Below are 144,179 nucleotides of genomic sequence, written 5' to 3'. Positions count from 1 at the left end.
GCCTCAGGCACATACACACTCTAAAATATGCCAGATATTGGTGTCTCACTCCTGTAATCCTAGCCAGCCTGGTGAAGGGAAAGTCCATGAAAACCTTAGTTCCACTTAACCAGCAGAAATCGGGAAATGGCACTGTGGCTCAAAGTGGTAGAGTGCTAACCTTGAGCAAAAGACCCCAGGGACAGTTCCCAGGCCTTGAGTTCAAGCTCCACGACTGACAAAAAATATCTAAGAGAAATTTTATGACTTCCAGTTTTGTTTTGTTTAATTTTTATCAGTACTGAGATTTTAACTCAGGACCTTGTTATGTAAGTGCTTTACTTGAACCGCACCACAAGGACTTTTTTGCTTGAATTTAGAGATAGAGTCTTGCAAACATTTTACCCAGGCTTACCTTAAACTATAATGTTTTTCTGTCTCCCCAACAGCTGGAATTTGAAACCTGAGCTTGCATGCATCACTCATTATTTCTTGAAGGAATTTTTCAGACTAATATCAAAAATAACTATTGATTCAGCAAATATAGCAAAAGAAACTTATAGTAAATTGCAAAGAAACTACTGTATTAGACACAAGAACAAACATACATGTAATAAAAAATTCACATGGAATACAACTACCAATTGAAAGACTATTAGGTCTGATTAAAAATCGCCTTTGAGAGAGGGCCTATTGTTTTATTTGTTTATTTGTTTTTGTTGGTCCTGGGGCTTGAACTCGGCTTGAACTATGTCCCTAGGCTGTTCAGCTCAAGGCCAGTGCTCAACCACTAGTGCTACAGTGCCACTTCCTGTTTTCTGGTGGTTTATTGGAGATAAGATTCTCAGGGACTTTCCTGCCCTGGCTGGCTTTGAACCACGATCCTCAGATCTCACCCTCCTGAGTAGCTAGGATTACAGTCATAAGCCACCAGAGCCTGGCACGAGAGGGTCTATTGTTGAGACAGATATTCTGGGGCCTTAAAATAAGGAATACTTATAGTATTAGAATACCTGCCTACCAAAGCTGGTGGAAGAGAGCCATTATATTCATCAAGGATAGAAAGAGATTCATTGCCTGAGGCAAAGCTGGAGACAGAGCACCTCACTGGCTTACTCTTTGGCCTCCAGAGTTTGCCTTCTGGCTTTGTTTGTTGTTTGTTAGGTAAGTCTGTGCAAGGAGCTTCTCCATCATGTGTTACCACAGCTTTCTCCTCTGTGAAGGGAATGAAATGATGGACAAGGCCAGAGCTCCCCTATGACCCAGAAATCCCACTTATGGGCATTTACCGGAATGATCACAAACAAGACCATACCAAAGCTACCAGCACAACTATGTCTATTGCAGCATTATTTACCATAGCTAAGAAATGGAACCAACCCAGATGCCCCTCAGTAGATGAATGGATCAAGAAAATGTGATATATATACACAATGGAATTCTATGCCTCCATCAGAAAGAATGACATTGCCCCATTTGTTAGGAAATGGAAAGACTTGGAAAAAATTATATTAAGTGAAGCAAGCCAGGTCCAAAGAAACATAGGTCTCATAGTTTCCCTTATTTGTAATAACTAGTATATTTCTGAGACAAGCAGAAACAGTCAGATAAGTTCAGGTTAGGCAAAATGAACCCCAAGATAAGTACTCAAATGCTATTGTTTCTATCATATTTATAAGATGATTTTTTTCTGTTGCTTTGTATTTCTCTCCCCCCTGTTTTCATTGTATATGATGTTGGTATAATTTGGGGAGAGGAAGGGAAAACGCAAATTGTTTAAATAAGGATACAGGTGGACCCATTGCAACAATGAGAATTTCAAGATGTTATGTCGAAAAATGAACGTTACTAATTTGGCAGAAAGGAGGGGTGAGGGGGACGGGGTTAGAGTTGGGAGGGCAGGGATGGTAAAGGGAAACTAAGCAGGAGGCAACAATGCTTGATAAGAAATGTACTCATTACCTTGCTCATGTAATTGTAACCCCTCTGTATGGTATTTTCACAATAAAAAAAAACTTATCAAAAAAATGAATGGAGACTAGCAGGAGTCTCTCATTTCCTGCATACAGATCATGAAATGTTTTCCTTTCTTTTGCCTATTTTAACCTTGTTATACTAAAATGAAGTCTTGCAATAATGCAAAAATAAAAAATAATTAAGAGCAGCAGGCTGGGCAACTAATTTCCTCAATTCCCCCTCTGTCAGTGTGCCATTTGCTCCCCACAGCATTCTGATGCAGAAGGATCAACCAAGGCTAGCACAGACAGAAATAGTGGTGGGTGGAGCAAGTGGGAAACTGCTTAGCCCATAAGCTGTTAAGTTTTCATTTGTGTGTGTATGTGTGTTTTGTAGAGTTGATATACAGAAGGCTTATAGTTACAAAAATCAGGTAACGGAGTAATGAGTACAATTCTTTTTGAACCAAGTTTTCCTTTACAATCAAAACTGGCTTCCAGGGCTGGGCACCAGTGAGTGGCTCATGCCTATAATCCAAGGGACCAAGATCTGAGAAATGTAGTTTAAAGCAACCTGGGAAAGAAAAGTTCAAACAACTGCATCTCCAATTAGCTAGCAAAATGCTGGACTGCAGACATTACTCAAGTAGTAGAATGTCAGGAGTGAGAATGCCAAGTAAGAGTTTGAGGCCCTAAATTCAAACCCCAGTACTAACTCTGCCCTCCAGCCCTGCCAAGATGACCGTAAACAAAGAAAGCTTGCTTCTGTAGTTAAAAAAAAATAAAGCAGGCAACCAACCCTTTTACAAAAGGATCTGGGGGTGTCAAGCAGAAAAGGTCAGATAATGTGATGTCAGGAAAATGAACCCTTAGATATGTATTTTAATGTTTTTTTTCTTTCATGCATGTGTTTCTAATGCATCTATAAGATTATCTCTTTGTTGCTTTGTATGTCCCTCCCCCACAGTATAACCCCTGCTTTCACTATATTTGATGTCAGTATAACTTGTGGAGGAGATGGGGAAAAACCAGTTGTTTAAGGATACAGGTGGACCTGTTGCAACAATGAGAAGTACAAGTTGTCATGTCCAAAATGAGCTTTACAACGTCGGTGCGGGGGGGGGGGGGAAGTGGGGAAGGAGAAGAATGGGGATGGGGGGGGAGGGGGGAGGCTGGGAAGTGATGTGAAGGGTAAACAAAGGAGGACGCTGCAGTGCTTGGTAAGAAATGTACGCAAAAGGATCTGGGAGTTTGCCTTGATCAGAGAGTCAGGGGATCAGGACTGGGATCTGGTGGATATTTATCTAGTGAACCACCCCTCCAGTCCAGTGGTGATAAATAGCACTTCAAACCAGTTGCTACCCTGCCCTTCCTGGTGAAATGATTTTATCTGGAAGGTTATAGATGAACTTCTGAGCAATGACTTTGTCTCAAGTATATATATATATATATATATATATATATATATATATATATATATATATATATATATATATATATATAAGCCCATGGGCAGAAACAATGTAAAAAAGGCAAATATAAGTTATTCCAAATACCAATAATTCCACAATAAATGACTTAAATGATCATAAAATTGGTAAATTTTTGAATAAGAATCCCCCCCCAAATAATGGTAACAATGATTAAGGAAATGAAAGGAGATATGCATAAAAGCACATGAATGACTTTAAAGAAAACAACAATATATTGTTAAATGGATTTAAAGAGAATTCAAATAAACAACTGAGTCAAATAAAGAAATACAATGCAGTGTATGAGAAGGAATGAAATAAATATATAAAAATTGCTGAAAGTAAAATTGAAATCCTAGAACCTTAAAGATCAATAACCCATGTAAAATGCAATTGAAAACCTTGTCATTAGGATAGAAGAAATGAAAATAGAGTATAAGGGACTGAAGAAAGAGTAATTGAATCAATCAGAAAAAAAATCTAATGTTGAATTAAAACCCATTTATACAACTACTCTAAAATGATTTAAAATATTACAGTTAAAAATGAAAATTGAAAAAAGTATACTAAGAAATGCAAATGGCACCTGAACTTGTCTGAACTGAACCTATGAATCAGGAGGAGAGATGCAAGTTAGAGGGCTAGTAAACATATTACCTCCATCCTATGAAAGGTCCATCCAGCTACAGGAAACTTTTGGAACACTAAAGTGACAAGAAAAGAAACTATATACATGTACAATAGTTAAAACTGTAAATATATGATAAAAATTATTAAAAGCTTTAAGAGAGAAGCAATAATTTACATTAAAAGGAAAGCCCATTAGAATAACAGCAGAAGTAGTCAGATATTGATGGCCCATATCTATAATCCTAGCTACTCAGGAGCATGAGATCTGAGGATCTCAGTTTGAAGCAAACCCAGCCAAGAAAGTCTGTGAGACTCTTATCCCCAATAAACTATTCAGAATAGGCCAGAAGTGAAGCTAGGGCTCAAGTGTTAGAGTGCTAGCCTAGAACACAAAAAGGTTCAGGGGCAGTCCTTAGAGCCCTAAGTTCAAGCCTGAGGACTGACTAAAAAAAAAGAACAACAATAGGACTTTCACCAGGAATGATACATTCCAAAACTTGAAAAAAATAACTGTTAAATTAATATTTCCAGCATAATTTTTTCATGGTTTTTGTTCTTCTTTATTAATTATGGAAGTTTTTTTTTCTTTTTCAATTATGAAAGTTATTAGTTCTTTATTAGAAGACTAGCTGGTAAATAGTTTATCCACTTCTTTAGGTTGATGTTCAGAAGCTCTTAAATTTGATACGAACTAATTTATCAATGCTTGCTCATATTTTCTGAATAACTGGAATTGTATTATAAAAGGCGTTACTTATACTTGTATCTTCAAGAGTTTTCCTTTACTTTCCTTTAGAAGTTTCAAAACTTCCATTCTGAATTAATTTTTGCATAGAATAAGAGGTAAGCTGTGTGTTTTCATTTTTCTATATGTAGTTATCCAGCTTTCTCAGCACCATTGGTTAAAGACATTGTCTTTTCTTTCAAGTATGTTTTTGGTGCCTTTGTCAAAAATCAAATGACTGTACCTGCATAGGCTTATCCACCCCTCTTCCCCACCCCATCACCCACTGGTCTTCATGAATTTTGTGTCAGTAGTACATACTAATTTTATTACTATTGACATGTAATATAATTTGAAGTCAGGCATTGTGATACTTCCAGTATTGGTCTTCTTGCTTGGAATTGCTTTGGGTACATAGGATCACTTGTTTCCATTTGAATTTTACCATTTTTTCTACTTTTTGTGAAGAACAACAGTGAGATTTTGATTGGGATTTCATTGAATCTGTACATTGCTTTTGGTATATTCATTTTCACAATAGTAATTCATAACGAAATAGGTCTTCACCCGTTTGTTGGGTTTATTCTTATGCATTCAATTTTTAAGGTTATTGTGAATGGGATTGTTTTAGAAAAGGACATTTTGAAGTAAGATAATGAGTTTTGAACATTGTCCATCATCATTGCAGAGGGGTCAGGGCTCAGGAATTAAGTGTTAAGAAATTGGAATAATCACAATTAAAGTTGCTAATTGCATAGAAAAAAGTATATGTAAGATTTGGAGGGCTCAGAATAAAACAATTCATGGGGGACTGCATGCAATTCCATCATAGATTTATGGTATAACTTTTATTCACATTACCGGCTGTCCGATCTTAAGGATTTTTTTTATCTCCATGTTGAACTCTTAAACATCAACTTAACAGGAATATCATTGAATGTAGTCTTTATCTAAAGTTCAAGTTATTCTCTGAAATTATTGAGATATTTTTCTCACTTTGGAGTAGTAACGTGATATGAAAACTAGATGACTTTTTAAAGATTCTTTAGGGTATTACATGCTTTGAGAACTTGTTCATTTCTTTCAAGGTGGAATGTTATTATGGTGAAGCTTTATCGGTCCACAGAATATGAGGAAAAGCCAAATCTCTTTAGAGTGTCTCAGATGTTAGAAGTCATTAGAGGAGCATGTAAGATCATTGGACAGAAAGAAAACTCAAAACCACAGTCATGAAAAACTTCTGAAGTGCAAGCAGTTTTCTACCCAACATTTCCAAGAAGGAAAGGAAGGTTAAGAATTTTGAGAAAAAGAATGTGGAAATATCTGTGTATTTTTTCCTTGGCAACAGTCATCATTTCCTTTCTTCTCCCTTGCTTCCATGTTAGTCATTTGGCTAAAACATCTTTGCTATTTCTTTGTCACTGTGACCCTTCAAGGTAACATGGAAAGATGCATGAGCATCAGTCCCCAAGACCTGAGGATATGACTAAGTTCTTCCACTTATTTGACAGTGTTTCAATTATTTACTGCCGAAAAACAAGTCACCTTATGAAATTGCCATTTTGGCAGTTTTTATTTCCAACACAGTGAATAGACAATTTTTAAAGGTATTTTTCATCAGCCAATTATTTCTGATATCAAAGGATTTCAGATAAAGGTGTCATTACATAGTGCTCTATACTACTATCAAGAAAACCTAATTCCTACCAGTCACTGAGGCACTTGCCTGTCATCCCAGCTATTAGGGAAGAAGACATTAGTGCATAGAAGAGTTCCAGGTGGGAATCAGGCAAAAAGTTAGTGAGACCCTTATCTCAACAACAGGCTGAGCATAATGGCGTAAGTCTGTGATCCCAATTACTGCAATGCCAAGGTACTAGGCTCATGGAGGAAGTTCAAAGTTCTAGGCAGGCCCAAACAAAACAAAATCAGAAGACCTATTAATGCCTACCAGAAAAAATAAAGCCAAAAGTGCTGAGAATGGCAGAATGCCTGCCAAGTATGAAATTCTGTGTTCCAATCCCACTACTGTCAGAACAAAAACAATGAGCCTACTTCCTAGGACTTCTTATGTAGTGTCTAACCTCAACTGTTTCCTAATTAGAAATCTGAGAATAAACTAATGGAAAAAAATTTAAGAATTCTTATATTATTTTAAAGCAGGGGAAAATAAAATTTAGGTGAATATGTATCTCTTGAAGTGCATCAATATATCACAATTAAGCTCACAGAGTTCAAGACATCTTATCGAAGAAAAAAAGCATAGCTTTTCTGGGGCTATTCAAACTTTATCATATTTTTCTTCCCCCAAAGGCAGTTCTGGCTAAGCAAATTCATTGCCTTAGGGGGGAAAATGTACTATAACATTGTCCTTATCTGGAGAACGCTTTCTAGAATAGTAAGTAGGTATGGACACTGTTTAGAAACACTGTTTATCATGTTTACAAAACTATAAAGTGGATAGCTATCAAAATAAAACAACGTCCTGACTATTTAGAGAGACTACTTGACAATAGGAGACCTTAATAAGAGGAGTGAAAAGCAAAAGGATTTGTTTCAACAGGATTCTTCAGTTTATTAGGATTCTTAACCTCCCCAAAACTAATTTCATCCCAATGTTCTAACCTGTAAATTCATTCAGAATAAAGAAAATGAAAACCTGTATTGTCAAAATAGATGCATGCTCAACATAATCAATAAAAAAGTGTCAACAATGTGAAAGTCGAATATTGGGGTATTGGGGGATGAAGTGGCACATTACTGCAATGAGATGTGCTGCATTATTACTACAGTACTGGTTATTCAAAGCAGGAAAGTAATTGGGCAAAATACTTATTGGCTCTGGAGGATCTAAAATGATATGCATTTCGGGGCTGGGAAGGTGGCTCAGTGGTAGAGTGCTTGCTTGCATGTATGCATGAGGCACTAGGTTTGATTCCTCAGCATCTCATAAGCAGAAAAACCCAGAAGTGTTGTGGCTCAAATGGTAGAGTGCTAGCCTTGAGCTGAAGAGCTGAGGGACAGCACCCAGACCCAGAGTTCAGGCTCCACAACTAACAACAACAAGAAAAAAAATATGTAGGTCAATTCTATGTTTCAGTATTTTATTATTAACATTACTGTACAATCACATTACAAAACCACAACTACATTTACACGTCATGTTTAAAATGTTTTCTCAAAAAGTTAACCTGTCCTGTTTTTTTGACTTTCTGTCTTTTCATAAAATTGCAGTTAATGCCATTATATTTTCCTTCTCTCATTTGATATATATTATCTTTTTTAAAAATTTTAATTTTATTTTCAAGATCATGTACAAGGGGTTACACTTACAGAAGTAAGGTTGAGTACATTTATTGTCAAACCTGTCACCCCTCCCTCATTTTTCTCCCACTTTCCCTCCCCTTCAATCCCCCCGACAAGTAGTACGGTTAATTTGCAAAATTTTATCTTGTGTGTATTGCTGTTGCATTGGTTTGCCTGTTGTTCTGTGTCTCAACATTTTGTTGTTCCTCTTTCCTTCCCTTATTCAGATAAACATTTATACAATACCAAGAGTAACAAAATCAAATACAGTGACAACAGGGAATAAACCATAGGAAAAAAACAAAAGAAAAAAGAAATCACATGGTATATGAAAAAAACAACAAAGGAAAACCTCTTGTTTCCATGTCTTAGAGTTTATTTCACTTAGAATCATCTTATATGGTCATGCGTACATAGCTATTGAGCTATTCTACTCATTTGCTAGGACTATCCTAGACATATACTAATTATTATAAATGAGGGAAACCATGGTACCTATGTGTCTTTGTGCTTGGTTTACTTCACTTAGTATGATGTTTCCAGGTCTTTCCATTTCCTTACGAATGAGGTGGTGCCATTCTTTCTGATGGAAGCTTAAAATTCCATTGAGTGTATATATACCACATTTTCTTGATCCATTCATCTAATGAGGGGAATTGGGGTTGGTTCCATTTCTTAGCTATGGTGAATAATGCTTCAATAAGCATAGTTGGCCTGGTAGCTTTAGTATGGCCTTGTTTGTGAGCATTTGGGTAAATGCCCAAAAGTGGGATTGCTGGGTCATAGGGGAGCTCTATGTGGAGTCTTTGAGGAACATTCCTACTACTTTCCAAAGTGGTTGAACAATTTACGTTCCCACCAACAGTGCAGTAGGGTTTCCTTTTGGCCACATCCCCTCCAGCATCTGTTGTTATTAGATTTCTTGATTCTAGTCATTCTAACTGGGGGGAAGTGGAATCTCAATGTTGTTTTGACTTGCGTTTCTTTTATGACTAGAGAAATTGATCATTTCTTCATGTGTCTATTGGTTTTTCTTATTTCCTCTTCAAAGAAGTCTCTCTTTAAGTCTTTTGCCCTCTTATTAACCCAGTGGTTCTTTGAGGATTTGTTCTTGGGGAATTTAATTTGTTGAGTTCTAAGTATATATTAGATATGAGACCCTTGTCTGTTGCATGACTAGTGAAGATCGTCTCTCAATCCGTGGGCTTTCTATTGTTCTTGCTAGCTATGTGCTTTACCATGCAGAAGCTCTGCAGTTTCATGCAATCCCATTTGTCCAACCTTTCTATGATTTGTTGTGTTTCTGCGTCTTTATTAAGAAAATTTCAACCTGTGCCAAGGAGCCCTGGAGTTTCTCCTATTCTTTCCTGTAATTTTTTCAGGGTTTCTGCTTTTACCTTGTGGCCTTTGATCCATTTGGAGTTGGCTCTGGGGCAGGGTGATATATAAGGATCTAACGTTAATTGTCTACAGGTTTAATTTTGCCAGCACACTTTGTTAAAGGGGCTGTCTTTCTTCCACTTTATTTTCTTTGGCTCCTTTATTGAAGAGTAGGTGGCCATTCCTGGGTCTTCACAGTTCTATACTATTGTTCCTCAGGCCTGTTTTTGTGTCAGTACCAAGCTGTTTTGATTACTATAGCTTTGTAATAGATTTTGACGTTTGGCATTGATATTCCTCTAGCACTGTTGTTTCTACTAAGGATTGTTTTTGCTCTTCTTGGTCTTTTATTATTCCATGTTAATTTTTGGATTGCTTCCTCTATTTCATTAAAGAATGATGTTGGGATATTGATAGGTGTTTCATTGAGTTTGTAGATGCCTTTAGAAATATTGCCATTTTTCCCGATGTTAATTCTTCCAATATAGGGAATGGGAGGTTTTTCTACTTCCTTAGTTCTGCTTTAATTTCCTTTTTCAGGTTTTTAAAGTTTTCATCGTAGAGGTCTTTCATTTTTTTAGTTAAGTAATTCCTAGGTATTTTGTGGAGCTATTACAAAAGGAGTTGCTTTCCCAATTTCAGCCTTGCTCTTCTCATTATTGGCATACAGAAAAGCCGTTGATTTTTGTAGGTTAATTTTATACCCTGCTACTTCGCCAAAGGTTTGGATCAGCTCAAGTAACTTGGGAGTAGAGTCTGTGGATCGTGTCATCTGCAAAGAGGGAGAGTTTTACTTCATCTTTCTCTATTTGGATCTCCCTGATGTTTGTCTTAGGAATTCCCGCACTATATTGAAGAGTGTAGAGAGTGTATGGACATCCTTGTCTCATTTCTGATTTTAGGTGAAATGGCTTTGGCTTCTCCTCATTAAGTATAATAATAGCTGTAGGTTTGTTTTACACAGCCTTTATTATATTGAGGAGTGTTCCTATGGATTTCTAGTTTCTCCAGAGCTTTAATCATAAAAGGGTGTTGGATTTTGTCAAATGCTTTTTCTGCATCTATTGAGATGATCATGTGTTTCTTGTCTTTGCCTCTATTGATGTGATGAATTATATTAATTGATTGCATATATTAAACCATCTTTGCATCCCTGGAATGAATCCTGTTTGATCATAGTGTATAATTTTTATGATGAGTTGTTCAGGTTGATTGGCTAGAATTTCATTCAGAAGTTTTGTATTGATGTTTATCAAAGAAATGGGTGTGTAGTTCTCTTTCTTTGATGAGTCCCTGTATTGTTTTGGGATGAGGATTATGCTGGCTTTGTAGAATGAGTTTGGTAGAGAAATTTCACCTTCAATTTCATTGAAGAGTTTGAGGAATATTGGTGTAAGTTCTGCTTTGAAGACCTTATAGAATTCAGCTATGAATCCATCTGATCCTTGGCTTTTCTTGGATGGGAGGTCTCTTATTGCCATTTCTATTTCATTACTTGACATTGGTGTATTTAGTTAGTTTAAATCTTCTTGGTTTAGTTTGGGCATATCAATATATGGTAGAAATTCTTCCATTTCTTCCAGATTCTCAAATGTATTAGTATAAATGTTTGAGAAGTATTCCCTTATAAAGGTCTGAATCAAGGTTTTATCTGTTGTGATGTTTCCATTCACATCTCTGAATTAGTTATTTTGATATATTCTCATTTTTAGTAAGATTTGCTAAGGGTCTGACAGTTTTGTTAATTTTTGAAGAGCCAACTCTTTTGTTGATTCTTTCTATATTTTTATGGACTCTAATTCATTTAATTCTCATTTAATTATTTTTTTTTCATTTACTGGATTGGGGGGTGGCTTGTTGCTTGTTTTCAAGGAGCTTAAGGTGCACCATTAAATTGTTGGTTTGAGATTTCTCCAATTTGTTGATGTAGGCATTCAGAGCTATAAATTTTCCTCTGAGCAATATCTTTGCTGTGTCCCAGAGGAGTTGGTGTTTGGTGTGTTCATTTTTGTTAAAAACCATAAACATTTGCATTTCCATTCTGATTTCTTCAATGACCTACTGGTGAGTCAATAATGTGTTATTCAGTTTCCATGAGTTACAGGATTTTCTATATTGGCTTTTGGTATTGAGCTCTAATTTTACTCTAGGTGGTCTGAGAGAATATAGGGAATGATTTCAATAATTCTGACTTTGCCCAGATTTGCTTTGTGAAAGTTTGGCATAAAATCTATCAAGCAAATAGTCCCTATTAGCAGGCTGTAGTGGCAAACCTAATGTCAAATAAAATAGACTTCAAATTAAAAATTAGTGTAAAGGGGCAAAGAAGGTTATTACATACTAATAAAGGCACCTTTCCTACAGGAGGATCTTACCATACTAAATATCTATCTACATCAAATGTCGGAGCACCCAACTTCATCAAACAATACTTACAGTAAAAGCACACATATATCCAAACACATTGATCATTGATGACTTTAACACACCACTGTTGCCGCTGTATAGATCTGTTGAGCGCCCACAGTAAAGCTCAAAGGTCATCTTGACCCCTGTGCTCACTTGAGGGCACATACAAGAAACTGGCTTACTAGAATAACACCAGGTGCCCGGGATTGCTTTTTATGTTTGCAGAGTTTGTTTTACTTTCTACCAGTTGAACTTGTCTTGTTTTTATTGCACTCTGTTTTTATTGAAATTTTCCTTGTTTCTTGGATTATTGTAACCTTATGTTACCTCTTGACTTCTAATAGTATATATTAGGGAAAGTTAAAAATAAACGGTGCTGCGGTCTTGAGCTGCAGACCTTCAGGCCCCATCATCCTTCTTCTTGTGTATTTTTTTCCTCATCCTCACCCCCTAATTCAGGATTCCCTTTCGTTGCTGGCAGGCTACGGCATAGATCAACACAGCAAAAACTCAACAGAGAAACCTCAGAACTAAACAACTGAATAAACCAAACTAGACTTAACTGACATCTACAGAATATTCCAACCAGCAACACCAGAATATATGTTCTTCTCAGCAGCACATGGATTCTTCTCCAAATAGATCACATATATATATATATATATATATATATATATATATATATATATATATATATGTATAAACTCATGTGTCATTTTTTATCCAGTAACAGAACTTGAACTCTGGGCCTGGACACTGTCCCTGAGCTCTTCAGTTCAAGGCTAGTGCTCTACCAATTGAGCCACAGCACTACTTCCAGTTTTCTGGTGGTTTATTGGAGATAAGAGTCTCATGGACTTTCCTGCCTGGGCTGACTTTAAACTGCAATCCTCAGATCTCAGCCTTCTGCGTGGCTAGAATTTTAGGCATGGGCCACTGGTGCCCAGCTCATGTCTCACTTTTTCATAACAAAATTGTTAAGCATATTGTAGAAATATTTATTATTTAGTGATATACATTATAAATATTTCCTTACTTGCCACTATTGTTAATATTGTTTCATATATTTAAATACTGTTGAAGACCTCAGTATGAATATGATGTAATTTATTTAAACATTTTCTAACAGCTTCCGTTTTTTCACTCCGCAAAGAATTAGTTACCATCATTGTACACATATCTTTGCTTTCTTTAGTGCATATTTCTGCAAATGTTACTTAAACAATATTCTTTTTTGTGCAAGTACTGAGGTTGTAACACAGGGTCTCACACTCTTGTTTAATTTTTACTGCTCAAGGCTGATATTCTACCATTTGAGCCATATCTCCAAATCTGGCTTTTTGCCAGTTAATGAGAAAAAAGTGTCTCATGGATTTATATGCTTGGGCTGGCTTTAAACTGTGATTCTAACATCTCAGCCTCCCAAGCAACTAAGATTACAAGCATAAGCCACCAGGGACTGGCTCTAAAATAGAATATTAATGAAATGCTCCTAATATTTCTCCATTATATAACCCCAAGAAATGTAGTATAGTATTTCCCTAACCAACAAAAGCATCATATTTAGTCTTTTGAATTTTTGCCAATAAATGCTCTTGCTTTGCTTTAATTTTCATTTTTCCAATTACCATTAAGCATATCATGCTCATTGGCCACTTATAATTCTTTTATAAATTGTTCATTTGTGTCTTCTATTGGCACTATCATTTCAATGAAGAAAAACAAAAAGTGAAAAACTCTTGAAATTAATATTATTTACATTAAAAACTATAGAATACATCTATGTTAAGTAATGGGCTTTGAGATGATTTTTTCTGCAAGTTTTAAATATTTATGAGGCTACTTTAAAGGATTATTTTATTTTATGATAGAGACACAAGCTCCCTTCTGCTGTTGGTTCAGTTTCTTCTGTTCTCTGACAAGCCTCTTGGGGGACTGATTACTAAAAAAAAAGCCATAGAAAGCTGGAATGGTTTATTTATTGTGATAAGGATACAAGGCTTTTCTAAGCCTGAAAGAGCACTTATAAAGAATAGTTATGAACCTTCTGCTACTGTACAGCCCAGGTTTGGCATGTTATCCCTACAAAATATGGCATCCGTATGCTTTGCCTATCCATGGTTTCAGTTGGTGAAATTGAACAAGTAAATCACATAAGAATCTGCTGGAAGAGTCAAAGTCAATTTTAAAAAGGCAATGTTTTATGGTAGAAATGATTCACAATGTCATAGAATAGTCCCCTGTGCCCTGTGTAAACTTTAAAACATCTCTGAAAACTGTAGCTGTTTTGTGCTTCTGAATAAATTCTGATATTGGAGACAATTGAGTCCATGCTGGAATATTCAGGACATTGACTTTTGTTGGTCTTTTCATTGTTGACCTGCTCAAACGTGAGGCCTGAAGGAAGTTCTGAGCATCTCTGAGGTATATGGCATAGATTGGAAGGGGAGAGGACTGAAGCTTAGTTACCAGGCTGTGAAAATAATCTGGACGTTAGGTGAAAATCAAACTTAAAAGTGGAATAAAGTGAGAAATATCCAAGATTGAAGGATTCTGGAGCTAGACTTTTGGAGTTAGATAAATTTGAGTTCTGATCTTGGTTTCTTTCCAGTTGTGAGAATTTGATCAAGTAATATCTATTTTACAGTCTCATTTTTCTTCAACTTAAAATCAGGATAATTATTCACTTGGTCTGTGAGATATTTGAAGGAGTTAAGTGGGATAAAATAAAACAATTATGCAGCACGTGGTATATACTGCTCAACAAATATGTGCTTTTACTTTGGAAAGTTTGATAAACCTAGATTAGTCGCCTGAAATTTATAAAGTTTAACAGGGAGCAGTCATGGAGTGGGGTTTGAGTATTTTACCACAGAGGACCATAGAGTTCATTCAGAAGGAAGTCTTGTACTTATCCTTTGCTCCATGCTTATTCCTTGCTCCCTCCTCTTTCTGAATTCTTAAGAGCTTCAGAACCAGGAATGGCTGACCTAGAAGCCTCAGAACCAGGAATGGCTGACCTGAGGATGATACTCTCATATATTTAGTTTATACCCACTTAATAGTCTAATGTTAATATTTGCTTCAGATCTTACAGTGAGGATAAAGTGGTCTTGAGGTAGGGGCAAGGAGACAGTCAGAAAAGTTCCAACTGTAGATGGTGTGAGAGAAACAAGAAAGGAAGGAAGGAAGGGAGACGAAGGGAAGGAAAGGAGATCAAGAAGGGACAGAAGGTGGGAGGATGTGTGATCACTTCTGACAATGAAGAAAGAAGATCAAAGATGCAGTCATTTTCTAGCCAGAAACAGAGCAATAGGGAATAGCATTCGTATAATAGGAGTCTTAGTCAACACACACAGCTACCATACTATAATTTTCAGCACTTTCTCTCCTCATTTAATGAGGCATATTTTTCCTTGGAAAGATTTCCATCAGTTCCTTTCATCACTTATTTATAATGTGTTTACATAAAATGGTTCCTGTTGCATTTGAGACAGTTATTAGCGGCAGCCAATGACTTTTACTAATTGAATCTAACAAAATATTTCAAAAAGAACATGCATATTTTTTATCACAAACTAAGTTTGCAGAAAAGTTTTCTGAGAACAGGGTTTCTCCAAATGATTCAGATTTCTGATATAGCAAGTTATGTGATATGTCTATTGATAAAAATAACCCTGAGGAGATGACATTGCAGAATATCTTACCTCACTGCAACTGAACTTAACTAGTTTATTTCCATTTTATAAATAACACCTCAAATTAAATTTCTTTCTGATTGACAGTTCTGTATAAATCTATAGGTACAGTATGGTATTTTGATTCATAAATATATTGTGTCATGATCAACTTAGGGGTAATTAGCACATCCATGATTATACATTTTTTCATTTCTATTTTGAGCACATTCAAGATCCTCACTTCTACTTTCTATTTTCTAACTATATCTTCTAACACTGACTGTGAACCTTGTATCTGGGATTATTATGAATCCTGAGTCTCAGAGTAACCTGCCTACAGCTTCTAGAAGACACAGGTGGCAATATCTCTGAATGTCGATTTTATTCAACCTTTATGGGTGAAAACATTTGATATTAAATAAAGGTAGATAATCTGGTGATGCATGCTCATCAGTGTGGAGCAGAAACAATGTCATCACAAAGCAGATTCTGGAGTCTTACCATTTTGATACTCCATCTGTCAACTTTATTAGAATATCCAGGGGCTTCCAGTGGCTCTACTAAGATACCTGTGTCTTAAGAGGGATCAACTCAAGTCTAGGTTAGTCGCCTCTGTTGTTCCCTTTCACAAGTTGACCCAGGCTTCATGCGTTCTACCCAAAGAATGGAGACAACACAAACATGACCATATAGCTTGAATATTAAAGAATCTGGCCATTTAAAAAATCTACAATTTGCCCAGGCTTAGTACATGTGCCTAGTGTGGATACTCTGAGCCATATGTGTCTGCTGCTTGGCATTCTATAGATTTCCTTCACTTTCTAGAAGATCTTCTTTCTTCTGCATTGAGAAGGAATATGCTACTCTCTTCTGTGCTGACTCTACAGGGAATTCCATGTTTTTTCCTGTGATCAGGGACATTTCCCTTATATAAAATAGGCCTGTGATCATGGGAATGCAGTGTGGAAATGAGATCTTCCTGGGGAAAGATAAAGGTTTGTTTCCTTCCACAACTAAAGTTAATGTACAAGCAACACACATAGTATGTATTACAAATTTACGTATAAATATAAATACAGATACATTTTACAAATAGGTACAATTTTTGGCTTTCAACTCAATTGTATCTGTTCTGTATCCTTTTTTTTGAGTCTTTCAAGAAGAGTTCTACTCTGTCCCTACTCAATCCCAAGGAACTAATGTTTTCTCCAAATGCCAAACAAAGAATAAAAGAAATATAATTATTCTATTAGCACAATTGGTCTGAACACTGTCACCACTTGTTTTGGGATACTAATCTCAGAAGGGTTCCTATAGGGCCAGTGTCATTTTTCCACAGTTTCATTCTTGTTGGTTCAATGGACTTCTTCATGTCCACTAAGGCTATTGCTACTTTAGTTTATGCTTCTAAGATCAACCATTGCTTCCTCAAACATGGCTTTATGCCTCACAGCTGAATCTGAATAAATAGGCAAGCCTTAGTAAAACATAACACTGCAAACAATTTTTCACACAAATGGCAAGGCCTAATCTGCCTTCACGTTAGAATGTTTCTTGCTGCTTCTGTCCAGTAGTTACCATGAAAACTTAAAAAGGATTACTCTAGACATGTGTGACCAAAGAGACAAGGGGGAGCCCTGGGACAGACCTCAGTTAGCACCCTAGCTTTTTTCTTCCTCTGTTTTTAATTGGTAAGAGTATATGTTACATGAGGCAGTTTTAGTTTACAAATCAAGGAGTACATTCCAAAGGTAGATAACAGGACATCAGAATGTAGTAGAAATTGGGCACACAAAAGACAAGACATTAATCCGGTTTTTGGACAAGATCACTGTAATGTTAAGCTCTCAGAATCCCATGTCTTTCCTCAAATGCTGGCTAGAGCAAGCACAAGCCAGCAGTTTTCCACTGCACTGAGGCTTTCTCCACATACCATGTCCAACCAGACTTTCTGCACCCAGCCATAGTTCCCATTAAGCTCTAGTGTCCCAATGGTTTCCCAACTAGAAAACCTTTTTTGGGAATACTCACACCTAAGAAGTAGTTTTTAAAACATATTTTTGAGTATCAAAAACAGAAAGGGCTCATAGATTCTCTTTGGGAAAGCTTTAATTCCTTTTCAAACTGGCTTGCTCTGCCAACAGTGATTTGAATATCAATTATAGTGACAGGGAAATTTTATTATATAACCATGACAATGATTCTCAGGAGAAATGTCTTATTTTCCATTAGTTGTGCCTGTCTAAGTATAGGTTTGAATGTTGAGCAACAATGGTCCCTAAGTCAAAAAGAAAACAAAGTTTTATTTTATTCAATACCTGTTCTGGCAATAAACAGATAAGCCAAACAAAATTTTTAGCTGTATTGGTGTTACATGTCTGTAATCTCAGCTGATCAAGAGGCTGAGGCAAGAGGATCTGAGTTCCAGGTTTATTGTTCTCAAAAGTAATAAAAACAAAAAGGCAAGTGATACAGTACTTCATTAGCATGCACAAAATGCGGAATGCAATCCTTAGTAAAATCCTCAATAAAAGCAGCAAGAACAAAAATAACAAGAGAACCAGCTCTGCACCTAATCTACCATCGTTAAAATATTCCGGTGCTAGATGGTAAAGATGTACTTTATCAGGAAAAGGCATTCCACATTTAAACTGAATTCTTCAATCTATTTTATTCTTGGTTACCTGTCTACATGAGGATAACATATAATGAAAATTCACTATTTTCAATACAAATAGCCATGGCTTGTAGTTTTAGGCAAGCAGTTATGTGTCCAGCCTCTATTCATCGCGTTCAGGTTAGAAGGAAGTACCATAGGTCTGCAAGTGTAAAGATATTTCTACATTTTGGGTATTCGATCTCAAGAAATATTTTTACCTCGGTGTTTTGAATTTTTGTGCAAATAAAGACATCTTTACACTTTGTCAGTGTGTCCTTTACTCCTGTGTAAGTATACTACCAACAGATATTACAGGAAATCAAATTGAAGTAATTTCAACAGATTAGAATTCGGTATGTTCATTATAAAGGAAGATACTTGAAAGAGGTGAGTGAGGTGAAGAAGAAAAAGGTAGATGAGTGAAGAGGGGAGAATATAGTCAAGAATTCAATGCATATTCTACAAAATTAAGTGAAAGAAGAGTTGGGTTGGGAGGGAGGGATGAAAATGCTGAAGGGGTGACACCGATTAGCATACTTTGCATTGAAAAATTACTCTGTTAAATATAACTCTTTTGTATGACTACTTAAAGACAATAAAAATAACGAGCCAATCTGTGAAACATGAATATAAAAGTTTATCTTATCACTTGCTGGATTACATATGGTTTTAGCGTTTTCTTTGTCATATCATCAATGACACTATTAAAACTATTAAAACTAAAAGTATACTAAAAATAAATCAGTATAGACACATGCTCAGTTTTCTCAAAATATATAATGAAGCATTATTGTTATGATACTGCATAACTATCAATAATTTAAAAAGTACCTATGCTGAATGATTAAAAACTAAAATTTTACTAGGAAAGTTTTACTTTGAGTATGAGAATGAAAATACAAAATGGCAAGGAGAGCAGATTTGGAAAAGCATGGCTTGCCCCCTATAGCAAGTCTTCATCTCTAGAATCCATTTGGGATCTGACAAACATGAGTGGTTTGTGGATCAAATCCAACTTATTGGCATTATTTTCTGTAAGGGAACAGTTATTTACCAAGCCTTTAATTCATAGCACTTTGTGTAGAGTGTTGCAAATATCTTGAAATGGTCATGGCATAATTCACAGATACCAATAAATTTTAAAAAATGAAAACATTCTAAAAATTGTGAAATTAAAAATAGATTTTCTACATTTCTTGAAAATGAGACTTAGTTGCAATCATGTAGTATGTAAGTCCCATCAGGACCATACATGATGCCAGGAGATGCTAACCACATGAGTTCTGAGTAACTAATGGTCCCTATAGTTACATACACTCTGGACTTACATATATCATCTAGCTTACACCATTCCCTTTTGTTTCCTAGGCAACCAAATTGAGTTCTATATAACATAAATCACAAATCACTATTGCTTCCTATTTATCTATGGAAATCATCAGCATATATACATTGGGTTAATTCAGAAGAGTAAAAGGGCCTTTACCAATGGGAGTCAGCTAGTGATTCCCAACAAGAATGCGTCAGGTTTGATCAAATAGGAAACTGGGAAGACATTTAGTAACTATTCTAACCAAGAAGATTCAAAGATGAGTCCACAAAATGAGCAGAAAAGAGGTACAAAGTCTATTTAACAAAAGGCAGTTGAATGACCCCAATTGTCTAGCAGCAGAGATTATTCAGACACAGAAATCTAGCTAAATCTGGCCCAAATCACTCCAGAATATTTGTCTATACAGACAAGGAACTAGTGACAGGAATGGTTTGCCTTGACAGCTCCACTCTTTAAAAAGTTGGGATTTAGTTGCTGGTATTTCTGTGTGGTTGCTGCTGCCATCATAGCTGGGCATCTTCTATTGCTCACTGCTCATATAATGTATGAACAACCACTGCTGTCAGAACTAGATATTAACACCACAGGTGGGGTAACGAGTTGCTGCCACCCCTCTTACTGTGAACCTTCTGGTCAGAGGACAAATGCATAAGGCCTTTTGCCTCTGTGCCTGAGGAAACTCCCATGGCCAGATAGGAGTCACTACCCTCCTTGGAGGAATTACTACCCTGTGACCTGTTTGAACTGCTAGTGCCTCCATTTTTGTAACCTCCAGAGACAGTGAGCTTCTGTCTCTAGCATAGTATTTACTTGCGATCAAAATCACTAATTATGACCAAAGTAGCTACAGGGAGATTACATTGATTTTAGTGTCTACAAAGGAGTGAAACCAACAAAATGGTACCTCAAAACAAATGTTTTATGAGGCAACTCTTATTAAGCAAATTCATAAAATTGATCAAAGACCACCAAATATACAAATCTCAAAGTGAAATGCAAGAAATATGAAAAATAAGGTAGTACAACATCTCCCCCAAATCATTACTCTCTAGCAACAGATTGCAAAGACATTGAAGCATTTTAATATCTTAAATGAATGACTATAATAAGCTGCCTGGAAAGTTGGGCACTGGTGGCTCACACCTGTAATCCTACTCAGGAAGATGAGATCTGAGGATTGCAGTTCAAGGCCAGCTTAAGTAGAAAAGCCTATAGGATTCTTTCTCCAGTTAACCACCAAAAAGCAAGAAGTGGATCTTGTGGCTCAAATGGTAGAGTGTAGCCATGAGTGAGAAACTAAGGGAATGTACCCAGGCTCTGAGTTCAAGCCCTAGTCTCAGCACAAAAAAAATGAACAAATAAAAAAATTTCATAGGATAGAAGAGAATACTGCTTAAATGAAGTTAGAAAGGCAATGAATGAGTCAAAGACACAGGAATTTTGAAAACAAATCCAATGCAAATCTTGGAAATGTAAAGATCAATAAGTCAAATAGAAATCTCAGTTGAAAATTTACAAACAGACTAGATCAAGTAGAAGTAAAACAAAAAATTTTAAACTTGGAAAATAGGCCTTTTGAAATATTATATTCAGACTCCCAGCTCCTCCCTCCCAAAAAGGAAGACAAACAGAACATTCAAGAATTTTGGGACACCATTAAGTGCACAATAAAACATCATGTCTTTGCTGAACAAAATGGAGTTTGACTAGATGCTATAAAACAAAAGAAATGTTGGAAATCATACAAACACAATGAGGCAGAACAACAGCTTAGAATAACAATGGGTCACTAAGGGAGCCATAGGAAAATTAAGAAATTCCCTAAAACAAACATAGCAAGACACCATACCCAAACTTATAAAATGAAGCAAGAACAGTAATGACAGAAATCTCTACACAAAGAGCAACTATATAAAAAACACTAAAAATGATTTCAAATAAACTAACAATTTCAAACAAATAACCATCAAGGATTTAGAAATCAAGAACAAAAAAGTATTTTTAAGTATATATTTTTTAGTGTAAAGATACTGAACAGAGGGGTTACAGTTACATGAGTAAGGTAATGAGTACATTTCTTAGACAGCATTGTTACCTTCTCTTTTGTATTTCCCCTACCATCCCTTCCATCCCCACATCCCCGACTACTCCCAACCCCCATGAAGTTGTAAAGTTCATATTCAGTATAGTGTTCTGTATGTCATTGTTACAATGGGTCAAGCTATATCCTTATTTCAGCATTTTGTTATTTCTCTTCCCCTCCCCAAATTAGAAAAATGTATAAACAAGATGCAGGGCACTGGAAACAAATACAGTAACAACAGGGGTTATACCATGGGGGGAAGAACATATAAAAGAAACAAAAAAATCACATAGGACATTATAAATACATTTAAAACAATAGCAAGAAGGATGAAAATCTCTTGTGTCTTGGTGGTTCATTTCACTTGGCATCATCTTATATGGTCATACACACATAGCTTTTGATCTTTTCTTCTTGTCCTAGACGTATACGAGTTATTTCAAATAAGGGAAACCATGGAACCAACAATGCAATAGGGTTTCCTTTTGGCCTCATCCACTCCAGTATCTGTTATTATTAGATTTCTTGATTCTAGCCATTCTAACTGGGGTGAGGTAGAATCTTAACTTTGTTTTGATTTGCATTTCATAAAAAGATATTTTTTAAAAACACTCAAATAACAAGTAATGAAATTAAACCAGTAAATTACAATTTTCCCAACGAAGTGAAACTCAGGATCAAGTGGCTTGCTGTTGAAATTTTACTATTTTAAAGTCTAATGTTAACTTTTTCTCAAACTATGCCATATAACAAAAAGGGGAAGCACATACTCATTCTGAGTCTAGCACTCCTCTGCAGAGAACCACACAGAAATAAAACAAAAACATCTTGAATTCAACACATCACAAAGATCATACACTATGACCAAGTTTCATCCTAGGTATGCAAGGATAGTTCAAACTATCAATGAATATATATGTCATATAAACAAAATGAAGGGGAAAGATCATAAGAGCACCATAAAAGATATAGAAAAAAACACTTAATACAATTCAACATCTTTATGGAAAAAGCCCTGAAAAAGCATTATATTTCCTGTTATGTCTGATAAACACTACCAACATCATACTGAATACAGAACAATTTAAAGTGTTGTCTCTAATATCCAGGTACATGACAGGAATATCCACCATTAAAAAGTATTAGAAAGTTTAGAAAAATGAGGTAAGTGAGAATTAAAACATGAATAAAGAAAGAAGAAATAAAATTACCCTTGTTACAAATACAGATCTGTACATAAAAATCTAAATATGCCACCAATAAGTTCTTGGAAGAGATAAATTAACCAAAGCAGTGGAATGTAAAACTAAAATTGATTTCATTCATATTAGTTACAGAAATCTACTTTAACCAAGTAACTGAAAGACCTGTAGAATGAAAGTTCTGAAACAGTGATAAGAGCAATTGAAGAAGCCAATTAAAGATACAAAGGTCTCTCACATTTATGAATTAGAAGAATTAGTTTTATGGAAATGTCCATACCACACAAAATGATTTGTAGCTTTATGCAATCCCCATCAAAATATCAATGATATTCTTCACAGAACTAGCAAAACAATCCTAAAATTCAAATGGAAGAAAGACCCCAAACATCCCAAACAATCTGGATCAAAAAGAAAGAGGGATTATAATTCATGATTTCAAGAGATACTACAGAGCCACAGGAAACAATATGGCATAGTACTGGAATAAGAACAGACACACAGCCATTAGAAATCCCAGAAATAAACCCACACATCTAGCCAACTGATTACTGATGATGGGACCCAAAATATACATTGAAAAATAAGACAACTTCTTCAACAAATTGCAGTGGGAAACTGGAATATAAACATGTAGAAGACTGAAATTTAACTACTCTCTCACCAATCACACAACTCAATTCAAAACAGACAAAAACCCAAATGTAATACCTAAAACACTGAAACTGCTAGAAAAAAACATAAGGAAAACACTGGTAGACATTGGAAGTTATTTTTTGGTTAGGACTCCAGGAGTGTAGGAAACAAAAGTAAGAACTGATAAATGAGATTCCACTTAACTGAAAAGCTTTTGCACAACAAAGCAAACAACCAGGCAAAGAGACAACCTACTGAATGGAAAGAAATACTTGTCTGCTATTGATCTGACAAGTGAGTTAGTATTAGAATATATAAATAATTCAGCAAAATTAACAAAAATCCAGTAATCCAACCAAAAAAGGTCAAGTAGGGTGAATAAGAATTTCTCAAAAGAAATACAAATGTTCAATAAATACTTTAAAAATAGTATCAGAACACAGCAAATCAAAACCACGAAGATACCAACTCATTCCAATTACACAAGGCATTATCAAAGAAATAAAAATAAATGCTAATGAAGTCATGGAAGGAAATAAAGTATTTTAAATTAGTAAATCTACTCTAGAAAACAGTATGGAAGTACCTCAAAAATGAATTTTACTTTCTGTGGATATGTACTCATACGTGGAATTGCTAATCATATGGTAGTTTTTAAATGAATCTTTCCAATCCAGAGTAATCACCATTCTTTACCTACTCATTAAATAAATAAAAGTGTATTCAGATGCTATTGTATTTAAACCCAGGCTTATCTTGGAATTGTGGGGCTAAATCCTCTGCCACATAAGCAATAAAGCAACATAACAAGGCTACTTGGGCAAGCTGAGAAGACTTTCCTCCCTGAATGGGGCACAGTACAAACTAAGGCATAGCTTTTCCCTCTGGCATGGATTTTACAGCACATTTTCTAAAGACTCAGAAAAGCCAACAAATGAATGAATAGTGAATTCTTCCCTTGCCACTCTAGTGGATTCATAAATGGTATTGTAGGATATTGCCTGACTGAATAGAATGAAGACCCTAAGAAAGAACAAGTCCTAAAGCTAACATTACTGAGAAAATGAGTCAATGTCTATCAAAATTGTTTATTCAAGCATGATAAAAGAAAAAATAATAATGGCAACTATTGTCATTGTCTCTCAACATAGACTACGCAGTAGGTACCCATTAAGACTGCCATCCTTACTCAACAGCAATGGCTCCAGAATACCAACTTCAATTGCAGTTTTCTGGATTGGTAGAGATTTGTGCTGAAGCTGCACTTCCCTAACAATAGCATTTTTTCTTATTTTTGTTCAAAATCATTATCTAAACTTTTCAAATGAGGCAAAAAGCAGGGCAGCCTATTTTTCACTGTCTTGGGAGAAGATCATTTAACTAATTTGCCCAAGGAAATTTAGGAGCATGTACTTTGTGCACAGTTAGTAATGATATGTGTTATATGTTACTTGGAGTTTTTTTGTAAGAATGCAAATAATTTTTGTCCAGTTGAAAATATAGCACCAAAAGTTACATGAATATATTGCCTTATTGAATGTTAATTAGCAAATTACTAGCAAAATATTAGCAAATTAGCAAATAATTAGCAACTTAATTTCATCATCCTTTGACTAAGTTCATTTAGAGAAAATTTGAAAGTAAAGATTTTATACAACTTGGAAATCAGCTTCCTAGATGTTAGAGTTGTGTGTGGGGTGAAATCCTAACTATTCAGGAGGCTGAGATTTGATTATTATACTTCAAACCAGCTTAGACAGGAAAGTCCACGAGACTCTTATCTCCACTTAGCTACCAAAAGTAGTGCTAGAAATAGAGATGTGGCTCGAATGGTAGAGCCTTAAGTGAAAAAGGTAAGGGACAGTGTCAAGCCCAAGGTCAAACCCCAGAACTGGTGTTTGAACAGTTATATTCTTAACTTATTGCAGATATGCAATAATTGCTGCTGCTGTTTGTAGCTCTATAGCACTTGCTTCATCCAATCATGCCAAATACTCCCAAAGCTACCCTTGATTTCCCCCAATCCTAGGGCCAGCAGCTGTTGCTGCTGAATGCATATTAATACCAACTAACCAAACCAACAACATTTTTCTTTTCCTCATACATTCCCATGCCTTAACAGGCCCACTAGGGCCTCTTCTAACACAAGGAAACTAGAAATAGGCTGACAAGAGAGTGGAGAAATAATTTGTGGACTTCTTGCTAATTGTGATATTAAGCCGACCATGAAAATGAAGCACTGGAACTGAAATCCCAAAGGTAATTAACTGGAACAAAAAAAGGAAGGTAAGAGGGAAATCCCTGTTTAATTTATAAATTTTATACAATTATAAGTTCTAATTTGGAGGAAATACAATCAAATAAAATTATGTAGCTTACCCAAGATGGCAAAGCTGTGATATAGCAGTACTAGGATTTAAAGACCAACCTCAACTTAAAGATTGGGTTAACATATTTGTTAGGTTGTTTATCAATGATATAATTTTATAAAACCTATTCTAAAAGGTAGACAACAGAAAGCTTGGGTGCTGGTGGCTCATGCCTGTAATACTGCCTACCCTGGAGTCTGAGATCTGAGGAGCATGGTTTGAAGCCAGTCCAGGTAGGAAAGTCTATGAGACATTTATCTCCAAATAACTCCAAAAATCTAGATGTGGAGCTGTCACTCAAGTGGTTGAGCACTAGTCTTGAGCATAATCACACAGACAGCATCCAGGTTATGAGTTCAAGCCCTAAGACTGACACACACATACATACATAAAGGTAAGAAATGGAAGAGGAACAGGATCTGGCAGTGCAATTACAGTATTAAGACTAAACTGAGAAGATTGGTTCCACCAGTGTCTGGAATTCAAAGCAAGCAGATAAAAACATATATGGAGCTGGGTACCAGTAGCTCACACCTGTAATCCTAGCTACTGAGGAGGCTAAGATCTGAGGATCATGGTTCAAAGCTAGCCCGGGCAGAAAAATCCATGAGACTTTTATCTCCAATAAACCACTACAGAACTGGAAGTGGCTCTGTGGCTCAAGTGGTAGAGTGCTCTTCTTGAGCTGAAGAGTTGAGGGACAGCACCCAAGCCCAGAGTTCAAGCCCCACGACCGACCAAAAAACAAACAAACAAACATATATGGATTCTGAAATATCTTCATCCACCAATCTGAAATTCTAAACTTTGGAGTGAAAGAAGTGAAGGGACAGATTAGACAGAGACTTTGGCAGAGGAAACAAACTAGGAATGCTTTAGGTGCCATCAGAACATAAAGTTGCAAAGTTTAGTTAAAAGATTTAGGTAACAAATGAAAGTCTGTGTGGGTATCAGAGGATATTCCATGGTAATTGAATCTCAGGTTTTTTTCTTTCTTCTGGACATCATTTTGCAGCAATTGAGGACTGCATAAATTCAGATGAATGTTTGCCTTCCCTGAAGAACTGGAACTAAAGATTGTAGCATTTTATTTTCTTGGCTTTTCATAACGATGAAATGAAAACATAGGCTTATATTAATAAAAGGAATGCCATATTTAGGTTCAATATGGAATAGGAGAAAAAAAACCGTAATGACCGCTTTACCAAAGATGAATCAAGAGATGAGGGCCATGGTTCAAGTGTTAGAGTATCTTCCTAGCAAGTAGAAAGCCCTTGAGTACAAACCCCAAAACCAACAATAATAAAGAAAAATAAAAAAAGAAAGCAAAAACAAACCTTTCCTTCAAATTGCTTACAGTCCAGAATCAAGTCAAGTATGTATAGGCATATAATATGAAGCAGAATAAACAGATTTGGGGAGAAGAGAAAATAATGTTCCAAGTTCTCACTGAGCAAAGAGGGGCTTATGGGAAAAGTTCCTCTGTGGTAATAATAAAAAAGGATAATCACGCTGTTTATATGCAACTTGAATCCACTTAAAATGTTGTAACATTTCTAGTTTTTCAAATAAGTTTGAATGTAGATAAGATTGAATGTAGAAAAATCTCTTCTGGCAACTACGATTATGCTTTTAAAATTTGTTCAACACCTCCTGCATGCATGTGTATTTGCACACACACACACACACACATTTTATATTCAGTTTGAGGTGTCTGGATATATTAAACAACGTCTTACCATCCTAAATCAATGTAATTCTGGCAGGCAGATGGTGATGACAGAAAATGTTAACAGGAAGCATATAGTTTGGGAGCAAAGTGCATTGGGCCTTGTGCCATTGTTCAGGCCTGAACACTCAAGTTCTTGTGCATTCTTTGATGGAAAGCAACAGAAGATCTGATTTAATCTAAACTTATCCAAATAAACTGAAAAGCACACGAAGACAACTTTTGCAGACATAGTTGAACCAGAAACACTAACACTCACATCAGTAATATTTCTCTATCTGTCTTTACTTTTTTCCAGTTGTGTTCAGCTTTCAAGAATGAGTCATTGCAGACTGAAGTGAGCAACTTGCTAAACACTATCCTTCCCAGTAGAAAAATGGCTATTTCCTCAGCTTCAAGCAAAGGATCAAAAGCCAAATGTCTTTGGCATGCTTGCAGTCATGCACCATGAGAAATCACCTGTTCGAAGAGATTTGCAGCTTTGATTGGCCAGGACCATCTCATTTTCCCATCCCTGGAGCAAAGAATTCAAGGGACATGCTCGAGGTTGTTTTCCAAAAGGAAGGTGATTATAGGCAGGAAGACCTAACAGTTAAGCCCTCTGAGGAAATTATGCATGTGAAGCATGTGAATATTAAACGATTTTGAAATTCCTTCCAGGGAGCTTGAGCGGATAAGTAGGAGTGAGAGAGATGGGGGAGAATCAAGATGCATTGTACTCAAACTGACATGTTGAATTGAAACACTTTTGTACAACTATTTAAGAAAGAAAGTTCTTGAAAGGCTGGTAGTAGGGGGGAGGAGAAAGAGGTAGAGAATGAAAAGAGGAAGGAGGAAAGAATACAGTCATGAAATTCAATCCATATTCTACAAAACTAAGAAAATTGAAGGGAGGAGTAGGTTTGAAGATGAGAAGAATTATAAAAGGGATGACATTGGTCTAGATGCACTGTATTCATAAACTCATTTCTTTTTTTTTTATTTTGTTCCCAGAAATTTTATGTTTTTAAAAAAACTTTCTGCATACATTTAGATAAAAGTTTGAATTATTAAAAAGACAAAATTAGGCCAGGCAACACTAACTATACTAACTATACATCTGTAATACTATGTAAGAATCTGAAGTCTCAGGATTGTGGTTCAAAGCCATCCCAGGCAGTCTTTAAGACTCTTTTATAAACTGATTTCTTGAGTGGTAACTCCTTGGTACAACTACTTAAAGTTTAGAAAAAAACTAAAAGAAGAAAAAGTTATTTGCATGAACAATGAGGCTCTATTTAGAAAAGTATTATTATAGTTTGGAGAATGGATGATTCAATAGGTAATGAGCTTTCCATAAGAAAACGCTGCTCTGGCCATGTTTAGAAGAATCTAAAGACGCCTCTATTGCAAGATAATGATGCTTATTCCTTAAGTGGCTCATTTCCCAACAGGAAGGTCATTCAATATTAATGTTCTCACTAGTACATGACCCACTGTCCTTAAAAATATAATTTTATTTTCAGGAGGCTTCAATGCTTGATAAGAAATGTACTCATTATCTTGCTCATGTAATTATAACCCCTCTGTTCAGTATTTTCATAATAAAAAACATAACTATCTTTTCTTTAAAATGGTCAGTGTTCTCTCTACCTGGCCACAAGCAGTAGCTTACCTTCCCAGAATTTGGCCTCTTTCTAGCTCATTTTCCTACAGGTCATTCTCACTGCTCCTCCCCCTTCTCTGTTATGATTTTATTTTTCTCAGGTAGCATTGCTAATGCAGCATGTACTTCCATTTGTCAACTGCCTTTTTTGGCCGATTTTGTGTCTGGGAGAGTGGGTAGGTACTGGGCTTTGGGCAACAGCTTCTTACCATATTCTGTTCAAGGCTGGCGCTCTAGCACTTAACCCACAACTCCACTTCTGTTTTTTTTCTGTTGGTTAATTTTGGAGATAAGTCTCATGAACTTTCCTGCCTGGGCTGGCTTCAAACTGTGGTTTTTCACATTTCAGCCGCATGAGTAGCTAGGATTACAGCTTTGGGCTACCACTGCCTGGCTTTATTTGGCTGATGTTTGAGTTCATCTCAATGCCATGTTGTTTTTAGTGGTACAAGGCTTTCTCCTTTCTTAATATTGGTTCTTCAACTGGCAGCAGCTGTTATAGGGTTCTAATAATCATAGGTCTGCTGAAACATTTCAGATACAAGACTAAAAACAGAAATGAAGGTAAATTGTGAGCTTATCCGCTGCCTTACCCTCTCCTCATCCCCACCCCCACTGCTGTATCATCTTGTTCTGATTATGGTTCATTAAGTTTTGGCATATTTTCACTACCCATAGTTTAGAAGATATAAAATATGATCCTTTACATAAATTAATCATAGGGGACTAACTATTCTAAGCTTACATATATTTCATTATTTGTCCTGATTTTATTTCCAGATACCCATTATGAGGACATAGTATTAAATGAAGTAATCCTTAAGATTCCTCTCAATATTTTGAATACTGAAATTCGTATGAAACTATGCTTGTGGATTCACATTAATATCTGCCTTCATTTTATTCCTCAGTGAGTAAGTGGCCTCTTCTGACTTCCAAAGTTTTATTGATTCTTCAAAAATACAACTCAGAACATTAGCTGGCATGTCATGAATAATCAGACATTAATTTGTCAAAAAAGATACATTTTGTCTTATGAGCCAGTGTCTTTAGATTTTGCTCATCTCTCATGAGGCATTGTAAAATATCCTATTTTGTAGGATTCTTCCTTCACGTAATTTATAAGTGGTTAACAGATGTCATCCATTATTTGTATTTTGACTTCATTTCTAATTTCCTGATGTAAACAGAACACATAGCTACTAATATTATTCAGCATATATATGACAGGACTGAGCTGAGCATTTATCATCGAAATATAAAAGGGTTTGTTGAGTGATAAACTACATATAATTTAAATTACAAAGTAGATACAGGTACAGGATATAATTTTGATTCAAATGATAAATTCTTTAAGGATGACTTGACTGATATTATCATGGCACCCAAAATAATAGAATCAACAGTGAATGAATAAAAATAAATGAATGTTTGTGTTATACTTTACACTAGGCTAAATTTATAGGATTAAATTTTGTCCCATAGAAATATATACTGGGGTGATAATTCCTGGGATTCTGAAATGAGGTCATATTGAATTTTGAAGGAAGAGGGGAATCTATCCACAGATAGAATACTACAAACACTGGATGCAAATATCTGTATGCCAAAAGTTCCCTAAGGGATGGATAGCAACAACCAAAAAGAAAAACAAAGACTACTACTCACAAGACTTTAGAAGTAACATGGCCCTTGACAGTATTTTGATTTCAGCCTAGTCTTTTGTACTATGAGAGAACACAATTCTGTTATTTAAGCCAGTAATAGAGACTGTGTAATTAGACCCTGCTCTATTCCAGCCAGTGTCTCCAAAATTGGGGCACTCATTTGTAATATGGATTATGCTTTGTCTTCAGTCATTATATTTAGAACTTTCATTTGAGAATTTGCTTTACTATAAAGTGAATGAATGGAAAATTTGCTCTAACAAGTTTGACATCTATAAAGGATTATTTACAATAGTTTTTCCCTAGGCAAGTTATCTTTGTTTTCTGCCAAACCTTTTACCTTTTTTTTCCTTTCTGTGCTGGTCCTATGGTCTGAACTCATGGCCTGTGTTTTACTCTAAGCTTTTGTGCTCACAGCTAGTGCTCTAACTCTTGAGCCACAGCTCTACTTCTGACTCTTTTTTGGTTGGTTAAGTAGAAATAAGGGTCTCATGGACTTTCGTGCCCACACTGTCTTTGACCCACAAACCTCAGATTGCAGACTTCTGAATAACTAGGATTATAGGAGTGACACCTGCACCTGGCTCAAATTATCCTTTTATCTAATCCATTTAGCTACATAGTCTACTTAGTTAAAAAAACTTGACCTGTAACACAATTCTCAAAAGTTTCTATTTTCAAGTACCTGCTCTTTCTAAAATTCTACTTTTTCATATATACCTATCTTGTTAGTCTATCACTTTCATAACATATATAGTTACCACACTTGCCTACAGAGTACACTTATGCTAATGTATATGGCTATCATAAATATTAAGTACATAGAAAATTGAAGACCTAGTTTGGCACTGGTAGCTCCCTGCCTGTAATCCTAGCTACTCAGGAGGCTGAGATCTTAGGAGCAAGGTTCAAATCCAGCCCGAGCAGGAAAGTCTCTGATACTCTTTATCACCAATTAATAATTAGAAAACCAAAAGTGGTTTTGCGGCCCAAAGTACTAGAGCACTAGCCTTGAACTCTTTAAAAAGATCTCAGGCATAGCAGCTACTTCCTGAGTTCAAGCCCCACAAGTGAAAAAAAATTGAAGACCAGAAAGAGAAAGAGAGAGAGAGAGAGAGAGAGAGAGAGAGAGAGAGAGAGAGAGAGAGAGAGAGAGAGAGAGAGAGAGAGAAACTACATACATAGATTTTGTGAGGCAGCATGAGATACATTTATGTTGTCAACAACATTGAGTCATAAATGATGAAGTTGCCTTAGTAAGCAAACGCTAAGATACAGGATATTAATAATTCTTCTGTCTTCATTGAGAAACAACTTTTTCCCTGTGTTTCATATATTGTATTATCAGCTATTTCAAACTTCCCAACTCAATGTTTTGAACAGGAACTCATATTTTTACATCAGAAAATTCTCCACTCCATTTCCTGTTTGCCATAGCACTTCTAAATTATTGTACAAATATAAAATTTACTCCATGGGTTCATCATAGGACAATTTATAGTAGGTTCCATCTGGGTATCCAATTAAAATTCAAGGACATTTCAAATAAACCAAGATTTGTCATGAATTATGCGTTGTTTTCATTTTTTATAATCTCCTTACTTTCTTTGAAATATGTGCTCTAAATCTTGCCTGGGTTCTTCTGGTTTTTGATATAACATGTTTATTTGAACCATTTCTTGCATTCCAGTTTTCTTTCAGGGAGTAAACAAAGTGTGATGATGTGCCAAAATTAGAATGAAGTCTTTTAAAATCTCAGAATATCTTTAGTTGTTCAAAGTTGTTTTGCTGTTTTTCTTCATATTTGTAGGTACTAGTATTATGTAATGACATTTTTTAAATTTAATTTAATTTTATTTGTGAACATACTGTACAGAGGGGTTACAATTACATGGGCAGGATAATGCGTACATTTCTTACCAAGCATTGCACCCTCCTCCTTTGGTTTACCCTTCACATCCCTTCCCAGCCTCCCCCCTGTAATGACATTTTTGTTACTTTATAAAGTCCTGGGTCTGCTCAAATGCATTTATTTTCATTTTATGAGGCTCCTTTACTTAGCAAAACAACCCTCCTAATGCCAATATCCACACAAAACCAAGTAAAGCACTCCATGGAAAATGTAGCAAATTATTGCATTTTAATCCCAATAAACATCAAATTAGAGTAAGACTTTATTTTTCATGTCATTTTGGAAGCATCTATTTACCTGTGTCTGAAACCATTAAGTAGAACATTTGTACAAGATATCTAAATATAAAGAGGACAAGAAGAAGTCAGATAAAATACATTTTATAGCTTGATTAATATATGAAAGTTGTTTTCTCATTAAAAAAGAACATTAACTTAATACTTTCTCTAATGGCACCATTCAAAGAGACACTTACAATATTTGGACAAGTGAGTTACTGGAAGAAATGTGTCTTTCTGGGAATCTGTTCAAACAGTATCTTCAATATAATGTGTATTATGTTTGATCTATACTGACTATGAAAAACTACTGATTCATGTGTTTTTTTGAAATCATATCAATAGATCAAAGGAATTAGAGACATTTTGATTAAACCATTATTCTATCCAGAAGAGATAGCATCCCTGATTACTTTATTTGAATATCATTAGAATTTAACAAACTAGATTTTTAAAAATTATATACTTGCAAATAAAAAATATCAATTCAACACAAGAATAATTCTAAGAGATATTTTATGCAGATGTACTTGATGTTTTTGTTTTGCTTATAATAACTTTTCCATTAAAGTGACTGTTTATCCCGAAATCACTCAATTCAGCAGTTCTATTCATATATGGTTCACCACTATTTACTCCAGGCAAAAAGTCATTTAAAACTAAGTAGAAATTGATATCATTTATTTCTTAAATGTCAACCAATTCTTACACTTGTATACTTCCTGCAGCAGATAGAGGGAGCTTCTCCTTCTCTTCACATCTTTTTTCCTGGCTAGCCCTATGTCGAAATCCACTTCGTCCTTGCTACTTCTGCCTAAAGATGATATCCTTCATGCTTTTAGGTACAGGCCTTGTGTGTTTCTCTTAGCTTTCTTCCTTGTCTTCTTTGTTCTTTGCCTGTGGTTTCTATCTTGTAGTCCATATTACCAAATGGTATCAAAGGATGGTGTCTGGAGCAGTTAATCTAATTTCAGAGAAGGCATTCGTGCTGGTATCTGTGTCGCCCAACACCACACTTACATTTGCACATACATTAGGGTTCTGTGGGTCATAAATATTTTATGTATTAATGCAATTGGGACTAGGCCTATCCCTACAATCATTAAATCAAATCTATTTGGTTGGTTAGAGAGTACACTTGTGCAAAATAAATTTTGTATGTGTTTATAATGCAGTAAAAAAGTGGGAAATTTAAATAATGAGCAACTGAAATTCTGAATATAATGAATTCTACCATTTTTAAAGCAGATCACTTGACAAGTTTCTATTAACATTTGACATTAAATCTATTGTCCTACTTCCATGAACAAGATATTCCAGCACTGACCTCTTCTCTCTTGGATCTTTGAGAAGAGAAAATGAACATTCAAGGCTATTTTGAATGCCATTTCAACTGGTAAACTATGGTGCACAAAGATGTTGGTAGAGGTAAAATGTGGGGTAGAGACGTCACCATACATGCTCAGCAAAAAGACAAAGCAATTTGAAACTACTTGGAAAAATTAAAGGGGATCCTTTCCAGCTTCCGAATTAAGAGGTGGGAGTAGAATAATCTTTGGGGAGGAATAGCAATTCTAGTATGGACATAGCAATAAGCTCTAAAAACCCCAATGCTGTATCCAGTAATGTATTTCCTATCTCTAATTCCAGAACATTCATTATTCCCTATTTCCCCTCAACTTCCTTCTTTGTTTTATACTTTTCTTCCAGAAAAGGATGAAGTGAAAATAGATGCAGTTGTAACATAAACCAATTACTTGCCACAGAAATCTTTCCAATATAGCTGTCTGTGAGATGGACAGTTAATTTTGCATCCTGAGGTTTTTATCTTGAGAGCCTACTAAGTTCCTGGAATTATAGCACCCTGTTGCATTTCTTATGGATTCACTAAGGGAAACACTGGTTTGTTAGGCAACTGATTTGCCTAATTTTTCACTTGTTTTTGCCCCTGAATATATTATTTATTAAGCACTGTAATAGTAAAGTCTACATCAATGTCATTGGGTCATTGGGGGGGGGGCAACATGTTGGTTTAAATGTTTTTGTTTTTGTTTTATGCTTGTGGTTTTTTTGTGTTTTGTGGTTGTTGTTGCTTTGACTTTTCTTGCTTGTTTGGTTTTTTGTCACTCCTGGGGCTCAAACTCTTGATGTAGGCTCTGTTCCTGAGCTCTTTTTGCTCAAGGCTAATGTTCTACCACTCAAGCCACAATGTCACTTATGGCTTTTTCTATAATTAATTAGACGTAAGAGTCTTACTAGCTGTCTTGCTGGGGTTGGTTTCCAGCTGACATCGTCAAATCTCAGCCACCTAAGTAGCTAGGATTAAAGGTATGAGCTACCAATGGTGCCTGGTTTAAATGTTATTCTGAGCAACTCTACTTAAATTAAAACTGAAGCTATGTACTTGAACTAGAATTGAAGCTATATAGTTCTCTTCTCTTGGTCTCTACCTTTTCAACTATAGATCCTTTACTTCTCAATTTCCATAATCACATAAGCCAATTCTTTATACTAAATATTTATATACATGCATATGTGCACACATGCACAATACAAAACATGTAACATTTTCTCTTGATTTTTTGTCAAGAACCCAGCCAAACATAATCAACTAGCAAATAGTGTATTCACAGGCAAAGATGGAAAAGGACAAACTATTTTGTTCACTAAACCATTTCTGACTATATGAATAGGTTCTCAGAATTTGAGACAGATTGTCCATAGGGCACAGGTTCTTGAGAATTTCCTGTAGGCATTTTACTATGAATCTACACACTTTTTCCACAGTGAGACTGCTAGCATTTCATCATGTTTAAGTTTTATTATGGAAAAATTAGACATATGCAAGTGTAAAGGGACTAGTATAACCTTCCATGCTCATCACCTTGCCTCAACTCCTGGAATTTGCTTCAAGATAATGATGCAATAAGATTAAGAATAGCCATATTGGGCGGGGAAAGTGGCTCAGTGGTGGAGTGCTTCCCTTGCATGCATGAGGCCCTGGGTTCAATTCCTGATCACCACAAAAGCAGACAAAGCCAGAAGTGGTGCTGTGACTCAAGTGTAGAGTGCTAGCCTTGAGCTAAAGAGCTGAGGGACAGTGAGCATGACCAGAGTTCAGGCCTGACAACCACCACCAACAAAAAAAGAATGACCATATTACCAAACTATTCCATGGATAAATGCCCAATAGCTGATATTTTTAGAACTCGTCCCTCTGATTTGAATATTGTCTATACTTCTACGTCCAGTTGCAATAATAGATTTTTTTGCTCTATCTTTTTTTTAGGGGGAGGGCCCGGTTATGGGGCCTGAACTCTGGGCCTGGGCGCTGTCCCTCAGCTCTTCAGCTCAAGGCTAGCACCCTACCACTTGAGTCACAGCGCCACTTCTGGCTTTTTTCTTTTTTGCTTATGTGGTGCTGAGGAATCAAACCCCTGGCCTCGAGCATGCAAGGCAAGCGCTCTACCACTGAGCCACCTTCCCAGCCCTGCTCCATCTTTCTTATGGCCTTTCTTATATATCTGAAAACAAAATAAATCATTCTGACCACTACTTAGCTACATGTATCTATTTACGTAGGTTGTTCTAAATACTATGATTCTGTTACTAAGCCTGTGACTTTAGCTCTCAAGTTTATCAGCTTTAACATGAGAGGACTGAATCTGTGATATGTCAACAACTCTAGTAATTATTATTAAAGGGATAACTAAAGCTAGAATGTGTAGATGCAAGCAACAAACCATCTATAATTCTTGTAGTAACACCTAGAACTAAGTTCTCAGAAAATTTTTCCACCAAGCAAAGATGTCATCCTTTCTATTTCCAGCAAGAGAATGCCAACTATCCACATGTCCCCTGTTAATAGTTTTCTCCTATGTCAGATTGGGCAGATTGGTCTTTAATGGAACACAGTTAAGAGTTTCTGGTGATAAATAATGAAGCAAGCTAACTGTTCATGCCTACAGACAATTATCCTGTGCCATGATTCTTTATCTTCCAAGGGGTCCTCAAATGGGACTATGTAGCTATAGAAATGAGAACAAAATGAAGTTAAAAAAATTCCATCTGTCAAACTGATGATGGATGCTGTCCAAGCCTGTGAAAAAAAACATGAAATGTTAATTCCATGCACTGCTGATGCCTTTAATTATTCAACTTTGACAGATGGAAAGATCATCATGCGGCTTTCATTTAAGAAGCTCATGCAACTGTAGAGTTTGTGCCAAAGGTAATCAGTCACATGAAAGAATCTGCCACAAGTGTAGCTCTACCTTATTTATAGCTTACAAGATCTTAATTATGTTTCATAAATGGACAGTCAAATAAGGAAAATAGAAAATATACATGACTGTAAATTAGCATGTAGAAATTACAGCTCAAAACAGGGAGCCTTTTTCTGTGTCAGATCTAGGGCTTGAACTCCGAGCCTGGACACAATCCCTGAGCTTTTACTCAAGGTTAGCATTCTAACACTTGAGTCACAGCTCCATTTCTGCCTTTTTTGATGCTTAATTGGAGATAAGAATCTCATAGTTTGCTTCTTCAGGTTGGCTCTGAACTGCAATCCTTAGGTCTTAGCCTCGTGATTAGCTAGGATTACAGTTCTGAACCACCAGCCCCTGCTTAGGCAGCCATTTTCAAATTACACAACACTCTCCCAGCAAGCAACCCACAGTACAAGCACACTGAAAATAATACCACTGTTACAGTATTTCTGATCCCTGATGCCCCAGGGAGGAGGTCTCCAAAAGGGAGGAGTCATCTGCATAGCCCTAGCATATGGAGTTCCTGATGTTGTCTCAGAAAAGAATTTGAGGACACAAAGTATAGGCCAAGAAAGTTTATTAGTAAAGCAGAGTGAAGATAAAAAGAGAGTGCACAACCCAGACATGGATATGGACATATCTGACCATAAATACTTCATAATGTTAAGGCATTCATCATACCTGTGCTCAAAGGGAGGTTGAGGGGTTGACTCACATTTAATAAGAGTGATTAAATATACCAAGTGTGAGAACAAAGATAAACATATAAGGTACACTTTCATCAATTAGGCTCAGAGACTTCTAAACTGACCTATTTGTTAAATTTTGGTCATTGATGTCTGATAAGCCTTTCAAAGACAGGATACTCCACATACTCCACATACTCCAAGACAAGTGTCCATCCATGAGATAAATAAAACTTAAACACATTTTATCGAGACAAGTTATTTTTCCCAAGTGTTTTTTTTTTTTTCCACGATGAGTCCCTATAAAATATCCTTGTTCAGTTTTCAGATCACATTTATTTTGGACAAGCAGGCTAAGTCAGAGAAAGAGATCTACTCTTATTCTTTTTTTCTTTTAAATAATTCCGCAGCTTATGATGTAGGCTTTAAAGATAATTCTATTAAAATCACAGAAGCATTATTAATACAATGTCTCTGAATCCCATGCTGCTGTTTCCTTTGTCTCATTTTCCCTGATCTACATCACCTCATCTTGCCTTGTAGAAGTAGTATTTCAAAGGTGTTAAATATTTTTTCTATAGTCTTAGTTTCATCAAGATCTTTATTAAAACAGAATAATCACTGTTTTGCTAAGATATACCTATATGGGCATATAGGGGCGTATATGATTCTGATGGGTTTCTTCTAGCCCTGCTGGTATTTCCTTGATGTACTATTGCTTCCTATCATCTGATCTGGTATCTCACTTTCCCTGATACATTAGATTATTTCTTTGGTGTTCTTACAATGGCCATGTCTTCTGCTAACCTTCTCCCCACCTCTCTGTTGTAGTCTTTTTTTTCTAGAGGGGAGACCAGTGCCTGGTGGCTCTGCAGATATATAATATCAGACAGTTAGTGAGTGGTTGGAAGTGTCCTCTCTTTTTGGCTCCATGACTGCCACTAAGTCCATGCCTTCACCACCATGAAGCTATTTACATGTCATCAGACACAGTTTCCTCATTTTTTCATTCCTCTACCTCTTGATTCAACTTGTACACTCCTGTCAGGTGGATCTTAGTACACAGTTCTTCACATAGTTCCCCTATTTAAGATCTTTAGTGAGTCAACTTCATATAAAGGTCTAGTCAACCTTTCTTCTCTTCTCCCTCTGCTAAGCAATGTATACCCTCCTCTAATCATCAAGAGTCTACCATTTCCTAGTTTTTCTCTTCTCATCGTTTTTGCACATCTGTATTTACCTGCCTTGAGCACCTTCCAAACCATCTGAACATCTTTGAAACCAACTTCTTTTGCAATTGAAAAAATCTAGGATTCAAAGAAGTGTGACTACTCCAAACTATTTACGTTTCATTCAGTTTTGAAACATGGCCATGTGCAATGTTATAAAAGATAGCAATTTATAATACTGAAAATACTAAGTGAATATATTTGCTGAAATTGTAAGGTTTTAGATTTTTAGGTTCTGAGAGGTAAAATAAGGTAGCATGAAGAACATAAGGATTAGCCTTGAGCACATATCAACTCAGGGACTGACCCTTGTTTTATGCTATTGGATAAATTACCTAACTCTCTAAACCTTATTTATAAAATGTAGAATGATGTTGTAAAACTAGTATCATGAATTAAAAGTTTCCATAAATTATAGATATTTGCCTTACATTTTCAATGTTAAACATAGTGACTAGTAAATGATTGGCATTTAATAAAGCTTAATTCAATCAACTGACTATATTCTCATTTAGCTCTAGCATTGCACCTACGGATATTAGATGACAAATCATCTGAATTTAACTAGGTTAAAATTAAGATAGAAGGTACAAAACTTATTACTAATAATTTAAACTTACGTTTTTCATTAATAAAGTTGTCTTGGTTATGAACATGTATATTTCAGTTGAGTTTAGACCTTTACACAGGTTGGATGGTTGACAACCCAATGAAGACATCTGCAGAAATGGTGGCCTGAGTACAATAGAAACAGGTGTCACCTGAATTTCAGCAGAACAGCTTATAGACACTGAAGAAATTTTTAGAGACAAAAGAAAGATAAGGAGAGAAAGAGCCTTAGAACTTGGGGAGGTTTATAGAGGATACAGCATGACTAGGTCTTTACTTTGGATGCTTATTTGTAATTCAGGGGCTTAGAATTTCATATAAATAACAGAGCATTTTTTAAAAAATAGAACTAGCTAGATGAGGTTTCCCAGTAAAAATTCAAGCCTGAGTCTTTCCTTACTTTAATAAAGGGGAGATTATCATTGTTATGATAAAGTAGTCTAAAACTACAATTCCCTCCCTCATTTTGTAGGATGTACCAAAATAAACTTATGGGGGGAAATGATTCCCTCACTAGTTAGCTGTGATGCTTGCTCCTTCATTGCCAGATTGCTTTGGCCTCTCAAGAGTGGTGCTGACCCTTCTAGGTAGTCTCCATCAAGTTCTTTGTAACCAAAGGTGCTTAACAAGATCAACAAAGCAGAAGTATCATATTCGAAAAGTTGTTGGTAAGAAGAAATTTGTATGAACTCAGAACAGTTTTGAGTTACTTTAGAAATGAGATTTAGTTATTTCTTCAGGGTCACAATCCTAGAGAGTGAGGAAATTTGATCTATTTTTTCAAATGAAAAAATACAAGCTAACGGGATTTCTGTAAAAAGTAAGACACATTGTGTGCAAGAAACTAATATCTAATGGAATTTCAAAATTCATAGGTTTTCTACTCCTCTGCATAAAGTTCCACCAAGTCCTCAAGTCATAACAGTAAAGGTCAAAGCAAATGAATTTTGTTATTATTTGCTTCCTGGTCACCAGAGATGCCATAACTCTGACAAAGTGGATAACATAGTCATTAATGTGACCTTTCTGAACAACTATATAGTCTACGTGTTCCAGTGTGAGTCCATGGGATGCACAATCAGAGCTGAGACTGAGAAACTTGTTATCAGTGTAAAGCCCGTCCTCATCTTCCACCAGTATCAAAGGAGTGGACTTCTTCACTAGGAGGAGACTGGGCTTAAAGTGGGAAGCCAACAAGCTCATCATCTGTGTACCTTTTCTGATACTTCAGTGTTCTTCATGGATGTGAACCCTGAGAAATGTAACTTCACCAGTGTCATCAACAACCCTAGTTTCAACAAATATTTACATTTCTTGGTTAGAGATCATCCATGATAATTTTGACATCATAGAGTGATTCATCATCATAGTCCATGCCACCCAGACAATAAATAGCCCTTTCAGAAATTGTCATTTGTAACCTGTAACTTATCCAATGCTATTAGTTATAAAACTGACCTGGTTTCACATTTGGTAGCTGTTTTCAGATGTCATCAAGAAGAATGGTGAATCAAACATCCACACCTCCCCTAAAGGGCTGTACTGAGAATCAGATTGTCTATGTCTTTAACAATGATATCCACTCTCCAACCTTGGATCTGAGAACCAACATTACCCTTAATAATCAACCATTTATCAAGCTCATTTCTTGCTGCAAAAATTAATTTAACTGAAAAACCAGAATAGTAGACATTTTGATTCACATGACCTCCAAAGAGTAACCATGCGACCCCATCCCCATTCCAATAACAGTCTTCATATTTGGGGAATCTTCCTTGGAAGGGGAGCACTTACGTTGGAACAAATGGTCTCTTCTTCTTGACAGTTTCCATGTCAGGTCCCTGAAGAGGAACTTGGGGAACTTTACCTTATATACGGTCAACAAACTTCACTATAGATAGAAACTGCTACTAAAACTTAGAAAAAAGACAACTAAAAAGAAAGCAAATTGGGCTAGGAATCAACACAAAAGTTCAGGTTGAGTTAACTATTTACTGGTTATTGGGCATCACATTTTTATCTTCTCTTAGCTTCTGAAATACTATTCCCCATTATATTTTGTGCCCAAATATAGGGGAAAGATAACTTTATTCTCACACTCAACTCTCTTGGAGATCTGTGCGTTTTTCTCAAAAATATGTAATTCAGTTCTCTGGTACATATTGGTAAATCACCAGGTCTGTCCACTTCAGGGATGAACCTTACAAGACTGCCCCCCTTCAGATGTCAATCATCATCTCTTCTTTGTTAGATCATTTTCTAGGATGGTTCAAAGTCCTCAGAAAAAGTTTACTCCTAGATTAAGGATTATAAAAGGACATCACTCAGGAATTAGAATATTCCATGCTCTCTCCAAATGTGCCACTTTTCAGCCAGACAGGTGTTTAACAACTTATAAAGTCACTGAAACTTGTGATTTTATTTTAATCTTTTACTTGTACAAAGGAGTTGACCTTTCAACAAAGCAGTTTGTGAATATAATGCAAAGTCCAGAAGGCAAATCCCAGAATAAAAATAAACTGTATTTAAGGGTCCTAAAATGAAATAGCCAGTATACTCAGTTACTGAGGAACTTGGTAAGCTACAGTGTACTAAAAAATGGACACAAGAAATTACCATACTTAGGTAAGCTGTAGAGTAGGAAACTGACCATACTCAAAGAATAAGTAAAATAGAATCAATACAGTATTGCTGCTCCAAAATACGACTAAGTGCTGTTTAACTACCTCCCTAGCGTTTTCTTTTTATCCTTGTAATATACCCTGAGACAAAGTAAGAGATAATTTATTTCGAAATGAAATGCCCTATTTTTTGAGTACTGTCCTGAATTTTTCATTTGCCTATAATAATCTATTGTCCTGGATAACAAAAATAGTATTGGGCAAGGATTATTTAAAGCTCTTCAACAGAAAGCAGTATAATGAAACTTACCGAATTTCTTAGAAAAGTAGTAACTTTTAGTTGAAGAGCTCTGAAATTGAGCCATATAGCCTTGTACAGTGATATAAAACAAAAATGGTAGAAAATGAGAGGAGGTGTAGGAGACCCCAAATAATAGGCCAAGTAGCAGTTTGTTGTGAAAAAAAAAACCCTAGTAAACCAGGTATCAGTAGCTCATATCTGTAATCCTACCTATGCAGGATTTAGAGGATGGCAGTTTGAAGCCAGTCTGGGCAGAAAAATCTATGAGATTCCATCTCCAAAATAACTAGAAAACTTAAAATAGGTTCTATCTGGAGGCTGAAGGAACATTGTTAGCTTATTTTTTCCAGCTTCTAGTGACCATTAGTATTTCTTTCTCTGTGGTGTCTTCTTCCATCACCAAAGCATAATCATCCCAACTCTGCTTTCATCACATTACCCCCTCTCTAATGAAATCTACCTATGCTATGGCGAATGGAAACACCTTTGTAAAACTTCTTAATCATCCATCTTTCCCAACACTCCCTTTCCCTCATTTATCTTAATTTTGGGTTATTCATTAAATTTGCCATTTAGCCCAGCAGTTTGTGTACAATGCATCTTAATCTGTGTTGTCACTTTAACATCATCACCACTTTTGACACACTCCTCTTATATTTCTCAATTCTGTGGTATATACAATTAATACTTGCCTGTATTCTACCCCTTCTCTCTTCATTCCCTCCACTTGGCCTTACCTGCCTCTCTTACTAGTACCCATTTCCTGGTCTTTATTTTGTTGGACTTTGACTTTTTAAAGAACTTTAAAGAGTTTTTTAAAAAGAATTATTTTATTTGCACTCTCTATTATAGAGTCTATCACACTTCAGTTAATTCATTTGTAACCCCTTGCTCACCCACTGCGTAACCTCTGGTTTTTAGAAAATTATAGGCACATTGTAGCTACCACAAATGAAGGAAATAATGTAACCTATATTTCTCTGTGTTTAGTTTAAGGACAGTCATGATTATAGCCATGACGGATCCATTTGAATAATCCAGTTTCAAGATTCTTAATCAAATCTTTCTTTACCATCAACACCCACAGGCACTAGGAATTAGAATGTAACTATTTCTTGAGAGACCATGGTTGAACCTACCATAATGATACAGCAAGAATTAGCTGTTTTGTGCCATCCTAAACATAGCTAGCTATGGAAAACTCTGGATTGTTATTGAAGTGTAAAATAAAGTGCTTTGCATTGTTAGAACTTTCCAAAAATTGAATGACTTCCTTGGATTTGTGAGAGGATAGTAAACTGGATTTTTTTTCCAGTCCTGGGGCATGAACTCAAGGTGTGGGCACTGTCCCTAAGCCTTTGTGTGATCAAGACTAGAACTCTACCACTTGCACTACAGTGCCACTTCTGGCCTTTTGAGTATTTTATTAGAGATAAGAGTCTCATTGACTTTTCTGCCTGGGCTGGCTTTGAACCCAAAACCTCAGATCTCAGCCTCCTGGGTAATTAGGATTACAGGCATGAGCCACTGGTACCTAGCATAAACTGGATTTTAACTATGCCATCCCAGTATAATACTTGTGACATTCCAAAGTACTAGGCAGAAACACATTTTTCAAAATGGTTCTATAAGAAATTGTAAGAATAAATTACTCTGTGTCAGAAAATCATGCAGACATGCAGGTACAGAGAACAAAGAAAGGTTTATTGCCTGCCGGGAAAGGAACCGCAAGACCTCTTCCCACAAGGGAGAAGTGAGAAGAAGCACTGGCTATTTTCTGAGGTGACCTATATTACCTAGGAGGCTTAGGAGGAGCTAGAAGGGGGTAGGAGGAGACCGTGGTGTGGATGTGTGGGCCAGGGGCTTCATCATGGCAGACTAGGATTTATGGCTGCTGTCCAAATAATAGATAGATAAGGGGTCCTGCAATTGCCTGGAACTGAAGGTCACTGTTAGGGGCTCTTGTTGCCTTATATGGTGGTAGCTGCCCCAGAGAAGTGCCATCCCAAGATAAAGGGGGTTGGAGGCTGATTATTTACTAAATGGGCCTAGTGTTGCCTAGGAAGGGAGCATGTTAAGCTGTGGAGAGGGAAAGAAGTATGCTAAGTTATAGGAAAGGAGCTCATTTCACTAAAAGAAATCATATAAAGGGACTACCTATCTAGGATGGCTTTGAACTGTCATCCTCAGATCTCAGCCTCTTAAGTAGCTAGAGTTATAATCCAGCTCATTTTTATCAAGATTGTTTTGGTTATGGAAGGTCTTTTGTGGTGCCATTTGTATATTCTATTGTTTTTTTTTTACTATTTCTATGAATAGTGCCACTGGAAATTTAAAAGATTGAATTGAATCTATGCATTGCTTCCTATTGTATGGACATTTTAAGCAATTTTTGTTAAGTCCATTACATAGACTCTACTTTCATTCATTTATCTTTTCTTTGAAATACTTAATGTCATAGTTTTAAATGCACAAATCCCATCCTATTAAATACCTTTTTTTGGTGCTAGTCCTGGGTTTAACTCAAGGCTTGGCCACTGTCTCCGAGTTTTTGTCAAGGTTAGCCTTCTACCACTTAAGCCATAGCTCCACTTCCAGCTTTTATTTTGTCTAATGGAGGTAACAGTCTGACAGACATCTCTAACCAGACTAGCTTCAAACTGTGAAGCCATGACACCAAGATTCTCAAATCTCTAGTTTAAATGCTATTTTTTAAAAAATAAAACTAGCTTTGATTTAAAAGAATTCAACTTAAACTTTTCAATTGATCTACACCAAGACTTTTTAAAGTTTATTGGTGCAAACCATATCAAAATTTAAAGTTTATTTGGTGTTACTACAGATTGAGGTATTGGTGCAGCTGATTTCCATGTAACTCACTCCAAACAGAGGACAATTATGGGGTAAAAAACTCAGTAATGAAAAAGATAAAATCTTACTAAGGGGCAAGAAAAAAGTCTGAATAGCCTGATAAATATACTATTAATAATCAACCCAAGCAAAAACTTGTGAAAAAATTCCACTCTGTATATTACAAAAATATGCAAGGATGACAAATATGTCTGAAAAATGCTGCACGGGAATGATGCTTTAAACCAAAAGGTATTATTATAAGCCTATTAGAAGGGCCCAAATCCAGAGCATTCACTCCACCAAATGCTGAAGACATGAACAGAAACTTACTCATTTTTGGTGGAGAATGCAATTGTACAGGTACACTGGAAGTAAGGAACATAATGGCAAGGTCATATGGTGAAAATGTTTTGTCAGAAATCATGTTCCTTACTATTTACACAGAAGAGCTAGAAACTCATGTCTAAAATGAAATTACAATGTGGGCTTTCACAACAGCTTTATCCATACTTGTCTAAACTTGGAAAGAAGATGTCTTTCAGTAACTAACTGAATGAATAAGCTGTGGCACATCCAATGTAGTAATCTGTGCTAAAATATAAATGAGTATCTAGCAATGGACATGGAGGAAATTTAAGCAATCACTTGTTAAAAGAAACTAATCAGAATAGTAGAGATGTATGCACTATTTATTAAATGTATGTACAAAGGCAAAACCATGGAGACAGTAGAAAGGTCAGTAGTTACCAGGGGCAAAGAGACAGAGTGAAGCAATAAGAAAGCAGGATAAAGAGATCAATTGATTCTATCATGATAGATTCATGCTGATGTTCATTCCATGAATGTGTATAAATTTATACCAAAAGTGAACCCTGATACAAACTGTGGGGGACACTTCAGGTGATAGTGAGGTGTCATTTGTAACAATGTACTACTCAGAGGATAGTGATAGTGTGTCAGGGTATATAGGAAATCTCTGTATCTTCTACTTAATATCTTTTTGCTGTGAAATATAAAACCTCAAAAAAACTCTATTTATGAAAACTCTATTTATGAAACAACTACTCACACAAACATTTGCATGCTTTTGTTCAAAATATGTTAATGTGAAAGAATAAGTTGAGAGCCAAAACTCATTTTTAAAGTTGGTTTATCTCCAAGCGTATGGGTGTTTTATTACTATTATTATAAATGCTCTTTAATGTAGGCTTTCTCGTTTTTTATCATGGACAGTTTCGAAGTGAAATGAAAAACAGCTTCTTGACAAGCTTACAGACTTTAAAGTTGTTCAAGTGGGTGGAAGAAATGAGTGCTGCAAAGCTTTATCGACATTGATAGAATTGCTTTATTCTAAAATGACATAAATAAGCCTCTTCAAAAGGTTCATCAAATATATCATGTAAATTTCTATGTCAGTTTTTGGAAGTTGACAACTTTTGGACCTTAGGCATAAATACATTGCCCCAGTAAAACTTAAGCCAATGCTTTTACTGGCAACTTCACAGATTTCTAAAACTGTCTTCTGAGAGTTTACCATGGTACTCCTTAAGTGTGTGTGTATGTGTATACGCATGCACATGCGTGCATGTTATTTCAAACTGTAAAAGTACTTTTTTGGTGTGGTCATGGGGCTTGAACTCTGGGCTTCAGTGCTGTCCCTCAGCTCTTCAGGTCAAGGCTAGCGCTCTACCACTTGAGCCACAGTGCCACTTCTGGTTTTCTGAGTGGTTTATTGGAGATAAGAGTCTCATGGAGGGATGGGGGTTTAGCCCAGTGGAAGGGCGCCCGACTGGGGCGCCCAAGGCCCTGGGTTCAGTTCTCAGCCCTAGTTTAAAAAAAAAGAGTGTCATGGACTTTTCTGCCCTGGCTTTGAACAACGATCCTCAGATCTCAGCCTCCTGAGTAGTTAGGACTACAGGCCTGAGCCACCAGCACCTAGTTTTGTAAAAGTACTTTATAATGAAAGCAGTAAGGGATCTTATATTTATTATAAGTTAGATACTTCAATATCTCACTTAATCTTACGAGGTCAGAATTGTCATCTTCTTGTTATCTTCATTTTAAACATCAGCAAATTATGGTATGGATTCACATAACATTGAACATTATGTGTCAGGCACTGTTTCAATTATTTTTTGTATATTGACATAATTGCTAATTTTAGCAACATTAGAAAGATGGTGTGTCCAATTACCCCATTTTGCAGATAGAAATTGAAGAACAAACAGATCAGTGAAAGTAACAGACACTTAGGATTGGAGTCATGTGATATTTGGCTGGATTCTATGAGTGAACAAAAAGCCTGTGTAACCTAAGGAATAGCAAGTGGATATCCAGTATGGAATGGAATCAGCACAGGTGCTCTTAAATGGACAAATGAATCAAGAAAAGTTGGTATATTTAAACAATGAAACCTGTAAGTAAACACTGGATGATATCCAAGTGGCAGATTTAAGCAAATGCTCAAAGTACTCAAAATTCCTTAGAAGGCAAAGCGATAGCCCAACAAAATAAGCAACAAGAAACAGTACTTGCAAGAGGTAGTTGGGGCCAAGGAGAGAGCAGTAGACAAATGAAGAGGGGGAGAGACAAATGAAGAGGGGGAGAAATCAAGAATTCCATGTATATTCCAAACAACTAAGAAAAGGTCAGGGGGGGTGAGTGAGAATGTTGAGTACCACTGATCAAGTGAGTTGTATTCATAAATTGCTTTGTTAAATGGTAACTCATGTACAACTGGAGATAATAAAAAATGAGTTCAAGGATCAGAAAGACTTAGTTTTATTTTAGTTTATTTCTATCTACCACTTCTGTTCAGCAGATCTTTTGCTACACCTGTCTTTCTGATCCTTGAACTTTCTCAACTTTTAAGTCATTTTCTCATTTAAGTGAAACTTTGTATGTTATTGTTGTTCCCTGACTTTCAGAGTATTACGATAAAGTCAGGGAGTATTAGGGTAAAGTTAGGGAGTAACAATAAAATACAGAGTATTAGGATAAACTTTTTCACGTAAACTACAATGACACATTTGTAGCTCCACCTAGCAAGTATTTAATTCTGATTTAGGCATTTACATTAACCTCTTTTTAAGATAGAGAGTAACCTCTTAATTGTCTCTTTTCACCATAGTGCCCAGGGAAAGTTTGAAATTAACATTTGTACTGAAGTGTTCTTTGTTTCTCTCTTAAAGAGACAAAAAAGAAAATATGATATTACCATAGAAGCCTGAGTAAATAATTTAATGTAAGTTGTGAGAATTTGTATTATTATATAATAAAATGCTTAAGACCCCACCACGATGAGGTCCTAAGATGGCACTGGCTGCAATGGTTGACACAGAGAAGCCAACGTAAGAAAGATGAATTTTAGGCTCCATGTTGTGAGCAAGGAAGTTGTGGGCCTCCCTGCCAATCTCTCTGAGGAAGATCTGCCGCTGGTGTTGGATTCGGGGGGCCTGCCCACCACTGCTTGGGTCTCCTTTACAGCAGACAACAGATGTGAAGCGTGGACAGGAAATTCACTCTTTCTGAGCTGCAAAAACTAGCTTCTGAAAAGAAAGTTGGTTACAACAGGGTACAACAAATAAACCTTGCAACCAAACCCTAGAGCTGGTATAGAATAGCATGTAGCCTATGTAAGAGAAAGCTTGGTGTTTTTCTTTTCTCTGAAACATCTTTTTCTTAAACAGCAAAAAGAAATGCAACACAATTTTAAATATTTGTAAATTAGGTCACCAAAGGGATGCAAAATGTTTGCAGTATGACTATTACATCTTTATATAGTTAAAGTCATTCATCAAATCTTATACTAACACATAAAATTATCCCATGATTAAAGTAGTTCAAATCTAATAACCATAAGCTATATTAGTGGATCTCTTTTCCTAGTATAATATCTTGATATTACCTCTGATATTGATTCTTTACCAAATGAAATCTATGAACTACATTTTTAAAATTAAAATAATGACTAAAATTCTACAAACCAATTAGTTGAATTTATAGAAAGAATGAGATAAAAATACTGAGCTTACCAATTATACATATAAAAATCACTTATTCATGATTCTAATACTAGTACAATCATCAAAGAATTTGGTAACAGTTAATTGACTCGGTACAACAAATAAACCTTGCAACCAAATTCTAGAGCTGGTATAGCATAGTATGTGGCATATATAAGATCATTCAAACTTAACCCACTTTCATATATATATATATATATATATATATATATATATATATATATATATATATATATATATATTCCCCATAAGTCTGTTCTGTGACAGAGACAATACAAATCTGGAGTGAAACATTTGGAGTAAGTTGCTACTTTTATCAATTTTTTTTTACCTATTTCTATTTATTCCTCCAAGATTTTCTACTTCTAATAGATACATAACCAAAATGTTTATCTTTTCAGATACCAAGTTGCTTATTTGGTGCAAAATTAAGTTGCTTTTTTGTTTTTAAACGAATCTCAATTTGATAAATTAGTTTCAAATTAAAATCCTCTTTATAGCCCAAATCTGTTTTCAAATAATTAAACAGAAACCATCAGTCCTATCTTATTACTAACACAACTGACAAACTTTAGGAAAGGTTTTGGTTAACATCAGGACTTACACATCAGGTTACTGTTAGGTGATTACTACTCAAAGTACTTTTGCAAATGTGAAACTATCTTGACTTAGGAGAAGAGAAATAGGGAGGATGAGGCAGATGGAGGAGAGGCACACAATGGTGGTCAGATACATACATAAAGCTGTGCATTCAGTACATGATTTTGGTCACATTTCACAACATGGTTATTTTCTTGTATATCTCACTAAGTAAGCATGTAGTAAATGACATTCCTAAGCCTACATATCAACGCAAATTCAATAAGACATTCATCTTCAAGTTAAAATATATGCAATTCTAATCATAAAGTCTCTACAAGATATCTGCACATTTTCTTAGACTAACATAATACACAGACTAATGGAAGTCTCCTGTTAAGTAGTTAATTTTGCCTATATTTGACATTGTTTTCATAAACAAAGGTACTGTAACTTTTAGAATCTACCCACATTTTAAAGGGGGGAGAGAGGAAGGGAGGGTGAAGGAATGGAGTGAAGGAAAGAGAGAGAGGGAGAAAGAGAAGCAGCAAATCCGTAAATGAACTCAATCCCTTACTTTCTTTTGCTTTTTGTGTCAGTTTGGAAAACACTAGAAGCAGACATGGCGTTTTCTATATATTGTCCAAGAACTTGGTTTTCTGATTTCAGCTTCAGTTTTTCTTCCTTAACTGCATCTACTCTTGCTGAGAGATCTTCAAGTGTGTGTTGAAGTTCCAACACTTGATTAATAAGTCGTGTTTTTCCCTCTAGTTCTATCTGATTTTCCACATCAACTGCATCCATGTCAGGGTTCATCATCCTCCTGGGCACTGAACTGTACCTCACACAGAAAAATCATGATGAATGGTCGTCAGAGGGAGAGGCAGGATCCGGAGATCATGCCCTGGGCCAGGACTTCAGCACCAACTGACCAAGAAAGTTATTTGTGAAAGCCAACATGGCCACAGGAGGAGGTCCTTTTGACAAAAGTATGAACAATCAGGATTTACCCAACTGGAGCAGTGAATGTGTTGACGATCGACATAACAACATGGATTGAGGTGGCCAACAGAAGAAGGCAAATAGAATTCTTTTCATCAGAAAAGAACAAGTTTGGTGTAGGCTTGTTCAAGTTCCTGACTATATTACCAAATCCAAGACATTGTGGGCAAAAATGCAAGATCTGTTAATGTTGAGCATTTACTAATCTAATAGATCAACTTAAAGAACAAGGAAAATCATATGTGAAGTTTCTCCAAAAAATCCTTGCTAGAGAAAAATGAGGATATTCAGAAAAATGAGGAGATTCAGCTCCGAGATCTGGTTCTGTAGCTGAGAATACATCACTAAACATAGATGTGCAGTCTGAGGCTTCAGATACCATGAAAGTAGTAAATGTGGCTCACCTCTATGAGGTGCTGGATCAAACTGCAAGAAAGAATATTTGAGAATGCCATTAATGTCCATGATTGCAGCTGGTTACCATAAAGATAACAATAGAGCACTGAAAATCATTACTACATTCTGGTCATGGCACCAGTTACAACCCTCCATCACCAACTGATGAGCTTTAGACACCAATGTCAGCCCTTTCACTGGTATGATTAAATGTCTCAGAAATATCTTGCTCAAAGGTGAAACCAGCTGGAGGAGATATACCCCAAACAGTACCATCATCTGGATCAGACTTCAGCAAGTCACAGACCCTCATGGGGAAATTCCTGTAGGTGATCAAGGCTCAGATGTGATCCAGGGTATCTATGGATGCTGAGAAACCACCATGCAGTTAGAAGATCTGCCCATCCACCAATGCAGTGAGAGGAAGATTGGAAAAGTTTACAGACCTTTTTGACTAACATTTCATTTCCATATTTCCTTAAACACTCATCATAGAAACCATAAACTTGTGTGCTCTCACGATTCCCTCGAAGAATGGTGATGTGTTCATGGTAATGAAATTTAAGAGCTAGAAGCAGTATGACTGTTTCAAGTGAATAATATCCTTTGTCAATATAATCTCCCATAAACAAGTAATTTGTTTCTGGTGATTTCCCACCAATTCTAAACAGTTCCATGAGATCTTGAAATTGCTCGTGCACATCTCCACAGTGTGACTAGACATGGAAGCTCTTGTACATGGGATTCTTTTTTCAGGATTTCCTTAGCCTTCTCACAGGGACTCTTGATGTGGGACTCAGCTGCTTGCATTTATTCAGCTATTCTATCCACGGGTCCAGCACCTTGGTGAGCCACTTCATGTCCATGATGCCATGCTGGAACTGGCGGCTGCTCTGCGCTGCTCCCCCACCACCGCCTGAACACCAAGATCAGTAGAAAACCCTTGTACTTTCAGGTACATTGTAAAAAGCTTTGGTCAGCACTGCAGTAGACAATCTCTCCCACCTCTTCCCCAACACACACCTGTATAGAGTCCACATTTTTCTTTGGGCTTCCTAAGGACAAGCTTGGTCTCCATCTCTACAAAAACGTTTATATTTTTTATTGTAAAGATAATGTACAGAGGTTTTGCAATTATGTAAATGAGTACATGTTCTATCAAGCATTGTTACCCCCTCCATTGTTTCCCCTACTATCCTTTCTCTCCTCCCCAAATCCTCCCTCCCCCCTCTACAACTATCCTTTCTCTCCTCCCCAAATCCTCCCTCCCCCCTCTCCACAGTTGTAACATTCCTTTTCAATATAGTGTCTTGTACATCTCATTGTTACAGTGGGTCAAATTGTATCCTTATTTCAGCATGTTGTTGGTCAAACTGTATCCTTATTTCAGCATTTTGTTATTTCCCTTCCCCTCCCTAAATTAGAAAAATATATATACAAGATCCAGGGTAGCAGAATCAAATGCAGTGAAAACAGGGATTATACCATGGGGGAAGAATATACAATGTACTATGTGATTTTTCTGTTTCTTTTATAAATACATTAAAAACTACATCGAGAAAGATAAAACCACTTGTGTCCCTATCTTGGGATTCATTTTGCTTAGCATCAGGTTATATGTTCACGTGTACGTAGCTTTTGACCTACTCTACTTGTCGTAGACATATTAGTTATTGCGGATAAGGGAAACCATGGGACATATGTTTCTTTAAATCTGGCTTACTTCACTTAATTTTTTTCCAAGTCTTTCCATTTCCAAACAAATGAGACAATGTCATTCTTTATGATGGAGGCATAGAATTCCACTGTGTACATATACCACATTTGCTTGATCCATTCATCTACTGAGGGGCATCTGGGTTGGTTCCATATCTTAGCTATGGTGAATAATGCTGCGATAAACATAGTTGGGTTGGTAGCTTTAGTATGGTCTTGTTTGTGATCATTTTGGTAAATGCCCAAAAGTGGGATTTCTCAATGTAGAGTCTTTTGAGGAACCTCTAAATTGCTTTCCAAAGTAGTTGAACAAGTTTATAATCCCACCAACAATGTAGTAGGGTTCCCTTTTGGCCACATCCCCTCCATCATCTGTTATCAGATTTCTTGATTCTAGCCATTCTAACTAGGGGGAGGTAGAATCTCAATGCTCTTTTGATTTGCATTTCTTTTATGGCTAGAGAAGTTGAACAGTTCTTCATGTGTCTATTGGCCACTCTTATTTCTTCAGAGAACTCTAAGTCTCTAGCCTACTTGTTAATCAGGATGTTGTTTGAGGATTTATTGTTGGAGGATTTAATTGTTTGAGCTCTAAGTAGTTTTTAGATAGGAGGCCCTAGTCCATTGTATGGCTAGTGAAGATCTTCTCCCAATCCATGGGCTTTCTTTTGATCTTTCTAGATATGTCCTTTGCCATGCAGAAACTCTGCAGTTTCATGCAATACCATTTGTCCAACCTTTGATTTGTTGTGTTTTTGGGTCTTTATTAAGAAAATTTTGGCCTGTGCCAAGGAGCCCTAGATTTCTCTTATTCTTGTAATGTTTTCAGGGTGTCTGCTTTGACTTCATGCACCAGAATCAACTCCAAAATGGATCAAAGACTTCAGTGGTGTATAAAGATCTAGCCTTCTCTCTGCTCTTTTCTAGCTCTTTCTCAGCTCTTTCATTCTCTTCTTTCCCAGCTCTCATTCCCAGGCCTTTCCCAGCGATATGGAGGGCCTACATAGCCTGGTCCTAGCCAGAATGATGAATAAACCTACCCCTTACCTGAATACCAGGTGTGTGGTGCAGTTCTTATTCGGCTACCTCTTTTTAAAAAGCTGACATAAATGGTGCCATGACTCGGATAGAGGGCTTAAAGTCAGGATAGCTGGGATTACTCTATTTTTTTCCTCTTTTTTGTTTTTGTTTGTTTGTTTGTTTTTCCCTTTTTGCTCTGAGGAATACCCACAGTTCTGATGGCCTTTTGGGAACCAGTCTGTCTGCTGTGAACACAGTGCATAGATACCATTGCTGGCCTTCACAACCACGTCCACACCACCTCTCTACTCTGGTGAGTGAAACTACTCTCTATGGCTCTTTGTTGCTCAGTCTCTGTCCAGATGTGGCGCCACGCCAGACAGCTCCTATGGCTTCTAGCTGAAAGGCCGATCACCTCTGAAGCTGAGGACGCTTACCTTTGGGGGCTTGTTCATTTCTCTCTAGAGGGCTCTGGGGGAAGTTGGGACACCGCTTCTGCCTGGTCAGCTCCCTTCTCTCACCGGACTCTCCTACTTATTTAATGGGGTGCTGCGAATCACGCCTGAGCCATGAAATCCCTTTGAAATGCTTCCTGCGCTCCCGGGAGAGACAGAGAGCCTAATTTTAAGCCATTCTCAGATGTACACAGTTTTTGCTACTGCAAGGTAAATGGTCAGAAGTCTGTTTAATTTCAGGCTCTCTTTGCTCTCTATCTGCCATTCATATCCAACTTTCTATCATTTTTTTCTACAACTTTTTGGCTTGTGTCTTGAAGACTGTGAAGCAGGTTGGGTCCCGGGGACCCCCCTCTAGGTTCCCTCTCAAAGGCTAGCCAATGTTGGCTTGATCTATTTGTTCAGGGTTTCTTTGCATTTTTCAGAAATTCACCATCTTGAATTGACCATCTTGGCCATATGGTGGGTTAAGAGTTTGACCCCATCTGACCCTTAACCTTCCACCAAGCATACTAGTCCATCCAGCTATTCTAAGGTGCCTTGCTAACAAGTTGTTCTTTTCACAGGACCTGGTAACTAAGGCCCAACCATGTGATGTGCTTTGTTAGCAAAGATGTCTAAACATTGTTGTCAAAATTTTAGGATGAGTTTTGCCTTTTTTGTTTTGTGTTGTGTATTCTACTGAGTACATGGACCTAAAATACTGGGCATATCTGTGCTAAAATTCTCATCACATCTAATGAGTTTTGTCATTTCAGAATATTTTTTGGCAATTCTTGATGAAGACCAGGTAAGCTCTGCTTATTCTATTTGATCTCCTTGTTGCTTTAATTGGAAAAAATAAAGGGCTTTTGTGGCAAAGATTTCAGTTCAAAGCTAACCCTGGCTGAAAATCAAGTACCCTGTATTTGGATTCCCCCTCACAGACCACCAGAGACTACAACCAATGCAAACAGCAAAGAGTCGTTTATTGCAAGCTCAAGCTTGGTCCTCCATGCACTCGGTAACTGGTGATGCTAAGAGGCCCTGAGCATAGAATCAGCACAGTTTTTATGGTACTAAACAAACAACTTTAAGGTTAACTTTTAAAGCAAGCTAAGCTGGGCAAATATAATTGGTTGACATTTATAAAAAAATATCCTTGTTCCGTAGCTTGACCACAAATGGTTATGAGTCACACATAGTCCAACAATATACATGGCATGTTTCACCCTGAGCTCTGAAGAACCAGTTGGTTGGGCCATTATATGGTTTTAACTGAAACTCTTAGCCCTAAGTCACTCAGGGGCAATCACCTGCCTTAAGCAAATGCCACCTATGGCTCCAAGAATTGTTTGTGCATGGCTTTCTGTCTTAAATTCCTGGCATGGGGGTTAACGTGGGTCAGGAGTCAAGTCGCAGAACTGAGATGGAGTGTTAAATAAAAATGGAGTTGCCTAGCTTTTTCATTCTCTCCTCTTCTAGAGCATCAGGGACTAATCATGGTCCCTTAATTGGTACAGTCTTTTATATTTACAGTTTGGTATTGGGATCTCAGAACTAATAGATGGACTGTGCTGATCTCTTTTTACAAGGTCTGATTGTAAGTAACAAAATTAACAGTACCAAAGCCCCTTACTTTTTAAATCCTTTCTTATCCAGAAGATACCAATTTTTCCCCAACTTTTTTCCCAAGGCTTTCTTTGCTACCCTCCTCTTCTTCACAATTCCTTGAGTTTTTTTTTTTTTAATCTCAGAACAGCCTCAAGGCACCACTGAGATGCAGAAGCTTGCTAAATTTTAAGGCTAAGAGTAGGGCTGGTCTCATTCCTTTTACTATCTGTATTGATAACACATTCAGCAGGTTATTACCATATCAGAGCCAAACTATGGTGTAACTTTAAGAGCGGATTTCCAGTCACTATGCACTGAAGTGCCTAAGGCTAGCAAGCCAGTGATATCCTTGCCCCCAATATCCACTGTGGGAATAGAGAGTGTTTCTGGATATCACCCAAAAGAATGTCTCACAAGATCTTAGTTTTAGCAACCTTCAACTAGGAAGCAATCTTAGGTGATGGAATGAGGCAGGAGTTCAGTCTACTTTTACCATGGTGTAGGTGGTTTTTGTGACAATGTAGATTTCCTCTAGGTGACTGTCAGACTATCATCGAACTTTCTCAGTGGCCCCAAGAAACTGTCACACCTTGTGCTGGGAGGCAAATTTCTACACAGACTGGTTAAGGATACATTACATAGGCTTGGCAGGCTGTGGCCCCGTTGATTTTTAAGACTGTTTAGACAATAGTCCTGAACAATTTACCAAAATAACAACTTTCTTTCTAACCAGATATTTTTGTAAATAAACAAAGAAGGCTTAGTCTTGTAACCATCTCTGACAGATGCAGTCTCCACACTTGCACACCTGTTAACACCATTATATTTTTATCTATTTTGCCTCATTTTTCCAAAACTGACTCTGGACTCTTGATCTTAACAGGAGGTTGATGGGCGAAGGTCCATCTTCTGTAACTTCTTCAAGCTGACTTCAGGGGTGTTGATCCTACCTAGCCAGGAACCTATAACCTTAGCCTATTTTACAAAGAGGTTATCAGGGTTAGATGCCATTAAAAACAATATTTTAACTTTTTTTACAACAGCACAGAACATTTCTCTGGCTACAGCAGAGTAGATTGTTTAGCACTCTGGTTTGTAAAAGCATCTTTCTGGATGACTTAGGAATGTGATCTCTAGTGACTCTAACAAAGCCTAAGTTACCTTTGCAGGCCTTCAGACAGATGTCAATAGAAACACACTCTCAGGTTTACAAACTTTTTTCTGAGCAGATGAATTTCATGTTCCTGGTGTCAGCTCAAAATTTACTGCCAATTAGAACTCTTGGCACATAAAGGGGTTGGGATTTAAACTATCCCTCACATTTTATAACATTAGCTTTTTACTATCACAGAGGACTGGCAAGTTTCTGTTCCTTACAAGGTAGATAGTTTGTAAGCATGCCTAACGTCCGTGACTATCTTCCCATGACCTCCTGGCTCTGACCAATTTTTGAAGGGCCACACACAAATGACTCTAGGATCTGACATTTCTGCCATCCAAGCAATGGCTTACTGCCTCTGGATGCTCCTCCATTGCTCTTGTCCCAGGAGTGTCTTCTCTACACTGGGGTAAATGCCTCATTGGCATTTCCCTTAGCTGGTCTCTGGACTTGATCTCGGGGCCTGAGTGTTGTCCCTCAGCTCTCTAGCTTAAGGCTAACACTCTGCCACTTTGAGTCCTAAAGCAACTTTGCTTGCTCTTTCAGCACTCTGCTGGCTCACAGGGACCTTTTTCTGCCCGGGCTGGCTTTGAACCAGTTTGCTGATCAATGAGTCTTATAAAAGGCCACTTTACTCCAATTAAAAGCAACAAGGTGGTCAACATAGAAGTACCTTTTAAGCATGCGTTTACCTGAAACTTATTAAGAGCCAGGTTACATCTGACAAACTTGTAAGTATCCTCTGTGCTTTGCTCTGGGCTTGCTGGAAACTGTTAAAAACCTATAAGAGCAAAGTGGAATAGCAATTCTTTTTGTAATCCTAATTTTTTCCTTTGTGCATTTTGTGGCAAATATAATTTTACTTTTAAACTTTATATCCAAAACTCCATTCCTAATTCTTAAAGCCTTTTATTAATCTCTTTTAATACTTTATACTTTAGTTGTCACTTGCATTTTGAAAAAAAAATCCTTTAAAATCTTGAGGCTAAGTGTCACTCATTGTCTCTTGGCTGCTTGTTTTAAAACAGATATACATTAAAATTTAAACTCAAATAAAAATTTTTCCTTAATGCAAGAATTACAGTCCCCATCACTGTATCAAAAATCTAGACTTAACACCTTTATGACTTTTAGAAACATCCTAATTTTAAAACATCATTGAAAGCAAATCACATTATACAAATAAACTTTTTAACCCTCTTTTAAAGGGCTTCTTAATTTTAATTTTAACACATCCAAGGGGCAGTTTTAGTAATACTAATCAGATCATCACATCACTCATTTTAACTATCATGTTTTCAGTGTCTTCTGCAGGGAAAAGAGAGAACAAAGATGGGCCACTCAGCCCCTTCTATGGAATGGGCATGCACCCAATTTGACTCTTGGGTTAGATGAACTGCGTTCATGCCAGCTTGCCCTCTTTCACATGCGTGGACTTCTCCCAGGGCCTGTCATACCATGCATGACCAGCTGAACTGCACTTCTGCCTTTTCACCCCTCACCCCTACAGATTTTCCCTTTTCTTTTCTCTTGATTCTTGAATGAAATACACGGTTTTAAACAAACAAAACAGGTACAGTCTTTGACAGTGTTAAACTAACCTTTACATTTAAATTTCAATTTCAGCCAATTGTTACAGCATGCTGACAATTTTTATCTTGAACATGTTCACAAACACATTAAAAAAACACACAGATATTAAAGTGCGCAAAAATCAAAATCGGTTGTATGTACATTTTCTAAAATTTTTAAACAAAAATTTAAAACACTATTTCTTTAAACTAAGTAACTTTGTTGAGCTTCATTTTCCCAGAGCTTGCTTGTTTAGCAAGGCAATTCACCAATGGACCTTTTGAATCCCTTCTTGTTGGAGGAGGGCTGGGGGAAGGGGTCACTTGAAACTAAACTGGCCTGATTTTTTTTTATCCAATTTTAGACAAAAGCACTTTACAAATTGTTACATTGTCAGGACCAGCTGAACAGTCCAAACCAGTCACACGTCTTTCTACACCCTCCCCGCCGGCAGCCTCCACAAGGAGAAAATACAGCCTGAGTCTTGAAGGAAACCAAACTAGTCCATCAACCTTCCATGCCTCACAGGGAGGGGGGCATAGCAGGTCTGTGGCGGAGCCCAGCCAGAGGCTGGAACTTTTATTCCCCCAGAGATGTTCAAATAAATAACTAAAACACAAATAAACACAACAACCAAGAACCCATATTTAAAACTGGTACCAATTCTAAAACAGGACAAGACAAGAACCAAAGGCTGAGTTGGGGACTAATTGGCCCCCAGCTCATCCTACCAGAACTCTGTGCTGCTCCCACTCAGCAAGCTGAATCCAGAGTCTGCTGAGTGAGCCTGCCATTCTCACTCAGACCTTCCTTACCTCAGAAAACAGAAAAGAAAACACACCGAAGTAAACAAGACAGACAAATGGCCACACAAAGAGAAAATCAGGTCTCAGTGAACGGGGCAACATCTCAAATCCACTTACCAAGGCACTCAAACCCCCTCTACTCATTCCAGAGAATTTTTCTTTTAGATTCCTGCAAACGTTGACCCAGGGAACTTCCAAGGCAGAGGAGAATTCCCAGTCATCTTGGGGCAAGGGAAAAAGTCTGTAGCGGCCATCCCCTCAGACTGACAGGTTCTCCCCCATGCTCATACCCGCCAGGCCAAGGCCGGAGTCTAAGATCTTGCTGGAGCCTCCTGCAGGTGTTCAGTGGCAGTTTTTAAATGAACAAGAAAAAGAGGAGCCAAATTAAAATTACAAACACAGACAAGACAAGGACAGCATGCGTGTTGTAGACTGTCAGTCAGAAAGTGCCAGACTAGAGACGGGCCCAAAGGTCCACACTAGTGGACAGTCTACCCTGTAAACTATCAGTCAGAAAGTGCCAGACTCAAGCTTCCACACTAGTGGATAGTTTACCCCCACTGGGGATCCGGGGGACATCTCCAACCAGCCCCACAGGCTACTTTATAGTGTGTCCACCAAGGTTTCTGGCCAGCCACAAAACCCTACTTGCAAGTCAGACATGAAACACTTAACACAAAGCAGCTGCACTCTACTTCTGGCCGGCTAGACGACTCACTGATCAGGCATCTGGGTGGGCTTCTGGGGGGGAGCGTCCCGGACGAGCCCCAATCTGAAGTATCCCGTTTTTGGATGCCCCAACACAAACCACCAGAGACCACAACCAATGCAAACAGCAAAAAGTCATTTATTGCAAGCTCAAGCTTGGTCCTCCATGAACTCGGTAACCGGTGACACTAAGAGGCCCTGAGCACAGAATCAGCACGGTTTTTATAGTATTAAACAAACAACTTGAAGGAACTTTTACATAAAAAATACATGATTGGTTAACTTTTAGAACAAGCTAAGCTGGGCAAATATAATTGGTTGACATTTATAGAAAAATATCCTTGTTCCATAGCTTGACCACAAATAGTTATGAATCACACATAGTACAACAATATACATGGCATGTTTCACCCCGAGCTCTGAAGAACCGGTTGGGTGGGCCATTATATGGTTTTAACTGAAACTCTTAGCCCTATGTCACTCAGGGGCAATCACCTGCCTTAAGCAAATGCCACCTATGGCTCCAAGAATTGTTTGTGCATGGCTTTCTGCCTTAAATTCCTGGCATGGGGGTTAAAGTGGATCACGAGTCATGTCGCAGAACTGAGATAGAATGTTAAATAAAAATGGAGTTGCTTAGGTTTCTCAAAAAATCCCTAAGACTCCATCTCCAAACTAACCTGCAAGGAGCCAAGCTGGAAGCATGGCTCAAGACTCTTATCTCTAATCAGCCAAACACTGGAAGTGCTATTGTAACTCAACGTGGTAGAGCACTAGCCTTGAGTAGAAGTGCTCAATGACAGTGCCCAGGCCTTGAGTTCAGACCTTGAATAACAACTGGGACAAGCCATCCCAGCAACGAGCACCTAGACTCAGCCAGTCTGGGGAACAAGGGAACATAGAGAAGAGTAAGAGGAGATGACCTGCTTAGTGCCTGCCCTTTCAAAATTAACCAGAGCCGGGAGGTCAGTAGAAGTAAGAAGCCTGCCCATCCAATGTCTATACCTGTCTACCTATTAACTGAACAGGAATTTATATTCTTGCCTTTGTCACCTGACTTCTCTACCTAGTTGCCAGATGTCAGAAGTAGCTAGGAACATTTCTACCAACATTTTCAGCTCCATGTCCTTCCTCTTGCCATTTATTTGTTCTCTGGTATTTGTTTTACAGCTCCTCAATGCTAATGAGACTTCTCTAGACTTCATCTAATGTCTCATGCCACCAAGGGACAGCTGCTGCTCTCTGCCTTCTTTGGGAGGGGACCAAATTCCAGCCTTTTACCCCTATTGTCGGTGCCCCTTTTAAGCAGGAAGTAGCTACAGAGAATCTGCGCTCTATTTCATGATCATTAAAATGCTGCAATGGAAGGTTGGCTCCTGGATGGCTAGCAGACTCCACCCTCCTCTCAGCAAAGTCTCCACCCAGTACCTGTGTTACCTAGGCAACTGGGACAGCTGGAATACGTCACATCTGAATTTGATGTGGCCACATCTTTCTCTGCCCATACCCTAGATAAGGCCTAGATGCCCTCTCTCTGCTCTTTCCTAGCTCTTTCTCAGCTCTTTCCTTCTCTTCTCTTTCCCAGCTCTCTCTCTTTCCCAGCTCTCATTCCTAGGCCTTTCCCAGCCATGTGGAGGGCCAACATGTCCTTGTGCCAGCCTGAATGATGAATAAACATACCCTTTACCTAAAAATAAATAAATAAAGATCTAGCTTTAGTTTCCTACAGGCATTTAACCTATTTTGCCAGTACTATTTACTGAAGATGCCATCTTTCTTCCATTCTATTTTTTAGCTCCCTTTTTGAAGATTAAGTGGCTATAGGTTTGTGGGTTCATTTCTGGGTCTTCAGTTCTATTCATTGGTCCTCATGTCTGTTCTTTTGCCAGTACACAGCTGTTTTAATTACTATGGCTTTGTAGTAGTTTGAAATTGGGTATTGATATTCCTCTATTCTTTCTGTTATGGATTGTTTTTGCTATTTGGGGTCTTTTCTTGTTCCATATGAATTGTGTGGTTGCTTCTTCTATTTCATTGAAGAATGAGGTTGGGATATTGATAGGGATTGCATTGAATTTGTAGATAGCCTCTGGCAGTATTGCCATCTACAAAGACTTCTTATTTCTGTTCTACCTACTCAGTATGAGATTTTATTTCCCAATTCTGATACCTGCCCTGTCTCAAAAGAGATGTTCAACCTGCGGATCCAAATTGCAGTTGCTTTTTGATGTCAAGTTTTGGAGCCAGTTTTAAAAAATACACTGAAGATAGTTTGTGCATATGGTTACCATAGTTTACATCTACTGAAGGAAATGCCAAAGGAGATAAAGCACAAGAACAAAAACTATGATTACTCAGAACTTATACCTTACAGAAAAACTTTCACAAATACACTAGCTTATAAAGAGGCCCACAGTTCTTCTGTATTCTCAGAACTTTAAAGAAATGTTACTTCAAAGGAATGCAAATAGCTCCCAAGGTCTGTAGTAAGGAAAATTTCAGAAAATTAGTTAACATTTTCTTAATGTTGTAAACACAAACAAATTTATAATGCATATATCTGCTAGTGTAAATCAGTGTAAGAATATAAAGAATGCAAAACGAGTTTAACCTAGAGTTGATTTTAGAAAAAGGAAATCTGTGTTTTTGTTTTAATAAAAAATCTTTCTAAAGTTAGATCTTTGTATAGACCCTGCAGCCACAATCAACTCCAAATGGATCAAAGACCTTTAGGTAAAAGTAGACATCTGGAAAATATTACAGTGAGGATTAGGGTAAACACAAGGGCTCCTTGACACGGGTCAAAACTTCCTTAATAAAGGCCTGGAATCACAACAAATCAAAGAAAGATTGGATAAATTGGACTGCATTAAACTTCAGAGCTTCTGCAAGGCAAAGGACATAGCTAGCAAGATAAATAGAAAGCCCACAGACTGGAAGAAGTTCTTCACTAGGCATATTCTAAGGTAAAGCATCCTAGAAGCCACATTTAGGTAGATGGAATATTGGAGTCTTTATTACTCAGTTAGCAGGCTGCTGGCCACCCATTTTTACAAAGGCCTGAAGCCCCCAAACACAAAAAACATGGTTAGGAAACAGTTTAGAGAGGAAAGAAAGAACAAAAATAACAAACCAATTCAACACCAATGGAGAGTTGAATTGTGATGCCATGATGACTGGAGATGAGTCAGAAGACAAGACATGATCACAGCGACACATGTGGCATGGCATAATGGCGGCTGGGCTGGGCTGGGCCTAAATAGGGTCTCAGCAGGGGACAGGTCCACAGGTTACTAAATCTGCCAGTCCAGTGCCTGGGACTGGTAATTTCTAGCAGCCTAGTGCTCGCCCCTGTCTCCAGTGATCTGGGAATATCCATCACCTGGGAGTCAGATGATGATGGAGGCATTTTCCTTCCCCCGGCATGAAGACAAGATATGAGACCTTATCATCCATCATGTGGCCAATATGGCACCAGTCAGATCTGCCCTCCTTACCTCAATCCCCACTTTTTTTCTTATGTACATTAATTCATTGATTTTTTTTTTCTGGAAGAGATCCAAATTTTACCCTGGGCTGCTCCCTTCTGCAATTTTTAAATTTATATATATATATATATATATATATATATATATATATATATATATATATATATATATATACACACACACATGTATATATATACACACACACACACATATATATATATATATATATATGTTTTATTGTGAAAATACCATACAGAGGGGCTACAATTACATGAGCAAGGTAATGAGTACATTTCTTATCAAGCATTGTTGCCTCCTCCTTTGTTTTTCCCCTACCATCCCTTCAATCCCATCTCCACCACTATACCCTCACCCCTGGCGCCAAAGTTGTAAAGTTTGCTTTTCAACATAGGATTTTGCACATCTCATTGTTGCAATAGGTCCACCTGTATCCCTAGTTAAACAATTTGTTTTTTTCCTTTCCCCTCCCCAAAGTATACCAACATCAAATACAGTGAAACCAGGGCTTATACTGTGGGGGAAGAGACATACAATGCAACAAAACTTTCACCTTATAAATATGTTAGAAACAATAGCAAGAAAGAAAAAACCACTTGTGTCCTTATCTAGTGAAGTAAGCCAGGCCGAAGAAACATAGATCCCATTGAAGTACCCGATTTCGGGTACCCCTCACAGACCACCGACTCTTTGCAAACAGCAAAGAGTGGTTATTGAAAGCTCGAGCTTGGTCCTCCGCACACTTGGTAACCGGTGACGCTAAGAGGTCCCGAGCACAAAATTAGCACAGCTTTTATAGTATCAAACAAACAAGTTTAGGGGGTTTCCACAAAAGCAAGTCCACAAGTTCAAGGGGTATAAGTCCGCCCTGACCATATTTGCCTTTTTCTGATGGAACACTTAGGCAACTGTTCTGTTCCTTAAGGATGGGCAGGGTTGGTGTCAACCTGGGGTTTTTCTGAGAACTTTCTCTTTGGGGGTTACTCTGAGGGCAGCACAGCTCAGAGGGGTTGATCTTAAAATGGAGTTACTGTAGCTCTTCACCATGGTTTCCCTTATTTGCAATAACTAGTATATGTCTGAGACAAGCTGAAAAGATAAGATAAGATGTTAGGTAAAATGAACCCCTCCTGTAATTTAAGAAGTCTCCAATAGTTATGCCCTGTATCTGCTCAAAGCCCTAATTTGGGAATTTAAACTATCCCACACATTTTACAACCCACTTAGATGACTGGCACATTCTTGCCCAGTTACGAAGCAGACAAACATTTAGAAAGGCATGATTACAATTTACTTTCTCATGATTTCCTGGCGCTGATCAATTTTTTTTGGGGGGGGGGGTCCAGTCGTGGGGCCTAACTCTGGGCCTGGGCGCTGTCCCTCAGCTCTTCAGCTCAAGGATAGTGCTCTACCACTTGAGCCACAGTGCCACTTCCCTCTTTTTTCTTTTTTCTTATGTGGTACTGAGGAATCGAACCCAGGGCCTCATGCATGCAAGGCAAGCGCTCTACCACTGAGCCACCTTCCCAGTCCTTCAATTTTTGAAAAGGCAAACAGGATCTGATACCATCTCTGCCATCCGAGCAGTGGCTTGTAACTGCATCTGGATGTTTCATCATTGCCAGGCTCCCAGGAGTGTCTTTCTCCATGCTGGGATACACACGCCTTGGCATTTTCCTTAATCACTGAAATTGAGCTGGAGAGATGAGCGATAGTGCTCAGGCCCTGAGTTCAAGGCTAGCACTCTGCCACTTTGAGCCCCAAAGCAACTCTTTTGCTGACCAATTAGAGATAATCTCACAGGGACCTTTCTCTGCCCAGGCTGGCTTTGAACCACAGTTCTCAGATCAACAAGTCTAAACAAAAGGCCATGTTTACTGCCATTAAAAGAAACAAAGATGGTCATTAGAAATAGTTTTTTAAAGCATGGTCTACCTAGAACTTATTAAGGGCTGAAAGTTATATCTGACAAAATTGTAAGAATCCTTACTCCTTTTTGTGGGCTTGCTGGGAACTGTTACAAAAAAAAACCTATAAGAGCAAACTGAAATAGTAATTAAGCAATTATTTTGGTAATCCTAATTTTTCCTTTTTGCACTTTGAGACAAATATTAACAATTTTACTTTCAAACTTTATAACCAGGAATTCATCTCCATTTTTTTTGCCAGTCCTTAGGATTTAACTCAGGGCATAGGCATTGTCCTTGAGCTTCTTTTGGTCAAGGTTAGCACTACTTCCTGATTTTTCTGAATACGTGGTAGTGAGGAATTGAACTCAGGGTTTGATGCATGCTAGGCAAGCACTCTACCACTAAGCCACCTTCGCAGCCCAGCCACATTCCCAGCCCATCCAATCCTAATTTTTTTTAAGTTCAAAGGTTTTTTGTTGTTGTTGTTGTTGTTATTGTGAAAATACCATACGAAGGGGTTTCAATTACATGGGCAAGGTGATGAGTACATTTGTTGCCTCCTCCTTTGTTTCCCCTTACAATACCTTCCCACCCTCCTCCCCAACCTCCCCATGGGGGAGGGACATACAAAGCAACAAAGAAATCATCTTATAAATATGTTAGAAACAATAACAAGAAAGAAAATCTATTCCAGTCCTTACCTTGGGGTTCATTTAACCTAACATCAACGTATCTGACTATTTCTGCTTGTCTCAGACATGTACTAGTTATTGAAAATAAGGGAAACCATGGGACTTATGTTTCTTTAGGCCTGGCTGACTTCACTTAATATAATTTTTTTCCATTCTTTCTATTTCCTAACAAATGGGACAATGTCATTCTCTCTGATAGAGGCATAGAATTCCATTATGCATATATACCACATTTTCTTGATCCATTCATCTACTGAGGGGCATCTGAGTGGGTTCCATATATTAGCTATGGAAAATAATGTTGCAATAAACATAGTTGTGCTGGTAGCTTTAGTATGGCTTTGTTTGTGGTCATTCCAGTAAATGCCCAAAAGTGGGATTGCTGGGTCACAGGGGAGGTCTATGTGGAGTCTATGAGGAACCCACTTTAAAAACTTGAAAAAGGAATCAAAACAGAAATTAGAAATTGGAAAAACCTTCCATGCTCTTAGATTGGAAGGATCAACATCATGAAAATCGCAATACTTGCCAAGGCTCTCTACAAATTCAATGCGATACCTATCAATATTGCAACCTCATTCTTCAGGAAAATAAAAGAGGCAATCCAAAAATTCTTATGGAACAATAAAAGACCCCGAATAGGAAAAGCGATCCTTAGCACAAAGAACACTGCTAGAGGAATATCAATACCAAATTTCAAACTCTACTACAAAGCTATAGTAATCAAAACAGCTTGGTACTGGCTCAAGAACAGATCTCAGGACCCATGGAATAGAATTGAAAACCAAGAAATGAACCCACATACCTATAACTTTGTAATCTTCGATAAGAGGGCTAAAAAAATAGAATGAAAGACAGGCTCTTCAGTAAATGGTGCTGGCAAATTTGGTTACCTACTTATAGAAAACTAAAGCTTGATCTTTATATATCACCCTGCATCAGAATCAACTCCAAATAGATCAAAGACCACAGAGTCAAAGCAGACACTCTGAAAACATTACAGGATGGAATAGAAGAAACCCAGGTCTCCTTGGGACAGGCCAAAATTTTCCTAACAGAGACCTAGAAATACAACAAATCAAAGAAAGTTTGGACAAATGGGATTGCATGAAATTGCAGAGCTTCTGCATGGCAAAGTACATAGCTAGCAAGATCAACAGAAAGCCCACGGATTGGGAGAAGATCATCACTAGTCATACAATGGACAAGGGTCTCATATCTAAAATATACATACTCAAAAAGTTAAATCCCCCAACAACAAACCTTGAAGAAACAACTGCCCAAGAAATAAGTGGGCTAAAGACTTACTAATCTAAACCTTACTAAGACTTACTAATTTAAACCTTTTATTAATCTCTGCTTTAACATTTTATACTTTAGTTTTCATTTGTATTTTGAAAACTCCTTTGAAATCTTGAGGCTAGGTACCACTATTGCCTCTTGGCTGCTCATTTTAAAACAGATATACATTAAAAACTTTTGAACTCAAATGACCATTTTTTGTGAATGCAAGAATTAATCACCAGCACTGTACCAATAAGCTAGACTTAACACCTATATGCCTTTTTTTTTTTTTGGTGGGGGGAGTCTGGTTGTGGGTGTGAACTCTGGGCCTGGGCGGAGTCCCTCAGCTCTTCAGATCAAGGCTAGCACTGAAACACTTGAGCCACAGTGCCTCTTCTGGTTGTTTCTTTTCTGTGTATGTGGTGCTGAAGCAAGTGCTCTAACACTGACCCGTCTTCCCAGTCCACCTATATGCCTTTAAAAAATATATCCAATTTCAGAGTATCATTGAAAGCAAATCACATACTGATAAATTTTCTAACCATATTTTTAAGGCTTTTTCAAAGTTAATACATCCAAGTGGCAGTTTTAGGAATACCAATCAGATCATGACATCACTCATTTTTACCATTATGTTTCCTGTGTCTGTCTGCAAGAGAAAGGGACAGGACAAAGATAGGCCACACGGTCCCTCCTAAGGAATGTGCATGCACCCAACTCTTCAGGGTTAGTTGAACTGCCTTTGTGCCAGCTTGCCCTCTTCTACCATGCGTGGAATCCCCCCAGGGCCTGTCCTACCCTGCATGACTGGCTGAGCTGCACTTCTGCCTATACATCCCTCACCTCTAAAGACAGGTCTTCTATTAGAGAATAAGTTTTTCCCTTTTTTTTCTTGGTTCTTGAATGAAATAGTTTTAGACAGAACAGGTAAATTTTCAGACAGAACAGGTAAAATCTTTGACAGTGTTAAATAAACCTTTATATTTAAATTTCTAATAGTATCCCCAAGTTTTAGCAGAGGGAACTAAATCCCAAACAGCCAATGCCTTTTGTTGAGTCAGATAACTTGATTACAGTGTAAACAACCTTTGCATTTTAAAATACCGAATTTTAAAATACGGATTTTGATTTGTAAATTAAAGAATTCTTAGAAAGTTTAACTAAACTACCTGTTTAAAACAGTACAATAATCCTTTAAGATATGTGGCATACAAATCTGATGACTTTCCTTAGAGTTTAAACTCTTTTTTTACAGCATGTTGATTTTCATCTTGAACATGTTCCAACATACTCATAAAAACCTTAAAGTGCACAAAAATGAAAATCAGTCTTACATTTTCCAGAATCTTGATCTAAAGATTTAAGATTTGTTAAGCATAGTGCCTTTGCTGAGCTTCATTTACCCAGGGCTTGCTTGTTTAGCAAGGCATTTTACCAATTGGCCTTGTGAATAACTTCCACTGGAGGAAGGCTAGGTGGGAGTCACCTGAAACTGAACTGGCCTATCTTTTATCCAAATTTCTTTTTAGAGAAGAGCATTTTACAATATTTTTAGCTGTTCGGACAAGCCAAATGTCCAAACTAGGCTCAAACTGTCTATGCCCTCACCTCCGGCTGCCTCTGCAGGAAAATGCAGCCTGAAGCTTGTAAGGTCTTGCAACCTTCCATGCCCACCTCTCGACTGCTGCAACACAGACAAAACAGAGCAGGTCTATGACCAGGCCTAGACAAACTTTTATTCCCCCAGAGATGTCCAAATGAACAAAAATAACAGATTCTAATAACTTGAATAATTGTCTGGGTTTATTTTTTCAGAGAATGGTGAGCTCTGGCGTTTAGGGGACCTGATTTCGGTGACTGAGAGCCCCAAAATAACTCTCTGAACCTAGAAGAGAGGCGTAAGTTTAGAGGAGCTCTCCTGCAGCCATTTTGCATTAAGGGACGGCCAATCTACCTGGCAGAGAGTGCAGAGATGACATTGGGTAGCAGTACTCATATGCCCTGGCTTTTTCCTGAAAATAAGAAAAGGGATCTAAAAACATTTCCAAAAGTGATGGATAAAGAAGTTTGGTGCATATCTGTAAAAAGCAAGATATCAGTGATCTCAGAATTAGCTTAAATAGAAGTTGTTTCTTACTTTTCCTGCTTGGACCAAATAAGCTTTCCCCTTGGAATTTTATCAGCACCAGAGTGGAGACCTAAGTTTGAGAGGAGATTCTCCACCTCATCCCAAGGTTTCTCCAACATCTGGGGTTGGGGTTGGAGACACAGGTTTGACAGGAGATTCCCCATCTCATCCCTTTCTCGATGCTTGTGGTTCTCAGACATTTAGACAGAAATGTCAACTAAAACAGACACAGATAGGTGGCCACACAAACCAAATGGTCAGACAGACCTAAGCAAACAGCACCAGAAGGCACCTCTAACAGACAGACAAAACAAATAAGACAACCCAAGTGAGGCCAGACTCCAGGTTAAGAACCCTAATCTGCCTCCACTGGGGAGAAGCGCATCCCAAACTCCTCCGTGGCTGGGAGTTCTGCTGCATCCCACCTCCCTTTCTGCCGCTTCCACTATACCTGGCCAGGCATTTCAAGTTACCTCTAGAGGCTTTTGAGTTCTAAGTTCCTGTTAGGAACTTCTCTCCACAGCCATCCCCTAGGGAGTGGCCCTTCTGACACCAGTCCAAAGTCCCTGAGCTCAAGGCCTGGGGTCCTGGATCTCACTTGGGCCTACATCTATTATATCCTGGATCCAAAAGAGACTTCATGAAACCCAGATAAAGGATCTAGGAACTTTATTACCACCACATGGGACCACTTCCTACCACTGGGAAAGTAGGAGAACAGCCTTGAGCTCAGGGTAGGATGGGTTTTTATAGGGGTAGGTTAGATAGAGTTATATATACAAGCTATGCAAGGCAGGTTTGGTGAATTTTTCATTGGTTACAGTTATATGACCTTTAAATTAATTTGATCTTTATGGTAATATCATATGTAATCATTTGTAATAGGCCACTCATAGTGGGACCACTCAGCGGTGGTCTTCAATTGGTGGGCTTAAGGCCTTGTTACCAAGGCAAGAAAGCAAGGTTATAGAAGCAAAACATGGCAGAAACATAGCCTTGACTCACAGGAGCATAGGCAAAACATAATCTTGACTTGGTCAGCATGATCAATACTATCAAAGCTATTGACACTACTTTAGAAATTATTTTTATTATAAGCTCCTAACAGCTCTTTAATGCAGCTGGTGATAAGCTTTGGTTGTCAATAGCCTTTTGCAAAGCTGCCAGTTTGGTAAATTGAGTGAGGGAGAGATGTTCTTTTGCTTTTTTTATCAAGGATGGGGAAGGGACAAAAGCTGACTACTAGTCAGCCTTTGTCTGGGATTTTTCTTTACCAGGAGGTTTTTGCCCTTTATCAATAATTTTGTTTTGTTTTCTGATTTCACAGTTTTGTACCCATGGCTATTCTTTCCCCAGGGAAAAGGGGATTCAGGGGAGAAAGTAAATTTCTAGCAGCAGGAGGGACTGAGGCCAGACAACCGAAGAAATTTCTGCCAGTGAATAGTAACTTGGATATTACGGAAAACCAAAGATCTGGTGTTTTAATGCATTAAGCTGTTCATATTGTAATCCAATTATCTGACTTATCAAAAATGTGAAGGAATATTGCTTTATTTTGAAGAAGAACTTTAATTTTCAAGTTTTTGCTAACACCAAAACTTGATGACTTTTCTTGGGAATTTAAAACAACTCATTTATATTTTTACATGATGATTACAGGCAGAAATTTACTGGTAGAACAAACTCCAGAGTTCATTTCAGGGGTTTCACAGAGCAAGGGCACCTGGGACTGAGGAATGTCTCTCAAGGCCTTCCACTAGGTGCAGCCATGTGGCCTGTCCCCTGACACAGAAGTCAGGTCATGACAGGGGTCGTCCTGTTCAGGCGAGAATAGGATCTCACTGGGGCATCTAGATGAAGTGGACTGACCCCCTGGACAAAGTCACAGACGCTGACCAGTATCTTAAAAGATAGTTTATTCAATTGACCAGCCAGGGTTAACTCATCTAGGGAATGAGCAGTCCCAAACTCAAATAGCTCAGGATTTATAAAGGTAAAAAAATGCATTCTTTTAGAGCAGATTCAAGCAAGGTGGTGTATAGAAAAACTTAGCAGTTATTTTATTTTGCAAGCTCATACGTCACAAACGTTCCCAAAACAAAACTGTAAGTACTCCTGTAACAATTTCTTGACCTAAAGCAATGGGCAGTTCCTGGTTTCAGGGCCAGGTGTTTTGCTTTTTCAAAACTAGTAATTACAGTAGAAGGAACAGCTAGGGGGTAAATAGGCCTAGTCCTTTCCTCATAACTAGTTGTTCCAGTTCAATCCTGCCTTGCATAGTTTGGCCCTATTCTTAAAATTCAATAATTTTGTTCAGTCTCTATTTTCACATTTTACATTCTTTTTTGGCGTGGGGGCGGGGGGTCGTCACACTGCATTGATTAACTCCCTAAATGGCTTGGATCACCAGCCTCTGAGTACCCTCTAAGCATACCCTAGATGGAAAAGTTCTGCTGGTACCTGAGTAAGTCAATTTAAGGTTTGAAATCTTCATGGTAGGGGAGGGTGATGCTCCCACACCCCCTCAGGTGATAGGCACACCTGGATCCCTGGAGATAGGAGTAGCTACTTGGCTGATAGGTTACTGAACCTGTCAGTTCAGTGCCTGGGACTGAGTGTCCTGTGACCCATCCCCCTGGTGCGGGACACCATGCCATGTGTATCCCCATGTTCCTGTCCTTTCTCTCATCTCCTGGCTTGTCTCCAGTCATCATGGTGTCCAATTCAGCTATCCATCAGAGAGCTGAATTTTTGGGGTTTTGTTCTTTCCTCTCCAGCCTATTCCCTAGCTGTGTTAACTGTATTTGTGGATTGCAGGCCTCCTTATTCAGTTAGCAGTCTGTAGGCAGTGCATTGTTACAAAAACTCCAAGATTCTACTTCTCAAAATGTGGTTTATCTGAATTCTGATAATTTACCTTACAACATCTGAGACCCTTTCTGTAGATTTTTCTTCCAAATAAACCGATGCTAGTGTTTAAGCTACCTCTTTGCCTATCTTCTGTGGCTTTTAGGGGCCTAATAGCTATGTATCTTCTTTTGCTTGTTCTCATTCCTCCAGTGTTAAGATACTAGCTGAAAACTTGAAGTTTATGGCACAAATGTGGTACAAAGAGCAGTGTTACTCAAAAAGTAATCCCCAAACCCAAATATGTGTTAATATAGAACCTATTAGAAACTCAAAAATTCTCAGCAGCCCCAGCCCCATTGAATCTGAAGCTACATTTAAAATTCCCAAATAATTTATATGCACATTACGGTTCAAAAAGTAATGCTATAGGCTGGATCTTAAGTGTCCACCTAATGCCTGTGTTTTAAAGGCTCTGCCCTTAGCTTCTTGGAGATGGTGCAAATGAGAATGTAAGACCTAGTGGGAGGTCTTCTGGTTATTTAGGGTGTGTCATGGGAGGTCTTCTGGTTATGTAGGGTGTGTCCTTGAAGTGAGAAATGGGACCCCAGATTTTTCTTGACCATGAAGTGAATAGTTTTCCTACACCATACACCCATCATGTCATCCCCATCCTCCACATAGGAGGCCTTAAAACAATAGGTCTGCCCAATTATAGATTGGAACCTCAAAATCTTTGAGCCAAAATAAGCCTTTCTAAGGTGACTATTAAGTATTTGTAATAGCAACACAAAATTAACTCAAGCCTAATTGTAGAGAAGTCCACAAAATATTTTCAAAATCTTATATTCATGACATCTCTGCTAAAAACAGATTACTCCCTTGTGTGTATGGATAACTTACATAATAGTTTGTCACCATGCCTCAATGGACCACCTTGAGCACATACCTACTTTGCAGATTGCTGTCTAGCAAACTGAGTGAACATAGCATTGGACTACTTGCTCTGCCACTGCTCAGCTTTATTCCAGGAAAGACTGCAGATCAAAAAGCAAATTGCAGAGGGAGAAGCAGATAAACTATTACCAGAACTAAAGCTCCAATAAAATGAAAAATACCCTTGCTCACTAACAGACAGGCTCACCACCAATGGGTGCCTATGTTTTCAGAATAAGTAATGGGAGATGCTTATGATTCAATGGTTAAACAGAAAATAATAAACACTTCCGATTTGAAAGCAGGCCCCTCATGGAAAAGAATGAAAACAAAAGTTTGAAGATAGGCATATCTGAGTTAACATAATGCATCTTCCATTCTAAAACTTTTTAACCTTGTTAGCACAGTCTACAGTGTATTTTCTGTAAGTATTTTTGCTTACAATAACTTATGCAAAAGATATAAAAGGCAAACAAGAATCCTCAGACTGGAGCAAGAACCGGCCAGATGGGGAACGGGAAAGGTGAAAGTGATGGAGATGATGATTGAAGTACATTCTATAAAGGTGGCCATAAAAAGGGGAGGAGTGATCAAATTCTTTAAAAGTACACCTTGTATACATGGAAGTAACAGTAAAATCCCTTTGTATAATTAATATACAGTTTTAACTTGTGCTTTTCCAAAGCTATCCCAAATAAGGAGTTTAAGTTCATCAGAGCAGTTGTTGTAAATATTTTGATGTTTTCGCCTATGTGACACTTCATATCCCACAACTCGAAAGGAACCCAGCAAGGCATAATTTACTTCTGCAGAAGAATCTGATACTGACAGGAAGCCAAGCAAGCATGCTGAGCAGTCAGTCAACCATATCTCTCACTCATCAGAATTTTGGGATCATAAACTTTCTTGCTCAGATAAACTTTCAAATTAGGAAAAACCAGGATATCTGGTCAAAGTTTGTCAGAAAAGCAGTCTTAGCTTCTTGTAAGATAGCAGCTCTTCTTTAAAAGGCAGTGCTTATGTCAAGCACTTTGGCAGAAAAGATTCTAACTCCTACAGTCCTGCCTTGTTTTATCTGTTTTTTCAAACCTAGTCAGCTTTGCTAGACTTTCTCATTCAGCAGTATCCAAAGGGAGACTATTTAATAAATGGGTGTTTTGCCCTCATTCATACAACAACCAACAAAGGCATTGTTATGAAAACAAGTACTAGAGGCAAATTTGGACAGCACCATTCCTTTGTCTTCCAAATTATTCATCAACAAGCTAGTAAATGGCACACCTTTTGCCAGCCTTCAATCTATGTAAAGCCATTGTGCAGCACCAGTTTCTAATCACCACAGAAATAATTCCCTTTCCAGCTAATATACCTAAAGCTAGTCTTTCCATGCCATCCTACTAGTGGCATTTAGTTGTTCTGTTATTACCTTGATGGTGTCTAGTATTATTATCAAGGCTCTGCTGATAATAAAGATAATCTAATCTACTAATGGATAGAACGAAATCTACATTTTATAGGTATTACCAGTTTAAAGCTAGAAATGAAATAGCAGGTTTTGATTAGGAACTCTTTGGGAGACCCCAATAGCATCTACACAAAGATGAAAGTTGAAGACTGTCTGGGGATGAATCTCTCTCCTTACTTGATGTTAGCATTTTCTCAACTGGGCATTCTCAAATAGCTTGGGTAAAATGGATGTATGTTGAACCAAAGTGCAGTTTCCAACTCAGTTAGCCAGTAAGGTCTCCAACACTGGTCCTCTGCAATACCAGACACCTTTCTATGACTTAAATAAAGTTGCTTTTGGATTGTATTTTTTCCTTTGATGATCCAACTTTGCTCATTAATAGTTGGCAGGTTTGAGCTGACTGATTAAGTAGTGGGCCTGGCTCAACTGAGGTCATGCAGTTCCCACCTTTTCAAATACCCTGGAAGATCCAGGGTATAAACAGAGTTTATCTTTATAATATTAAATGTACTCATTATCTTGCTCATGTAACTGTAACCCTCTGCACATCATTTTTGCAATAAAAATATACAGAATAAAAGGAAGGTTATGACATATCTAGGCTGACCTTGTTCTGGTGTTCTAAGTTCTGACATTCATGCTTGATAAGGTCGCACAACAGCCCCACCCCATTTTCCTCACCCAAGTCTGTTTGAAACTTTTTGTCGGTAATGGGGCCTGAATTCTGGGCCTGGGCACTGCCCCTCAGCTCTTCAGCTCAAGGTTAATGCTCTACCACTTGAGCTACAACACCACTTCTGGCTTTTTTCTGCCTCTGTGGTGCTGAGGAATCAAACCCAAGGCCTCATGCATGCAAGGCAAGCACTCTACCATTGAGCTACCTTCCCAGCCCTTGAAACAATCTTCAGTGGCCTGTTATAGAACTATTCCAAAAACATGTACTCATCATTACCATGTTTCCTCTACTTGCTGGTTTTTCCTTTTATAAAACTTTCAAACCTACATAACATTCTTTTGAATATCCAGGAAAAAGTAATCCTATATGAAGTTTTCTTTAAATGTAATCGCAATGATAACTTCTTAAACCTGGAACATTGTAAATAACAAAATTTCAAGAACCTTTTGCTATTAAGTCAGTTAATTACTGAATGCCTGCAACAGATCCTTCTGAAGATATTTACACAGACATGGATATACAAGATTTAACAAGTGCACATTAGAAATAGAGCACAAAAATAAAAAATTCAGCCTTAATACATGTTTTCATATCTTTCCCCACCTTCTCCCTAAAAGACAACAATATAAAGAATGTCTGAGGGAGCCTTCTTAGCTCCAATTTTCTTAGGCTTCCTAAGTTTAGAATTCTCAAATCACAGAGACATGCTGAAATGGAAGTTGTTTTTTTTTTTTTTTTTTGGTGTACTCTGCCCTTCAGACGTTATTGTGAAAATACCATACAGAGGGGTTACAATTACATGGGCAAGGTAATGAGTACATTTCTTATAAGCATTGTTGCCTCCTCCTTTGTTTCCTCTTCCCAATCCCTTCCCATCTCCCTCGCCCCCCCCAAAAAAAAAAGTTGTAAAATTCGTTTTTCGACATAACATCTTGTACATCTCATTGTTGCAATGGGTCCATCTGTATCCCTATTTAAACGATTTGTTTTTGTCCTTCCCATCCACAAAGTATACCAACATCAAATACAGTGTAAGCAGGGTTTATACTGTGGAGGAGGAACATACAAAGCAAAGGAATCATCTTATAAATATGTTAGAAACAATCGCAAGAAAGAAAAAAAAACATTTGAATACTTATCTTGTGGTTCATTTCATCTCTTGTTCACCCCTTTTCTTAACTCCCTTACTAGAGATTTTTCTCAGAGATGACTCCATCTCCAACATTTCATTCTTCCACAGCTGGACAAATGAAGTTGCAGATTAAGACTCTTAGTCACAAAGAATTTAAGAGTCTGTATGTAAGACAATTATCACACACAGCCCCTGCAAACACACAACTACCAAAGCAGTATTCATAGTTTCATTTTTTTCTACCGAAGCCAATGCATGAGGTTGCTTGCTTCTCAGGGTGCCTGTTTGGACCCCTTCCTGATGTTGCGGATTAATTTTACATCTCAGGTCCATTGTCAGCTACAAAGGATGGTAGGTTTAGCCCATGCATGAGACTGCCACAACCGAATGGTAGTGTGTCTCTCCTCTTGATGGCTTCCTAGGATCCCTCATGAGTGGCATGGAAGATTTGTATTGGAAATTCCTGGGGAAATTAAGGTATCCTAAGAACACCAACTCAGAATGCCTTTTGCAGGAGCAAACTTTGCCTTGCTGTCTGTTGCATGCCCAAGTTGAATAAGCACACTGGATGGGCAGCCTACCACTGGGTCCCCTGAATTTGAACTTTTGGATCATATTTCATGATAGCTCAAATTTTAGAGCCCTTTCAAACTATTCAAAAGCTTCAATAATCAACCCCCAGAACACCTGGCCATGTTAAAAGAAAAATAACCAACTTTTACCCAGCCAGTGTTCTACCACTAGAGCCATGCCTCCAACCCCTAGCACTTCTCTAAAATAGCTTTGGTAAGGTTGTGACTACCTTTACAAGGGCAGTGCTTATATCAGTCAAGAAGACTTACCTTCTGCAATTCTCCCACCTTATTTTACTTTTTCTTCCAACCTAAAGCACTGACTTTCCTATTCAGCAGTATCCAAAGGGTATTTTGATTAAAGAGTGTTTGGTTAAGGCAGTTTTTCAGTCACTGAACAAAACTTTTATACAGGAGATAAAGCACCCATCCACACATTCCTCTGAAAACAGTTACTAAAGAGGTAAATATTGACACCATGACTCATTTTTAAAATGCTTGTTCAATCATCAAGCTAGTAAAGGGACCTGCCACCACACAGACACAAACTTTTTTTTTTTTTTAACGGACTGTAGGCTGGTCCGGAGTTTGATCTCATCTCTTTTTTTGCTCAAGGTTACCACGTTAGCCACAACTCCAGTAGTTTATCTTTTTGCAGGTTAGTTGGAAAGTCTTGTCTTTCCTGCCCGGGTAAACTTCAAACACAGATCCTCAAACTCAGCCACCTGAACATCTAGGATTACACTCAGCTTCACCTGAGTTCTTAGGTAACTTGTTTGCCAGTATTAAATACTTGTAAGTCTTTCTGTAGCATTGGCCTCCAACTACCACACAGATTCCCTTTCAAGTATTATACTTAGAGCTAATTTCTCCCATTCAATCCTTCCAGTGGCTCCTAGTTTTTTCCCACCTTGGCAGGATTTCCAATTAACAAACCTTGCTGATAAATAAAAGCACATATTCAAATAATCGATTTTGGAGATCAAAAGAATAAAACTAATTTGAACTGCTGTTTCTGGTTTCTAGCTTTAAGCACTTCGGGAAAATTTTAGGGGCTCCTAAATACCATATTTGTAAATATGATTCTTGAATGACCTACTATGAAGTCTCTCCTTACCTAAGGTATTTGAGAATGGTCAGGTGCAGGTTGGATAATTGAACCAAAGCACAGATTCCACTCCAGTTGGTCAGTAATATCTTCAACATTGGTCTTCTGCAATACCACCAGATATTTCGCCTGGCTATCATTAGTGCTTATTGCTCATCTCAAAGGGTTAGCCTTCACTACATCCAGGTAAGTATCCCAGAAATGTCAAATTTTCCCCAGGTATAGTTGGCCTTGAAAGAATGGAGCTAATCAGTTTCAGGGGTTTTTGAAATAGACTCTTCCTTTTGAGAAGAGCAACAGGGTGTTCCAAGTTGTCTTGATGACCTATCATGCATTTCATGCCCATGGGGTCTGAAATCCATGACAGCACAAATAGGACTACTTGTGTGGCCTCCCTGCCACACAGTCATAGCAGTACTTAGAATGTGGACAGAATCACCACAGTATTTACCTTGCTTATCCATTTCAATTTCAGTCCTGGTAGACTCAAAATTGGAAGTCATACACAGTGTCTTCTCCAAGACTGAAGTGGCAACCACATTGTAGGATTAACTAGAGGGTGGATTGAGGCCCTGGAGCCAAGCATGGTCACCATAAGGTCATTAAGACTGGAGTTCCCCATGCAGGATGTTTTCACAAGTCAATACCTGACAAACATTAGACACTTATTTGGGCAGTATGAAACTGAATCAAATTGATCAGAAACCCCCTCCTTACTAGAAGGCAATACCCCTCCCAACTAGAAGGGAAACCAGCTTTCCTGCTAGATAGAAACCCCCAAGACTCCTTCCCTCTTTGTAGGAAACTATTTAGGTGTAGGGTTTTTTTTGGTAGATCTTGGGGCTGAACTCTGGGCCTGGGTGCTCTCCATCTCAAGGCTAGTGCTCTACTACTTTAGCCACAGCATCACTTCTGGTTTTCTGAGTGGTTTATTGGCAAAAAGTCTCATGGAATTTCGCTGCCCAGCTTGGCTTTGAATCGTGATCCTCAGATCTTAGCCTCCTGAGTAGCTAGTATTACAGGTGTGAGCCACCAACACCTGTTTTTTTTATTTTTATTGTTACTTCTATTTTCTTTTCTTTGTTTTTTATTGTGGAAATACTGTACAGAGGGGTTTACAATTACATGGGCAAGATAATGAGTACATTTCTTATCAAGCATTGTAGCCTCCTCCTTTGGTTTCCCTTCCCATCCCATCCTCCCTCCATCCACCACCTTTCCCTCCTCACCCCCCCACCAAAGTTGTAAAGTTCGTTTTCAACATAACAACTTGTATGTTTCATTGTTTCAATGGGTCCACCTGTATCCCTATTTAAACGATTTGATTTTTCCCTTTCCCTCCACAAATTACAACATCAAATACAGTGAAATCAGGGGTTATACCATGGCGGAGGGACATACAAAGCAACAAAGAAATAATCTTATGTGTTAGAAATAATCGCATGAAAGAAAAAAAAAACATTTGAATACATATCTTAGGGTTAATTTCCCTAACATCAACTTAACTGACCTTTTCTGCTTGACTCAGACATATAGTTATTGCAAATAAGGGTAACCATGAGACCTATGTTCCTTTGGGTCTGGCTTACTTCACTTAATTTCTTTCCAAGTCTTTCCACTTCCTAACAAATGGGGCAATGTCATTCTTTCTGATGGAGGCATTGAATTCCATTGTGTATATATACCACATTTTCTTGATCCATTCATCTACTGAGGGGCATCTGGGTTGGTTCCATATCTTAGTTATGGTAAATAATGCTGCAATAAACATAGTCATGCTGGTAGCTTTAGTGTGGTCTTCTTTGTAAACATTTGGGTAAATCCCAAAACCCGGATTGCTGCATCATAGGGGAGCTCTATGTGGAGTCTTTTGAGGAACCTCCATACTATTTTCCAAAGTGGTTGAACAAGTTTACACTCCCACCAACAATGCAGCAAGGTTCCCCTCTGTCCACATTCCCTCCAGCCATCTGTTGTTATCTGGTTTTTAATATTTTCCCTTTTTTGTCGGTTGTGACGCCTGAACTCTGGGCCTGGACATTGTCACTCAGCCCTTCAGCTCAAGACTATCGCTCTACCACTTGAGCCACAGTGCCACTTCTGGCTTTTTCTGCTTACATGGTGCTGAGGAATCGAACCCAGGTCCTAATGCATGCAAGGCAAGCACTCTACCACTGGGCCAACTTCCCAGCCCTTCATCTGAGATTTTAGTTAACTTAGTTGCCAATGTTCTATTGTTCTAAGGCCTTTGTGCAGCTTTGGCCTCCAATCACCACATGAACTCTTCCCTTTTCAGATAACATTTCTAGAACTAATTTTCCCATGCTATCCTACTAGACTATTTAGTTTATGGCTTTTAAAAAATCTTTTAACAAAACTCTTTTTTTGCCACTCCTGGGGTTTGAACTCAGGGCCTGGGCACTGTCACTCAGCTTCTTTTGCTGAAGGCTAGTGCTCTATCAGTTGAGCCACAGTGCCACTTCCAGCCTCTTCTGTTTATGTGGTGCTGAGGAATAAAACACAGGACTTCATATGAATGCTAGTTAAATAGTTTACCAGCCCCCAAACTACATTTTTTATTTATAGTAATCATCAGAATAAAACTGATTCATAAGCTGCTATTTGGTTTCTGGCTTTGAACTTTTTGGAAACTTTTGGGGAATCCCGAATAGGACCCATGAAAATATGAGATATGAATGACCCTTTAGGGAAGGGCTCTCTCCTTACCTAGTATAAAATGTTTGAGAATGGACAGGTAGGTGAAATGCTAGGGTGAAAGTGAAGGCCAATTGAACCAAAGCACAGGTTCTTCTCTAGTTGGCCAGGAAGGTCTCAAACTCTGGTCCTCCACAATACCATCAGACATTTCCCCTGGCTATGGTTAGTGCATACTGCTCATCTCTTCACAGGATCAGCCTTCACTCATCCTGATAAGTTTCCCAGAAATGCCAATTGTCCCCCCAACCTAGACAGGCAAGGGGTATAGTTGGCCTTGGGAAGATGGGGTTTTTGTCTTAGATCCTTACTCTCGTGAACAGCAACAGCAGGGTCTTACAAGTTTCCCCAGGCCGTGTTTGACCAACAGATCATGCACTCCATGCCCTTAGGGATCAGAGGTTCATCACAGTGGGAAGTGGACCACTTGTTTTTCTGGCCTTTGTGCCACACAATCTTAACAGTAATGGTGGACAGAATATTTAATCCATTTCACCCAAGCATCTTTCTTGTTGTTGGTTGTGGGACTTGAACTCTGGGCCTGGGTGCTGTCTCTGAGCTCTTTAGCTCAAGACAAATGCCCTACCACTTGAGCCACAGCATCACTCCCAGTTTTCTGGTGGTTAATTGGAGACAAGAGTCTCAAGGGCTTTCCTGCCTGGGCTGGTTTTGAACCCCAACCCTCAGATCCTGAGTAGCTAGGATTACAGGTGCAAGCCATTGGCACCCAGCTTTTGACCTAAATTGTAAGTGTATCCTGAAAGTCTGCTTCTGAAACAGTTTCCAATGCCATACATCTGTGGATCAGCTATAGGATCCATCCAAGCCTCAGAGTCAAAGTGGGTCAGCTGAAGGAGTTTAGTGAGTAGGATATTTTGAGTTCTCCCTGAAAATCATTTATAGTGTTCTCAGACCTTTTTCAACATTCTTCCAGTGGATTATCAGGAGCAGGTCTATGGATCCATTTTTCTTGGGTTCCTTAGGTCTACAATTCTTATTCCCCATTTTATCAGGTCTCTTGTGATTTCAGTTTTGGGTGCACTTAATCCTCCCTATTGTAAGTTTCTTGTGCACCCCTTTCATATTCAACTCTCCCCTTATTGGGAGTTGTCAAATATGTCTTCCTCCAGCTCCCACATTTTTTTCTTGGGCCAGAGAATGAACACGCAGGTCAAGACTCAAATTCTCTTTGTGCCTAAGACATATTCAGACCATGAAAATTCCCACCAACAAGGTACTATACTCTAGTCAAATTTTTCTTCTCATGGTCAATGCTTGAGGTTACTTTTTATTGGGGTGCTTCCTTGGGCCCCTTCCTGACATTGCTGATAAACTTTCCATCTTGGGTTCATCATTAACCACATGGGAGGGTGTTTAACCCAGCTTGAGCTACCTCAAAAAGGATGTGTCTCCTCCTGAGGGGTTCCCCTTGAGTAATAAGGATCCTGGACAAGTCCCCAAATTGTTGGGAATAATCCCATAGTGTACCCCAATATCCCAGGAAAGACCATCAACTTGAAAGAACTTTGAATGGCAAAGTTATTTCTGTGAAAGGGCATGTTACTGACAGGAAGCCAATTAAGCAACCGGCCCTGGTGTCTGCACGGGGTCATCGCCCCACCACCCCGCTTTGGGACTGGGGTCCAGTGCTGAGAGCCTCTCATCGTGGGAAACAGGGTGCGGCCGGAAAGGGCACTGCCCCCCTCCTGTCATGCAACGCACCTTTGTGTGGAACCTGGCACAAAGCCATTCATAGACGACCTGCTTCTGAGTCGGGGTTTCATAAGTAGCAGAGCAGCTCCCTTGCTGCGATCTATTGAAAGTCAGCCCTCCACACAAGGGTTTGTCTTTTCACCCCCACCCCCACGTGGGCGGGCAGTTGTCCTGAGCCCTTCCAATACCAGTGGGGTGGGGATCAGGGCGGTCCCCTTCCCATCCATCCCGTTTGGGGTGGGGCCTCCTCCTTCCCCTTGCTCTCTCTCCACTCTCCCATCCGCGTGGCTGTCGGGCCTCTCACCAGCACACCCCGGCCAGCCCGAGGCTGGGGTTGTGTATGTGTGAGGCTGGGCCGGTGTGGCATGGGGGAGGGGGTGGATGTGCAGTTCCAGAGTGCTGAGTGGGAATCTGCCCAGGTTTTACCCTTAAGGAGTTACTACTTGTCTTGATCAGAAGTTGTGCTCACAGTCTTGTTCAATTGTCAATTTTGAAGCTCAGCTGGCTATTTTCAAAGGGGTTAACAGTTTCAGAGCAAACAACTAAACCAGGACAACCAGGCCAGAAATTTTTAGAAAAATCTTAGCTTGTGCTCTATGAGTTAATCCATGCCTCAAAAGTCTCTAGAACCATTCTAGTAACAGGATATTCTTTAGTTAAAATAGCTTTTTGTAAGATGGCTATTCTTAGTTGCTTTACTTCAAGCAATCACTTGGAGAGAAAAGATTCTAACTCCTACAGAGTCCATTCCCAGACAGAATTTATTGTCAGCAGCTCACTCTTTGGAATGGAGGCTTATGAGCTTCGAGGTGAAACAGCTTATTCACATATTGCCTTGGTTCCCTTAGGCAAACCCACCTCAGTGGGTGGTTATGAAACCAACAACTGTGTGTGGCTGCTTCATATAAAGAACCTGCCTTGTACTTCTGCTCCTATGGATACTAGAAAGAGGAGGCACATAGCTGTGGATTTAAGCACACATATTGAGGACATAGCAAAGAACACAGAGCGGGCTGCAGCATTTTCAGAGCTATAGATGAATCAGTCAGATCCTAGCGGCTTGGCTGACCACAGGGCACTTTCTTGATGCCACATTTCTGAGGCAGAGCATTTCCAAGCTGCCAAGACACTATGGTAGGAAGATGCCTGAAGGAGAATTTTTGATGGGAAGGAAAAGTTGAAAGTTTGGTCTTAGGTTTTAGAAAATGCAAGCCACTTTCTTAATTGCTTGAGGCAGCTAGCAGATCAACATATTTTCTAGCCCTCTAGATGAAGAGTATGAGAACACTTCCCACATCTTAGTTAATCCTGCCTGCCTGGCAGTCTTCTATTACCTCTTACAGTAGTTAAGCAGCTTTTAAGAAGTCTTACAGGGTGCTCATTACATTATTCTGGGCGCCCTTCTGCTGGGCTAAACCCCCAGCCCCTCAGGTTTGTTTTCTTTAAAGAATACGAGAGCAGAAAATTTTTTTTAAAAAATAAGTTTTTTCTTGTGAAAATACCGTAGAGAGGGGTTACAATTACATGAGCATTGTTGCCTCCTCCTTTGTTTTTCCCTTACCATCTCTGCCCTCCCATCTCCACGACTACACTTCCTCTACCCCACCTCCCCCCACTTCAACTCACCTCCCCATTTCACCCCCATCTTCCCATTTCACCCCCACCTCACCATTTCACCTCCCCACCTCTCCATTTCAACCCCCCTACCACCCCGCTTCAAAAGTTGTAAAGTTTTTTTTCACCATAGCGTGTTGTACATCTCATCTCACTGTATCCCTATTGAATCAATTTGTCTTTTTCCCTTCCTATCTCCCCCCTAAAACAGGTTTTCTTCAAAGCGAAGAGAGAGAAGTGAAAGAGACCCCTCAGCAAAAGGAGAAGCCAAAAGCGGATCTGAAGAAGCCCACATCCCTGAGTATATATAGAGCCCTTTGACTCTGCCCTGTAGGGCGTGTTCCTGGATTGATTGGTCAAGGGGTGGGCTTGTGCTGCATGGCATCTCGTGATTGGTGTCCCAGTCTCGGAGCATGAGTAGGAAGTTTCCTTATTGGATGCCCCATCTCAGAGCACAAGTGGGGAAAACACTTTTGTTGGATGGAAGGTAAAGGGTCACGCCCCAGACCATAGTCAGAAACAGAACATGCATTAGCACGTGAAGCCTGATAGGAACAAGGTGTGTATTTTTTGCTGAATCATTCATCCCCACCGTGATGGAGCCAATTCCAACCATCACCTGTTATCCATAACTACCCAGCTGAAATGGTTTAACTCTCTCTGAGTGGCACATCTACACTTGTTACTCACAGGGTGCTGGAATCCCATGAAACACTATGCTGACAGAGAGACTGAATGCCTAAATAGCTGTTTGAAGCAGCAAAGCCCTCTGACCTAAACTTGTATACTTACCTTGAATGCAACTTGATTTCTCCTTACAGAGGGCAAATTCAGTTCTTCTTTGAGCTAATATGGTAAGATACCGTTAGCAAATCTAGGGCAGAGAAATAACTGGACTGTATTTCTACAGCCAGGTGAAGTAGGGGCCACTATTCCTGAGTGCTTGTATTATCTTAATAGTCCTGTATTTTGTTGTGGGAAGTACTTTCTCCTGAAGGTACATTCTGAGCTAAATTCAGGCCGAAGATCGTATTTGTGCATCTGAAAGCATATACTTAGGAATTTAACTACAGATGAAGCAAGTTCTTAGTAGCAGAACAGTGTGTTCTTTATATAACTGGTAATGTCATTTTGAAAGAAAAATTATGAAGGACCGATAACTGACTTGTTGAGTGATGACCCTTTGTACAACTACCTAAAGGATAATATATATATATATATATATATATGTATATATATATATATATATATATATATATATATATATACTAAAAAGCAATACAATGTATTTTCTGTGAGTGTATATCCACAGTGTAGGTATCTTAAGGAAAGGAGAACTCAAATGGATCATAACAATGCAACTAGTAATTGTTTAATCTCTTATCTGTTGAAAGTCCAGAGGAAGACAGTAAAAGCATGAAGATTCCAAGAAGATGGAGGTATACCCCAACGTTAGGATACAGCCCTCACTGTCTTGGCCCAAGGTGTAGGCTAAAATGCCCTTAATCACTTTCAAGTTCCAGAAAGTGAGGTGAAGGAACAGAAAGAAGGAAATAAAGAAATACAGAACATGTGCAGACTGTTCTTTAAGACAATATTCTAGAAGCTATCAGGTAACATTTTTCTCTGTATTGTTATCTAAATATTATCACTAGTGGGAAATGTTATCATTATTTTAATTAGCCTGGAGTTCAGTTAAATGGAAAGGTGTCTCTATTGATTCAGAAAGGAAGGGTGGATATTATGGTAGACACCTGAGATGTTTTGCTATGTATATCAAGGGCTATAGACCTCACCTGTAATGTTTTACTGTTTTGTAAACAGAATAGATGATGCATTTTGTGTGCAACTAGAAACTACTTTGAAGCTTAAGAAAAAGAGGAAACATATCTCAGATGCTACATATGTTATTATATTTTTTAAATGTGTATGATAACATCCAAATTACAGCAAATTGAGTATTTTGTACAAAAGAGATGATTTCCCTGAGCCTTCTCTCGTTACATTAAAAAAACAGCTTCAAACACTTAAGTGAGATATAGTTTTGAACCCAGGTTTATTGCTTACTGGCAATTTAAATTGTTTTCCGAACCTGGGGTTGTTTTTTCTTTTTGTACCAGTAATTGTGTTCAAATGCAAGCAACTCAAAATTTATCATCTTTCTTAAACTTTGTATTAGCATTACCTAGTTATATAAGTGGATTACATTTTGATATATCCACATAGGTATACAATGTACCCTGATTATATTTACTCCTTCATCATTCTCTTTCTTCTCCTCTTCCAGGTTTTCTTATCTTAATTATTTTAAGAATACAGAATAGTAGTAGTAAGTATAGTTAAAATATTGTATACATTCAATGTCCACACTCTTTTCATCCTCCAAGATTAAAATTCTATATTCATTAAAATAATTTTCCACTCTCCTCTGCTTCAAGATCTCCATCAAGTACAATTTTACTTCCTGTCTCTATCAATTTGACTGTTCTATGTAACTGATATAAGTAGAATTATGCAATATTTGATCTTTTTATCACTGACTTTGAGGAGACTGAGGCCTGAGTGACTCCCTGTTGAGCTAGCTGTCATCTTCTGAAGTATGAGTTATGCAGCTGAAGATGAGCCTGGCATCGGAATGAACAGAAAAAGCAATTCTTGGGCACTAGGAACATAAACAATCCTTGAGAAAATAGCAGGCAGGCAGGTGCTGGAGGGCATGGTGACCCCAGCACTAAGGCCACAGGTGGTGTTTGTTTAAGAAAGGAACCCTGCAGTTTAGCACACACCTCCATGAGACTCCCTGTTGTGCAAGCCAACCATTTAAAGTGTGTCAGCCCTAGGGGCTGGGAAGGTGGCTCAGTGGTAGAGCCCTTGCCTTGCATGCCTGAGGCCCTGGGTTCAATTCCTCAGCACCACATAAGCAAAAAGAAAAAAAGCCGGAAGTGGCGCTGTGGCTCAAGTGGTAAAGTTCTAGCCTTGAGCTGAAGAGTGGAGGGTCAGCGCCCAGGCCCAGAGTTCAGGCCCCACGACCGGACCCCCTCCCAAAAAAAGTGTGTCACCCCTCTGATCTAACCAACAGCCTGTTTCTGCTTTGTAGTGTGCCAATCATACTATAGAATTGTATTATGATTTCCCCACGACATGTAATAATTTGTAGTAAGATGCTGTGATGTATACAAAGTCCCTGCCTTCCCTAAAAAAGTGTATAAAAATTACTATAACCCTGGGTTCAGGGCCTCTTAGCATTACCTGGTGCACGGAGGACCAAGCTGGAGCTTGCAATAAAAACTCCTTTGCTTTTACATTGGTGAATGTATCTGATGGTTTTTTGGGTAAGGATTTCTGAATTCGGTTTTACAGCTTATTTCATTTACCAGTGTCCCCAAGATTCATCCATAATATAGCATCTGTCACAACATAGTTCTTTTAAAAGTTGAAGTAATATACCATTGTATGTTTAAACCACATTTATTTTATCTATTCATTTTTTGATAGCCATTTGTATTGCCTCCGTGTTTTAGTATTGTAAAAAATGAATATGTGTGTTCAAAGATTTCTTCAAGACCTTGCTTTAGATCTTTAGAGTATATGACCAAAAGTGGAGCCATTGTATAATATGACAATTCTCTTTTCTTTCTTTGTTTGTTTGTCATGGTCTTGAACTCAGGGCCAGGTCACTGTCTCTGAACTTTTCCTCAAGGCTAGTGTTCTAATACTTTCAACTACAGGTCCACTTCATGTTTTCTACCCAGGCTAGCTTTGAACCTTGATCCTTGGATTTCAGCTTCATGTCCTGAGTGGTTAGGATTATAGGCATGAATGATCTTGTTTTTAATTGTTTGAAAAGATGCCACATTATTTCCCATAGAAAGGTTCCAATTTTATCACACTTTTGTCAGTATCGTTACTTTGTTTTTTGTAGTTATACTAATTCATATGAAATGGTCATATTCTTCATTGTTTTGACTTACATTTTTCTGGTGAATAGTGACGTTAACAACTTCTTCATGTGCTTGTTAACACTTTAATTGTCTTTTCTGGAGAAACATCTGAGTTCTTTGCACATTGTCAAATCAGGTTGTTTGTTGTTGTTGGGAGGATGTTCTTTGTATATTCTTGATGTGAACCACTCATCAAATATATGCTTGCAATGGCTTTATCCCATCTTGTGTTGCTTATATGGACATTGATGATTGCATCCTTTGGTGCATCCTGTTTTGTGTTTTCCTACAGTGACTGACCCTTCTCTGATGTCAGTTTCCAGTATGTCTTCTGGTCCTGTAACTATGAACCATCATATTGATTTGCACTCCTGTTTTTTAACAATGAACTAAAGCTACATAATAATGCTCTGGTTGCCAGTCGGCTCCCATTTTTGGATCTCTTTCCCTCGGCATTTAGTAAAAAGCCTTGGGGCATATCCACAACATATTAGGTCCGAAACACCCTGTAGAAAGTTGCAGCCATTAAATTTAGTTAGTTCTGATGGAAATATGAGACTTCCAATTTCTAAAATAAGGCAAATAAGATGAAAATTGATACAGAATATTTTTTTTAAATTGCCAGTCATAAGGCCTGAACTCTGGGCTTGGGCACTGTTCCTCAGCTCTTCAGCTCAAGGCTAGTGCTCTACCACTTGAGCTACAGTGCCATTTCTGGCCTTTTCTGTGTATGTGGTACTGAGGAATCAAACCCAGGGCCTCATGCATGCAAGGCAAGCACTCTACCCCTGAGCTGCTTTGCAATGCTTGATAGGAAATGTACCTATTACCTTGCTCACGTAACCTTAACCCCTCTGTACAGTATTTTTACAATTAAAAATTTGCCGCGGACCGGGTTCTGTCGGGACGATGGAGGACACCTAGGGGAGGAACTGAAATAGGTGGGGAGATGGCAAACAGACAACTCACACACAAGAGGAGTGGATGCTGAGTGCTGAGTGCTGAGTGCTGAGTGCTGAGTGCTGAGTGCGATTTAATGCAGAGGATAACAAACTTTTATAGCAAAAAGTCTCCATAAGAAAGGGCAAAAGGTTACATAATCTTGCTGCAGGGCTTCATTCTTGGGCGGTCACCAGCTGGTCGCCTGAAAGGGCAAAAGGTTACACAACCTTGCTGCAGGGCTTCATCCTTGGGTGGTCACCAACTGGTCGCCTGATAGGCACTTGTTTCCGGCTTATCTCTAAGAAATATAATGGGTTTTGATGTTTGTCACCAACTAACCATTACCTTATTTCTATAGAGGCCTTAATTGTCCCATAAGATCTTTTCTCTTCCTTCTTTAATAATAAACACCAAGGAGACTAGATTTAGCAAGTCTCTTAGTAAATGAGGAAGTTCTTTCTCCTAAGTAGTTATCTCAGCAATTGCCATACATTCTTTCTGTTCTAGCCGCACCTACAACTTTTTGTAAATCTCTTACAAACAATTCCTTCTGCTGAAGTGACTTTGTGAAACCCCCAATACTTTTATATTTGCTTATGACTTGTCTACTAGCCTCCATAAGAGGGGCTTTAGGTTAGCACTTAACTCTGGTGAGTTAGTCATATTTTTAAGACACTCATCAGATTTTGGAGTCGTCAACACTCTTAAGAAAGAGCTTTGTATAGGGAAACATTGACAATGAGCAAGTACAAAGAGCAGTAGAAACAGTAAAAGATTAATAGGCACTCTTATGAGGAAAAGATAGGCAAAAACCACATCTTTCCTAGGGGCTTTGCCAGCCTTTTCCCAGGAATAGGCCTCTTAGAAGCACTATTCTCCGAGGTAGACTTCGGTGAAGTCCCAAAACTTGGAGATAGGTTTCTGTAAAGCCCCATTCTCTGAGGTAGACTTCGGTGAAGTCCCAGAAACTCAGAGATAGGTCTCTGAAGCCCCTATCATGGTCTGATAGATGGTTTCCCATGCTAAGCAGACTCTACTGGGGTCAGCATGGCATTTGCCCCTTTTTTTTTTTTTTTCAAATGTGCCAGAAAATTTCATCTCGTATACAGGAGATGGAGCGGAAGACTAGTTTGAAGAGGACTGGAAAGACAAGAATGCATATAACAATTAGTGTTATGACTCCAAATGTAACCAAGTAGTGCCACCAATCTAAAGGAATAAGACTTTTTAATCCTTTCTGTAAGTCTTCTGCTAAAGAATTTATCTCTGCGGTTTCCAAATGAGCTTGACTAAGGGCTGAGATGTCTTCTTGTAGCTGTCCTATATCATGAGTTAAGCTATTGTCCTTCCAGATTCCTTGTAAATGCACTTTGGTAGCTTCCCAATCTAAGCTGTCATTATAAGGCAATGGGGTAACACAAATATATTTAAATGTCTGATGACATCTAGTGGTCAGCTGGGTTTTAAGATTATTAACTTCAGTACCTAACTTTAAGACTACTTCCTCCAAAGCCTCTAGTTTGCTGTCTAATTTTTGATCAATGATTTGCTGCTCTGTTAAGGCTAGAGAAACATTCTTATTTAACTCATTAACAAAATGTGCCGAGTGCACTTGTTGTACTAGCGAATTGGTGGATACAGCAAGCGAGGTTACCAATGCTATAAGGGAAGCAATTCCAAAAATCAATGCTGCAACAAATCTTTTTGGTCGTATTAATTCATACAAAACACGAAGTGTTTGCAAAGCAGAATTATCAAACCAAGGATCATCATGTAAATTCACAGGAAGCATTACATATTCAGGTCTTTTTACAATAATTACTACTGAAAATTCTTTATCTAAGGAAGCATCAATACAGTTAGTCAGCCGACAAGAGTAACATTGAATTAAAAAGGAATTTACTACATGTGTAATATTAATTTTTTTTATCACTCCCAATTAAAGCCGCATATGGATAAGACAAACAAGCTCTTAATGCAATTGACTCTGGTAGGTTAGCTTTGGGCTTTTTTAGCAATACCATATTTGCAGCTGCAACAAATCTAAACAAATTTTTATGGGTAACCGTGGTTCCATAATGACTAGATTTAGCAACCCACATTGGGGTGACAAACCCAGGCGTGAACCAACGCCTTACCGGTTCCGGGCCAACCGGAGCTCTATAACCTGTGAATTTCACTTTCTCATTCTCTTTTAGATATTTTTTATAGTCATGAGTTGGGTTGGCAATGGAAAAATCAAATACCAAATCTGTAGTACCCCTAGGCCAATGTACAGAGGCCAAATGTGGAAATCCACAATCCAACCATGTTGGAAGTTCTTTTTCTGTTTTGCTGTCCCAAAATTGATCTTTATCCCGGGAGGTTGTTAAACAATTTGGAAAAGGCATGCTAACATTGTTATCTTTGTCAAAGTTATCATTATAATTAAAATACCCAAGTGTTTGAAAACTCAACTCCCACATCACCCTCTTACTGCTAGAAGCAGTGTTAGTCTTATCAGGTGCATCAGCATAAAGGGTCCTGTAGTTAACAGGCAAGCATGCAAAGGGAGCACGGCCTTTTAAAGCCAAGCATATAGGGGTGACATCAGATCTTCCCTCATAATCTGGAATGCCCCCTAGTATAGAGGTATCATTCATTAGCACTTTTATGTTAGATGGGTGAGTCCAGCCCACGGGATGAAGCAAAGGTGGATCAGGAACATACGCCCAATACATTGTACAAAAAGTGTACTTCACCTGTAAAGAAACAAGAGCAAGCATGGCTAAAAACATGTTTTTCAGATTGGGTTGATTTCCGGTGGCCTCAACAGTGTGTCGAGCTTCCTCGCACAACTTCTGGATCTGTTCCCACGTAGGTGGTGCAACGATGTTTGTAGAATCAGCCTGCGGTGGTGATAGAGAGAAAGTCTTCATCTTCTGCACCAGTTTTCTCTCCCGATGTATTTTCACTTTCCTCCTGACTCTTTTTTGGGCCCGAGAAAGGCCTGATGAGTCTGTCTGGGACCCAAATGGGGGATTCTGCATCCTGTGGGAAAACACAAGCATAGCCTCTCCCAGATGTTAACAGGATGTCTGGCCCACGCCAGGTTCCAGTGAGCAGATCCTTCCATTTTACTAAAGGAAAAGTTGTAGTTTTTTCCATGCCCCAATGTCTCATCATCGGGGTGATTCCTTGCTCATCAGCATTGAAATAATTGAGGACCAGCAAAGCATGGTTAAGAGTGTAATGGGGGGAGTATTGCTTCCCTCCTCCCCGTCTAATTCTTGTCAATTGATTTTTTAAAGTCTGTTGAGCCCGTTCTATGATTGCTTGGCCTTGTGGATTATACGGAATCCCTGTTTTGTGCACGATTTTCCATTGTGCACAAAATTTAGCAAAAGCTTTGGAGGTGTATGCTGGTCCATTGTCTGTTTTTATTTCCTTAGAAATTCGTAGTTCCACAAAGGCTTTAATCAAATGTTGAATAACATCTTTCACAGCCTCTCCAGAATGGGCTGTAGCAACCATGGCATGAGAATAAGTATCTATACTAACATGGACAAAGGCAAGTTTCCCAAACTCCGTTACATGGGTAACATCCATTTGCCACAACATTTTTGGCTTTAAGCCTCTGGGATTAACTCCCATTTTTTGTGGATGAAAAACTTCCGGGCATGCCTCACATTCCCTGACAATTTGTCTTGCCTGTTCTCGAGACACTTGAAACATCTTTCTTAAGGCATTAGCATTTTGATGATGTAGTTTATGACTTTCCTGAGCTTCTTCTAAAGCTGACATTACAGGACCTCCCTTAGTTAATAAGTCTGCAAACTTGTTACCTTGAGACAAAGGCCCAGGGAGATTGCTATGCCCCCTGATGTGACCCACAAACACCTTTGCCATTCTTTGTTGTAATAGCTGTTGTAATTGTACTAAGTATTCTTTAACTTTAGATTGACCAGTAACTAAGGCTGTTTCAATGGCAGGGAACAAGGAAACTACATAGCGGGAATCTGTGTAAAGGTTAAATTCCTCTGAATAATTTTGAAAGGCTAGCAGAACTGCAATAAGTTCTGCCTGTTGTGCAGATACAGTTGGGTCACAAGATATTAATGGTGGTCTTGTACTGCAATAAACCACAGACTTTCCACTAGAAGATCCATCTGTAAAAATAGTTAATGCCCCTCCCAAAGGCTCTTTAACCACAACCTTTGGAAATATCACAGGAGTTTCAGTATAAAATTGTAACAAAGGATGTTGGGGCATATGAAAGCTTATTTTACCTGTATAAGTTAACACAGCAATTTTCCAATCATCAACAAATTGTATCAAATTATCTAATTGTTTCTTATTATAGGGAACAATAATGTTAGGTATCTCTTGGCCAAATAATTCTCTAGCTCTTAATCTAGCCTTTAAAATCAAATTAGCACATAAGAAGGCATATGAAGCAACTATTTTTCCGGGGTTATGGGAATAATGGATCCATTCCAGTATCCCATCCTGCCAAAAACATCCCGTGGGAGTAAAGCTTGTAGCCAGAATTATGAAGGACCATGTTTGTGTAATATTAATTTGCTGTATTTTAGCTGTATTCAATGCTTCTTCTACCAATCTTATACAGGATAAGGCTGCAGGAATTATTTCCCTGGTAGATTTAGGATGAGGATCTCCATTCAACATTTTCATCAAAGGATCTAATTGTCCTGTAGTTATTTTTAAACTAGGCCGAATCCAATTAAGATTTCCTAATAATTTTTGGAAATCATTTAATGTTTTCAGTTTATCTATTCTAATTTGTGTCTTTTGGGACATAATATAATCATGTCCAATCACCTTTCCTAGATAATTTAAAGGTCGTTCATGTTGAACTTTATCAGGAGCTATTATTAACCCAAATTTTGTTAATTGTTCTATCATATCCTGTAATATTTTCTCTGTCTTTTCTCTAGTTTCCTCAGCCATAAGTATATCATCCATATAATGAATAATATATGCCTCTGGATATTTTTCTCTAACTTTTTCTATAGCCCTCTTTCCATATTGTTGACATAAGGTAGGGCTGTTTTTCATGCCCTGATGTAGCACTTTCCATTGGTACCTATTATAAGGTTGTTTAAAATTAGCTGAAGGGACACTGAAAGCAAATCTCTTGGAATCCTCTGGCTGTAATTTTATTGTAAAAAAGCAATCCTGTAAGTCTATTATTATTATATATCTACCCTGTGGGATTGCAACAGGAGAGGGCAGGCCTGGTTGAAGGGCTCCCATGTCATGCATGGTCTTATTAATTGCCCTTAGATCTTGTAATAATCTCCATTTTCCTGACTTCTTTTTTATTACAAAAATTGGAGTATTCCATGGACTAGTAGTCTCTTCTATCCTTCCTTGACTTAATTGTTCTAAAACTAAATCCTGTATGGCTTGAATCTTTTCTTGAGTTAGGGGCCACTGATTAATCCATACAGGGTCATCACTTTTCCATATTATTTTGTCAGCATAAAGCTGTTCCTCAGTGGCCCCTATGAAAAATTTTGCTCCTTCGATGAGGAGTCTATTTGCCCTATTTGAACATTCATGTCCTGCATGATGTCCCTACCCCATAAAGAAAAAGGCAAGCTTGGGATAACATAAGGTTTGAAGTGGCCTTGCTGCCCTTCACACACCCATTTGAGTTTCTGAGCTGACTGAGCTACATTAGAAGCCATCCCTAATCCTATTAGGGAGGAAGAAGTCTCTTGCACTGGCCATGCCGTAGGCCAATCTTTTCCAGCTATACAGGATCTGTCAGCCCCTGTGTCTAGGAGTCCTGTTATTTGTTTTCCATTGACCTTAATGTCCTTGTAAGGCCTTTCATCTGTAATTTCCAGAACCCAGGCTACAGTATCTGTGATGCCAAACCCTCCTTCTCTGTTTTGAGTCAAGGTGGGATTAGGCAACTTTAAATATGAAAGTAAAAGTATCTGGGCTATCCTCTGCCCTTTATGAATTTGAATAGTCTTTTTTAAAGACCTTATCATGACTTTTATAGTGGTAGGACTGTCTGAGTCTATTACTCCTGGTAAAACCTCAAAATTCTTTTTATAGTTTGAACTCTGGCCCATTATTAGGCCCATTACTCCTGAAGGGAGTTCCCCTTTTACGTTTGTCTCTAACAATACAACCCCATTATCTCGGGATATGATATGATCTTGAGTGGCAGCCAAGTCCAATCCAGCACTCCCTGGAGTGGCTCTGGGCAAGTCATGAATAGTTTGCTTTAGTTCCTCTCTTGGGGAGGGGCTGAGAGGTTGCCCCTCCGTCCGTTTTTTGTTTCCTCTTGAAGAGGAGTTCCGTCTTTATGGAACTTAGATCTACATTCACTTTTCCAATGGTACCCTTTTTGACACCGAGCACATAACTCTGGTGCTTTTCCTAATCCCTTCTGTTGCTTTTGAGCTCTACACTCCTTTTGAACGTGGCCTGGTTTGCCACAATTATGACATACTCTTTGTTCAGGATTATATCCTGAGCCTCTGGTTACCTTTTTCACATATGTTTGAAAAGGCGTTTCTTTTATGGCAGCAGCATACGCAAGTCCCTGTATCATAGCAGGAGAAGCATCTATGCAAGCCTTAACATAGTCTTGTAGGCCTCCTGTTTTCCTCACTGGCCTGATTAATTCCTGACACACAGTGTTAGCATTCTCCCATGCCAATTGTTTGAGAATGATTTGAGCTCCCTCAGAAAGAGGGAACATTCTTGTAATAGCTTCCTCCAACCTAGCTATGAATTCCTCATATGGCTCCTCAGGCCGTTGCTTAATTCCTGATAGAACAGTGGTCTTTCCTTCCCCTAACTTTTTCCAGGCTGTAATAGCAAGCTTAGTGATGGTTTCTAAAATCTCCTTTGAGAGTTTAAGTTGTTTTCTAATGTCTGCATAATCCTCCTGACCAGTTAACATGGAGACTGTAGGCTTAGGGCCTGAATTTGTGAATAATCGCCTTTGCACTTCTCCTTTAACAAGGTCCTCATATTCTGTTCTCCATAATATGTGTTGCCCCGGGGTTAGCACTGACTTTGCAGTTTGATACCAATCATAAGGAGTTAGCCAATCGGTTGCTATGGAGTCAAGGATTGTTAAAGTAAAAGGGGCAGAAGGACCCATAGTTTATACTGCTGTTTGTAATTCTTTTAGTAATTTTAAGGATAATGGCTCCCACTGAGGTGCGCCATGGTCTAGGTCAATAACAGGGAAAGTGAACGTAGTATCACCGAGCTATTTTGCCTCTAACATAGCTACTCAAAAACCTGTGAGCGGAAGTGCGGGCGTTTTCACTTCTTCAGTATTATTGTCCCCGTCTCTATCTAAATCTATACATGGTTTTTCCCTATTATTTAAGTTTGTAGCTTTCATCATTGTGCCATAGTTTTGACACTGATTGGAGCTCTTTAACTCAGAGGTTTCTTTGACTGCGGGACGTGCCTCCTCGGCTAAGTATTTTTGCTCAGTCTTCTCCTCCATAAGATCTCTTATCTGAGTCCATAATGAATAGACTGTCATAGGGACTGCTGCTCAGCCATGAGCTCGGTAGAACTCTTTTATCCCTTGTCCTACTTTTTGCCAATCTTGTAGAGAAAGGCTGCCTTCCTCTGGGAACCAAGGGTTAGTTTGTAACACAAAATTATAAAATTTTTTCACTGTTGCTGTGGAGGTCTTAATGCCTCGTGCTTTTAGCATATGTTTTAAGATAGAGACAAACTTATTCTTATTTTTAGAAGATGAATTCCCCATGATTTACTCGTTATCTTTCTCAGTCACAACTGAGGGGCCTACAGTACCCCAACGAGCTTCTGGCTACTATTCCAGGTGAAAGGAAAAGAGAGAGAGATGCTTACCTCCCAAGGTTCCTTGACTGAAGAAACTGCTTCGTGCCCTGCTCTGTGCCCCACGTTGGTCACCACCTGCCGCGGACCGGGTTCTGTCGGGACGACGGAGGACACCTAGGGGAGGAACTGAAATAGGTGGGGAGATGGCAAACAGACAACTCACACACAAGAGGAGTGGATGCTGAGTGCTGAGTGCTGAGTGCTGAGTGCTGAGTGCTGAGTGCGATTTAATGCAGAGGATAACAAACTTTTATAGCAAAAAGTCTCCATAAGAAAGGGCAAAAGGTTACATAATCTTGCTGCAGGGCTTCATTCTTGGGCGGTCACCAGCTGGTCGCCTGAAAGGGCAAAAGGTTACACAACCTTGCTGCAGGGCTTCATCCTTGGGTGGTCACCAACTGGTCGCCTGATAGGCACTTGTTTCCGGCTTATCTCTAAGAAATATAATGGGTTTTGATGTTTGTCACCAACTAACCATTACCTTATTTCTATAGAGGCCTTAATTGTCCCATAAGATCTTTTCTCTTCCTTCTTTAATAATAAACACCAAGGAGACTAGATTTAGCAAGTCTCTTAGTAAATGAGGAAGTTCTTTCTCCTAAGTAGTTATCTCAGCAATTGCCATACATTCTTTCTGTTCTAGCCGCACCTACAACTTTTTGTAAATCTCTTACAAACAATTCCTTCTGCTGAAGTGACTTTGTGAAACCCCCAATACTTTTATATTTGCTTATGACTTGTCTACTAGCCTCCATAAGAGGGGCTTTAGGTTAGCACTTAACTCTGGTGAGTTAGTCATATTTTTAAGACACTCATCAGATTTTGGAGTCATCAACACTCTTAAGAAAGAGCTTTGTATAGGGAAACATTGACAATGAGCAAGTACAAAGAGCAGTAGAAACAGTAAAAGATTAATAGGCACTCTTATGAGGAAAAGATAGGCAAAAACCACATCTTTCCTAGGGGCTTTGCCAGCCTTTTCCCAGGAATAGGCCTCTTAGAAGCACTATTCTCCGAGGTAGACTTCGGTGAAGTCCCAAAACTTGGAGATAGGTTTCTGTAAAGCCCCATTCTCTGAGGTAGACTTCGGTGAAGTCCCAGAAACTCAGAGATAGGTCTCTGAAGCCCCTATCATGGTCTGATAGATGGTTTCCCATGCTAAGCAGACTCTACTGGGGTCAGCATGGCATTTGCCCCTTTTTTTTTTTTTTTCAAATGTGCCAGAAAATTTCATCTCGTATACAGGAGATGGAGCGGAAGACTAGTTTGAAGAGGACTGGAAAGACAAGAATGCATATAACAATTAGTGTTATGACTCCAAATGTAACCAAGTAGTGCCACCAATCTAAAGGAATAAGACTTTTTAATCCTTTCTGTAAGTCTTCTGCTAAAGAATTTATCTCTGCGGTTTCCAAATGAGCTTGACTAAGGGCTGAGATGTCTTCTTGTAGCTGTCCTATATCATGAGTTAAGCTATTGTCCTTCCAGATTCCTTGTAAATGCACTTTGGTAGCTTCCCAATCTAAGCTGTCATTATAAGGCAATGGGGTAACACAAATATATTTAAATGTCTGATGACATCTAGTGGTCAGCTGGGTTTTAAGATTATTAACTTCAGTACCTAACTTTAAGACTACTTCCTCCAAAGCCTCTAGTTTGCTGTCTAATTTTTGATCAATGATTTGCTGCTCTGTTAAGGCTAGAGAAACATTCTTATTTAACTCATTAACAAAATGTGCCGAGTGCACTTGTTGTACTAGCGAATTGGTGGATACAGCAAGCGAGGTTACCAATGCTATAAGGGAAGCAATTCCAAAAATCAATGCTGCAACAAATCTTTTTGGTCGTATTAATTCATACAAAACACGAAGTGTTTGCAAAGCAGAATTATCAAACCAAGGATCATCATGTAAATTCACAGGAAGCATTACATATTCAGGTCTTTTTACAATAATTACTACTGAAAATTCTTTATCTAAGGAAGCATCAATACAGTTAGTCAGCCGACAAGAGTAACATTGAATTAAAAAGGAATTTACTACATGTGTAATATTAATTTTTTTTATCACTCCCAATTAAAGCCGCATATGGATAAGACAAACAAGCTCTTAATGCAATTGACTCTGGTAGGTTAGCTTTGGGCTTTTTTAGCAATACCATATTTGCAGCTGCAACAAATCTAAACAAATTTTTATGGGTAACCGTGGTTCCATAATGACTAGATTTAGCAACCCACATTGGGGTGACAAACCCAGGCGTGAACCAACGCCTTACCGGTTCCGGGCCAACCGGAGCTCTATAACCTGTGAATTTCACTTTCTCATTCTCTTTTAGATATTTTTTATAGTCATGAGTTGGGTTGGCAATGGAAAAATCAAATACCAAATCTGTAGTACCCCTAGGCCAATGTACAGAGGCCAAATGTGGAAATCCACAATCCAACCATGTTGGAAGTTCTTTTTCTGTTTTGCTGTCCCAAAATTGATCTTTATCCCGGGAGGTTGTTAAACAATTTGGAAAAGGCATGCTAACATTGTTATCTTTGTCAAAGTTATCATTATAATTAAAATACCCAAGTGTTTGAAAACTCAACTCCCACATCACCCTCTTACTGCTAGAAGCAGTGTTAGTCTTATCAGGTGCATCAGCATAAAGGGTCCTGTAGTTAACAGGCAAGCATGCAAAGGGAGCACGGCCTTTTAAAGCCAAGCATATAGGGGTGACATCAGATCTTCCCTCATAATCTGGAATGCCCCCTAGTATAGAGGTATCATTCATTAGCACTTTTATGTTAGATGGGTGAGTCCAGCCCACGGGATGAAGCAAAGGTGGATCAGGAACATACGCCCAATACATTGTACAAAAAGTGTACTTCACCTGTAAAGAAACAAGAGCAAGCATGGCTAAAAACATGTTTTTCAGATTGGGTTGATTTCCGGTGGCCTCAACAGTGTGTCGAGCTTCCTCGCACAACTTCTGGATCTGTTCCCACGTAGGTGGTGCAACGATGTTTGTAGAATCAGCCTGCGGTGGTGATAGAGAGAAAGTCTTCATCTTCTGCACCAGTTTTCTCTCCCGATGTATTTTCACTTTCCTCCTGACTCTTTTTTGGGCCCGAGAAAGGCCTGATGAGTCTGTCTGGGACCCAAATGGGGGATTCTGCATCCTGTGGGAAAACACAAGCATAGCCTCTCCCAGATGTTAACAGGATGTCTGGCCCACGCCAGGTTCCAGTGAGCAGATCCTTCCATTTTACTAAAGGAAAAGTTGTAGTTTTTTCCATGCCCCAATGTCTCATCATCGGGGTGATTCCTTGCTCATCAGCATTGAAATAATTGAGGACCAGCAAAGCATGGTTAAGAGTGTAATGGGGGGAGTATTGCTTCCCTCCTCCCCGTCTAATTCTTGTCAATTGATTTTTTAAAGTCTGTTGAGCCCGTTCTATGATTGCTTGGCCTTGTGGATTATACGGAATCCCTGTTTTGTGCACGATTTTCCATTGTGCACAAAATTTAGCAAAAGCTTTGGAGGTGTATGCTGGTCCATTGTCTGTTTTTATTTCCTTAGAAATTCGTAGTTCCACAAAGGCTTTAATCAAATGTTGAATAACATCTTTCACAGCCTCTCCAGAATGGGCTGTAGCAACCATGGCATGAGAATAAGTATCTATACTAACATGGACAAAGGCAAGTTTCCCAAACTCCGTTACATGGGTAACATCCATTTGCCACAACATTTTTGGCTTTAAGCCTCTGGGATTAACTCCCATTTTTTGTGGATGAAAAACTTCCGGGCATGCCTCACATTCCCTGACAATTTGTCTTGCCTGTTCTCGAGACACTTGAAACATCTTTCTTAAGGCATTAGCATTTTGATGATGTAGTTTATGACTTTCCTGAGCTTCTTCTAAAGCTGACATTACAGGACCTCCCTTAGTTAATAAGTCTGCAAACTTGTTACCTTGAGACAAAGGCCCAGGGAGATTGCTATGCCCCCTGATGTGACCCACAAACACCTTTGCCATTCTTTGTTGTAATAGCTGTTGTAATTGTACTAAGTATTCTTTAACTTTAGATTGACCAGTAACTAAGGCTGTTTCAATGGCAGGGAACAAGGAAACTACATAGCGGGAATCTGTGTAAAGGTTAAATTCCTCTGAATAATTTTGAAAGGCTAGCAGAACTGCAATAAGTTCTGCCTGTTGTGCAGATACAGTTGGGTCACAAGATATTAATGGTGGTCTTGTACTGCAATAAACCACAGACTTTCCACTAGAAGATCCATCTGTAAAAATAGTTAATGCCCCTCCCAAAGGCTTTTTAACCACAACCTTTGGAAATATCACAGGAGTTTCAGTATAAAATTGTAACAAAGGATGTTGGGGCATATGAAAGCTTATTTTACCTGTATAAGTTAACACAGCAATTTTCCAATCATCAACAAATTGTATCAAATTATCTAATTGTTTCTTATTATAGGGAACAATAATGTTAGGTATCTCTTGGCCAAATAATTCTCTAGCTCTTAATCTAGCCTTTAAAATCAAATTAGCACATAAGAAGGCATATGAAGCAACTATTTTTCCGGGGTTATGGGAATAATGGATCCATTCCAGTATCCCATCCTGCCAAAAACATCCCGTGGGAGTAAAGCTTGTAGCCAGAATTATGAAGGACCATGTTTGTGTAATATTAATTTGCTGTATTTTAGCTGTATTCAATGCTTCTTCTACCAATCTTATACAGGATAAGGCTGCAGGAATTATTTCCCTGGTAGATTTAGGATGAGGATCTCCATTCAACATTTTCATCAAAGGATCTAATTGTCCTGTAGTTATTTTTAAACTAGGCCGAATCCAATTAAGATTTCCTAATAATTTTTGGAAATCATTTAATGTTTTCAGTTTATCTATTCTAATTTGTGTCTTTTGGGACATAATATAATCATGTCCAATCACCTTTCCTAGATAATTTAAAGGTCGTTCATGTTGAACTTTATCAGGAGCTATTATTAACCCAAATTTTGTTAATTGTTCTATCATATCCTGTAATATTTTCTCTGTCTTTTCTCTAGTTTCCTCAGCCATAAGTATATCATCCATATAATGAATAATATATGCCTCTGGATATTTTTCTCTAACTTTTTCTATAGCCCTCTTTCCATATTGTTGACATAAGGTAGGGCTGTTTTTCATGCCCTGATGTAGCACTTTCCATTGGTACCTATTATAAGGTTGTTTAAAATTAGCTGAAGGGACACTGAAAGCAAATCTCTTGGAATCCTCTGGCTGTAATTTTATTGTAAAAAAGCAATCCTGTAAGTCTATTATTATTATATATCTACCCTGTGGGATTGCAACAGGAGAGGGCAGGCCTGGTTGAAGGGCTCCCATGTCATGCATGGTCTTATTAATTGCCCTTAGATCTTGTAATAATCTCCATTTTCCTGACTTCTTTTTTATTACAAAAATTGGAGTATTCCATGGACTAGTAGTCTCTTCTATCCTTCCTTGACTTAATTGTTCTAAAACTAAATCCTGTATGGCTTGAATCTTTTCTTGAGTTAGGGGCCACTGATTAATCCATACAGGGTCATCACTTTTCCATATTATTTTGTCAGCATAAAGCTGTTCCTCAGTGGCCCCTATGAAAAATTTTGCTCCTTCGATGAGGAGTCTATTTGCCCTATTTGAACATTCATGTCCTGCATGATGTCCCTACCCCATAAAGAAAAAGGCAAGCTTGGGATAACATAAGGTTTGAAGTGGCCTTGCTGCCCTTCACACACCCATTTGAGTTTCTGAGCTGACTGAGCTACATTAGAAGCCATCCCTAATCCTATTAGGGAGGAAGAAGTCTCTTGCACTGGCCATGCCGTAGGCCAATCTTTTCCAGCTATACAGGATCTGTCAGCCCCTGTGTCTAGGAGTCCTGTTATTTGTTTTCCATTGACCTTAATGTCCTTGTAAGGCCTTTCATCTGTAATTTCCAGAACCCAGGCTACAGTATCTGTGATGCCAAACCCTCCTTCTCTGTTTTGAGTCAAGGTGGGATTAGGCAACTTTAAATATGAAAGTAAAAGTATCTGGGCTATCCTCTGCCCTTTATGAATTTGAATAGTCTTTTTTAAAGACCTTATCATGACTTTTATAGTGGTAGGACTGTCTGAGTCTATTACTCCTGGTAAAACCTCAAAATTCTTTTTATAGTTTGAACTCTGGCCCATTATTAGGCCCATTACTCCTGAAGGGAGTTCCCCTTTTACGTTTGTCTCTAACAATACAACCCCATTATCTCGGGATATGATATGATCTTGAGTGGCAGCCAAGTCCAATCCAGCACTCCCTGGAGTGGCTCTGGGCAAGTCATGAATAGTTTGCTTTAGTTCCTCTCTTGGGGAGGGGCTGAGAGGTTGCCCCTCCGTCCGTTTTTTGTTTCCTCTTGAAGAGGAGTTCCGTCTTTATGGAACTTAGATCTACATTCACTTTTCCAATGGTACCCTTTTTGACACCGAGCACATAACTCTGGTGCTTTTCCTAATCCCTTCTGTTGCTTTTGAGCTCTACACTCCTTTTGAACGTGGCCTGGTTTGCCACAATTATGACATACTCTTTGTTCAGGATTATATCCTGAGCCTCTGGTTACCTTTTTCACATATGTTTGAAAAGGCGTTTCTTTTATGGCAGCAGCATACGCAAGTCCCTGTATCATAGCAGGAGAAGCATCTATGCAAGCCTTAACATAGTCTTGTAGGCCTCCTGTTTTCCTCACTGGCCTGATTAATTCCTGACACACAGTGTTAGCATTCTCCCATGTCAATTGTTTGAGAATGATTTGAGCTCCCTCAGAAAGAGGGAACATTCTTGTAATAGCTTCCTCCAACCTAGCTATGAATTCCTCATATGGCTCCTCAGGCCGTTGCTTAATTCCTGATAGAACAGTGGTCTTTCCTTCCCCTAACTTTTTCCAGGCTGTAATAGCAAGCTTAGTGATGGTTTCTAAAATCTCCTTTGAGAGTTTAAGTTGTTTTCTAATGTCTGCATAATCCTCCTGACCAGTTAACATGGAGACTGTAGGCTTAGGGCCTGAATTTGTGAATAATCGCCTTTGCACTTCTCCTTTAACAAGGTCCTCATATTCTGTTCTCCATAATATGTGTTGCCCCGGGGTTAGCACTGACTTTGCAGTTTGATACCAATCATAAGGAGTTAGCCAATCGGTTGCTATGGAGTCAAGGATTGTTAAAGTAAAAGGGGCAGAAGGACCCATAGTTTATACTGCTGTTTGTAATTCTTTTAGTAATTTTAAGGATAATGGCTCCCACTGAGGTGCGCCATGGTCTAGGTCAATAACAGGGAAAGTGAACGTAGTATCACCGAGCTATTTTGCCTCTAACATAGCTACTCAAAAACCTGTGAGCGGAAGTGCGGGCGTTTTCACTTCTTCAGTATTATTGTCCCCGTCTCTATCTAAATCTATACATGGTTTTTCCCTATTATTTAAGTTTGTAGCTTTCATCATTGTGCCATAGTTTTGACACTGATTGGAGCTCTTTAACTCAGAGGTTTCTTTGACTGCGGGACGTGCCTCCTCGGCTAAGTATTTTTGCTCAGTCTTCTCCTCCATAAGATCTCTTATCTGAGTCCATAATGAATAGACTGTCATAGGGACTGCTGCTCAGCCATGAGCTCGGTAGAACTCTTTTATCCCTTGTCCTACTTTTTGCCAATCTTGTAGAGAAAGGCTGCCTTCCTCTGGGAACCAAGGGTTAGTTTGTAACACAAAATTATAAAATTTTTTCACTGTTGCTGTGGAGGTCTTAATGCCTCGTGCTTTTAGCATATGTTTTAAGATAGAGACAAACTTATTCTTATTTTTAGAAGATGAATTCCCCATGATTTACTCGTTATCTTTCTCAGTCACAACTGAGGGGCCTACAGTACCCCAACGAGCTTCTGGCTACTATTCCAGGTGAAAGGAAAAGAGAGAGAGATGCTTACCTCCCAAGGTTCCTTGACTGAAGAAACTGCTTCGTGCCCTGCTCTGTGCCCCACGTTGGTCACCACCTGCCGCGGACCGGGTTCTGTCGGGACGACGGAGGACACCTAGGGGAGGAACTGAAATAGGTGGGGAGATGGCAAACAGACAACTCACACACAAGAGGAGTGGATGCTGAGTGCTGAGTGCTGAGTGCTGAGTGCTGAGTGCTGAGTGCGATTTAATGCAGAGGATAACAAACTTTTATAGCAAAAAGTCTCCATAAGAAAGGGCAAAAGGTTACATAATCTTGCTGCAGGGCTTCATTCTTGGGCGGTCACCAGCTGGTCGCCTGAAAGGGCAAAAGGTTACACAACCTTGCTGCAGGGCTTCATCCTTGGGTGGTCACCAACTGGTCGCCTGATAGGCACTTGTTTCCGGCTTATCTCTAAGAAATATAATGGGTTTTGATGTTTGTCACCAACTAACCATTACCTTATTTCTATAGAGGCCTTAATTGTCCCATAAGATCTTTTCTCTTCCTTCTTTAATAATAAACACCAAGGAGACTAGATTTAGCAAGTCTCTTAGTAAATGAGGAAGTTCTTTCTCCTAAGTAGTTATCTCAGCAATTGCCATACATTCTTTCTGTTCTAGCCGCACCTACAACTTTTTGTAAATCTCTTACAAACAATTCCTTCTGCTGAAGTGACTTTGTGAAACCCCCAATACTTTTATATTTGCTTATGACTTGTCTACTAGCCTCCATAAGAGGGGCTTTAGGTTAGCACTTAACTCTGGTGAGTTAGTCATATTTTTAAGACACTCATCAGATTTTGGAGTCATCAACACTCTTAAGAAAGAGCTTTGTATAGGGAAACATTGACAATGAGCAAGTACAAAGAGCAGTAGAAACAGTAAAAGATTAATAGGCACTCTTATGAGGAAAAGATAGGCAAAAACCACATCTTTCCTAGGGGCTTTGCCAGCCTTTTCCCAGGAATAGGCCTCTTAGAAGCACTATTCTCCGAGGTAGACTTCGGTGAAGTCCCAAAACTTGGAGATAGGTTTCTGTAAAGCCCCATTCTCTGAGGTAGACTTCGGTGAAGTCCCAGAAACTCAGAGATAGGTCTCTGAAGCCCCTATCATGGTCTGATAGATGGTTTCCCATGCTAAGCAGACTCTACTGGGGTCAGCGTGGCAAAAATTTATTTAAAATAAGATGAAAATTGAGAGCTTTGTAATGTAGAAGCACACCAAAACTCTAGGTATATATTTTTCTTCATATGAGTATTTAGACTTCTATGAAGCTAGAAATTTAAACTACTTGCAAGTTAATAATGAACTTGTCACATTTACATGGATGCTAAGCAATTTGTGATACTCTTGGGTCAGAGGCAAAAGGCACTTAATTTTTACAGCAATAGTGAAGTTAGTGATGTGTGTTTGTGTATTTATATATTTGAAGTAAATCTCCGAGCCCTCAGTGCTACTGAATGAGGTAAAGATAGCCAGATGAAACCTAAATAAACAACGGGTTCTGAGTTTGAGCAACTGCAATCTATATAATGAGCAATAGGCATGCCTGAACTTTACTCTGGAGGATGACAATAGCTTAGAAACAGCTTGTAAAAATATCTTTGTAAATATACTATAGAATAAAGAGCAGCTAGTGTTCACTTGGAGATATGCAAATACTTGAGACTGCTGTGGAATTGTTCTTTTTGTTTTGTTTCTTGAATATTCCTAGCTACCAAGACCCATACATATTTCTCATAATAAATACATAGCTCTCCTTAAAAGTGAGGCATGACAATTTGTTGAGATTACTTATTCTTTTGCTAGCCCTAAGCCTTAAGAAGAAATAGGGACTTAAATCCTATCTCGAGTACAAATTCTACAAAAGAAATAGATGGAGTTCATATTTTACACATCTAGAAACTTTTCTCTTAGAGCCATTTTTTAATGCAGGTGTGGAAGAAATTAAGGAAAAAATAGATCCACAAACATATTTTATGAAGATATTCTATGTATTTTAACAGTAATAAAGGATTACATTTCTGTATGTTAGCGTGTGAATATTTACAGAGTATGTACAGAAAACTGAAGTTTATTCCAGAACCTATCATGGAATAGAATGTAGCAAAATTTCTATATATTACTTGTATATTTATAGAATTCACCTGTCTGATTTCTCTCCTATTTTCATAAACAGAGCACCTGTTTTACACTTTGAAATACATTTTTCTACCTACAGCATTCTAGACACTTTGCTGTCTACTAAATATAGAAAAGATTCATGCACAACTCTCACCTTCAAGGAGCAGTTCTCAGTATCCCAAGTAGCTTGTGTTTATCCCCACCCCTTTCCACCCAGCTGTCAATCTAGGTGAGTGATGACTGAATTCTATAAGACAGAAAAACTCAGATAATTCACAGACATGCAGTTAGTATCCAATGGAACTTTCTTCACTTGGATTATGTATATGTATATATATATATATATATATATATATATATATATATATATATATATTTTTTTTTTTTTTTTTTGGTCGGCCGTGGGGCTTGAACTCTGGTCTTGGGCGCTGTCCCTGCACTCTTCAGCTCAAGGTGAGTACTCTACCGCTTAAGCCACAGTGCTACTTTTGGTTTTCTAGTGGTTTATTGGAGATAAGAGCCTCACAGACTTTCCTGCCTGGGCTGGCTTTGAACCGAGATCCTCAGATCTCAGCCTCCTGAGTAACTAGGATTACAAGTGTTAGCCACCTTTGCCCAGCTTGGATTAAATTTTGTCACTATCTTTTCGAGAACTTCAGCGTCCTTATTTGGAAACTGAGCTGTCCAGCTAACAGTGAGTAGATGAATCTCATTATTTAAAATTTCATTTAACTTAACTAAAATTGGAAGAATTAATTTCTCAGACAGTATTCACATTTTATATTCAGTAGCTACATGTAGCCAGTGGCTAGTCTGTTAGACAATACATGTATAGAATATTGCCATCATCACAGATTTTCTGTTAGAACTGTTTTAGAGCATGCTTCTGGTTGTTAAGGTATGGCCCATGTTTATATACTACATATGCTCAATAGCGGTACTCAGACTGAAGATCAGACCAGAAAGGCAAGACACCCGTAAAGTTAAAATATAGTTATAAATTGTTCTACATAGGCACATTCATTTGTGAGGAGGAAGAGGATCAAACCATCCACATCAAAAGAATCAACCCTCTCAATTTTAGGACTGAATAGGTGAACATTTCAGAAATTCTTTGCAGCTTTGTTTCTGTGATTGAAATTGGCTGTGGTATTCTCAATGGTGATTTTTTTGGAAAGTATAAATCTGTAATTACCACATTAGCTCACAGAATAATTATGGTTTGTGCTTTGTAAATGTCATTTGGTATTTACATGTGACATTTCAATTTCTCCTGGTATCAATACACCACAAATATCTTTATATTGTTTCTGAGTTATTTCTTTCATTAATTTTGATTCTTCTTACAGGAGGCATTTAAAAAATTAGTGGAAAAGTTAAGAGTTTCTTGTGTTTTATAATCCATTAGTACTCAGTAAGCTTAATAAAGAATGAGAATGCAAGAACTATGTGTGTAGAAATTTTATCTCCAATAACCTGTTTCCTTTCATTAATTATTGGAGCAAAGAGAACTGGCTCCCCAGAATCTCACCTTCAGAATTGAAGAATGAGTTGGGAATAAGGCAAGGAAAGAGAGACATAGTAATTTGCACTGATGTTGCTGTGCTGTCACAATGAACACATGTTCTCATGCAATCTTTTTGAATCCCACAGTTAGCATTTTTGTGGTTTTTATTAGTATGACAAGAATGACTGACTTTCCCAGACTGAGAGCTGGAAATGTGTGGGACACATCTATCTATGGAATCTTTCTCAAAATTGTGTATCATTCACTTTGGCTCTCAGTACCTTTTCCATCCTTGTCACAGGTATGTATTTCTAGAAATGGAGAAGTTGGTTCATCATTTGCCTTTAAATGATCAAATTATGTGGATTTGGTGGATTGTGTGATTTGCTGTAGAAGCAAGGTATTATGAGTAGGACCCTTTGGTCACGTTAACATTTCTTTGTAGAATTCTTATTGGGACTCTTACTCATGGACTCGTGTAAATAATTCTCCCCATATTCCAGTCCAGTACAGTGGGGCAATGCATTAGAACTTTAAAACATGCCTATAATTCTTTTAAAATATAGTTTTAAATACAATAAGTAAAAGCTTTTGGCTTTCTTTTTTAGTTTTTTTGTTTTAATTTTATTGTCAAGGTGATGTATAGAGGGGTTACAGTTACATAATAAGGTAGTGATTACTTTCTTGTCTAACTTATTACCACCTCCCTCATTTTTTCCTCTTTCCCTCCCTCTCTCAATGCCCCACAAGTTGCACAGATCATTTTCAATATATTGTCACTTTTGTTTTTTTTTAAGTAAATGTTTATGTTGATCCCATTTTGGACTTCCACAAGGTGAACATTGGAACACACGGTTAGACCTTTCTGCCATGCATATATGCATATACATATTTTCCTACAACTTTGGGGTCATATATTTGTTTGATTATTCATTTGTTTATTGCCAAATTGGAGCTTGAATTCAGAGCCTGCACATTGTTCTCAGCTTTTTTTTTTCTTTCTCAAGGCTAGCCACAGCTCCACTTCTGGCATTTTGGTGGTTAAATGGATTTTCCTGTGGGGGCTGGCTTTGAACCATGATCCTCAAATCTCACCCTTATGAGTAGATAGGATTACAGGTGTGAGCCTACTTTATAATTTGACTTTTCATCGCATTATATCATGCTTATATTTCCTATCTAATAACATCCTAAGAAATTGCACTGTTCTAAGAACATCATTTATAATGATTACATGGGAGTCCAGTGCTTATAAATACCATAATTTATTGAACTGTCTCTACACTAAAAATCTTTGGTGTCTCCAAAATATTAAATGCATCATCAAATTTCTTTTGAATTTTTCATTCTAGTATTTATTTTTTATAAATAAGTATCTGCTAGTTGTTAGAAAGAACCAAATACAAACTTTCTTCTTACATAGTAATTCATCTTAACTTGGCTCATCTAGAAAAGTAAGTTACTCCTCTCTGCGAATTTATTCTTTTCCCATCATACAGTTCCAGTTTTGTACAATTTTATACACCTTACCCACTATAATGACTTTTCTAAAATCCCTCTTGCTATCATCCAGTTTTTGTAAAAACCTTTTCTAAGTTATTTCATTAATAGGAAGGCATAATTAACTAATATCAACTTAATGTCATCATTTCCACAGGTATTTGCATTTTAGCCTGTATCAAAACTTGATTCTAACAAGATTATACTTTAATGGTAGAATCCGAGCATCAATCAGGAGGTTGAGAGTATCCTCATGAACAAATTTCATCATGCATTGCTTATTTTCGTTTTAAGATTTGAAGGCTAAAGATTACCAGCTCATATAACCCCAGTCCCAGTGCCCTGCATCTTGTACATACATTTTTCTAATTTGGGAAGGGGCATGGAAATAAAAAAAAATGCTGAAACAAGTAGGTTGACCCATTGTGACAATGGAATGTATAAGACATTGAAAACGAACTTCACAACTTCGAGAGTAGGGGGAAGGAGGAGTTGGGGAAGTAGGGAGGGAGGGAATATAGAGGGAAAACAAAGGAAGGGTAACAATGCTCAATAGGAAATGCACTCATTACCTTACTCATATATCTGTAACAACTCTATACAGTATCTTTACAATAAATAATATTTTTAAAAAAGATTACCAGCTCATACTTCCACAATTAACTTGCTATACACCTTAAATACTTCATATGGCTCAAAATAGGAAACAACAAAAAGCAACTTTCAATATAGATTGTCCATTGTTGTAAAACAGAGATGCCAAATGCAGTGCCCAACGCTCAGGAATCCAGAGTACAATCATTAACCTCTAGAATGCTGAGTTGTCTTCTTTGGCTGGAAATCGCTTAATTTTATTATAGACATTATGCAGAAATGTCCTGAGACAATATTCATGGAGAATAAATAGTTCTTCAAAATCAGGAAAATTTTACCAAGTCAAAAAGAGGAAAACAAGACAAGAAAAATTCTATTCCTGGTTATATAAAAAATAGGATTGAACAATAGTCTACCAATAGTCTGAAGAAGAGAACAATTATTTAAGTGAGTTGTTATTACAAATGTAATAATAGAGTGATATGCATGGTAAAATAGAACCTGATGATGAGCCATGAACTCTGCCTTGGGAGGTCAGGAAAATCCTTCTTGCACAGTGTCTTGATACATGGGAAGGGAGAAAAAAGATGAAAAAATTATGAAGTTTAGTAGTCTCCAAATATTATGACCAAAGAAGGCAAAGTATCAGGAACAGGGTAGCAGTGAATCAAATTGGAGAGATGGAAATGGCCATGTAGCTTAGTGTTGTTGCACTTGCTTAATATGCACAAGGCCCTGGTTTCAATCCCCAGCACTAAAAAGGAAGGAAGAAAGAGACAAAGATAAAGATATGTGAGGTGGGCCTAGCATCATCATAGAAGTTTTATTCTCTAGCTCAGCATTTCATACAGTTATTTACACATTATTACTGCATGGGAGATTTAAAAGTACAGTTGCCCAAGTCTCAGCCATTTGTATTTGAGTGGGTACAAATGTATCAACTTCAGCTGATATGACTTGGCAGCAGCAAGGATAGAGATATCATGGTAGCCCATATGAGTGTAGAACATGGAACAAAGTTCGTGAGCCTTTTATTTCTGCAGAAAAATAAATGCACATGGTATGTCAGCCTAAGTATGGATATAGTTTAGTCTGCATTTAAATGTACAAATATACCAATTTTGCAAACTTGGGTAAATTACCTACTTCTCTTTCAGCCGTAGTTTCCTATTTTGACATGGGAGCCAATGAGACTATAGTGAGAGTGTTCATAAAGTGTTTTCTGGCTATGCATTTTAAAATTTATTATAACTACCTTTAGTTGACTTGTTTATATAGTGTAAATTTTCACCAGGTGCTGAAGAGTAAAGCAGACGAGGATCAACTGTCTTGTCTTAGGTCTCTTGAGTACTTGATGTCATTCTTTACATTCCAAAAGTTTTGAAGTCAGAGTTGGACAAGAAGGCAGTTTTAAAACTTTTCCCTATGGAGTCTTAACATTTTTCAACATCACAGGGACTCTGGAAAGATGGAAGAATAAAACATAGAGAAACCACAACAGTCCTTTTCAGCTGGCTTACTGTTCGTCCTTTTGACCTATGATGACAAATTACCAGACACTGTATTGGTTATAAATACTAAATTTATTTCTACATTCTGGAGCCTGGTGGTCCAAGATTGCAATGCCAGCATAGTCAAGATTTTTTTTCTGAGTTATACTCTGTATTAAAGATCAGGAGTGAAATCTATTTGGTTTTGTTTATTTAAATCCCATTCATGAAGGCTTGCCTCCATGACTTAATTACCATCCACATACACACAAAGGACCACTTCTATAACATTACATTTGAGATAGGATTTCAATAAGTGAAACTGGATGAAGGGTGTAAATAAATGCATTGTCCTTATACATTCGTTCCCCCCACCCCATAAGATTGTGAATCTAAGAACAGGAAGATCCAGACATTGAATGATCTTAAAGCTGACCTCTTGGCCACTCTGTGATTTTGGAGTATTATATTGATCTGGCTTATTCAATTCTCTGCCTTCACTACAACATTATTTGGAGAATACATAAGATAATTACACTAAGTGTGTAGTTATCTAGAGAATTATTTCATATTATTTACTTTAAATTTTTTTGTAGGTACTTGGGTTTCAATTCAGAGCCTTGCATTTGCCAGGCAAGCACCTTACCTCTTGAATCATGCCACATCCAGCATGCTTTGGTTGTTTTTGAGATAGAGTCTTGCATTTGTTTATTCCTAGGCTACCTGGATAGTGAACTTCCTAGTTGGATGTCCAACACAGGTAGGAAGACAAGCCATACATTGGCACACCCAGCTTTTATTGATTGAGATGGAGGTCTCTTGTATGTTTTCCAGCTTGACTTTGAACTCCGACTATCCACAAGTCCATTTTCAGAGTAGCTAGGATTATAGGTATAAACCATCTCACTTGGTTTCAATTATTTATGTTTATGAAAAGTCTGAAAGCTATGAGAAAATCCCCTAGAGTTTACTAACCATATCCCAATTCTAGGTCATATACTCATGTTTATTCTGCTACAAGCTGTGTTTTCATTTTGTTTTATATAGATATATGGCACATCAAGAATAAAAATATTATTACTAATGCCAATTCAAACAGCTGTGACTATCTAACTTCTATGTGTGGATTTATGTTTTCTGGAAAAACATCCTGAGCACATGTGCCAAAAATCTGATAGTCCTTACAAGCAAAATTTTGTTTCCAGTATGATCAGCATTTCGCAAATTGGGGTTCCATGCCTGTAGAGGAGACAGGTCACGGAAATTCCCTGCTTGTGACCCTAAAATAATTCTGTCCTGTTAAAATAGCAGAATGGTAAAAATTTGTCAAACTTATTATATGGGAACTTTCTTTTTTTGGGGGGTGGGGGAGGGTCCGGTTGTGGGCCTGAACTCTTGGCCTGGGTGCTCTCCCTCAGCTCTTCTTCTCAAGGCTAGCACTCTACCACTTGAGCTACAGTGCCGCTTCTGGCTTTTTTTTCTGCTTATGTGGTGCTGAGGAATCAAACCCAGGGCCTCATGCATGCAAGGGAAGCACTCTAACACTGAGCCACCTTCCCAACCCCTATATGGGAACTTTCTTGACCTGATATGGAGGACTGCATTAGAATGAAAGTATTTCCAGTTGCTCAATAATCATCAGTACTTCTGCTAACAATGAATTATTCACTAACTTCTCTTTAGTTTCTAATTCTCTGCTTCTGTAACTTCTTTCTCATTTTTTTTCCTCACTGAAGACTGCAAATTTGTGATAACTTCAGTTTTGTTATAGCTTTCAAAATATTCCTGTTTAGCCCACATTCTTCATGCCTCATATTCCATATCATAGTGTTTTTCCTTAACAAAATTATTTGTCTCAGCCAGGAGAGGTGACTGATGCCTGCATTCCTAGGTACTCAGGAGGCTGAGATGTAAAGATTTTGGTTGGAAGCCAGCCACATATTTTCTATCTAAGAGGAAACTGGGTACCACCTAGTAACCTAAAACTATTATTTCATATTTAGTATAATAACATCTTACAAATTTAAAGTTATTCATTTGATAACCTTAAAAGAAACAAGGAATTAAACATGAATTTCTCTCAGGAAACCCGAGTCAACATCTTAGGCTTTTTAGAAGCTCTAGAGGGTTGGGATATAGAACTGTGGTAGAGAACAAGCCTAGTATGTGCAAGGCCCTGCGTTGGATCTTCAGCACTGAAAAAAGGAAGAAGTATAAGAAGAAGAAGGAGGAGGAGGAGGAGGAGGAGGAGGAGGAGGAGGAGGAGGAGGAGGAGGAGGAGGAGGAGGAGGAGGAGGAGGAGGAGGAGAAGGTACAGAATCAAATTTATCCATATTGTATTTAATGAGTAATTGTGGCAAAATAAGAAGGTCAAGTTTCTGTCTTTTTATCTTTTTAGTAGTTCCTGATTAGCCTCTGGAGATACATTCCAAGTGAGTACGTGAAATCAGTGAAGTACTTTATACAGTTAGCCCTAGGTATCCAGAATTTCCACATCTTAGGAGTTCAACCAACCAGAAATTTAAAATAGGAAAAATTTGTTGTTCCCTAAACAGACAATATAGCAACTATTTACATACCGTTACATGTATGCTTGTAATAGATATAACATTGATGTGATTTAAAGTGTAACTTAGTTTGTATGAAATATTATGCTATTTTCTATATGGGACTGGATCCTATGCTGATTTTAGTATGCTCAATCAGTTCTGGAAGCAACCCTATAAATACCAAGGTGACCATATATACTATGATTTTTCCCAGACAATTATAGCTACAGTAAAGCTTAAGTTATAAATTAGGTTCAGTAAGACAATAATAACAGTAACTAATAAAATAGAAGAATTGTAACAATATTCTGTAAAAATGTAATGTGAAATGGGTGTGGAAGTGCACACCTGTAATCCTAGGAAACAGAAGCTAATGCAGGAAGATAATGAGAGAAATATACAGTGAGACCTTACATCCAAAAAACCAAAAATAAAAAACAAAAAAGGTATTATATGAATGTGTTCTCTTCCAAAATATGAGAGTTTTCCATTTAATCTACTCAGACCACAGTTGATCACAGGTAACTAACTACAGAAGGGTAAATTACAGTGAAGGAGACTACTGTATAATTAAGTGTTGTGTAAAGAGAAAGACCATGTCCTATTTAAAGGTTCTGTTCTGAGAAGAAAAGCCATGCACCTTTCTTTTGACTTTTTCTGAAACTCTCTGACATTTCTCCCCTCCTACCTAACCACCATCCCACCTGGCTTGTGGAACGGAAAAGCCCTCAAAACTAGCTTGGCTGTGGAAGAAGACAAACATTCTATTCCTGAACAATCAAGCATCTTGCAGCCTGTTTCACTCCTCCTATTTGCTTCCAGATGCCCAGAAGACCCTCCTTTGAAGACGTATTCTGTATTTTCAGTTGAGTGAGATAAATGACTTTCTTAGAAGACAATGTGACTTTGAAGATTGAAATTGAGAAAGGAAATCAAACTCTTCCATCATTTTTTTACTAAGGGCCAGAAAAAAATGATAGGTTCTTACCTGCTGAGAGCAAGCAACTTTTGCATTCTGTGCTAATGAATTTAATCTTGATGCTGATGTGAAATGTGTCCTGAGCCCTCATTCCTTACTTTCTGAGAACACCACCCCTTCAGAAATTCTGATTTGTGATGTGAATATTTACTTCCTATAAAAAGTAGTTGCTTTGATATTTTGATTTTGTGAAGGCTGAGTGAGTTTGATATTGTTCTCTCAGTTAAATTATAAGCATGTAAAAATGAATTGAACCTGATTAACTGAAGTTCTTTCTGCCCATTTTCTCTGATACAGATTTCTATGATTTGGAGAGTCTATATTTTAAGTCATTTTGGATGCCTAAGTAGGTCTGTGATTGTGGATGAGTCAATAAGAATTGAGAATTCGCCACATTGACTTTGGAGCAAAGACTTACATCTGGTAACTGGGCAATGATTCAGAAGACAGCTGAGGCTGAAGCTATGAGCCTTCTTGCCTGTGTTCAGCTCCCAATCTCTTCAAACACACCCCTCACTCCCATGTGGTGGTTTCTTTTTCTATCCAAAGGGTTTCTGGAGCTTCATCTTATTCTGGTTTGATAGTATGCCAACATGAGAAGAGTGAAAGCAAGCAAGGCAGATGTGGCAGAGGGATTTTATCTGAGGCTCCATCACACTTGAGAGCTTCTGGCTGAAAACTCCAGAAAGACAAAAGTGAAGAAACAGCTAAGAGAAAATGTAAGAAAGGAAGCCACAATGCTTAAGCCTAAAAACAGTTTCTAGGATAGGGAGACTCAGGACTTGGTGTCACCTGAGGAGAAGCTCGTAGAAGAGGGACTATTCAGGAAGAATGAGAAGGGGACAGAAGAGAGAAAGGCCCAGATTACCTAGTTCTGGGACCTCAATGTGAGCTTAATTATACTGTGGCAAACCAACCCCAATGACGCAATAGCTTACAACTTTCATTACTCTATCATGCTATCAGCCTAATCTATGTCCACTTCCACTCAGCATGGTGTCCATTCTGTGATTCAGACTGACTGCTGGAGGTTCCCAAGGGAAGAGAACAGTGTGAAACCACATGACTAAAACTCAGAAAAGACACGTCATCACTTCTCATATGTCATTTGTCAAAAAGTTAGTTTTACAACCAAGCCTGATAGCAATTGGGATGGGAATACATATTGTGAGCATTATAATAATATCTATTATTATTGTCATATAATAATCACCAAAGGGAAAGAGATGATATTTCTCCCTTTTTAGGAGTATTGGACAGGGCATTCTGTAGAATATTCTTCAGTTGGGAGCTCTCTGAATCTTTTCTCATAAGATTGTGGCTATGAGGTTTCGGGGAGGAGAATTACAGAGAAAAAGAATGTTCTCAATCTGGGCACTGGTAGCTCACACCTATAATCCAAGCCTGAGTTCTGAGGATTATGATTCGAAGCCAGCCTGCGCTGGGAAAATCCATGAGACTCATCTCCATGTAACCAAAAAGAGCCAGAATTGGAGCTATGGCTCAAGTGTTAGAGCACTAGCATTGTCGGTTGGGGGGGGAGGGGTGGAGAGGAGAAAGCTCAGGGACAGAATCTAGGCCCTGAGTTCAAACCCAGGATTGGGGGGTTGGGGAAAAATGTGCTCTCAGTGCATGAAATCAAGGGTGTATATCAACATCACTATTGATGTTAACTTCGGGGTAGAGTTGATCACTGTTATTCTGGAAATGATTTGTTCCACTCTTCTCTGTCCTATATTCTTTTAAAGAGGCAGCTATGCACAATCTAGACCTAAGAGGTATGGATTGCACTGATGCACTGGTTTCATTCTTTTTCTACTTAAAAAATTATACTTACGTACTTGTACAAAGGAGTTCTAATTTAACATGTCACTTTGTGAGTATAGTACATCTTGATCAATGTCACCACTTAGATCGTTCTTCTCCATCTCTCCCAACTCCATGCCCTCAATTTACCTGATTATATTTTCACACATGTACATTGAATACTATGAGTGGATTTGCCCACTGTAAGAATTTTGCAAAGAAATGTCTTCATTCTACAAGTCAAGGAAGATGAATTTGAGGACAATAAGCCCAAGAAAGCACAGTTATTAATTGACATCAAGATTACAAAATCTTCACCTAAAGAAGCAGAAGAAAAAATAACTTGGCCAGGAAAATGTGAAGCATCTATCTTTGTGTGTGTGTGTGTGTGTGTGTGTGTGTGTGTGTGTGTGTGTGCTGGTTCTGAGGCGTGAGTGTCTGAGTGCTGCTCCTGAGCTGCTTTGCTCAAGGCTAGCACTCTACCACTTGAGCCACAGCACCATTTCCAGCTTTTTGGTACTTAATTGGAGAATAGAATCTCATGGACTTTCTAGCCTTGGTTGGCTTTGAACTACAATCTTCAGACCTCAGTCTCCTGAGTAGCTAGGATTGCTGGTGTGAGCCACTGGCAGCTGGCAAACATCTATTAATTGTCCCACTTAAGTATGTGGAGAAGTAGGTCAATTGATACTTGTGACACTCAGATAATGATTCCTCTGCCTGTTCCTCTCTGGTGTTATGACTAATGTGATAATGCTCTCTCAGGTTTATATCAATGTGCAATCATTGTTCCGTTATTATTCAGTAAGCAGTTTTTTCAGGACAGGGGTACTGTGAGGGGAGAGTATGGGATGAAAATTTTATCTGTACTTCTTGTGGCCTGGTGATAGCTTCTCCGAATGGTTGCAGGAAGAGTTTCGACTCTATATCTGCTGAATAAAGGAAAAGTCATACGCCTTCCACAGAAGCTGTGCCACAGGACAAATAGGAAAACTCATCCAGGCTCAGAGGCAAAGCAATAGGATGGGTTGTTCAGGTGGATGAAAATGTGTGTAGTTTCTCCTTCTTACCATGGAGATATCATTCAATGCTGGCATTTACAATATGTGCCAGGACTCATATCTTTGTAGGTCTCTGTTTTCTCTGAAGCATCTTTGACAATGACAGAAAGGAGAATGTAACAATGGCTCTCAGTTATGTTTTTGAATGAGGATCTCATTTCTCTCCCAACAAAAGCTAGAGTTATAATGAATGTGTAATAAAGAAACTGAATTTGGGGACATTGCCTTTCATATGGAGAAAAGTCTTTTTCTCAATCCATTTTTTTGAAAAAAAATATAAACTACCATATCCAAGTAACATGTGCATGCTACATGTTTAGTTGTAATCATTTGATGCCCTTAAACATTTGCTTACATATTCTGATGCTAAGTGATTTTAAATAGATAGATCTCCTGGCTGGAAACCAGGAAGACAAGTTCCTCAGACTTATTCCCCATACTAAAGAGACTTATAGTTTCAGAAATGATTTTCTCCTTCAGTTGCTAAAATGATCCAGATTTTCAAACTTTATTATGTACATAATACATAAGGTGGATGGACCTTTTAGGGCATTCTGGGCTCCCAGCACTCAGTATATTCTGCAACACTGCACACACTCAGTAAATGTTTGCTGAAGGAATATATACATACTGTTTTCAAGAAAAAAAAACATCATGAAAATTTATGACAGTAATACAACACACACAACATTTCAAATGAAGGGCCATGTCTCAAGGCCATGCTAATTAATTCCCTTCATTGAAAGTAGAATTATTATATTTTTTATGAGACCAAGTACAATAAAAGCTGCATTGATTAACTTTAATTGTATCGATGTTCTTAGAAACCCTGATTGAAGGCAAAAGTTTTGAAGGTGGAATTGATGACAGATGTCTAGGAGTGTATTTGGGAGCTCACAAACATTTGCCGACCATCAGACTGTATGAAGGAACACTAATTTTCCTTAGGTAAACTGATGAAGTTATATTTTCTTTTTTCTTTTGTGTGTGTGTGTGTGTGTGTGAGAGAGAGAGAGAGTATGAGAGAGTGTGTGTGTGTGCATGTGTGCATGTGCTGGTGTTGGTGCTTGAATTCAGGGCCTGGATGCTGTCCCTGTGGTTTTTTGCCCAAGGCTAGCACTTTACCACTTGAACTCTATTTTTCTTGGTGGTTAATTGGACATAAGTGTCTCTTGTCCGGACTGGCTTTGAACCTTGATCCTCAGATATCAGCCTCCTGAGAAACTAGAATTATAGCCATGAGCCACTGGTGCCCAGCTAGCATTTGGAATTATTTTTGTCAGTCATGGAGCTTGAATTCTGGGCCTTGGTGCTATCCCTCAGCTCTTCAACTCAAGTCTAGCATTCTACCACTTGAGCCATACTGCCACTTTCAGTTTTCTGCTAGTTTATTGGAGATAAGAGTCTTATGGACTTTCCTTCCCGAGCTGGCTTTCAACCGCGATCCTCAGATCTCAGCCTCCTTAGTAGCTAAGGTCACAGGGGTGAGCCACGGGTGCCCAGCAAGAGTGGGCTTTTGGGGGTATGTGAAGAAGTAAAGAATTTTGAAAGTCAAGGTAAAGAAAAGCAGTCAATGTCTATGTGGATTTTAATTCCTCTGCATTTGTCTCTTATAGTAAATTCACTGATGTCTTTCATTTGAAAAGCCTTATTAGTCCCTCTCCAACTATGTTCCCAGGCACCTGCTCAGGAGGCCTGGGAGAGTAGAGGTAGAAATAGGCCCCTCCCTGTACAGGACAGAAATCCAGGCCTGGGGCATAGGAGTTGTTTTTCAGATTTTCACACAAATATATTTGCCCATCTCTTATATTGTTCTTGTATTCTTTTTTTTTTTTTTTTGGTCCGGTCATGGGGCCTGAATTCTGGGCCTGAGCGCTGTCCCGAGCTCTTCAGCTCAAAGCTAGCACTCTACCACTTGAGCCAGAGAGCCACTTCCGGCTTTTTTCTTTTTTTGCTTATGTGGTGCTGAGGAATCGAACCCAGGGCTCAAGCATGCAAGGCAAGCGCTCTACCACTGAGCCACTTTCCCAGCCCTGTTCTTGTATTCTTGATGCTGGTTTGCACACATATTTAAAAATAGACCTCCATTTCAGTTCTATTGGAGGTGCCAAAGGGAACGGAAAAGTAAATGTGTGTGTGTGTATAATATATATATTATATAATATATATATATTTTATATATATATACTACACTTGCCCCATGTATATATATAATATATATTGTATATAATATATATTATGTATATGATATATATATAATATTATATATATCATATATTATAATATATGATATGTAATATTCTATATTATTATATATTATAAATATTATATATTATATATAATATCCTATATTATAATATATATAATATAGGATATTATATATAATATATAATATTTATAATATATTATATATATACATGGGGGGCAGGAAAAGTATATGGGCATGCCCTTCCTAACCAATGCCTCCTGCTTAAGTTTTTGAGGTTCAGTCCTCCCACGTAAAATGAAGGCAGTAACACTCACATTTTAGAAGGTGTTGGTATAAAGATTAAAATGTATTTAATGAAATAAATGAACATTAAATAGTTGGAATAATGCCTTGTACAGAGCAAGACAATCATTATCAATGCACATTAACATGGTATCTTAAAGTTTAAGTTCAAAATGTATTTGAAGGGAAGATAGACATTTATTTGGAGGAATATTGGAAATGCTCCAAGAGTGCAATCTCTCGTTGTGTATGTGTATGTGTGTTTGTGTGTGTCTCTTTTCCTCTCTCTCTTTCCCCTCTGTCTTTCCATTTCTTTCCCTCTCTCTTCTGAACCCCAGACACAAGCTTACGTAGTTTCTCATTCTCTTCATTTTTCCTCCAGGCTTGATTGCTCCACTCATTGAACGCACTGTGGCTGAAAATAGACTTAAGCTCCATCACAGACTCCTATCTGCTGCCTCATTTTCAGGTCCTCAATTCTATTTTCTGAGGCAAGATTGGCATATTAGACTTGGTTGGCTGAGTTCTTCTCTCCTGTCATGTTGTCCTGGTGCCGACCTTTCCAGCTGCAGGGTTAGAGTGCCATGAAGTGATTGAGACTGATTCTAATCTCTTCCAAACAGAAAAGAACAAGTGTTGAGGGAGGAGAGAGAAGGAGAATATGTGAGTAGATGTGTGTTTACATGCACACACTGTTGAGGGAGTATTGAGTTAAATCACCACCTCGAGTGGTGATTCACATCTGTTACTTGCAGGAAGATCAAATCATAGATTTCAATCCAGTTTGGACAAAGGGAGTGAGATATTATCTCAAAAACAAAATAAAAATCAAAGGCTGAAGTGTTGTAGAACACTTGCCTAAAGTACATACAATTAGGTTTAATCCTCAGTATCAAAATAAAAAGAGTATTTAGCATAGACTCTGCCACTAGAAAATTCATAAATGTTTTTAGTGAAATAAACAGAAAAATGCTAGAGGAAATTCACTAAGACAGTAACTGTTCGGGCTGTTTACAGATGATTATTTCTCATTGTTCTCAAGATATTCTACTTAAAATAATTTTTTACAATAAATGTGCATTTCTTACTTATCAATACAGGACAGAAATGTATAAATTAAAGAGTGACAGTTTATTTTAATTTATATTCAACTATTGAATCCCCTATATATTCGACTGCAGGAACATCTTTTTTAACCATGCAGTGGACAAAGATCTCATATCTAAAATATACATGGACCTCAAAAAAATAAATCCCCCAACAACAAATCTTCAAAGAAACAACTGCCCAATAAATAAGTGGGCTAAAGACTTAAAGAGAAACTTCTCTGAAGAGGAAAGAAGGATCGCCAATAGACACAATCAATCTACCTACCCATAAAAGAAATGCAAATCAAAACAACATTGAGATACCACCTCACCCCAGTTAGAATGGCTATGATCAAGAACTCTAATAAAAGCAGATGCTGGAGGAGATGTGGACAGAAGGAAACCTTATTGCATTGTTGGTGCGAGCGTAAAGTTGTTCAACCACTTTGGAAAGGAGTATGGAGTTTCCTCAAAAGACTCCACATAGAGCTCCCCTATGACCCAGCAATTCCACATTTGGCATTTACCCAAATGTTTACAAACAAGACCACACTAAAGCTACCAGAACGACTATGTTTATTGCACCACTATTTACTACAGCTAAGATATGGAACCAACCCAGATGCCACTCAATAGATGAATGGATCAAGAAAATGTGGTATATGTACACAATAGAATTCTATGCCTCCATCAGAAACAATGACATTGCCCCATTTGTTAGGAAATGGAAAGACTTGGAAAAAGTTATATTAAGTGAAGTAAGCCAGGCCCAAAGAAACATAGGTCCCATGGTTTCCCTCATTTGCAATATCTAGTATATGTCTGAGTCAAGCAGAAAAGGTCAGATAAGGTGATGTTAGGGAAATGAACCCTAAGATATGTACTCAAATGTTTTTTTTTTTATTTCTTGAGATTGTTTCTAACACATTTATAAGATTATTTCTTTGTTGCTTTATATGTCCCTCCCCCACAGTATGATCCTTACTTTCACTGTATTTGATGTTATAATTTGTGGAGGGGAAGGGGAAAAACACATCGTTGAAATAGGGATACAGGTGGACCCATTGCAACAATGAGATGTACAAGTCGTTATGTCAAAAACGAACTTTACAACTTTGGTGCGGGTGGGGGGGAGATCGGGGAGGATTGGGTGGGGGGGCGGGAAAGGATAGGAAGTGATGGGAAGGGGAAACAAAGGAGGAGGCTACAATGCTTGATAAGGAATATACTCATCTTGTCCATGTAATTGTAACCCCTCTGTGCAGTATTTTCACAATAAAAAAGAATGTAAAAATAATAAAAAAACAATAAATGTGCATTTCTTACTTAACAATACAGGACAGAAATGTATAAATTAAAGAGTGACAGTTTATTTTAATTTATATTCAACTACTGAATCCCCTATATATTGGACTGCAAGAACATCATTTTTAGATGGTACTGTCCTTTTAATATTCTTATTTCTCCACTTTTTTTTCAGGATAGGGGGAGAGGTTAAGTGTCCAGAGGCACCTAACTGCATGTGCTTTGTGATATGTGATGGTTTCAGCAGTTGAAATTTTGCGGTATGTATACTGGATAGTTTACAAGTTGGTAAAGTAGAGAGAAAGCATTCAAGAAATTTAAGAAAATGCAATGTACACTTAAAATCTTCAAACCAAAATTAGTTATTTAATCACAAGATGGACATGTTGTTGCCTTTGATGATTGTTTGGTATCCATCAATAGCACCCAGATAATTCCTATCATCTTAAATGTTGTTTTCCTTTTTAAAGATATCCTGCCTTGTTTATCTCATTCCTGAGTATAATTGCTTTGTCTTTGATTTCAAAATCAGAACTTTTGCAAAAAACAAAATGTAAACAAAAAGTTTTCTTATCTTGGATAATAAAAGTAGGAATAAGCAATGGTATCACACAGAAAGACATAGTTTTATATTTTAGCTTGATGCCCTATCTGCTGTGAGAATCTAGTACTTCTTGGTATTTTGTTAATCATAGATAACTTTTCAGATTGTTACCTGGATTTCACTTAGAATGTTTACCCTTAGAAAGTCTAAAGTCACGGGTGATCTCTCTCATGTGGCACCTTTAAATTGCCAAGGTAGATTCTTAGTCTGAAGACTAATAACCATTCAAGTCACAACATTTTAATGAAGAAAGGGGAATATGGGCTTAGACTGTCCAAGTTGTATCTTTCTTGGGAAACAAAGCAAATTCTTTGCCCCTTTGAAATTGCCACTGAGTCATTGTTCATGTTTCCTTTTGTTCTGGGACTTCCAAGAAACTCAGAAACACATAATCAAATGGTGACAATGATCCCTTAGAATTGTTTTGTGTAATAACATTCCATTACACTTTTCTTTTCTTTTGTTTTTCCTGTAAATCTATTTCCTTAACTATATCATTTTTACCGAGATTGCTCCATAAATAACTCAAAACTTTATTGGCATAAAAAAATGCTTACGTAAAATGGGAATTTTATAAGCCTTATCTCAATGTAGCTGCTGGTATAGACCCAGGACACTGTAAAAAGCCTGTTACACTTTTTTAAAGAAGGGCATTCATTCTTTTGGCTTAGTCAGTGTCCACTACATAAAAGCTCTGTAGCACCACTGTGAACTTGTGACAAGTTAAAGAATTACTCTGAAGATTTAGAAAGTTCCTTTGCTGCATACATCAGCACTGTCCTTAAATCTCTTTTTCAGTTCAATTTTATCCATAAAGTATTTCTAGCTATGGGATTTTTTAGCAGATATTTATAATTCAGAATAAAACGTATATGCATATTTTTTCATGGTCCTTGAGTGTATCTCTATATAATGGTAAGAAATCCTCAAAAGCTCTGCACAACAGCTTCATAATGGCAGCTCTATTTCAAATGTGTGGAGACAGAAGATTACATTCCAGTAAGCAGCAGGGATGGGAATGAAAGGCAGGTTCTTTTATTTCTAGGCCAGTCTGTTCCGAACTCTGAACTATAACAATATTCAAGCTTCTAAAAATTAATGGTCCTTTCCCCAGAGGACATGGAGGTTCTCAGGAAGCTGACCTCATCCTACTCTGCCCTGTTATCACTGAATATCAGAGGCTGAGTGGACCGAGGGAGCTCTTACTAACACTGTCTCTGCATTTATGGCTCTCTTTTCAGATTTCAAATCTAAATTCACTTGGAGGTTTTTCAGCCTTGTATATTTTAAATCATGCATAGATACTTAGTATAAACACAAGCTTTTCTACAAAACTCCCTTTGCAAATCAATTACAAAATGGTTTTGTGTGTGATGTTAAGAACACAAATTTTGGGGAGGGGGATAAGTTAGATTTAAAGTAAAATAATACATACAAAGTCCTTGCATTCAGAAAAGAAAAACAGCACAATGTTAATAGAACTGACATTGTTTAAATTGATGCATTTAAAACAGAGATAAAATATCTTTTTTATTATTTGAACTTTATATTTGTAAGTCTAGCATGTCAAACACAAATTAGACTTCTTTTTCTTTCTTTCAAGTGAACAAATACCTTAAAATTGTATTATCTTTAAGTAGTTATACAAATGGGTTTTCTTTCAAGGTGTCAGGTTCTGACATGACATCTTGATTAATGTATCCCCTTTCAACATTCTCTGTTCTCTACCCACTGCCCCCGAATACTAGGATTTGAACTAAAGGCCTTGTGCTTATTAGGCAAGCAAGCACAAACCTACAGCCCTTTTTTCTGTTTACTTTATTTTCTCAGATAGGGTCTCTCTTTTTATCTCTGTTTCTCTGCCTCTCTGTCTCTTGTCTCTGTCTCTGTCTCTGTCTCTGTCTCTTTTGAATTTTAGGCCTATTTTATATCCATTACAGCATTTGAAGAAGTCTTGTGAGGAATAAATGATGATGTGCCCTATGTTTTATACCACAATTCAGATAGCATTTTAGCATTTAAAAGAATTTTTAGACCTATAGATTTATCCAGAGTGAATTAATGAGGCACAGGCCTAATGGAGGACCAAGTGTTATTTATTATCTTTTGGCCCAGAGAAACCTCAGACGGTAATCTTCCTACCTAGCTGAAATCACATGTGGGAAATATCATGCCCAGCTTACTGAATGAGATAGGATCTCACTAGCTTTCGGTTATGATTAGCCTTGCATCCAAATCCTCCTGATCTCCACCTCCCACGAAACTAGCATTACAGGTATACGCCACCTTGATGAGCTCTATTTAGAACTCCTGAATTTCTTTTCCACCCACCATACAAAGCAGTAATGTGCACCCATACCCCAATTTTCCAAAAATTATTATTGGCCTCTCCATTCTCCTTTTGCCTCAAACTGAGGAATCATTTTTGCCTCTTTTTTTTCCTTCACATATTACAGCAAAATATCCCTGGAATCACAACATTACTGACACACTACTGAGTTCTATAGAGGTCTTGCTCTATTGGTCACCTACCAGCATTCCCTACATTTCCACTGTTTCTCCTTGCCCCCTACATACCCTAGCAATAGCTGGAGTTGTTGTTTAGTGTGTAATTCATTTGGTTCTTCCTATCCATTGCCTTCTTGATTTTTTTGAGATCAGACCCTAATCACCTCTTTCTCTCTTTCTTCTTTCCTTCTTTCTCTTTTTCTCTTTCTCCTACCTCCCTGTCTCCCTCCCTTTCTTTCTTTCTTTCTTTCTCTTTCTTTCTTCCTTCCTTCCTTCCTTCCTTCCTTTCTTTCTTTCTTTCATTTCTTTCTTTCTTTCTTTCTTCCTTTCTTTCTTCTTTCCATCCCTCTCCCTTCCTTCCTCGATTCTTTCCTCCTCCCTCCTCTTCCTCCTCTTCTCTGTATATGTGTGTGTGTGTATATATGTGTGTGCATGGGTACACATGCATGCCAGTATTTGGGATTGAATTCATGGCCTTGTACTCTCTCTTAGCATTTTTGTCTCAAAACTCTACCACTTGAGCCACATCTTTGCCTCTTTTTTGCTGGCTAATTGGATACAGAGTTTTTCTACCCAGGCTGGCTGAGACTCATGATCCTCAGAGCAGATCTCAGCCTACATTTCCAGCCTTCTACCCTTGGACTACCCTTGGGATTCCTTGAACTCCAATCTGCAGGAGAGGTGGCATTCTTGTTTGTCTTTGAAATGCCTGGCTTGGCCTTCACCTCAGGCTTTGTGTTTTTCACATCTTTCTGCCTGAACACACTTTTTTCTGAACTCTGTGTTGTCTACTCATTCAATTCAGTGTCCAGTCTTCAGAGCAGCTCTTCACTCTACCAAAGTGTGGCTCCTTCATCTCTACTGCTGTTTCCTCGCCCTGCTGCTTTTTCTTCACAGCAAGTTAACTACCTGGTTGCTGCTGAATGCACATTCATTTCTAATCTGCCTCTCCCCTGGGAGCATTGGCAACAGAGGTCCCTGTCCACTACAGCCCTCATGCTTACAGCAGTTCGTATGTGAATGATGCTTTGCTTTTTCTTACAATCTATAATCAGAAATAAAGTACATGCTTTTGCCTAAGCATGAGTAAAGACCCATTTATACCCTCAGAATATTTTTCAAAATGCAGCCTTAACAAAGAAAAAATGAACTCTCAGGAGAATTGAAGTTCAATGAAGAAAGTGAAAGTTGAGCTGAGTATGACCTGAAACCTGGCATTACAGAGACTGAGAAAGATAATAATGGAAGAAAGAAAATGAGATTGAAATTAAATATAGGAAGGTCAATGAAAGCCAGCTTCTGGGTCATGGATGGTGGAGCAGCAGAGAGAACCAAAATCTTTAATGCACTATGTGTAATGCCCTGGGAAAAGAGCTGCCAAGGGCTACACTCTGTGTCAAAGCTTGGGGAACCTTTTAATGAAGATGACTGACACAGTCGTGTAAGGTTAGTTGCAGAGTGCATCTGAGATGACAAGAGTGAGATCACATAGCTCATGTAAAGTAATTGTACTACAGGTAGTCAGAAATGTTGCTCGTACAGAAACCACACATAGAACAGGCCATGTGCAAGAGGAGTACAAACTGTTTTCAAGATCAGGATTTTAGAATCATGTCTAATACTATACATGGCTAATTCTATAAACTATCCACTTGCAAAAAAGAAAAAAATCTAATATACTAGATGAAAAGGCAGACAAGACAGTGGTTCAAAACAGCAGTTAAACATGGATGTGAAACAGAGTTGAGTCTCCCATACAAATAAGGCTGAAGAAATCTGAAGAGTCTAAATCATTGTACACATGCACAAACATGAACATGCTTATGCTTTACATACAGAATAACATAGGAGAATATTTCTGCATGTACTTGATTAAAGATATCTCCTGGTAATAATTTGACAACACTGAATTCAAAGCCAGAATCCCTGGGATTCGAGAACAGATCAGATTGCAAATTAGTTGAGCCATCTTCTCAGTCATTCACTCCTTGAAGCCTCACTTTTTCTCATGGGTAAAGGAAGAGCTCTAACAATTTATGTGCTATAATATTTATGACTAATTTGAGCTAGAAGAAGTATTACAAGTGGAACAAAGCTCATGAAGAATAGGCCCATTCCTATGAATGGCTTGAAGTCAACTATCCTTTGTTCACCATTTATCTGCCCTGCATGCAGCAAATATATACTTAGTAATTACTGTATGCCAAGCACCACTTTAAGAGATTCAACAGGAATAGATAATATTCTTTCCCTTAGAGAATTCAACAAGAAGCCAAGTGCTGGTGGCTCATGGCTATAATCCTAGCTACTGAGGATCTGAGAATTGTGGTTCAAGGCCGACCCAGTCAGGAAAGTCCATGATATTCTTATTTCCAATTAATCACAGAAAAAGCCAGAAGTAGCATTGTGGCTCAAATCAAGTGCTATTCTCAGGAATAATGCCAAGGCCCAGAGTTCAAGACTTATGACCTGTAGTGACCGCCTACTCGACCAGCGAGGAAAAACGACCACCACACCAGGAGTCTTCTCAGATCACGCTTTATTGGAGAGCCTTTTAGTTGTAGGAGAGCTTGGGCGCGAGAGAGCGTGCACCCGAAACACAGCCGCTTATATAGGGAATTCGAACACGGGTCTTTTCTATTGTTGGTCGCCTGCCTTTTACCGTCACCAGGTGTCATGGGATTGGCTGGGGACACTACCGGGCTCGCGCACGCGCACAGCCCAGGCGTCCCGCCAAGCACCGTCTGGAGTGGTAATCCTCAAAACTGCAAGGGAGTGGGCGGAGTCTCGCCTCGGCTCCCTACAGTTCCCCCTTCTTTGTTTTATGGCAACAGGTAAGAGTAGAGGTTGGGCCTCTGTCTAAGACATTAATGAGAGGACCTTGCACTGGCCTTCGCCTGAGGGGCGCCTTCCCCAGTGATGACCAGGCCCGTCCGATGCCTTTTTTGCAGAGGTGGGATCTTGGGCATCAACCCACTTGCTACCCAGCATGCTCTTCTTGAGGAGATGGTACCCTCAAGTGCAGTGCACTTTTGCCTGGCACCCTGTCCCAAATTGCAAATTGCATACCTGTCCCGGTGCAATGGGATCCCCTGATCCCTCGGGGTGCTAAGGCTATGCAGAATGGTAAGGCTTAACTGCCTCTTAGGGCCGACAGCCAGATCTGGGGTGAGGATCCACTCTCCAAAGCGGCTAATGCTTGCAAGATAACAACCTTGTCCCTTCTGGTTTGGGCTCGAAGGCGACAGACCAACCATAGGCAGACCACGCATCCTCCCAAGCAGCAGGCTAAAAACATTCCGACTCCCACCCGCTCTTTGACAAAGGACACCACAGAGGCAATCCAGTCAGTAAATTGTAACAGCCCACAGCATCATTGGTTTAGCTATCACAGGGATTGCTATTAGCACTGTTGCTAACAGCAAGAAGATCAGCTGCATCTTCAAGAGGGGGTTTTTCTGCAGTCTCCACCGGCCTGGTCAGTCTCGTTGGCACCCAGTGAGGTACTTCTTGACTCTATGGAAAAACACAAACAGCTCCCCTGGATCTCGTTATTACCGGATCCGGTCCATACCATTTATTATTAATAACATCCTTCCACATAACCATGTCTTTAGTATCCATGGAGTCTCTTGTCATATGCCGATCTGCGGCAGACTGATCGTTGTCATTTAGAATTAAAAAATTAAGGGTAAAGAGCGCAAGAGAAAGTCTTTCCCTGGGGGACGCGGACTCAGCAACTCCCCCTTTTTGTTTTTGAAGCATTTCTTTTATGCTTCTATTAGCTCTTTCCACTATACCTTGTCCTTGAGGATTGTAGGGCAATCCGGTGGTGTGGGCAACCTGCATTTGTGCGCAAAAGGCGCGAAAACCATGGGAAGTATAAGCAGGGCCATTATCCGTCTTGAGTCTAAGGGGCTTTCCCCAAGCTGCCCAAGCTTCTAAGCAGTGTATTCTGACGTGAGACACCTTTTCTCCTGCCAAAGGTGTGGCATGAATGACACCGGAAAAGGTGTCCACAGACACATGTAAATATTTCAACTTACCAAATTCCGTCAGATGAGTAACATCCATTTGCCATAGGGCGTTTGATCTCAACCCCCTGGGGTTTACCCCCACATGGGGAGGATGAAGAAAGGTAACACAAGATTTACAGGCTTTAACAATATCTCTTGCCACATGCCTGGACAAATTATATCTTTTCCTAAGGGTATTAGCAGGTACATGATACAATCTATGAAAGTCTTTTGCCAATTCTACAGGATCAGCAGCGACCAGAGCCACAGCCCGAGTTGCCTGGTCCACCAAATCATTACACTTTGCCATTGGGCCCGGTAACATAGAGTGGGCGCGAATATGTCCAATATAAAAAGGATGTTTTCTGTTTAAGATAAGGGACTGAATCTGTAACAAAACATTAGAAATTGTACTGGCCTGCTTAACTGAAGCAGCAACTTCAAGAGAAGCAACGGCATTTACAACATATAATGAATCAGAAAATAAGTTAAAAGGTTGATCAAATCTTTTAAAAACTTCAAGCACAATTAAACATTCAACAGCCTGTGGGACATTTGGCCGAAAATTAAAGACTACCGGCTGTTTGTGTCCTTGAACAAAAAAGGCACCTTGTCCAGATTTTGATCCATCCGTAAAGATGGTCAGAGCATCAACCAAGGGCTCCTTTGAAGTGACAACAGGAAAATACACTAAATTTTTGTTAACTATGGCAAGCAGAGGATGCTTAGGATAATGATTATCAATTACATTTGGAAATGAGCAAACAAGAATTGCCCACATATCCATTGTGGCTGCTAAAATTTCAACTTGCTCACGGGTGTATGGAATAATTAATTTATCTGGAATTTTTGCAAAGTGCATCAAACAATACTTTATACCCAAAATTGCCTGTTTAGCCACTAATTCAGGAAAATATTGAACAGTTTTTGCTCCCACAGAATTGCCGTGGAGCCACAATAAGGGGCCATTTTGCCAAAGAACCCCCGTGGGATAATTTTTTGTTTTTAATATACATAAATCAATAGGTAATTTTAAATCAACCCGTGAAAGTTGAGCCCTAGACAAAGCTGCCTCAACCTTTTGTAGGGAATTTAGTGCTAAAGGTGTCAGGGATCTAGAGGAGGTGACTTCAGGGTCGCCCTCCAAAATAGCAAATAAAGGTAACAACTCTGACCAAGGGAGATTAAGAAACCCCCTTATCCAATTAATATCTCCTGCCAATTGCTGAAAATCATTAAGTGTTTTAAGATGACCAGTTCGAATGGAAAGTTTTTGTGGTTTAATCTCAGTAGGGGAAACAATGGTTCCCAGAAATTGAACAACACTAGTCTGCTGAACCTTCTCAGGGGCAATAATTAATCCTTTATTAGCTAAGGTCTCCGTTACCTGCCCAAACACCTTATGAAGAGTCTCTACCGAGGGAGCAGCCAACAAGATATCATCCATATAATGGACAATCCGTACTTTTGGAAATCTTTCCCTAACAGGGGTTAATGCAGCCCCCACGAACAATTGACAAATTGTTGGGCTATTAGCCATCCCTTGGGGGAGAACTTTCCACTGATAGCGAGCATCCGGGGTTTCATGATTAACCGAGGGCAAAGTAAAGGCAAAGCGCTCCCTATCCTTTTCATAAAGAGGTATGGAAAAAAAGCAATCCTTAATGTCTAAGGCCAGAATAGGCCACTCCCTAGGTAACGCAGACAGCAGTGGAAGTCCCCTTTGGATGGGTCCCATAATTTGCATCTGGGCATTTACTGCTCTAAGGTCATGTAATAATCTCCATTTTCCGGAGGCCTTTTTGATAACAAAAATTGGGGTATTCCAAGATGACACTGAAGGCTCAACATGCCCCAGCTGCAGCTGTTCCTGGACAAGAGTTTGAGCCGCTTCCAATTTTTCTCGAGAGAGGGGCCACTGAGGAACCCACACCGCCTTTTGCGTTAACCAAGGTATGGGTACCACACCTTCAGTGGAAGCTTTGTTTTCAGAGGCCCCTAAGAAAAACCCAAACCCTTCCTGTCCTGTTTAGGAAGTGGCTCTATCGGCTCCTTGCGTCCTTGGAGACGCCGACCAAGCCCCAAGGCTGGCACAAATCCTTGCTGTTTCATCATATTCTGACTGGCCTCAGAATAATCATTAGTTAAAGTTAACTTTAGCTGTTGCTGCACATCTCTTCCCCAAAGATTGACAGGGACGTCTACCACAAATGGCTGCATTTTTCCAACCTGGCCTTCGTCTGTTCTCCAAGTCAATTCTTTTGCACTTAACTGTGGGGCATCAGCATAGCCCAGCCCTTGCAAGGTCTGGGAGGATTTCTGAGTTGGCCATTGCTTTGGCCACTCCCCTCTTTGGATGATGCTTCGATCTGCCCCTGTATCCACCAGTCCCTCAAATCTTTTCCCTTCTACTTGGAGAATTAACATGGGTCTTTGGTCTAAAGTTATGGACAGGCATGTAAGGTCGACTCCAGTGGAGCCTAGCCCTTTATCTCCTCTCTCTATCTCCTTAGCAGGGAAGTTGCCATGAAGAGAAGGCAAAAGCAGGAGCTGTGCAATTCTATCCCCGGGAGAAATGGACACCACTCCATGGGGGACATGGCAGAGGACCTTGATAGTCCCCGTATAGTCAGGGTCAATTACTCCCGGGAAAATTATTAATCCTCTCATTGTGGAGGAGGAGCGTCCTAAAACTATTCCTACAGTGCCTTCATCTAGGGGTCCTGTCATGTCTGTCTCCACAATCTGGACTCCCATCTGCTGTGTTAATACCCGTCCGGAGGTGGCACAGAGGTCCAACCCTGCGGAGCCTGAGGTTGCTCTTCTTGGCTGGGGGGTTGTAGCAGGTGCTGTCCGGGAGCCAGAGTCTGAAATGCCCCATAAACTTTCGGGCCCTGGGGACGAGGGCCCTTCTCTCCGTTTTTTGGCTCCTGTTCCGAATTAGTGTTTGGAGTAATTTGGGGGATAAAATGTCCATTGATGTCTCTAACTGACCTGCATTCGTTGACCCAATGCTTTCCCTTTTTACAACGAGGACACACTCCTGGAGTCCTTGGCGGCCTGGGTATGTTTTGTGCAGGACCACCATTTTGTGGGCATTGCTGTCTAAAATGTCCCAACTGACCACACCGGAAACACCCTTTTCCTTTACTATCTTTTGCGGCCCCGGCAGCCGACAAGACAGCAGCTGCCAGCCCTGCATTGGTCAGGGGGCCACCTACTTCTCTGCAGGCTTTTAACCAAGCTTCTAGGCTTTGGGTTCTTACTGGGGTAATTGCCCTCTGACATTCCTTGGTGCTTTGTTCAAAAATGATTTGTTGTACAAATGGCATGGCCGTTTCCAGATTTCCTAACACCCGCTCGGCTGTCTCTAGCATACGGGCAACAAAATCAGAAAATGGCTCATTAGGGGCCTGCATGATTTTTGTTAGATTGCCAGCCACCTCTCCCTTGTTTGGGAGGGCTCGCCAGGACATGTAAAAAACCTCGTTTACCTGGCGGTATACTTCAAAGGGATATCCTGTCTGGTCTACCGAGTAGATTCCCTGCCCGAGAAGCATGTCTACGGTCCAGTCCGGGTGCCCGTCACGGACATTTTGTCTGTATTGGGCTTGAGCCTTGTCTTGAACAATAGACCGGAGATCGAGGTACTGCCCATGATTAAGGCAGGTACGGGCTACCTCAAACCAATCCGTGGGTGTCATGGCATTGAAGGTCAGTCTTCGGAGCAAGGCAGTGGTATAATTAGCCGTCACTCCATAAGTCCGGACTGCCTCAACTAAATCCTTAAGCTGGGAGTAGGAAACCGGCTCAAAATTTCTTTCAGCAGTAATCGGATTTTCAAAAACTGGGAAAGCAGCTGCCAGCTGCGACCAGGTATTTTCTTTAATAAAGTGACTCTTCCCTGCCGGCGGGCACGGCGGGGGGGCCGACGGGTGAGGGCCAGCTCCGTTTCCTCTCCCTGGCTGTTGCGGTACTCCCACCCCTAGGGGGCGCCACCCTCCATATCTGTCTGCCACGTGCTCCCCCGCAGCCTCTTCTAACTCTTCACTATCAGCTGGATCGAGCTGCTCTCCCTCCTCCTCTAACATTTCTTCCTCTGAGTCACTCACAAGATTACTATATTGTTGGTCCCGCCCTTCCACATGTAGGGCTGAGAACCGGTTTGCTTTTAAAGAAGGGCAAGGGAGTCTCCTTGAGACCCCCTCCTCTCTGAAACCCTTCTCCTTTTGTGAGGGCTGCAGCCCCTCTCGCTTTAATTCTTTAGGATCCTTCTGTCTTTTTTCCCTTTTTCTTTTAGGCCTCTTTTCCTCCCCATTACTGTATACTGACTCTGATAGACTATCCTGATGCTGCGTTAGTACTTTGCGTCCTTCCTGGATTAAATCAAACCCTCCCTCCTCGAGGCAACTGCGCACCATCAAAAAGACAAGCCACAAGGGAAGAAGCAATGCAAGCAACCAATAAATATCTAAATCTACAGTGAACAGCATACCGGGGGATATTTACCGACGTCTCCTCTCCGCGTGTTGAGTTCTGGCTCCGATTCGGCCTCTCGCGCGGGTAACGTCCCTGGTTTGTTCCCGGGTTTCGGCACCAGTTGTAGTGACCGCCTACTCGACCAGCGAGGAAAAACGACCACCACACCAGGAGTCTTCTCAGATCACGCTTTATTGGAGAGCCTTTTAGTTGTAGGAGAGCTTGGGCGCGAGAGAGTGTGCACCCGAAACACAGCCGCTTATATAGGGAATTCGAACACGGGTCTTTTCTATTGTTGGTCGCCTGCCTTTTACCGTCACCAGGTGTCATGGGATTGGCTGGGGACATTACCGGGCTCGCGCACGCGCACAGCCCAGGCGTCCCGCCAAGCACCGTCTGGAGTGGTAATCCTCAAAACTGCAAGGGAGTGGGCGGAGTCTCGCCTCGGCTCCCTACAATGACCAATAGCAACAAAAATTTAACAAGGTCAATTGCAGTAGCTTAAATTTATAATCCCAGTTATTGGAGAGGCAGAGTCAGAGACAATCTTGTTTAGAAAATTGGAAAGATCGGGGCTGGGAAGGTGGCTCAGTGGTAGAGTGCTTTCCTTGCATGCATGAAGCCCTGGGTTCAATTCTTCAGCACCACATAAGCAAAAAGGAAAAAGCTGGAAGTGGTGCTGTGGCTCAAGTGGTAGAGCACTATCCTTGAGCTGAAGAGCTGAGGGTCAGAGCCCAGGCCCAGAGTTCAAGCCCCATGACCGGACCCCCCCAAAATAAAAAAAAAGAAAATTGGAAAGATCACTTCTGAATCAATAGCTGACAGTGGTGCTGTGTGTCATCCCAACTATATTAGAAGTATAAATAGGATAATCATGGTTCAGGCCACCTGGGAATAACCATGAGTTGAGACCTTTTCTGAAAAATAAAGCAAAAATGGCTGGAAGCCTGGCTCAGGTGGTAGAATGCCTGCCTAACAAGCTAAAACACCACTAACATAAAGATGGAGGAAGAGGAAGAGAGGGAAAAAGAACAGGAGGAGATTAATGAAAGAGGAGGCTAATTAAAGGTGAATTTGGCTTCAGGATCTGGCTAAGATTCTCTTACTGATAGTAGACATGAATTTATTTAGCAACATGAAATTTGCATTTCCATGTTTGTATCTGTATTTTCTTGTAAATCATATTAGAATTTTTGCTACAAAGATTACATATAGCCATATACACATATGCACACTTCCATGTTCTGCATTCTGTCAGCCTTATTAATATTGCTAAGCATAGTTTTTGTTTAGTTCAGTTCTCCAAGTTGGTTCACAGGACTATCCTCAATAGATTCCACACCTGGGTTTGGCCAAAGCGATATTACTGCTTGTACAGCAACTATGGGAAGAAGTGCCATGTATACCTTGACTCCCCTGGGTGATGCAATGAAGCACAAAGTTTCCCTAGGGCATTCAGAGGTCTCACTTTGTCATATGTCTCATTCTCTTTTCCATGTCCATTTCCTGGAGGATGAAATCATTTATCTTTCCTTTTTCCTCTTCAGGATGGTCTCTGGCAATTTTCCTTCTTATTTTGACTTGCCAGCCATTCCTAACATCCCTGCAATTTTGCCAGAACTAGGGTTGATATTCACTTGGAAACTTTTATTAAAATAAAGTGTCTAAGCAAGATGACCTTGGTTATGAATTTGTGCATCCATTTTGTGTGTGTGTGTGTGTGTGTGTGTGTGTGTGTGTGTGTGTTTTGGAGCTGGGGCTTGAACTCAGGGCTTATGGTTTTGTCTATGAGCTTTATTAGCTCAAAGATAGCACCCTATCACTTGAGCCATAGCCACTTTCAGCTTTTGGGTGGCTAATTGAAGATAAAAATATCATGCACTTTCTTGCCCCGGCTGGCCTCAAACTATTGGCTATACATGTTTAGAGAAGTGAAGTTAGATACTTACATATCATCCTGCATCAGACTCAACTGCATATAGATCACAGACCTTGAAGTAAGAGCAGACCCTCTGAAAATATGACAGGAAAGGATAGGAGATACACTAGGACTCCTTGGCACAGGTTGAAACTTCCTAAATAAAGATCCAGAAACACAACAAATACAAGAAAAGCTGGATAAAGTGGGATTGCATTAAACTGTGGAGCTTCTGCATGTCAAAGGACATCGCTAGCAAGATAAATGAATGATACAAAATACTTAAGTAGCCCTCTCTGACTGCCTGTAAGTGGGAAAAAAAAGCCCAAACACACAAAACCTTCAATAGCCTTTGAGAGTTTGGATGGTACTTACCCCATAGTGAAATACACAAAAGGAGCTATCATTGGTTTGCAAAATTTAATATTTTTAATCTTTATTTACCATTGATCATTTACTTTAGGCCATGAACCATATATTCCTTTATTTCCCCAGTGTATGACCTGTGAGAAAGAGAAAGGTTATTTATAGGTATAGTGTGACTAACAGACATCACAAATGAATCCCCATGAATTATCAGGGCATCATACAGCTTGGTCTCCAGCTTCTCCACTTGCATAATGGAATTTCTCAAGGCTCTGTAGCAAGTCCTAAAATTGCTGGGCTGGTGGTTCATAGCTGTAATCCTACCTACCTAGAAGGCTGAGGATCATGACTCAAAACCAGCCCAAGCAGACAAATCCAAGAGATTCTTATTGCCAGTTAACCAGAAAGAATAAAGTATCGGGGTAGCTGGGGTTGGGGGGAGGTTGTAAATGTGGCTCAAGTTATAGAGCTCCAGCCCTGAATGAAAGAGTTAAATGCTAGAGTGAGACCCCCTGAGTTAAGCTCTAGTACCAGCAAACACACACACACACACACACACACACACACACACACACACACACACACACACACGTCCTAGAATTATGGTCACATGGTCATATGTTTCTCCTAGCTTTTCAAAAGTAAGATAGTTCAATTGAAATCAGGCCAACTTTTGTCATCAATTTCCTCTCATGACAGTGGAGATGTTAGTAGCAAATGAAGACACATTTCGGGGGATAGTGACATACCTATGTTTAGCTATTGACAGTCATCACAACGTAGGATATGTCTATAATAATACTGCCAAATTATGACACATAATACAGGAACAGAGGTTGTGTCACCACATCCACTTGACACCTCCTTCACTCCTAATTTTACTTTTATATTTTCTATTTTTCCTAAAAGAAGGCTTCTAAAATTGGATTTATACCTGAAGGGTGTGAGGTGTAATCAAATTTAAATTCAGGTCTGTTTGATTTCAAAACCAGCCCTTGTTATGGTTTAGAATTAAACAATTAATTAAAAATTAATCATTAATTTCTATTATAGTTTTATTTTCTTTAGGTAGTTACAATACAACACAGCACATTAGAAATACATTGCCATTCCCTGCCCCCCTTTTTCTGTCAGTTGTAGAGCTTGAACTCTGGGCCTGGGTGCTGTCACTCAGCTCTTCAGCTCAAGGCTAGCACTCTACCACTTGAGCCACAGTGCCACTTCTGATTTTCTGGTGGTTTTTTGAAAATAAGAATCTCAAAAAAAAAAAAAAAAAAGAAGAATCTCACGGACTTTTGTGCCTGGGCTGGCTTTGAACCATGATCCTCAGATCTCAGCCTCCTCACTAATTAGGATTACAGGCATGAGCCACCAGGGCCTGGCAAGTGAAGCATCCTTTACTCATAATGGCTGTGAACCAGTGACTGCAAGCAGACTCATACCCCCAAAAAACTTGCAGTGCCTAATGCAGCTAGTGCAAAGTTTATGAAGGCAAAAGCCACATCAAGGCAGATGTCACATGGTATGGGAACTAGCAAAGTGTGTTTTACAGAAGCAAAGCAAGCTATCCAGGGGTAACAATCAGGGTCAATCAAGAGCCAGTTATCTAAGGGGAACAATAAAGGATAAGCAAGGGCAAGTATTCTCTGGAACACGTTTTTTTCTGGAGCTAAACAACCCATGATACATCTGCAATTTAACAACTCACAACACAGCTGTAGTTCAAAGAGAGTCCTATGTCACCTCTACAGTTCTTGGAACTGGGTGAAAATTTCCTAACACCTATTAAGACACCAAGATGGTGCTGAGGACAGATAGTATTATTTAGACAAAGTATCCATATTTCACCATCTGAGGCTGCTTTTCACTTTTCTCTGATTGTTCTTGAAATATGGATACTGGTTCTAACTGGCAGCATCTTTGACATGTTGATGGATGAGAGACTTTCTAAAAACTCTTATAGGTGAATTCTGACCCCTACCCCTAGGTGATAGGCATGCCTGAATTACTAGAGGCACGGGCACAGACTTGGACAATAGGTTACTGGACCACCAGACCTGTACCATGAACTCATGAGACTCTTTGAACTCTCAAGTTCCTCATGACCCTGTCCCTGACCATGACCTTATTTAGGTCCCAACACCTCAGCATCATTTTGTGCCATGCCTCACATCTCATGGCCCTCCTCAAGTCACCATGGCATCCCTCTCAACTCTCCATTAGAGTTTATCTGGTTTGTTTTTCTGCTCTTCCTTTACTATCTACATGCCTCAGTGTTTTAAAACAGTTCTAAGTATATTTGAGGCTGTGAGTTTCTTGGGAACATGTATCCCTCACAGTTGTTGGCTTTCTAATAAAGATTCCTGATTGGACCTTTCAGAATGTGGCTTCTCTCTATCTTGTGATCAAATTCCTGTATAACATTCTAAGGCTACTATTTACTTTCCTAAGGAAGGGCTTTAAGTTGGTTCTTTTTGTTCCTAAGTGGGTTTTGGTTATCTCAAATGTATTAAATCTTAAACCTTTTTGGCATTTTAAAAAATTCACGCACATTTGTCATTTTCTTTTAAAAATATGTATTTTTATTGTAAAGATATTGTACAGAGGAGATACAGTTACATGAGTAAGGTAATGAGTACATTTCTTATTGAACATTGTTACCTCCTCCTTTGTTTTTTCCCCTACTGTCTCTTTCTTCCCCATGTCCCCAACTCTCCCCCACCATAGTTGTAAAGTTCATTTTCACCATAGTGTCTTGTACATCTCATTGTTACAATGGGCCAAACTGTATCCTTATTTCTGCTTTTTGTTATTTTCCTTCCCCTTCCCAAATTAGAAAAATGTATATACAAGATGCAGGGCACCAGAGTCAAATGCAGTGAAAACAGGGGTTATACCATGGAAGAAGAACATACAAGAGAAATAAAAAAATCATATAGTACATTAGAAGTACATTAAAAACAACAGCACGAAAGATAAAACCTCTTGTGTCCCTATCTTGGGATTCATTTCACTTAGCATCATCTTATATGGTCATATGCACATAGCTTTTAAATAGGGATACAGGTGGACCCATTGGAAAGATGAGATGTACAAGTCGTTATGTTGAAAAATGAACTTTACAACTTTGGTGGGGGGGGGGTAGCGGGGATGATTGGGTGGGGACGGGGAGGAGGATGGGAAGGGATTTGAAGGGGAAACTAAGGAGGAGGCTACAATGCTTGGTAAGAAATGTACTCATTATCTTGCCCATGTAATTTTAATCCCTCTGTACAATATTTTCACAATAAAAAAATAAAAAAAGAAATAAAAAAATGAAAAAAAGAGGTTGGTATAATTTGTGGAGGGGAAGGGAAAAACAAATCGTTTAAATAGGGATACACGTGGATCCATTGCAACAATGAGATGTAACAAGTCGTTATGTGGAAAAATGAACTTTAACTTTGGTGTGGGGGGAAGAAGATTGGGTGGGGGGTGGGGGGAGAATGGGAAGGAATGGGAAGGGGAAACAAAGGAAGAGGCTACAATGCTTGATAAGAAATGTACTCATTATCTTGCCCATGTAATTGTAAACCCTCTGTATAGTATTTTCACAAGAAAAAACGAAAAAAAGAAAAAAAGAAAGATAATTTTCCAAGGCATCTCTGATGCCATCTCTCCCTTTCTGACACCTTACCCTTTAATTTTGTATTTTCTATTGCTCTTACTGCTTGCATTTCTCTCCTCTGTCTAGATTGTACTTTCTATCACTCATCTGAAATAAGCAACTATCAATGCCATCCATTAGAATGGAAGGTATAACTTGGACATGAAAGATGTCTATCTCTCCGATTCTAGATAGAGATTGAGGATTATTTGGGGAACTGTAAAAAAGGTTGCAAGTACCAATTTTCAGGTAACCTACCTGATATATGTTTTAGTATCCCTGCCTTTTTTAAGTTTACATTTCAATGACATAAGCTAAATAATTAGAGGAGGAATGGGGCTGGTGTGCAGCTTCTTCTTTGAGGGAGATTGTTGATGACAATTCAGCTAAAGCACCGAAAGCCCTTAGGGGAGGAAAGGCAGGGGTGACAATGGGAGCAACACTATCAGACATCCCATTCTCCAAAGGATAATTTTGTGTCTGCATCATTTTTGAGAGAGTTAATAACTGCAAGGCTATTCAAGATTCATCTGGTCTAGGGGTGACAACTTGTTTTCTGCTAATACTGATAAGTTTTCTTTGGTCTATATCATGGTCTTCATAAAAATTATGCCAGCACATAAAAATTCTGAAGATCTATACTAATGCAAGCTGTGAGTCTTAAGAACCATTAGGAGATTTGACAATTCAAATTTCATTATGGCAAATGTTGGCTCAATCTGATCATTTATATTTGTTTGTTTGTTTATGCCAGTACTAGGGTTTGAACTGAGAGCCCGAGCTTTTTTGCTTAAGGCTCGTGCTCTACCATTTGAGCCACAGCTACACTTTTGGGTTTTGGTGGTTAATTGGAGATAAGAATCTTACAGAATTTCCTAATTGGGCTAGATCTTAGCCTCTTTATTTTTTGAAATTAATTTAATTTATTGTTATAGAGTTGAGGTACAGAGGGATTACAATTCTTTTTTGGGGGGGGTCCGGTTTGGGGGCCTGAACTCTGGGCCTCAGCTCTTCAGCTCAAGGCTAGTGTTCTACCACTTGAGCCACAGTGGCACTTCTGGCTTTTTCCTTTTGCTTATGTAGTCCTGAGGAATCTAACCCAGGGCCTCATGCAAGCAAGGCAAGCACTCTACTGCTGAGTCACCTTCCCAGCCCGGGATTACAATTTCTTAAGTTACCTATTCAGTACATTTCCCTTTTATCTATTTTTTTTTTTAAATTGTATTTTATTTTATTTGAGAACATACTGTACAGAGGGGCTACAATTACATGGCCCTTTTATCTATTTTTTAAAATTTAATTTTATTGTCAAGGTGATATACAGAGGGGTTACAGTTACATACATAAGATAGTGAGTACATTTCTTGTTGAACATTGTTACTCTCTCCCTCATTTTTCTCCCACTTTCCCTCCTCCACAAGGTCACTTCCCCAAGTTGTAAAGTTTCTTTCCAACATACTGTCTTGTGAGTATCACTGTTGCATTGGCTCTCATTTTGAGTAGCTAGGATTACAGATGTGATCCACCAGCACCTAGCTTAAGCTGCCCCTTTCAATGGAGGTATTCAGTAGATATTGATGTCTAACCTTACAATTTCTCATTTACCTTTTTTTATTACAAATGTGATCTCCTAATCTCACAAGTGTTAAAATTGATGCTCCAAATTCATGTAGATAGGCATGTCATATTTTCATTTGTAGAGCTCTTTCTACATCCCACATTGTTTCCCAACACTACTTGAATCTAATCATTTGTAATATGCAGAAGCAATGACCTGAATACTATTAGAGACACAAAATTCAGGTAACACCTTACCTTAGCACATCCTTTTTAGTACAATGCAGTTTGCTCAGGAATTATTGTCATTGGGCCAATCAACAGCTCTAACCTACTTGATTACCTAACTTGCAGTTGTGTTCCTACTATAAATCTCATTGTCTATTGAAGCAAGCACACAATCTTCATTTGTATTTCTTACAATCTTGCTTAAACCACATATGCTGAGGGTCGGGCCTTCTTCCTAGAGTTGTAACCACTTTTCTTTTAGTTTCTTTTTTTTTTTTACATGAGCAAGGAAATGAGAACATTTATTTATTTATTTATTTATTTGTGAACACACTGTACAGAGGGGTTACAATTACATGGGCAGGATAATGTGTACATTTCTTATCAAGCAAGCACATTTCTTTTTTTTTTTAATTTAAGTTTATTTTATTTGTGAACATACTGTACAGAGGGGTTACAATTACATGGGCAGGATAATGCGTACATTTCTTACCAAGACAACGTCTGTGCAGTGGGGGCGGAAGGGGGGGAAGGAGAAGGATTGGGATTGGAGGGGAGGGGGAGGCTGGGAAGGGATGTGAAAGGTAAACCAAAGGAGGAGGCTGCAATTCTTAATTTCTAATCAGCTAGGGGAAAATAAAAAGCTAAAACTGATTCTATAGTTTGT

General features: G+C 38.7%; 1 pseudogene; it reads right to left on the bottom strand.

Annotated features, from left to right (window-relative positions):
* Nucleotides 1–51,488: 51,488 nt before the first annotated feature.
* On the bottom strand, nt 51,489–52,483 carry LOC138821412 (serine/threonine-protein phosphatase 2A catalytic subunit alpha isoform pseudogene; annotated as a pseudogene).
* Nucleotides 52,484–144,179: the final 91,696 nt, after the last annotated feature.

This window comes from Dipodomys merriami, unplaced genomic scaffold (assembly GCF_024711535.1).
Source record: "Dipodomys merriami isolate MVZ:Mamm:240054 unplaced genomic scaffold, mDipMer1.0.p SCAF_912, whole genome shotgun sequence".
In the NCBI taxonomy this organism is placed as follows: domain Eukaryota; kingdom Metazoa; phylum Chordata; class Mammalia; order Rodentia; family Heteromyidae; genus Dipodomys; species Dipodomys merriami.
This window is presented reverse-complemented; position numbering and strand designations above follow the sequence as displayed.